This window comes from Pinus tabuliformis, chromosome 8 (assembly GCF_031772625.1).
Source record: "Pinus tabuliformis cultivar Carrire ecotype Pingquan chromosome 8, CPIR1, whole genome shotgun sequence".
Lineage (NCBI taxonomy): Eukaryota > Viridiplantae > Streptophyta > Pinopsida > Pinales > Pinaceae > Pinus > Pinus tabuliformis.
The window spans coordinates 2,026,277,156-2,026,421,334 of record NC_142294.1 but is presented as its reverse complement, the minus strand read 5'-3'; positions in this window follow the sequence as shown (position 1 = coordinate 2,026,421,334).

Here is a 144,179-nt window from a genome sequence, read left to right as displayed (position 1 = left end):
CACTTATGAATGATGCGATGCGATATGGATCTTTAGGAAATAACCATTCAAATTTTCACATTTCTACCTACCCTTCTATTCCTAACATTTTTACTTATCCTTCCAGAGTGCATTTGAACTAGCAACCAGATATTTTCTTTTTATGAACAATCTTACTATATACCTTATTTCTTCCATTGGCTCAGATTAAACTGCTGAGCAAATTTATTTTCTACCTATGAGAACAAATCCAATTATGATGCCGCCGTATAAAAAATAATGTGGCATCTAAACAAACTGCACACAACTATTATTTTTCAAACTGAGTTTAGAACAAAGTAGTGGCATTTAGATTTGCAACACTTTCAGAGTCTATTTCTTTTTATTTTCTGTCTAACCTAGCGTTTTATTTTGCCTTCATTTTTAGAGCATCTACCCTAACATTTTCTTTGATATGGACACATTTATAAAAATATTTTCCTAACATTTTTTATTCAACATTCTTTTTGTCCATATCCTATCTTAACATTTTGTAAATACATTTTCATTTTTTTGTCTAATTTATTCCAACTTATCTAAACCAAAAAATGCTACAACATTGGCTCCAACTGGGGACTTCTTTCTCTTGTAGAATGCAAAGAACCTGCAGATCCATGTGCCTTCTCCTTGGGCTATGGATTCCTTTGCTATAAAAAAATTGACTGACATCTTTAAAAGTAAAAGAAACCCAGAGTATTTACAACGAGATGTATTCCGACTTCTCACTATTGAATGAAATGTTTGAGAAACCTTCCATTTGCAGGATAAGTGGAATATAGTCCCTTAAGATTTTGTAGCACAAAAATGTTGTTACCCTTTACTTCAGCAATTACTAAAGGACCAAACCATAGGTTGTCGAACTTACCATTCTTTCCCTTTTCCTCTCTCCTGGAGTCCCATCTTAGAACTAAGTCACCTTCCCTAAAGTCTCTTTTCGTGGCTCTTCTATCAAACATGATTTTCATCTTATTCTGATATTTCTTCAATTTGTATTGAACTTCATCTTTGTTTTCATTTAGTTCAATAATCTTATTTGAAGGTAAAGGTTCTTGTGGATTATTTCCTTATGCAAGGATAGAAGGTTCTTGTGGATTCTTCCCTTGTAGCTCTAAAATAGAATTGATTCCAAGCACTTTGCATTTGGATTCTACTAGAAGCTTGGCTAATCCCTGGCCTTTTAATAGCTTTGTAGTTTTGATAGTTAGATCAAACTCAAGTATTTGATTGATCCACCTACCTATTTTCCCATCAGTGTCAAGTTCATTATGAACGATTTTTACAACATCATTAGGAACATAAGTAGTAATAGGTGAATGTAGGACATACATCCTGAAATATTTCAGGGCTTGGATGAGGGCATAGGCTTGCTTCTTGATTATGTCATATTTAAGCTCGGCATCTCTCATAACATTACTAAAAAAGACTATGGGCTGGTCATGGGAATCTTCATTCTTTTGTAATAGAATAACAACAAGGGTTGTTTCTGAGGTGAAAGAAAAGATGTTGAATGGTTTAGTATAATCAGGGCTGGCCAAGGTGGGAGCTTCAGAGATAGCTTTCTTGATCTGATAAAATGCATGCTTGGAAGAGACATTCCATTTAACTTCATGATCCTTTGAGAGCATGTCAGTTATATCTTTTACAATCTTTGCATAATCTGGGATGATTCTCCTTTAAAAATTAATCTTACCAAGAAAAGCTTGAATTTCTTTCTTGTTTTGGGGTAAGGTCAATGTTTCAATGGTAGACACACGCTTGGGATCAATTACCACTCCTTCCTTTGAGATTAAATGGCCCAATAGTTTTCCTTCTTTGATAGCAAACAAAGACTTTTTAGGGTTCAATGATATCCCAAATTTTCTACACTTGTCAAAATCCTTGATCAAGTGCTTTAGATGTTTCTGATTAGATTTAGAAAAAATAGTAATGTCATCAAGATAAATAACTACAAATTTGTTTACCTGACCCATGAAAGCTACATCCATAGCTCTCTAAAATGTTGCTCCAACATTTGATAAGCCAAATGGCATTCTAGCGTACATAAATGTACCCCAGGGTGTAGTGAAGTCTGTCTTTTCCCTGTCTGATGGATCAACATTTACCATGATTATAACATGAAAAACCATCAAGCATAGAAAGTCTTTGTGCTCCTGAAACCATTTGAAGTAACTGATCCATTTTGGGCAAAGGGTAATTATCCTTTAATGATGATTTGTTCAAATTTCTAAAGTCCACACAAAGTCTGATTTCTCCATTCTTTTTCCTATCAGGAACTAAATTTGCAACCCAATTAGAATATCTAAGAGGGAGAATGATCTGGGCATCTAGCATTTTCTTTATTTCCTTTTCTACAGTTGGCAGAAGCGCTGGATTAATCCTCCTAAGTTTTTGTTGGTAAGGTACTGCTTCTGGCTTCAAAGGGATCTTATGTTGTATTAATGAAGTGTCATAAGTTTTTAGATCAACATAGGTCCAAACAAAAACATCCTTATAATTTTGAAGTAACTTAAGTTATTGAGTTTTAATCTTAGGGTCTAGAGATGCACAGATTTTGATGATTTTGACATCATCATTTGTTCCAATGTTAATTTCTTCTATGTCTTCTTCCGAAGAAATGGACTGAGGATTTCGGAGGACATCATTTTGATCAAACAATTTTTCTAAAGGTATCAAGCCTTTGGGAATAAAATTGTTAGACAATTGAATAATATAATGATCAGTAATTTTTGAACTGAAATATGAAGTACCATTCTCACTTGTATTTTCATTTATTTTGGATCTATCTTCATCAATTTGTAGAACAAAAATTTGGTCTACGAGTTGCAGAAAAGATTTCAAGTGTTCATCATCTTCAAATATCTACTAGTGTTTTAGATTTTCTGGGATAGATGGTCTATATTTGACTTGTATTTGGTAGAGTAAACTAGTTTGATTAGGAATTTTAAAGGAACTAGCAGAAACAGCTAAGGCATCTGCATGAATATTCTGATCTCTTGGAATATAAGTCAAATTAAAAGCATCAAAGAAGTTTTCAAGTGAATCCCATACTTCATTTCGGTAAGACCTAAGTCTAGGGTGTTTAGTCTCACAAATATTTCTGACTTGTTTGACAATAAGTTCTGAATCAATAAAAACACTTAAATTTTGAACCTTTAAGCTTTTGGCTAATTGCAATCCCAAAAGGAAAGCTTCATATTCAACCACATTATTTGTAACTTCAAAGTCGAGCTTAGATGATTGGGTAATGTTTTCTTTTTCTAGTGATATTAAAACTACTCCAGCTCATGATCCATATTTTGTATAGGAGTCATCAAAGAATAGCTTCCATACATCAGTTTGATTTGGTACTGGACTTTCAATCACATCTTCAATTTTAATTTGAGTTTCATGCACTTGGTTTGAAGAGAATTGAAAGCAACCAACTGTTAGGACCCAGAATTGACCTATTTTGACCGTATACTTTTGCCAATAATATTATCTTTTTGAGTCATAAGTTTTAAGCTTTGATTGCATAATGACTTAATCACCCCAAGGTACAAAGTAACTTCCCGCATATCTATATGTTTAATTGTTCATCGCATATTCATGAGTATATTTGTATTTATCTTGGAAAAGCTGATTAAATTGTCAAGTAATTGTCTTAAGCCTGCAGGAATTATAATTTATAGTTGCTGTAACACCAGAAACAGCAACTACGCAGTTGCTGCAACACCAGAAGCAGCAACTACGCAGTTGCTACAGTTGGCAACAACAACCATCCAAAGCAGGCTATTTTGCAATAGCTGGGGACAACAACCGGCAACTATCTGAAGAACGATGACGTGGCATGATCCACAGCTATCTAAAGCAGGTAGAACACAGTTATCATTGCTTAAATCAAGAGCAGCATGGGGAAATGGAAAAGGAATGCGAAGATCCCGAGAAGACGGTCGAAGACAGTTACCAGCTGTGTAACAGCCAGAACCTAAGAAAGAATATGTTATTATACTGCTGTAACAGCGGTCTGTAATGCTTATTTTTGATAGAATGGGTTAACTGAATGAACTGTAATTATCTATTGTAATAGATGTCTCCTCTATAAAGAGGAGACATCTACATTAGAAGGGGGGGATTTTTGGATGATCTGTAAGTGAGATTTTGAGAGACATCAGCAAGTCTGAACATTATTGTACTTGAATCTTTTGGCAGATGAATAGAAGATTGTTCTGAGCACTTAATCTAGTCTTTGTGTTCTGGGGAATCTTGTGAGAGGGACTGGGCCCACCTTCCTCACAAGATTCACCCATTTACTTTTCTGTCAAGTGTGTAAGTGTGTGATATTTTCTTTCTGTTGATACTTTGTTTGGATTCTGTAGCATTACCTCTGTTATTTCCGTTTTGCTAGTACTCTGTTTCATTAATTGCTTGAAGTGTGCAAGGATCTCTCACTGGTGAACAAGAGTGCAGTGTGCGTTAGCAATCTGGTTACAGGGGCAGGTGTTGAACGTCCTCACCTGAGGATAGGGTCCTGATCCTCTGCCAGCAGAGCATCCAACATTTTACTTTTCAGATTTGTAATCTTAATTAATTGCTTTCATTTTGTACTGTGATAACTTAGCGTAAAGATCACGTATACTACAGCTTTTTAATGCTTTTAGAATTTAAGTACATACAGTACGCAGTAGCCTTTGGAATAAAAAGACTTTCCCAGGTTGACAATTAATGTGGTACTTGAATGTTTAATCCATAAACAATTCAACTAGCCAACATTTTGGCGCCGTTGCCGGGGAAGGCAACTAAAGATTTCTGAAAGCATTAATGATTTCTTTGTGAAAATAACAGGTGCATGAGAGGACGCAAGAAACCTAATTTCGCAGGCGGAAAGGGAGGAAGAAATACTTATATTGACGAAATCATCTCAAAGGTCGAAACTTCACAGAGGACGAGTTCCCGGAGACCTCAGATCCAATATTCCTCACAAACGGATCGACAGACGAAGGAAGTACTGGGACCTGAAAGGAAGCTGGAAGTACCAAAATACACTGAGGAACCGGTAGAAGAATCTGAAGAAACAGAAAACACAGAAGATAAAGTAAGCGATTCAGGAAAAAGACCAATGGAGGATAACAGAACAGAAGGAAGGGGGAGAATTCACTCTCTACCCTGGAGTTCCCCATTGGGGACCTCCCGAGAGGAACGAACCCTATGAAGAACATTCCACTCTCGGCATTACCCAACTTCCATGGGTTATCCTCTGAAGACCCAGATGAATTCCTCTTTGAATTCGATATACTATGTAGAAGTTATGATTATATAAGTCCTAATCAGAAACTAAAACTGTTTCCAGCAACACTAAAGGGGAATGCGTTGAGGTGGTTTATGAGCTTAGGAGCTCAGGCAATCACCACCTGGGACCAGATGAAAGAAGGATTCCTAGCCAAATATCAAGACTACTGTCAAACAAGAGAAAGGAAGGAAGAATTGTTTAAAATGGTTTAGAAGGAGGACGAGAGCTTAGAAGATTTTGTGGAAAGACTGCAGTATAATCTGCAGAGGTCCGAACATCCTAATATGAGTAAAGATATTTTAAAGACCATATTACTAAAAGGGGTACGAGATGACTGCTTGGATATGTTGAACATGCTAGGAAAAGGAGATATTTCCAAAGAATCATTTGATGAAATTATCAGTCTCTGCATGAGATGCTCAAGAGGAGCAGGGAACAGATCAAAGAGCAGGGATAATGTGTATTCAAGAGTTCAGAAGTCAGCCAGTGGAGGAGCAACAAGAGCTGAAATAGGTAACTTATTAGAAGAATTCAAAACTGAGATGCTAATTTCTTTTGCTTCACAGATTGATGCTCTGCAGGTTAAGAATAAACAGGCGGAAGCAGAAGCTGCTCTAGCCATTTTCTGTTCTAAATGCAGAGAAAAACACCCACTCAGGGAATGCCCACTGGATAAGATACCTATCTGCACAATCTACGAGAAGGACCATGAAACACAGCAATGCCCCTCTCTGCCTGGAATCAAAGCAGCACTGCAGACAACTGAAGAAGAAGCTGAGGTAGTATACCTGATGACACAGAGGAGACAATGGCCACAAAGACAAGGTATGAGCTCTAACACAGCATTCAGTCGTTGGAATAATAATCCTTTTCAAACAAATTTCCCACCCGTGAACCAAATGCAGTACCCACCCTTTAATCCAATGAATTTTCCACTTATGAAACAACCAAATCTCCCTTTTCCTGATCCTACTATGTGGAATCCTTGGGCTCCCCAGCAACTGTATTTTAATCAATGGAATCCAAACTGGGCAGCCCAACAGATACCATTTCCTCAACAACAACAGTCTCTTTCCTTACCATCTAATACTCCTCCGAATAACCAGGCAATCAGACCACAGCTGCCTGTGCAACCTAACCCCAATCCAAATAATAATAAAGCCCTGCAAGTTATTGACATTCAAAATCAGTCTATCTCTCCCCTACAATGTAACGATATTCATCTTCGCTCGGGGAGAATCGTTGAACCCATTATAGATGATGTTACTGACTCTGACAAAGAAGAAGTTAGAAAAGAGAAACCAGCTAACAATAATGCTGAAACAGCAGAATCAGCAGATAATAATAATAATGATCAAACAATAGATCCGCCATTCCCTGAACGGCTAACTCTCACTAAAACACTTGAGCAACCTACCTTTAACCTTTTAGGGGAATTGCAAAATTTGTATGTTAAAATCCCATTATTGCAAGCATTAAGAGATGTTCCTATTTATGCTAGAACTATTAGAGACATTTGTATAAAAAAACCTGGAAGAAAGGCTAAGGATCCTCTCACAGTTCATGTGATGGGAGAATTAGCTGCTTTAATGATCGAAAAAGATTATCCTGTGAAGTATGGTGATCCTGGTCACCCTACAGTAACAATCCAGGTTGGAAAAACTTTTATCTCTAAAGTTCTAGTAGATTTAGGTGCTGCATTAAATATCATGACACTCGAAACAACACAATTGGTCCAGTTAAAAAACTTTATCAGGGAAACTCCAACTATCTTAGAATTGGTTGACCGTTCTACAATCAAACTTGAAGGGGTCATTGAAGATCTTATAATCTCTGTAGAATCCTGGAATTACCCGGCTGACTTTGTAGTATTACAAACTAAAACAAAGTTGGGGGGTCATCCGTTGATTCTAGGGAGACCTTGGCTGGCTACAGTAGATGCTTTCATCAGCTGTAGATCAGGATCAATGACCATCTCTAATGGACATGAAACCAAACAACTTACCCTCTATCCTCATGCTACACCCATGATTAATAATGACAATTCTGTATGGGTAGACTATGAGGATGAAGAAACCCAACCTATATTAACCATTGGACAAGCCTTGACTTTTAAGGACTCCACGAAGATGAATTAATCAACAGCTTTATCTCTGAACCCTCTTCGGTCAGCCCTGAACATATGATCACTTCACTGCAATATTAGAATCTGAATCCCAGCAGAACATGAAAGATGAAAATTTATTTTAGATAGCAGTAGGCAGCCCTTCCAAAAGTACAACAATTGAAATTGAACCTGGTAAAACATTAAATATAAATCCTGATATGACTGATAATGAAAAACAGCAATTAATAAAGTTACTCCAAGAAAATAAAGAGGCATTTGCATGGGACTACACAGACATGAAAGGGATCTCCCCTGAATTATGCACTCACCGTATCTATATTAAGGAGGGATCCCGGCCAGTCTGTCAACCCCAGCGTAGAATGAACCCCAACCTTAGAGAAATTGTAAAGGAGGAACTTCAAAAGCTCTTAAATGCAGGATTTATATACCCCATATCTGACAGTGAGTGGGTTTCCCCACTTGTGATTGTACCCAAGAAAAATGGAAAATGGAGAGTGTGTGTGGATTACAGAGCATTAAATAAAGCTACACAAAAAGACCATTTCCCTTTACCATTTATTGATCAGGTATTGGATAATTTAGCAGGTAAGAAATTCTTTTCATTCTTGGATGGGTTTAGCGGATATAATCAGATTAAGATTGCACCCCAGGACCAGGACAAAACCACATTTACTAGCCCATGGGGGACCTTTGCCTACAGAGTACTTCCATTTGGGTTGTGTAACGCTCCAGCAACATTCCAAAGAGCGGTGATAGGGATCTTTTCTGATATGTTAAATGATTCATTGGAAATATTTATGGATGACTTTACTCCTTATGGAGTGACCTTTGAGGATGCACTACAAAATCTTGAAAAAGTACTTAAGCGGTGTATAGAAGCACACCTTGCTTTAAGTACTGAAAAGTGCCATATGATGATGAACCAAGGTATTGTATTGGGTCATTTCATTTCATTTTTAGGAATTCAAGTCGATCCAGCTAAAATACAAGTAATTCAGAACCTCCCTATCCCTAAAACGCAAACTGATGTAAGAAGCTTTCTAGGACATGCCGGATATTATAGAAGATTCATTAAGAACTTTTCCAAAATAGCTTCTCCTCTATTTGTGTTGCTAACGAAAAATGCTGAATTTAAGTGGACTGATGATTGTAAAAATGCATTCAATGAACTTAAACATCAGTTGTCCGCAGCTCCTATTTTAAGGGGACCTGATTGGGCATTACCATTTCATATCTCCTCTAATGCCTCAGACACGGCAATTGGAGCTGTCCTGGGACAGGAAGAAAACAGTCTCCCCTATGCCATCTATTTTATTAGCAAAAACATGACACCAGCTGAGCTAAATTATACAGTTACTGAGAAGGAATTTCTAGCAGTTATCTATGCTATTAACAAATTTAGACATTATATTACTGGCTATACTACCTTTGTGCATATTGATCACTCGGCCATCAAGTATTTAATGAATAAATCAGTTACAAATGCCCGAGTCACCAGATGGTTATTACTATTGCAGGAATTTGACATCACAATTGTAGATAGGCCAGGTAAAGAAAATGTAGTTGTTGATTTCTTTTCTCGTTTAAAAACTGATGAAAATGCTCCAGTAGATGATTCTTTTCCTGATGAGTATTTATTTGCGGTATCTGCTCACTCACCTTGGTATGCAGACATTGCTAATTATCTAGTTGCAGGGAAATTACCATCACACCTATCACACAGAGAAAGAAGAAAGATCATCCAGCAAAGTGCTAGGTACAGCTAGATAAGCGGGTGTCTGTTTCATAGAGGAATAGATCAAGAAATCCAGAGATGCATTGGGGAAGACGAAATTTATGATATACTAAAAGCTTGTCATGATGGCCCTTGTGGAGGACATTTTGCAGATAAAAGAACAACTCACAAGGTACTTAGAATGGGGTATTATTGGCCATCACTGTTTAAAGATGCCAGAAAATATGTGAAGGCTTGTGACAGCTGTCAGAGAATGGGCCAGCCGAACCATAGGGATGAAATGCCACTTAATCCCCAGGTAACTCTTGAACCTTTTGAGAAATGGGCACTAGATTTCATAGGTCCCATTAATCCTCCATCTAATCAAAGAGTCTATATATTAGTATGCACGAATTACATGACTAAATGGGTAGAGGCCAAAGCACTCATTAAAGCTAATGAAGAAGCGGTACTAACATTCTTATTTGAAGAAATCTTTGTTAGATTTGGATTACCCAGAGAATTAGTCACTGATGGAGGACCTCCTTTTAATTCTCATGGCTTCAAAGAGACGCTCCAAAAATATCATATCAAGCATAAAATGACCACACCATACCACCCCCAAGCAAATGGGCAAGTGGAAAGCACCAACAAGGTCATTGAATCCATCTTAACAAAAACAATAAAGGAGAATAGAAGGGACTGGTTTCAGAGGTTGTCCGAGGCTCTATGGGCCTATAGAACCACCTGGAGGAACACTACAGGCTTTTCACCATATGAACTAGTTTATGGAAAGAATGTTATTTTCCCTGTAGAGTTCGAGATTAAAACTTTAAGAACTGCCTTAGCTGTTAACCTTGATTTAACTGATGCACAGACAGCCAGGTTGCACCAGCTTCAGGAATTGGATGAGAAAAGACTGGACGCCATCCATCAAACAACTGTGATACAGCAGCAAAGAAGCAGATGGCATGACAGAACCATCAAGCAAAAGCAGTTCCAGAAAGGTAACTGGGCTCTACTTTATGATTCCCGTTTCGAGAATTTTCAAGGGAAACTAAGAACAAGGTGGTTAGGGCCGTATGAAGTGGACGCTGTCTTTCCAAATGGAACAGTTAGACTGTTGACAATTGATGGGAGCAGAACACCACTGTTAGTGAATGGCTACCGACTTCGGTTATATCAGTGGCCGGTTTCCAAAGAAGACTTTAAAGCCACTTGCATGACAATAAAACAATATTCTTTTCTAGGGGAACTTGCGGCCCCTCAAAGCACTTGAATTTCTATTTATTATGTAATTCTTTTTAGGTTAGATATTCTTTTATTTTATTTAAGAAACTAATAAATCCTGCCAAGGATTACGATATTACATTTCAGTATTTTGCAGATTTTGGCCTGGGAAGTAGCTGAGAACAAAAGCTTTAAGGGAATTATTTTATGGATGCGGAACTCCTGTTGCTGTAACACCATTCCCTGTTGCTGCAACACCATCCCCTGTTGTGCAACATCACTATTGTTGTTGCAATATCATTCCCCGTTGCTGCAACACAATTCCTGTTGCTGCAACACCATTCCCTGTTGTCCCAACACAATTCCCGTTGCTGCAACACCATTTCCTGTTGTTCTAACACCATTTCTATTGTCACGACACCGTTTCTATTGCTGCAACAGCATTCCCATGCTCCAGTACATCTCCCGTTTTTACAAACGTCTTTCTTTTCCAAAGCTGTAATATCATTCCCTGTTGCTACAACAGCAATTTTCTGTTGCTACAACAACAATTTTCCGTTGCTGCAACACCAATTCCGGTACTACAACACCGCTTCCCGACCCCGGAATATCTTTTCCAGTATATTCCCTCATGTACGAAAACATTAGTCTTATCACTTCAGCCCCAAGGAACAAATTTTGATAAAATCTACCACTTTTTGTGATAATTACAACATCCCACCATCACTTCCCGTCATTATCATTATAAATCACCGGTATTCCCATGCTTGAAGATCCACAATAATCATTATGATCCAGCACAAGACAAGATGAGACCTTTTGACGCAGCAATCAAAAAAGGTAAATACGAAGGTACGAATGGTTATGTGTGAACATTAAATAATAGATAATGCGGAAAGGTTGATAGGATGGTACTTCCAATCATATCATTTACACGTAGGAAGGGGGGGATTACCAAAGCAACTCTAATAATGACATACTACACTAACTGCCGCCACCCTTACCTCTCCTGGTAATATGTAAAAGCCACCCGATCTCGGCATGTCACCATTTGCGATGTTCTACTCTGAACTCTAATCGGAGGATCGGCTCTGGACTCTGAGATTCACTAAGACAAACAGCTATGGGAGGAACCCTCATTACGCATGAACCTGGCATGACAGCAGTCCTGGAACTCTTCCCGGAAATTTATCAAATCTTCTTGTGAGCAGGATGGATAGAGTACTTCAGCAGACTCCCAGATTTTGACGAGCAACAAGTTCTGGAATTTGCATGCAACTTAACAGACAGATTCTCTGTCGTCCAGGGAGTCCAAATTCCAGTCACAGAGGAATTCATAGCCCAAGTACCGGGCTCCCAACTAACGGCATACGGTGGTTCAGCAGAAAGCACCTGATTCTCAATGCACAACAGGATTTTCTCCGACCAGGAGAGCGGGTAGAGCCCAAGGGCAGAGGCGTGGCATTGCGGTCGTTACCTCAACCATGGCCGAAAGTCGCTGAGTTTGTCAAGCAATATCTGACATGCGAAGGCCGCTACCAGGTAATCTACCAGCACGATTTCATCCTGTTAAATCATTTGAGGAATGGTCAGTTAATTAACATGCCATATTATCTATTGGGCTGTCTCAAAAATATGTCATATTATGCTATGAAAGCGAAGCATCCACTTCTGTCCTTAAAACACCACCGCTTAGCCCAATTGCTGATTAACAGAGCTCTTGCTCTAAATAACCCTCCACCTCCTATTAATCCCCATCAAGAGGCAGAAATTCCACAGCCGGAGCATGAAATTCCTCATGAAGAGGAAATTCTTCATCAAGCTGAGGACACACCTCAGCAAGATGAAGAACCTCCTCAGCAAACAGAGGACATGCCTGAACAAATTCCTCTAGAAAACCCTCAGCAAGCAGAGCACACTTCTGAACAACTTCAGCAAACACCCCCGCAAATTGTTGAGGATGAACATGCCACAGTAGAAATAACCACGAATACAACCCCATCTCCTAACAGAACCAATCCTTCCACTCCCATATTTAGTGTTTCTACTGATGACTCTGAGGACAATATTCCTATTATCCTGCTTAAACGGAAAAGGCAGCAGGAAAAGAAAACCCCACTGAAAAGAAAAAATACCAGGGTTTCAGCTAAGGCACCTGCTACTCCGGCTACTGTCCCTATTCTAAAGAAAACCAGCCTCAAGAGAAAAATGCCTGAATTCCCCGCTTCCCTACCAAGGCGAAGAACTCGATCATCGGTAGCAGCTGAATCCCCTAATTCCCCCAGTTCACCGCCCATCATCACAAGGATCCGCACTCCCGCTAGTCCCCAAAATTCTTCTCCCTCACCCTCAGAAGCTGAGATGAAGAGCGTTCATAGCTTTGTGACATCATATCTTAAGACAGCTGACACACAAGAACCAGCTGTCGACACCCAAGGTAATAGTGACCAAGTGGCTGCAACACAAGAAACAGCCACTACCCCAGGTGATACACAAGAACCACCTGTGGGGAATACTGATCAAAATCATGAAGCACAACCTCTGCCTCCATGGGAATCTTCCGCTCCACGAGACCAGCCTACCATACCTGCCTTGCAGGAAGAAATTGAATTCCTGAAATCTCAGATTCAAGACTATCAGGAGGAAATAATAAGGGTCAGGGAAGCATATCAAAAAGAATTCAGCCTGCATATTTTAGCACGAGTAGCATTTGCAGCAGAGAGAAGTAAGGACAACGAATATGTGTGTGCCAATTGTGGCGAAATATATGCTCAAGCAGGATATAAGGTAGTGGCAGAACCAATGAAGGAAGCTTCCGCTGTTATGGATGAAACGAAAGAGCCTGCTGTTACACAAACAGAAATGCCACAGTCCTCTGCTGAAACAGAAGAACCTGTTGTCACACAAGAACCAACAGGCTCTCCAGAAAAGGTGCAGACAGAAGGACCTGTTGTTACACAAGAACCAACAGGCTCTCTAGAGAAGTTGCAGGACCAAACTGAAGAACTTACTGACACACAAGAACCAGTAAGTTCCCCAGAAACTGTACGAGATCAAACTGAAGAACTTACTGACACACAAGAACCAGTAAGTAGCCCAGAGACTGCACAAGAACGAACGGAAGAGCTTGCACCAATAAATTCCCCGGAAACTGCACAGGACCAAACAGAAGAGCTTGCTGACACACAAGAACCAACAAGTTCTTCAGAAATCATGCAGGAGGAAGCAGAGAATAAGGAAGACGAGAATATAAATTCACCCCGGCCTACCCAAGCTACTATGGAGGAAATAGTTATACAAGAATCAGCAAATGAAGAAAACGCAGACTTATCTCGGCCCACTCAAAGTGTCATGGAACGAGAGGAAGAAATAGAAGAAAATAAGGAGACAGGTTCAGACTCACCCCGGCCTACCCAAACCACTATGGAAGAAGAAGAAACAGTTACAGGAGGAAACGAAGAAAAATTGGACTCACTCAGATCTATTCAGATTACTAAGGAAAGAGAAGAAGAAGAAGGAAATGAGGAAAAAGGCACAGACTCACCCCGGCCCACCCAAATCACCATGGAGCAAAATGAATCAGTGCAACAGGAGGAAGAGATGCTAGTCGGAAATGAAGAGAAGGATGTTGGATCATCCCAGCCTACTCCAACAGAGCAGATTATCTTCGTGGATGCCTTCACACAAACAGAGCTTCCCTCTGTTAGTAATGTATGCACAGAACCAGATAGTTTTCAAACATTAAAAGGGAAATGGTGGAGAGAATATGAGCAGTCACAAGGCAAGGCATTCCAACAGCAAAAGGCGACATGGTTCAATCATGCCTACAAGAACTGGGAAGCGCTGGAGCAGTGTAGAGCCCAGTATAAAGAAATTAAGGAATTAAAGGCCAGATTGTCCCAGATGTTTGAATTATTCCAAAGAATACTTGCCACAAGGAAACCCTCCTTCAATTACGCAACATTCTTGAGGGAAAGACTGACATTTTTACAGATAAAGGCTGTAAAAGAAGGAAGACCTCATCAGGTGGTCACATCAGAGCAATTTATGCAAACGTTCGCAGAAGCACCTAAGAATGATCAAAACCTCTTATGCGAGCTTTATCTTCATAATGAAGCTGTCTCTGAAGAAAGAAACATGAATATGCTACCTGTGGTTGGCGACATACAGCTGAGAGCTTTTATCTCCTTTTTAGCCAACCAGCTTACATGGCAGAACGCCTTTGTTTCAGCTCAACATAATGAACAAAATTGCCTTCTATGGATTAGGGCTGAACCATAGAACGCAGCCACCTTCATGGTACAACATCAAGCAATGGTAGATGATTCTGATATGAAAGACCACATCAGGGAACTACAAGCAGTAGTCCTGAAAGACTGCCAGCACTATCTGAAAACCAAGGCACCCTTGGCTGTCAAGGCAAACAAGTTGTTTTGGGAGAACTGCCCCAAAGAAAGGCAAGAATATCACCCTTATAATCCACCTAATTTACAGGTAGCACTCTCAAGGGTACCGCATTATATTAGATGCATGCAGCACTGTGCCGAAAATTGGATCGGCTACAGATTCAAATTTCCACTTTTATGGTTGTCTGGTGAACAATATAAGGGCTAGTTCGGATTATCTAACAAGGAAGAGGCAACAGCATGGAGACAGATACAGAATAACTGTGGGTTCAGAAGGAAGTTTGATGTCATTGCCTATAGTTATTGCCTCAGTAATCTTCACTGTTCATCCCAGTACTCCGACTCAGACTCAGAATGAACATTGCATGGGGACATGCAATCTCTTCAGTTGGGGGGGATGTTAGGACCCAGAATTGACCTATTTTGACCGTATACTTTTGCCAATAATATTATCTTTTTGAGTCATAAGTTGTAAGCTTTGATTGCATAATGACTTAATCACCCCAAGGTACGAAGTAACTTCCCGCATATCTATATGTTTAATTGTTCATCGCATATTCATGAGTATCTTTGTATTTATCTTGGAAAAGCTGATTAAATTGTCAAGTAATTGTCTTAAGCCTGCAGGAATTATAATTTATAGTTGTTGTAACACCAGAAACAACAACTACGCAGTGGTTGCAACACCAGAAGCAGCAACTACGCAGTTGCTACAGTTGGCAACAACAACCATCCAAAGCAGGCTATTTTGCAATAGCTAGGGACAACAACCGGCAACTATCTGAAGAACGCTGACGCGACATGATCCACAGCTATCTAAAGCAGGTAGAACACAGTTATCATTGCTTAAATCAAGAGCAGCATGGGGAAACGACAAAGGAATGCGAAGATCCCAAGAAGACGGTCGAAGACAGTTACCAGCTGTGTAACAGCCAGAACCTAAGAAAGAATATATTATTATACTGTTGTAACAGCGGTCTGTAATTCTTATTTTTGATAGAATGGGTTAACTGAATGAACTATAATTATCTATTGTAATAGATGTCTCCTCTATAAAGAGGAGACATCTACATTAGAAGGGGGGGATTTTTGGATGATCTGTAAGTGAGATTTTGAGAGACATCAGCAAGTCTGAACATTATTGTACTTGAATCTTTTGGCAGATGAATAGAAGATTGTTCTGAGCACTTAATCTAGTCTTTGTGTTCTGGGGAATCTTGTGAGAGGGACTGGGCCCACCTTCCTCACAAGATTCGCCCATTTACTTTTCTGTCAAGTGTGTAAGTGTGTGATATTTTCTTTCTGTTGATACTCTGTTTGGATTCTGTAGTATTACCTCTCTTATTTCCGTTTTGCTAGTACTCTGTTTCATTAATTGCTTGAAGTGTGCAAGGATCTCTCACTGGTGAACAAGAGTGCAGTGTGCGTTAGCAATCTGGTTACAGGGGCAGGTGCTGAACGTCCTCACCTGAGGATAGGGTCCTGATCCTCTGCCAGCAGAGCATCCATCATTTTACTTTTCAGATTTGTAATCTTAATTAATTGCTTTCATTTTGTACTGTGATAACTTAGCGTAAAGATCACGTATACTACAACTTTTTAATGCTTTTAGAATTTAAGTACATACAGTACGCAATAGCCTTTGGAATAAAAAGAATTTCCCAAGTTGACAATTAATGTGGTACTTGAATGTTTAATCCATAAACAATTCAACTAGCCAACACCAACATCTTGGTCAATTGCATAAATGGGATGATTCCTTCGCTGGTATGTTTTGCAAACAGTGTGTGCAAATTTCACCTCTCTATATAACCTTAATTGTTCTCCTCCATGAATTGGAATAGTAGCATAAGACATATCCATCTGAAGAGTTCCCCCTAATTTGGCACAACAAGACCTAGAAAGGAGCATTCCAAATTTGGGAGGGATATTTGTGACAACTATATCAAGTACTACACTTTTCATTGGAATTTGGGCAAGGGTGATTACTAAATCCTTAGTCAATCCTAAGCACGGCACCCTTTTAGAATCAAAGGTGTACAATTCATGATAGGATCAAGTTATGTCAAGTTTCAAATGATCCATGATGGTTTTTGGCATGAGATTATGTGATGCTCTAGAATCAATTATACAATTATACAACATGGAATCATTTTTCTTAAGAGTTACATAGAATGGAAGCACTATTTCATCTATCATATCTAAGCTTGGGCCAAAAACAACTACTGGTTTTTCATCTTGCAGACTGATGATGTCACCTACAGCACCAACCGAGGTAATTTGTATCCATTTCGAGACCTGATTTTTATACCAAGGATTTTTAGAAAGTTTTGAAAGAGGAATTGGAATTTTAACTCTTTCTAACTCTTTTTTAGCATTAAATGTATTCAATGTATTTTTACCATTTTGAGGAGTATCAATTGACTAATCTAATGGTCGAATAAATGTTGTTTGAGTTTGGGCAGTTTTGGCACGAGGTTCAATTACTGAAGTTTCCTTAGGAGGTCTTCTAGGGCCAGGCCTAGGCCTAAGGTCATATCTTTTGTTCAACTCTGCAATTAAAAATTTAGAGAAGGCATGGTATTTAGAAACCTGTGAAGATTTTTGATCTTCTTGAACCTGATTTTTTTGTGTAAGAGGAATAATGACTGTTTGATCAGAGGAGGTATCCATATTATTTATATCTTTAGTGATGGTCATAGTATTATCATTAGGTTGTTGATCATCTATCAACAAAGGAGTGGGAATCTGTTGATCATTACTAGGTCTCTGAAGAATTCGTAGTTGTGGATTTCTTTGATACTGACCTTGATTTTGATTTTGGGGTCTAGAAACTGTTTGTTGAGTTGTCCTAGGTTGAGTCTCAATCTTGGAAATTATATTAGATAGATTTCTAAGAAGAGAAGTTATTTCATCTATTTTGCGATCTTCAGTTTTAGTCTTAGAGGAACTAGAAGCCTCTGGTGTCAATTTGAGTTTTCTTTGGGCCTTTTCCTCTTTAGCTTTGAAAGAAGTTGAAGCAGCCTTGTTTGCTTCTACCTCAATAGCATTTGTTTGCATATCTTCAAGAGTTCTTGAACTTCTCTCTCTCAGCATAACCACAAAATCATCATCAAAGGCTTTAGAAAATCTAGACTTTGCTATTGCTACAGGGGGTTTACAATCAGGGGGAATTTTATGATAAAGCTTATTGAATCTTTTGATAAAGTCTGATACAGGTTCACAAAAATTTCTTTTAAGTTCATAAAACTCAGTGAGAAAGTAAAGAGGGTCCTTTTTCACACCCCATTGGTTTTTAAATATATTTGTAAGTTCTTCCCAATTTCTAATGGAGTTTGCAGGTAACTGCCTAAACCAAATTCTTGCTCGATATTCATGTTATCTGCAAAGTCTAAAAAGGCTTGAATATGGTCTTTAGCAGAAGGACCGGTTTCTCCATTATACCTAGGAAGGTATTTCAAGTATCTAGCTGGGAGCGCATCGAGATTAGGAGGTAAGACTAAAGCTGCATATCTAGCCTGTACAATAGGTTGGAAAGCCATAGTAGGAGGTGGTGTATGAGGTGTTTGTGTGGGAGAAGAAGTTGAAGAAGATGAAGAAGGGGTGGAAGAAGGTGATTGAAGGGGTGAAGAACTAGTTGGAGGTGAAGAAGGAGGGGATCTCCTGAATGATTTCAAAGGAGTCTTAAGAACTAACTTCTGGACCTGTGGATGACTACCCTCCTTTGTTTCAAAGAGTGGATTTGAATACACAGAGAAGGTCTCTTTGGGTTGTTCAGAAGTAGAAGCTTCAAGTTGTCCAAAAGTGGGAGGAAATGAATAAGTGGTAGGGGATATGAAATCTGTTGGTTTGTATTCTGGTAAATTAACACCCAATTCAGACTCAGTTTTAGGTGATCCTAGTGGTAGTGAGGGTTCTAGATGAGTTTCAAATGAATGAATGAAGAATGCTGAGTTAAAATCAACCCCTCTGTTTAAGAGTTCAACAACCTTAGGTGATAGGTGGGAGTAATCTGGATTGGATGGAACATTACTATAAGGATCAAATGATGGTAAATCTTTAGAGTACAAGACTGAAGAGGAAGAAGAAGATGGCTGATGTCTCCTTTTATAACTGGCTTTTCTCAGAATTTTTCCAGGGTCTGATAGAGGATTAACTAATTTACCCTCTGAACGAGATCTAGTGTGCTTAAAAGGTGCCAATTTGGGAGAGTAGAGTCGCCAGGTGAAGAATTTTAACCTTTCTAGACCTTTAATCACCTTAAAGGAATAAAATACATATCTTTGCCTCGGGAAAACTTAATGAAATTTGAGTCCCCGACAATGGCACTAGTTTGATGTTGTACCTCTGACATAATAATGGTCAGCTCTTATGCCATAGCATCTAAGATAAATGTTTTGGGGGTTTTGTTTTAATTTGGGAGACCAATGGATGAAAAAGATATAGAACTGATGTGCCTAACCTCTTGAATAATATTGATATCTCAGTAGAGGGCTGCTATAAATATTTACACAATGAAATAGCTTTTAAGATGATAAGCATAAATGGAAAAGTAACATGATTGGCATAGTTTTCAAATCGAAAGCTAGATAATCATAAGTATGAAAACATTTAAAGTATGTTTACAGGTTTGAGAAAATACACATGCACTTACAAAATATGCTGATGATTTATTGATTTTGAGGGAATTAATTAAACAAATAGTCCATTAATTCATTCTCTTTATGGATTATCACTTCAGAAAGCTTATAGGAATAGATTGAGATACAATTACTCCTACCTAGTTATCTTTGCAAGATACAAGTATATGAAGAAAAACATAACGAATGACACTGGAAACACTTATAGGAAACACAAACTATGCAAAACAGAATTCAGAATCCTTTGCTTCATATTTATGACCCATAAATATTAATTACATTAGATGTCTAGAAATGCTTCTTCAAGGGTACAACCCTTTAATAACTCGTGAAGAGAGCTATTTATACAATTGTAGGACGAAAAATATCCTAAACTGCTTTTACAAAAATAGATTATTTACACAATAAAAAATAAAATTGTCTAATGATCTGGCATTGCTTTGGTGCTGCGTTGTTTGATGACTAATGTTAAAAAAGTTGAAAGATGGTTGAAGCTGGCTGATTGTTCCCACAAAAACTGAATGTTGTTCCATTATCCTCAATCCAGTAAATCTGTTAATTCTTCCCAGCATTTCTTATCTGGGATAGAAATCTTTGTTACCCTCCTGTAGATTTCATCCATCTTGGTGTATTTGGTAAAAGTGGGTTTTACCAAGAATATATGCTTGATTTCATCCAGGATGAAGAAAGAATCCCTGAGTGTTTTTACTATGAGAGCTGGTGTTGTTGATCCTTTGATATTGGCTACTGAAGCTGCATGGGTGCCCACTTCTGTTAACTTCTTGACATAATCTTCAATTGGCATCAATTTATCATTAATAACCATCATGGAAGGTAAACCTTTGCTGATCAAAGGTTCAATTTTGTTGAAGAATATCTGAACCATGTTGTTAACATTACTGCACTTTTCTTGTAGCTGAAGGTTGAGATTTCTTTTAGTGATAACCTTCTTTACTTCTAATATTGTTGCAGTTCTGTCACTTATCCTTAACTCCTCAAGCTCATAATCATCCTTGGAATTTAGAAATTTGATTATATCAGAGGCAATCTCTAGCATATCCTCCAGCTGCCTATCACTGCTTCCTGAGCTTTCTCTATGATATCTTTTTGGTTGAATATTATCTAAATGGAGTTCCAAATCTCCTTGATTTCCTCTGTGATTTCTTCCCACAAAATTTCTTTTGCTAAACCCAACTTGTTTCCTATGAAGGAATTTGTGAGTTCTTTCTTCAACACTTCCACTTGGCCTTTAAGTCTGTTTGTTTCAGTTGTGTGTGTATTGTCTAATATAGACTTCAAGAGCCGTAATTCTTTGAGTTCATCCTACAATCTGTTGATTTCTTCTGTCTGGATACAGGTTCTGAATAGCTTTAGTAAGTTGTTCATCTCCTTCTGCTGTACCTATTGTGTATGTAGTGGTTGTAGTAGAAACTCTGGTTATGGGAAAAGCTGCAAGAGAAACTGCATCTGTTGAAGTTTGAATGTTCTTGATAGCTTCCTCCTTCTCCTTAACCAACTTCTCCATCTGCTCCTCCATTTGTTTTATTTTCAAATTCTATTCTATGATGAGATTCAACATGTCTGACTTTTGAGTTTCTGTCTCCTCAATTTCTTTGGCCATGGGATCCTCAGATGCTGGTAGTTTCAGCTGTTTCTTTAGTGCTGCAACCTCAATGTTATTTTTCTTCATGAGTTCCTCAGCAACATTTATGTTTGATGGATCATATCCCATTCTTAGCACTAGATTCTCTAGGGACTGAATCTTGGTATCCTTTGCTAATGAGGAGACCTTCTCCAACTTTAATTGCAATTGAATGTTGGCCAATGTAACTTGCAATTTTGACAAACTCATAGCAGTGTTTGACAAGGTTGAAGCAGTCATATGTCCAATTTGTTTGTGCATCTCAATTTGATCAATTAGATGCACATCCTATACATTGAACTCAAAAGAAGTATGTCTATGATATTGTGCTGCATTCTTGGGCTGTAAGAAAGCCATTGCATCTTCCCTTTCTCAGAGTCAAAGACTGAAAGAAGCCTTGCTTGAGAACTGGAAGAATGCTTCCAAAGCTGGGTGTAAGTATTTAACTTCAATTCCTCATTCTTTCTTTTGATTTCACTGAAGACATGGAAGATGTCTTCCTCTTTATTCTTTGGAATGCCTCCAACATGTTGGATTATTTATTGTTCATGAGAAGTGGTGGACTGAGTTGGAGATTGTATAGACTGTTCACCAGGCTGTGAATCAACATTCATAGAGACTCTTTGTTTATTTTTCCTGTGAAAGATCTTGAAGCCTTGTCTTGTTGCCTCTATTAGAGGTGAATATTGTTCTTCCCTCTCTCTCTTGGCTGCCTTTTCTTGTGCAATTGGAGTTTTCATATTTGATGTAGAGACTACCTACTCCCCAGACTCCTGGAGAGTATTCTTTGCCCATTCCAACTAATTATTGAACTGTTCTATCTCATACCTTGATGTATGATGATATGGTGTGAATTATTTTCCACCCTGAGTTTGGAAATGACTCCTAATGGGTCATATGACCAAGAGAAACTAAGGGCAGATTTCATTTCCTTTAGCAGCTTATCGGCTTCCTCCCCTGCTTCCCTGGTATTACAAATGAAGGGACCAACTTGAGCTTTGAGCTTGAACTACAATTTCTTTTTGGCAGCTACAAAATGCACTTCATCTGCATTCAATATTTTGCTCAAGTACTCTAGTGCAAAGATTCTAACAGGGAGGTACTTTGGCAGTTTGTAGGGTGGAATCTCACAACCAAAAACCCTAATTTCTGTGTAGTTCTAGTAGCAATACCAATATCCCGTTGCAGCTTGATCTATGAACTGAAGCTCTTTGATAATCTCTTCATTGATCCTTGGTAGTGGAGTATTCCTCATAAGGTATGAATGAATAGTTCTATGAACTGCTTGTATGTGAATTATTATTTCTCATTCATCCCCATTGAAGTCTAGAAAATCACTGACTGTAGCGATCCTTCCTCATCAAGTTTCTGTAAAGAAAATGGGAATTTTTCCCCTTGAAAATATATAAACAGATACACAAGTACTGAAGCATACTTGAATACTTCTTCAGTGTTGAATTTGACAAAATCCTCATATATGGTTTCAACTATGAAATGACTAAAATCATAAATAACAGTAGGCTTGGAATCAGAAGAAAACATGGATAAGAAACCAAGGATGGTTTCATTGACAGATTGATCAAAGAGATAACCAAGAAAATAGGATAGGATAATAATGATATGCCTGGTTCTATTAGGAAACATAGATGAATCATAAGGTGGGTTTCTCTTTGGTAGAGGACTACCAATTGCTAAAAATAATTCCAGGGTTTGGGATCTCTTGGTGAAGTTCAATTTATTATAAGCTGCTATTAGGTTTTCATGAGAAAAATGATGAGTTGGTGTAGTGGCAGGGGCCTGCAACATTTTCTCAATTGAATTGGCGTTAATAGGACAGAGGGTTTCTCCAATAGGTGAGATAATGTCTCTCTGGCTAGGATCATAGGATTCATGGCATTTTCTCACAAACTCTGGAGCTCTGTGTATCTGTGGAAAAATATAATGGGGTAATTGGGATTCTGAGAGCCCAATTTCATCACTCTGGTCAATCAGTTTCTCTTCCCACCAACAATAAATTTCAAACAAATCGAATCGAGAAGAAGTCTCAATGATTTTAAAATCCTTGTCAACTAATGGAGTATGGTGGAACTCAATCTGTGGTTAGATTAGAGGACCTGACACTTCTACAATTTCTTTTCCCTTGGGAGGCATTTTGGCAAATGAAACTATGGATTGTAAATGACAAAATGATATAAGAAAAGGAGTAAACAGAGTGGAAACAGGTAACTGACAAGTGGACCTGGAAGGTGTGCTTGCGAACAGGACAAATGGCTGCTAGAATGTCGGACAGTGGCTGAGTTGTTGAGCAGGTAAGCTTGAAGATTATTCTCGGTCGCAGAAGTTAAATGTGTAACCTTTGAAATGTATGATAGAGTGCTTATAAAGAGAAAAATGGAGTGGAAGGGTGGCGCCAAGCGTTTGAAAGTTCATTAATTACCAACGGGTTAATTAAGGGACATTTGGTTATAAATGCTTGGGAGTGGAAATGAATGGGCAACGGATAGGCGACTGATGATTGGACGGGAGATATGAAGTGGAGCGTGACGTGGAGTGGCGGTAATGACTATGAAGGATACCGTGCTCGGTGGTGATACAGAGCGGTTTGTGGTTTTGGGATTTTTAATCCCAAAAGATTAAAAGGCACTTTTGTGGTTTATATGGGCAGTATTAAAAACTGCCCATTTCAGCCCCCCCTTGCCAATAAACTACAGACGATAAATTAGGGCCTAAAAGGAATGTGGGCCATGTGATTGTGGAGGAGTGTGCGGGATGAGAGGTGAGGTGGAGGGAGTTTAACATGTATGAGTGGGGAATGAATGGTGGGTGTTGCGATATGATAGGCGGATGCAGTGGTTGTGGGTCCAGGTGATTTAATTAATGAAATGATAGCATATAGCATATCGCACATCGCACTTTCCACGACCCAATGGTTCATGCAGTTATAAATAATGCAATGTGATAATCCTACGGTCAGGAATGACTAGTCATCCAACAGTTGACAGCGATATCGCACATCACACTTTCCTTGGCCCAATGGTTCATTCACTTACGAATGATGCGATGCGATAGGGATCTTTAGGAAATAACCATTCAAATTTTCACATTTCTACCTACCTTTCTATTCCTAACATTTTTACTTATCCTTCCAGAGTGCATTTGAACTAGCAACCCGATATTTTCTTTTTATGAACAATCTAACTCTATACCTTATTTCTTTCATTGGCTCAGATTAAACTGTAGAGTGAATTTATTTTCTACCTATGAGAACAAATCCAACTATGATGCCACCGTATAAAAAATAATGTGGCATCTAAACAAACTGCACACAACTATTATTTTTCAAACTGACTTTAGATCAAAGTAGTTGCATTTAGATTTGCAACACTTTCAGAGTTTATTTCTTTTTATTTTCTGTCTAACCTAGAATTTTATTTTGCCTTCATTTTTAGAGCATCTACCCTAACATTTTCTTTGATATGGACATATTTATAAAAATATTTTCCTAACATTTTTTATTCAACATTATTTTTGTCCATATCCTATCTCAACATTTTGTAAATACATAATTTTCATTTTTTTGTCTAATTTATTCCAACTTATCAAAACCAAAAAATGCTACAACAGGAGTAACAGACACAATATTATAATTTTTAATCCGAAAATTATTATAATAACTATTGAATGCATTGGAGAAATATTCTCCACTATTATCTATACTCAAACACTTGAGAATATTGTTAGTCTCTCTTTCAACCACAACATGAAATTTTTGAAATATCTCAAACATCTCACCTTTACTTTTCATAAGGTAGGCCCAAACCTTCCTAAATACATCATCTATGAATGAGACAAAATATGATGCTCCTCCTAAAGACTTAACATTCACTAGCCCAAACACATCAAAGTGTATTGATTCTAATATGTTTTTCTTTCATTTCCAACTCTTATAAAATAAACTCTTCGTTGCCTACTATAAATACAATTCTCATAAAGATCAAGTTCATAGGATTTCAAACTTGGAAGTAATTTTTTACCAACAAGATTTTTTAGGGCCTTCCTATGGAAAATTACGCAATCTGGCCCAGTAGTGCAGCTCAACCTAGAAATTGCACAATTCTAGGCAGCAGTCAGTTGCTCCTCCCAGAAATTGTGCAATCCCTTTAGACAACCAGCGCAACTTCCTCCCATAAATTGTGCAAAAATCCCTCTCAATCAAGTATTCTGTTGCATGTGCCTTCAAGTTGACCGTTTCCCTCTGGGAACGAGAAAACTTGACTTGCATGCATGGGTTGCTTTTTCCCATAATAGCAAAAATCTACATGGAAAAAGCATCCCTAGATTTTAGGGATCTATTTTTAGTAGTTGGAGTTAAATGCAAAGATCATTTTAGAACTTTCCTCCTAGTGTCACTTCTTCCTAGATTTGTGGCATGTGCATCATGAGCCTCAAACTTATTTATTCGATGCTTCAGAGCTCATTCTTCACAATGATCTTGGAGCTCTGACATCCCATAGTACATCCAGGATTCTTTGGCACATCCAGCTCAGCTCACTACAAGAAAAAAGGTCAATGGTGAGGGTCATGCTTGCGACGGACCTTTAAGGTCCATCACCAATGTCGCATATGGTGATGGTCTTTAAAAAAGCGTTGCTGTAAGTGTATATAGTGATGGTCCTTTAAGGTTTGTCACCAGAGCCATTTTCAATGACACTTTTGGTGAGGGTCGTTAAAGGCCCGTCACTAATTCTCTCTTTGGTGAAACTTTTGGTGAGGGTTGTTAAAGGCCCATCACTAATTCTCTCTTTGGTGACACTTCTAGTGACGATCTTTAATTGACCTCACCAATGATATTTTTGGTTACTTTTAGTGACAGTCAATAAATGTTCGTCATCATTGATCATTCCAATGAGTTTTTTATGACGCTTCATGCCTGTGACGAACCTTTAAGGCTCGTTGCCAATGTCTCATATGGTGACGATCTTTAAAAAATCGTTGTTGTAAGTGTATATAGTGATGGGTCCTTTAAGGTTTGTCACCAAAGTCATTTTCAATGACACTTTTGGTCAGGGTCATTAAAGGCCCGTCACTAATTCTCTCTTCGGTGATACTTGTGGTGAGGGTTGTTAAAGACCCATCACTAATTCTCTCTTTGGTAATACTTATAGTGACTATCTTTTATTAACTCTAACTAATGCTCTTTTTGGTTACTTTTGGTGACAGTCAAAAAATGTTCGTTATTATTGATCATTCCAATGAGTTTTTGATGATGCTATGTACCTATTACTATATTTTTTCTCAAACGATAATGATTTAAGACCATTTTTGTGGAGTCTTTTTCATTATGTGTCCAAGGTCATAGTGGTTATACTAGTCAGTCAAATAGTTAAGACGTAATTAGTTTGTATCATTTCCCTCAAGTCATAAGAATATAGTTTTCTAATGAGTCAACACATGATTCATCTCTATTAGGTTTATTATCTAGAAAATTTCCATTAAATAAAGTTACACTAGTGTGTGTAGGAACTATATTATTTAATACATAATCAAGCTCTGTCAATTCTATTAATGAGAGAGACCTAGCACTCCTCAACACTCATGGCACACCTTAACATGTTTTGGAACAGTACACTAACATTCCTTGGCACCTTGCATGTCTTGGAACATCTTTGTACCTAGATCATCTTTGTACCTAGAACATATTGCCATGAGTAGGACGCCCAAGCACATGTTGACATGCCCTAGTATAGCATATCACTCCCCTATCATGTGTTGGCATGCCCTGTAGTCCCTAGCATGCCCTGGAACACCTTGGCATATTGCATTGACAAACATTAGCACTTGGTACACATTGGCACTTAGCATGTATTGGAACATATTATTAGTGTGCCTAGCATGCCCCTTTTGAAAAAGATAAAGTCCTAACTTATTAACCCTCTTATGTGTTCATTTCCTTGCATTTTAGCTTGGTTATTCCTTTTGTTGCCTTGAAACTCCTTGACGCATATTGGCATACTCTGGCACCCTGCACATCCTAGCATGTCTTAGCACCTAGCATGCCTTGGCACTATTTGGCATATGTTAGCACACCCCGGAACTACCTAGCACACTCTAGCACTTCTTGACATTCCCTGATATTCCCTGGCATGCCTTACCCGTGCTTAGCATACCTTGTCACTCCCTCCTTAGCATGACAACTAACACTCATTGACACTCCTTGACACACCCTCATATTCATTCACTTCCATGCATTTTGACCTAGTGCTCCCTTGTGTTGTCCTAGTACTCCCTAACACTCCTCAACATTCATTGGCACTCTCTAGCACACCTTAACACTCTTCGATATGCTCTGCCACTTCATAGCATGTTGTTAATCTAGGTTGTCATTGATGTCAATATGGCATTGGTCGAGATGGAAATCTATTATTGTCCCCACACAACTCACATCAGCAAACATCCACCACTACATTACATTGAACAAATTGTATATCGTATTCACCAAAAAACATATGTCAACCCCCATTCTAGCGACTAGTCGGCGCACGATTTCTATTTACATATATATGTCATTTGATTTTTGGAAAAAGGGATAAGTGATGCAAAGAAGAAAACATAAGAAAAGCAGATAAAAAAATAGGAAAATGTGTTCACATCTCGTGAACTTAAATGAAGAAATACAGTAAATGCATATCTTGGACAACCTACAGATAAAAGCATATTTCTGGGTAAATGTAATTTCTGGATAAAATGGAGTGAACGCATATTTATGGGTCAACTAATTACAGTAAGCGTGAAAAATTTCAGACAACCTGCGGATGAAGTTTTTGAGATAGCGTGATTTTTGACAGTGTGTGGTTTGGAATTTCGCTAAGGGTGCATCACCATTGCAAATCCGTGTATGGGATTGCAGAGGGTGGAGGAAATATTTCAGAATGGTCTACAAGACACGTGATCATTCAAGTGCATTTTTCATTTTCGGATCAAAAAAGCAAGAAATGCGAAAGGGATCTAGGTGAAGGAAAAATTCGAGTTCACTATGGTGGACAGGACCCGAGTCTGTTGTGATAAAAACCTTGAATATCTGTGACAGTAAATCCGAGCTCAAGAATTTGTTTCTCTTGAAAAGTGTGGCTTGTCACAAAGACCGAGTTCTTGTGATCTGATGCATGAAAACGTCGTGGAGGTTTGTTGATTGTGGAGGCTCAGTTACTTAAACCTTGTGGAGGCTCGTTTTGCTCAGACCTATAGAAGTTGATCTCGTGGCATAGAAGTCTTGGCTTTAAATCTTAGGACAATGATTTATCTCTTGCAATTACATACTATGCAGACTTCAGAAATTGAATAGCAATTGAACAACAACTGAACATCAATTGAACAACAATTGAACAACAACTGAACAACAATTAACAACAACTGAACAACAACTGAACAACAATTGAACATCAATTGAACAACAATTGAACAAAAACAGGTCCCATGTTGACTTCCCATGTATTTTTCCATAATCTTTCTTTGGACAGTCAAGAACTCTCTCATCAACAAAGACAATTAAGTGAAGCCTGGAATTAAGGATGACACAGTGAAGAATTATGTCATGGTCAGACAAGTAAGAACTTCTCATATTCCCTATTAAAGAAAGACAGGTTTGGTGTCCTTGGAGTCGGTGCTCCTAAACGCAAGGTAGGTGCCTTGGATTAGATAGGGTCAAAACCCTAGAGGTCAGACCCTCATCAAAACCAAGTTCGTGCTTGGGAATATTTATCATACATTGTATCTATTTTTTTTATATTCAATAAAATTACTCTTATATGGTTCCCTGATTAAAATTGTGAAGAATTTAATTGGTTATAATAACAATTGAAAGAAAATACTAATTCACCCCCCTCTCAGTATTTCCAACACATGCATCACACTCCCTAATGCACATTGGCACTTGGCATGTGTTGTAGGCACTTGGAAAGTCTTAGCATGTTTGGCATGTGTTGAGATGACTTGGTATGATTTGGCATGGTTGAATATTAAAGTTATTTGAGATCAATTATTGGAAACTAGATGAGAAGAAACAGAGGAATATTTGGCACTTAGAATGCATTGACACTTGGCACTTGGAACCTATTGGCACCTAGTGTTGGTGTGCCTAGCATGCCCCTCATGGAAAAGGTAAATTGATGACTTATTAACCCTATTATGTGCTCATTTCCTTGTAGTTTAACTATTGGGTTGTGTTATATTCTTTCCATGACTAGCCCACATAGTTAACTGGGGGGTTAGAAGGGGGGTCGAGCCCTCCCTTCGTTGCACTGATTGCGTAGTGGGGGGGGGGGGGGGGTCACAGGGGGTTTGAGGGGTGCAGGTAACCCCAACCCAGAATTTTTTTTTTTGGACCCTATATTAGGTTGGGCTGACCTACCTATGGTTTTGTGCATGATTTTTCGCACATGGTTTTGGACGCAATGGTTTTTGGTCCATGGTATTGGATGCTTCGGCATGTATAAATATGTATTGTAACATTGAAATGAACATAATGAAAAATCAAGCTAGTAGTCCCGGTTTTGGGATCTAGGGGAAAATCTCTGTGTATATGTGCTTTATGTGTTATGCTCTTGCATTGTTTATTTTCTATGTTTTAGAATTCGTATGCAGGTAATTTCTGTACGGGTTAAAACCTACATTTGGTATCAGAGCTATTTTGGATTCAAGGGGATTCCTTTGTTGTTGAGGGGTTTTGCTTAGGCTTGTGGTAGACCCTGTTCAGTGGGAGATTTGCGAGATCGATTTTGGTGGTGAAAGAAGATGGTGAGCAGTGGAAAGATAGAGATCGAAAATTTAATGGTCAAATTTTTGAGTTATGGAAACTCAAGATGGGGGATCTGTTGGTGGATAATGATCAGTGGGTTGCGGTAGATCCAGGTACTAAACCTGTTAGCGCTTGGAATTCACCTAGGCTGAGATAGACAAACTCTCAAGGCTACATCAAACCATTTCACCTCGTAGCTAGCCCTACGAGGTATGAGAAGGCTCTCTCGGGTCAGATTTGATAGATCTTATAATATAATAAGCTGACCAATTAGGATCAAAGATATTAGGCTAGTAAATTGATAAGGGGGGTTGATTTAAATATTTTTGGGTTTTTGGTGGCAATTGGAGGGAGTGCAATTTAGGGTGCGGGGATGGAGCACAGTTTTTGCAGGGGGTTCTTTGGGGCAAGGTAGGAACTTGTGCTGATGCCTTTGACTTGGATGAGTGATCAGGGAAGAAAGAAAGGAGATTAAATAGGGCAAATAAGGGCTTTGAATCCTCTTTAAACAGTGGAAAACATATATATTGAACAGAATTAAAAGCTGAGCATGGCATGCATGAATTCAAACTTTATCACTTCATCTTGTTCAATTAGCAGCAAAGAAAGAGAGATGTAACACATAAACAAACTTACAGTAACAATTAGAAGACACACCATCAACACAATGATCCACAAGAATCCACAATGAAGTCTGCAAAACCCTGGCCTTCCTTTCCTTAAATTGCAGAAGTAGATGTACAATACACAATAATGCTTTCTCCCACAAGAGTCCAACCATCAAAATGAGAAAGAGAAGGCATAATATAGAAGGTCAAACCTCTTCCCCCACCTCTAGGGGTCGAGCTCAACTTCCTAGAAGCTGTTACAACTAATTCTAAATCAGTCACTAGATAATAGGCCACCACAACAACTTGCCTCTAAAAGTTAGGAAGCCTATCCATGCATTAAATATTAACTATTTACATCAAAGAAGCTTCTAGAAGAGTAAAGAAAGATAAAGCCTATCAAAGTGCCATGAAAATATTACATTCATCCATCATCTACAAGTAAAAATGGTCAACCATAGTCAAAACAGTGTTTTTTGACCGAAAATGACAAATTCTGGCAATTCTGGAAGTTCTGGTCGCGCCCCTGGAAGTTCTGGTCGCGCCCCTTTGAAGCTACTTTTGAGTGGGTTCCACTGATCCAAATCAGGTGCAAGATGGCTCATTGGAAAGCTTGGGCTGTCTACTTTCCATACCAAGTGTAATTTCTGAATTTGGTGTTGATTTGACCCCTCAAAAACCATTTCTCCCAAGGTCACTTTCTGCAACTCAAAAAGTGGGCAGAAAGTCATTTTTTAGGTGTATTTTGAGCTTTTGGAGGCTCAAAACTCAAAATTAGGCTGCCCCCAAGTACTGGTAGTTTTTCTTTTTGCATGCCCTTTCCAAAAATGTCAAGTTTGCAAAATTCCGAGCAGCCCTTCAAAATGGTCTCACCCGGGGTGAGACCAAACCGTGGGCAAAACCTGTAATTTTACCAAAAATTTGCAAAATGCTCCAAAATTCTCAAAATTTTCAGATTTTGATGCTAGATCAAGGCTGATCAGTACCATGATGAGTGAGGGATGCCTCAGCCAAGATGCGGAGTGGATTTGTCCTTTTCTTCTTCTTCCGGGCCTCTGATAGCTTTCTTTGGAGAATTTTCATTCTCGCCTTGCAAACATGTAATCTTGCCCAGTAGTGTGTCTTCATGTTCCGGAGTAGCTCTTTATCACGGTTTGCCTTGTCTAACAGTCCCTCCAAGCGCCAATTTGCTCGGATGAGCAATAACTCTCTATCCTTGGGCAGTGGGTCCCCAGGCCTCCTGCGGTTGATGACTCGGTCGAATCGAATCCTCCATAACTCATCCAACTCCTTCTCGGTCTCCAGCTGTTTGGTCCGCTGCTCTAAATAAGTGATAGTCCACTGAGCCATCTCAAGCTTCCGCTGCAACACAAGGTTCTCTTCCTTGAGCTCATAGAAATCTGAAGAGGAAGGAGAATGAGCATCACGACCAGTGAAATCATCATGTGCCTCGCCAACTGCCTCATCCTCAACCATGGGCTGCTTGCCCTCTCGTACTGCCTGTGCCGGTGAAGAAAGCGAGGCCCCTTCCACCTGGTGTGGAGATAACACTCGCTGCTCTGATGATGAAGACGAGACCCCTTCCACTGGCTGTAGAGAAAGTACTCGTCGGGCTGCTGCAAATAAGGTCCTGTGACCTCTCTGATATGTGACCCGAGGAGAAGAAGCCATGTGTCTCGGGATGCTGGTCTCGGGCTGATGTGATGGCCCTCCCTCCTCATGAACTGCCTCAGGCCCTGAATGTGGCTGTGTGAAAACATCTCGGGAGATGAAATCCGCCCAAGGGATGCCCTGCTGGCTCAGCTGATGGGAAACTACTAGCTGAATAAGACCATGATGGCATAGGCTCCGGAGCTGCTGTACTGGAGTCTGTCTCTGAAAGGTAGTGGCTATCCTCTGAATGTCATGAAATAAGTATGCCGAGATGTTCATCATCCTCACTCTGGTGAAGTGCATCATCATGCGGATATGACAAGAAAATACTCATGAGAATCTCCCCTCGCATGTGAAGTAGTGCATAATGAGTCTCATGGTGTCTATATACTCTGCTCGGAGGAACTTGATAGGAAAGTTCCTTGTCAAGTGATGCACATAGGCAGGCCTAACATATGGCTCATAGTATACCAGGTCCACCCACTTGCGCTTTGGCCATACCTCACCCACATTGGGTATCCCGGTAGCATCTGTGATAGCCTCTGGAGAAAATACAAAATTCACCCCTGCAAGGGTGACCTGCCTGTCATGGAGATGGAGGACAAACAACCGGGCCAAGTCTCTGTGATGCTGGATGTGTGACAGCCTCTCACAAAACTGAAAACAAGCCATATGCTGAAAGCAAGATACTGCCAATGGGCAAGCCTGCAACTCTGTCAGTGATGTAGGCTCTTCCCTCTTGTGGTGACCACCCTTGCCTCCCCTACGAGGCCTCTGCTGTATCTCAATCTCAGTAGATGATGATCGGTCATCACCTTGATCATTAGTCTCAGTGGTTGACATGGTGTTATTGAGCAAGGTGGAATAAATAAGTCAAAATGACCGCTGCCCTGCCTGCAAAATGCTGTGAAGTATGCTGTTTTCAAGGGGAAACATCATGAGGGATATGTTAGGGGAGGGAATTTACATATAGGAAAGGGAAAATATATATATATAAGCAGGGAATTCTGAAGGAAAACATCACATAATGTTAAACATGCCATCTCATCTTTCATCATTTGCAAATCAATACTTTATTTAGGGAAACTGTGATTTTTAATCACCAAGGGAAAGGACAATATAGAATTTTCATCATGATGGAAGGAAGGATGTCATGGGCATAGGGGTATAAGGCAGCATCAACTATCAACATTTAACAGGCTGCTCATTTCATTTTGTCTTTGAATGTCTATTAAGAGCATACTCTGTTTTTTATAACTTTTAAAATGGTCATTGATGCTTTTGGGAAACAGGGACTTTCTATGCTTGATCACCAAGGGAGGGAAGGGTTACTGTAATAAATTTGCAAGAAAAATGGGATATGATGTGTCAATGGTATTTAGGAAGATGAGGGTGAAAGGGAATTAGGGTTTAAGGGGACAATGAAACCCCTTTATCAATCACTACCAACTACTTTACATAATAGCAGTTCTTTTTTAATGCTGGCAGTTTCCATCATGCTTTACCATAGGGAATTAGGGTTTCTGATTGTAAGAGGAAAGGAAGGGGTTGTTGTGATCATTTTACAGTGGAAGGGAGAGGGGATTGTAACATAGGAATGAGGGAAAATAGAAGATATTAGGAATTAGGTTTAGGGGAAATAATGGAACCCATCAACAAAGTCTGCTGCCAATCAATTTTTGTAACAGCAATTCATTAAAAACAGAGGCAGCCTTATTTTTTCATTTTCCATGAGTGAATTAGGGTTTTCAATTACATACTTTGTCAAAAGGGAAGGGTATCAATTGCATAGGGATTTTAGGGGATTTAATGAGCAATTGAATCAAGGTTTTTGTGAGGGGAAAGGTAAGGGAAAACAGAGTTTAAGGATAGGGAGATAAATACCATGTCACTTTGCAAACCCTAGCACAGCAAAACTGCTCTTTTGATAACTATGCAGCTGTATATTTAATGAATTTTTGTCATGAGCACCATACAGCTACTAATCTTTGACATTTACACAGCAAGAGGTCATTTTTCTTTTGTTTTTATAAGGCTATGCAAGTTACATTTTTCACTGTTTTTGTGTGATATTCATAAGCATGCCTTGCTATCATTTTTTCTTTTTGTTTTTATATGTTTTTTTTTTATTCTGCTGTGTATTTACATATGTAAATTTGCTGTATATACTAGTGTAGGGTTTGAACATGACACATGGGAAAAGGTAGGGTTTATAGGGTTTGAAAGGACTAGGGTTTGCACATGATTTAGGGGTAGGATTTGATAGGATTTAAGGGGCAGGTTTGGTATGACTAATTTGCAAATGAGATTAACAAATATAACATGTTAACATATGTAATTTAATTTTGGGAAAATGAATGGAGGGATATAAGGAAAAAATTGCCTTGAAAAACAAACAAACTGTCAAACATATGCATGCAAAACATCAAGTCATTTCAACCTATTTTCTATGGATTCCTTGCATAAAATCATGACCATAACCTTCCTTTTCAATCCTAACCCATCATCAAACATGTGAATGAGGCATACCTGAACAGTTGGAGAAAATTCGAGGGTGAATTTGGCGTTTGAATAAATTTTACAGCAAACTGAATTTTTGGTCGCGCAAGCTCCCAGTTTGGTCGCACCCCTCCGTTTGGTCGCGCCTGTGTAATTTAACACAGCGCGTTGGCCTTTTTTTGGTCGCGCCCACCCACGTGGTCGCGCGCCCTCCAAAAGACTGAAACTGCTGCAAATTTGCTCAATTTCGCCCTCTAATCGCCTTTTGCTTGTAATTTCTTGCTCCAAATGCACAATGAAGACCTTTCAAGAGGGAATTTGCTTTTATAGGCTCATATTTAAAAAAAATTTGACTTTAAAAACCCACTTTATAATGTTTAAACCTTTGTATTCTCTTTAACACTATTTTAGAGTCTTTTTGTCCTGGAATGAGCTTTTTGATGCGTTTGACTTCGTTCTTCTTGCAGGTTGACGCCCTGATGGACTGTAGCGAAGGAACCAGGGTTGTTGCCGGCACTTTTACAAATTTTTGAAAATTTCTTTGTTTTTTCAAATTCCACATGACCTTGGAATTAAAAACAGTGTTTTTAAATCCAAGGCATAAAATGAGCTGTAACTGAAGAAGATGACAATGAAACATATGTACAAAACTCCTTCCGGCTTGCTGGGCACTTACTGACCATGACTCATGACCTTGAAATGATTTTGACTCATAACCCTAGACCTAAGACCGTGGGACTTCAAAACAAGAATAAAAACAAGCATGACTCAATTACATTGTGGTATGACCTGATTCAGCAAAGCCGAGAAGGGAACAAAGACCAGCTCCTCCATTCAGTGTTATGGCATGCCTAGTGGGATGCAAAACTGACACTGATGAGACACCTATAAATGCATATGCAAAGAGTTATTGATCACTGATGGAGGGCTCAAGACCGACACTAACATTGGCTCCAATGGGGATGGTAGCTCCTTAGAGGTGCCAAGAACCTCAGACCTCTTGGGAGAGCAGACCAGTGCTTTATTCATTGGGCAATGGAGTCAACTAATAGAAAAAATAACCAACTCAAAAAAACTTTATTTGACTTGACTATAAACTGAAAACTTTGAAAGGACTATGACTCAAACAAACTGACTTTTTGCAGAAAATAAACAAACTGAAATCCCACACCAACCAATCTTCATGCTTGGAATTATAGCCTTCACTTCGGGCCCCAAACCAAGAATGAAAGATCAGTTCACGCTTGCTGTAGTAAAGTAAAATGATATGTACAATGAAGATGATTTAGAGCAGCATTGTTCAAACATGATATCTCTTGAGAAGCCGGCCATTCACCGACCCACCGGGACATTCATCGCCATTCAACTCCTTAAGAAGGAAAGCATTAGGACCACGATATGCAGCAATCTTAAAAGGACCTTTCCACAGATTATCAAACTTACCGTGTTTACCTTTGTCCTCGTTTCGAGCATCCCATCTCAAAACAACATCTTCTAGTTGAAAATTTTCTGATTTTGCCTTCTTATCATAAATCTTCTTGATACGTTCTTGCAGCTTCAAAGAATTTTGGAGGACTTCTTCCCTTGTCTGCTGTAGGTGGACCATTTGACTGATTCTCCGTTGCATTGGATCCATGTCTTCTCCCGTTTCTTGGATTAACTTTGCGACCGGCACACTAAGTGATGTAGGAAAAACTGCATCAACCCCGTAAACAATCTCAAATGGCGACATTCCTATTGATCTCTTTTGGCTCACCCGATCAGCCCACAGTGCATTGACCAACTTATTGTGCCAACTTTTCTTGTTGATTTCCAGCATCTTTTTGATAATGGTTACTAGTGATTTATTTGATGATTCAGCCAGCCCATTACCTTGCGGGTGATAAGCGGTGGAGTGACCCAAACTGATATTGTACTTATAACAAAAATCCACCATCTTATTTGACTTGAAAGCAGCTGCATTATCCGTGATCAATTTGAATGGATAGCCAAAACGGGACAAGATATTAGTTTCAAGAAAGGAGATAATTACCGAGTCTGTGGCCTGCCGAGTAGGAACTGCTTCTATCCACTTGGTGAAGTAGTCTGTAGCAGTCAAAATCCATCTATGTTGCCCGGATGAAGCTGGGTGTATTTCACCAATGAAATCAAGGCCCCACTGCTGAAAAGGTGCGCTAATTTCCACCGGCTTGAGTGGCAATGGCTGCAATATTTGTTTCCCTTGAAATATTTGGCACTCATGGCAGCTCTTCACCGCTTTGTATACATCAGAAAAAAGGGATGGCCAATAGAAACTAGCTCTCAAAATCTTGTTGGCTGTAGTTTTCCAAAATAAATGACCTCCACAATCACCTTTATGGAAGTCTTCTATCGTTGCTTTCGCTTCTTCTTCAACCAAACAATTCAGTAGGATGCCTCCGGGATCTTTCCAATACAATGCTGATTTCATGATGCAAAACTTAGCGGCCTTCAATTTCAAAGTCCTTGCTTTGTTCTTTGACATTCCAGGAGGCGCGGACACATTCTGAAGTACATACACTATATCAGCATACCAAGGAGAATTAATGAAAATGTCTGATACTTGAACCGCTGAATTTTCTCCTTCACCATCGGACAAGGCTGCAATCAAGTTGATGTCAAGCGCATGTAGGTTTGTTTCAGCCATTAGTTTAGCAAGTCCTTGTCCTTTAACCAGCTTGGTTGGCTTGATTTCAACATCATACTCCAAGAGAGCAGCAATCCACTTGCCTCTCCTACCTTCCGGCTCTGTTTGTACCAAGACATCCTTTACCGCTGCACTAGGAACATAAGCTAAGACATGAGAATGAAGAATATAAACCCGGAAATCTTTCAATGCCTTAATCAGGGCCAGCGCTTGTTTCTCAATTATGTTATAGTTTAATGCCCCATCTCTAATGATCCGGCTGAAAAATGCAATTGGCCTTTCAACACCCTCTCTTTTTTGCATCAAAACTGCTGCTAGTGTATGCTCGGAAGCGAAAGAAAACAATATGAAATCCTGAGTATAATCAGGGCTGATTAAGGTCGGGGCTGAAGACAAGATTACCTTGATTAAGTTGAAGCATTTGACTGCCTCCTCAGTCCATTTGATCTCGCTGTCCTTCCGAAGCATGTTGGTCATTTCTCTTAAATGCTCTGCAAGATTAGGAATGAAGCGACGCAGAAAATTCAATTTACCATTAAAAGATTGTATCTCCTTCTTGTTTCGGGGCTGTTCTAGCTGCTGAATTGCCTCCACTCTTGCGGGATCAATACGTATACCATCTTTGGAAATGATATGTCCCAACAATTTACCTTCACTCATGGCGAAGAGACTCTTTTTTGGATTTAAAGAGATGCCATATTTTCTGCATTTTTGAAAAACTTTCGTCAAATGAAAAAGATTCTCCTCATCGGATTTAGAAAATACCGTTAAGTCATCAAGATAAACAACTAAAAATATGTCCTTTTCATTGGAAAAAGCCATGTCCATAGCTCGCTGAAATGTTGCACCTGCATTCTTTAAACCAAAAGGCATTTTAGCATAATGAAATGTTCCCCAAGGTGTAGTGAAGGCTGTCTTATCACGGTCATCCTCATGGACTAGGATCTGATTGTAGCCGGAGTATCCATCCAACAATGACATCTTGGAGGCACCTACTACTCGCTGCAATATGTGATCCATCTTTGGCAGCGGATAGTTATCTTTGAGAGATACCTTGTTCAAATTTCTAAAATCTATGCATAACCGAATCTCACCGGTTTTCTTCCGTACTGGCACTAGATTAGAAATCCAATCTGAAAAGCGAACGGGAACTATAATTCCGGATTGATAAAGTCTATTTACCTCTTTTTCAATCAAGGGCAACAACTTGGGATTGATCGTCCGCAACTTCTGCCGAAAAGGTTTCTGATTTTGTTTGATTGGAATAGTGTGTTGGATTATGCTTGTATCATAAGTCTTTAGATCTGAATAATCCCAAGCGAATACATTAGTAAATGATGACAGAAATCTAATGTATTGATTCTTTACCTTGGGTGGCAGGGCCTTCGATAATTTCACCATCTTTGGATGTTCCACTGTCCCAAGGTTGAAATCTTCCACACCTTCTTCGGTTGGCATCAAAGTTGGCTTGCGAGCCACATCGTCTTGATAAAAAAGCTCTTCTAAAGGAATCAGCCCCTTTGGAATATGATTGTCTTTCAGCTGCAAAACATCCATTTGATTGATTCCTTCAGGCTCCATGTCAATTGAGATTTCTTCAAACTTACCTTCTCCATGCAAGAAGTCTTTGATTTCCTCATCATCCTGAAAGACTTGCCAATTCCTTTGGTTATCCGGGATTGTGGGGCGGTGTTTTACATAGATTTCAAACTTGTTGCTCGAATTCATTGGTATCTTTAAATTACTTGCTGCCTTAGCCAAAGCATCTGCAACTCCATTTTGTATCCGTGGTATGCATGTCAAAGTGTGCTCTGAAAACCGCTTCAAAATATCTAAAACAGCATTACGATAAGCCCGCATACGAGGATGTTTAGCTTGAAATTCCCCCTTTACTTGTTTGATCACTAACTCGGAGTCGCCATAAATTGCTATCTTCTTTGCTTTTAATTTCCGGAGGATTTTCAAACCAGCTATAAGGGCCTCATATTCAGCTTCATTATTTGAACAATCAAAAGCCAATTTATAAGAGCAAACTTGTACCTTAATTGGAACTTGTTTAGAGACTGAAAATGGGCTGCGGATCCATACGCCAATGCCTGCTCCATCGCTGCCCACTGCCCCGTCGAAATCCATGGTCCAAAGACCATCTTCATCATCATCCAAGGGCTGTACTTGTGATGTTGTTTCAGTCATGACTTGCTGTCCATTTATCTCAGCAATTGACTTTATGACAGCAGCCTTTTCTTTGCTTTCCGTTCTCAATACTTCTCTAACATCTTCAGCAATGCCTGGGATATCTTCTATCTGAACTAATTGACTATTTACTTCATTAAAACTATCCGCAAATAAAACATAGGACTCTAGATCTGTCTGTACATAGTTTACAGGATGATTTACCGGTTTTTCCTTGCTTGTAATCATATACTTCATCTTTTGCTCTCGATAGACTTTCCTCATTTGTCCAAACACCGGAATAGTGGCATATGAAAAGTCCAGCTGTAAAGTGCCTTTGAGTTTTGATCCCCATGACCTTGAAAGAAGCATGCCAAACCTTGGCGGAATGTCCGCTACTACCACATCCATCAAGAGATTCTTTGCGGGAATTTGATCCAAGCTAACAACTAAATCTTTAATCAGACCGATGCATCTAACTCGGCTGGAATCAAATGAGTATAGATCATGGTAGTTACGAGTTATATCAAGTCCCAACTTCTCCATTATTGCCTTGGGCATTAAATTGTGTGATGCTCCCGAATTGAACATAGCATTATGAAGCACATAATCATGAATTCTCAAGCTGATATAGAATGGCGGGACATCGCTTTCCGGTGACTCACCATTGAGAGCTGGCCCAAAGATCAATTCCGGCTGGTCATCCTCCACATTAACCGCATCTAACATTGGATCGGTATTGAACATCTTAGAAATTTGTGCTCTGTAAGTAGTGTTCTTCATGACTTCAATAAGTGGAATGGACAATTTCAATTTTGAGACTTCATTCTCAATGCTGAACGCTTGACTTCTTTCACTTTCTTTGGCCGGATTATCTCTTTTTTCTGCTCTATCTTTAGGTACATTTGATGGCTGATCCATCTTGTTTGCTGGAGCTGTTGGGGCTGATGAAGAATCCATGATTTCTTTACCTTTTCTTTGCGGAACAACAGCACCATTCTTTGCCGCATTTTCTGCCTTCTTTTGAAGTGGATGTATAGGTACTGTTCGGTTTCTCAGCTGTCTCTCTTTGCCTTGTTGAGCTGATAAGGCATGTAGATAACCTCTTTGATATTCCTCAGACTCATCTTGAAGTGCCACATCATTAGATAGAATGTAATGCTCATCTTGAGGTGCATAAGCATTGGTTACCAGCTCGTCTTCTTCCGTGATGTAAGTGGGCATGTCATCGGGAGTGAAAAAATGATTTTCTTCACTGGGACCTTCACCCTCATCTTCAGATTCTTGAGTGACATAGTTTTGCTGAAATGGGGGTTGGATCGGTTGCTGTACTGCCGCTTCTTGTCCTCGTGGTTCCCGCTGTTTTATCCTATATTGGGGCTGCTGTTGTTGACCTCTGAAATTCGGGTTTCGAACTTGTGGTTCCGGTTTGCCAAGACTGAGATTTTGGAGTGCCTTTGACATCTCTTCCATTTTCCGAATAACTTGAGAAGTGGATGCTACCTCCTCTTTGATTGTGACCTTCTTTTCCGCTTTCATTCTTGCCCTTTTGTCATTCAAATTAGCCTCCACACTGACTGCAATTTTCTGCATTTCCTCCAAAGTAGGAGGATCTCGGTCTCGCAGTGAGTAGGCCATCTCCGGATCGAAACCATCCGGGAACTTCAGCAAGGCAGATTTTCGAGATGGCTTAAGATCATCTGGTATAGCATTATACACTGCATTAAATCTTATGATGTAGTCTTGAACGAACTCACCCGGATTTCTCTTAAGGTTGTTATATTCGGCATTGATTTGCAGCGGATCCTTTCTGATTTCCCATCTGTCCAAGAATTGTGTTTGAAGTGCTTCCAAAGAAACAATACTATTTGCTCTCAACCCTCTGAACCATTTCCGGACCTCTCCTCCAAAAGTCTGAACGAAGCGATGAATTAGATCTAACAATCAATTTTGAATCAGAAGCCAGCTTGTAAATACAAATAAACGAGGAAAGGAAAAACCACTCAGCCAAATGGAAACTCTTAGCTTATCATCTGAAGCTTAGAGTCCATAATGATACTGGGATAAAGATGTCACTGAAGTGCTATGTTCACAAATCCCACGGAGATAGACAATATGTTAGCGCTTGAGATTTCACCCTAGGCTGAGGAAGGTAAACCTTCAAGGCTACATCAAACCATTTCACCTCGTAGCTAGCCCTACGAGGTATGAGAAGGCTCTCTCGGGTCAGATTTGATAGATCTTTCAATAGGATTAGGCTGACCAATTAAGAATAAAGATTTTAGGCTAGTAAATTGATAGGGGGTTTGATTTGATGATTTGTGGGGTTTTTTAATGGAATGACGGGGCTTTTCTGGGCTACATGGGAAAAATCACAGCTTCAAACAGAAAAATATAATGACTACACAGGTTGTCAACTGAGGCAAGGTAGGCATGCAATTTAACACCAAATCTGGTTTCAAACGGGATGGCAAGACTGGTGAGGAGTTAAGGAGGGCAGACAATAACTCTGAATCCTCCTTAAACAGTAGAAAACATCGAATGCGAACAAACTTATAGGAGGAGCATATAATACTATGAATTCCTACCTAATCACTTCATTTGTTCAGCTTGAAAGGGTCATGAACTGAAATGGAACATCACTGATTACATATGAGACAAAGGGAAAAACTTATGCTAAATCAACATACCACATGAATCTCGGCAAACAGAGCTGTGAAATTCCATTAAATTCTCTGTCATAAAACTGTACAATAAAAAGCTCTCTGCTTCTCCAGCAGCTCCCAGCGCTCAGAAAAAACTCTCCCTCCTTCACTCACTCCCTCTCTCCCCCTTTTTTTATTACAAAATCATTATTTTTATAAACTATTCTAAAACAAAACAACAGATTGACCCACAATCTGGGCGCTGTTTGAAAACTGAAATTACAAAAAATTCGAAAAGAAAACAGCCTTCTATCATAAAATAGTACCGTGTCCCTAAAAATCCTCTGATTGACTAATAAAAATATAAATGTTGGAGCGCATCTCTTTCTGAGGTCTTGAAATAGGAAATTGGTTCCTATTTTTCTGTTTATGATTGGCATTCTGTGGCTTAAATGAGGGCCGGATCTAGTGCCTTGGCGTGGTTCCCTGTTTTACATTTGTCATTTAACCGCACCCCATCCATGTATTCCAAAACAAGAACTTTTTCTGCTGACCGGATGACTTCAGGAATAAGTACATCTGCTGCCCAAAACAGGGGCGCTGTTTTAACTAACACTACAAAAATTAACCTAAAAGCGTTACATCCATTCCATAAACAGAACAGTGTTCCCCTAAATCTGATGATGATTAGGAGACAAAATCTGGAGCAAAATCTCATGAAATCAAGATTAAGTATCGAAATAGCAAATGTGTTTCTCTTGAAATCAAAAACTCCTGCGCTGTCTCACTTGAATTCCATTAATAGAACATGTAATAACTATCCCCTCGTAAATTTCTAACCAAAAAGCCTAACAATTGGAGCGCAGACTCTTATGCATCTGGTAACAGGTGTTTGCAGGTGGCTGAAGTGAAGGGCAGGTGTCCCATTTGCTGAAGCTATAGGCAATCGACTCCTGAATGCCAGTTTGCAACTGCTCCCCCAAATCTGGAAATGCGTTGGCTATTTTACTAAAATACGGGTCAAACTGCCAGAAGATCGCCATTTGCACTTCCCCCTTCAATGGCATTTGCTGAGAAATGTTGGAGATGTCTTTTCACACTGTATCAGAAGGTTTTACAATGGGAAGACTTATCAATAATATTCCCAATTTCAACACTATATTATGTTCACGTATCATGCAAAAGATCCATTCTTCAGATATAGCCCGCATACCAAAGGCATCAAATCCTAAGATATGCCCTTCTCCAGATATCATTATTAATCTTTGTATGACTGGCAATGGAATCAATGTCGTGTTCGCACAATTCGCCGTGATGTATAATTTTTGCTAATGGCATTGAAAAGCAGGGTGCATTGTTACTTTTTTAAGCCACACTTATATAAGAAAACCTTCTTTGTTTCACAACTAAAATGGGTTGTACATAAAACTTGCAGAATTCTACAAGCAACTGGTGAGAAGCTAATGCTGCATCACAAAAGAATATTGAACTGAAGGTCCAACAGACTCTAAGCATCAAGAAAGGAGTTCTTGTTAACCTTTTAAGTGCTGTGTAAAAAACTATCTTCACTCGGCGATCTCTCCATAAGTCTTCGTAGATTTGTAAGGATTTAGCTTCAGTGTCCTCCATTCTGTTTGTTTGACCGGTGTTTTCAGCTGTTTGGTGTAAGGAGGTATCTTTCTGTTCCCTGAGAATTTTTGTGCCCCATTCATACAGTACATCTCTGAAGCTGCTTACAAGATGCCTGTGAAATGTAGTGGCATATATGGAGACAAAAGTGCGTGCCAACGATGAAGTATCCGCAGTTACTAACAGCCTTCGTAGAACAGCACCATCTTTGGCTGACAAACGCTTTATAACTGTATTTGCCAGATCTGTATTTAAACCATTTGCATTTTTAGCTGAATCAGTTATAGCATGGTCTCCATGCCCACTCGTTAGAGCAGCCCTTTTCTTAACATGTTGCTCTCCTAGCTTTATGAACAAAGCAAGCCTAGACCACTGGAATTCCTTCCTTTCACTAAATACCAGTGAGTGAAGTATTTTCCTCATAGGAGTTGAATTATCAATAAGGAGTCAGATTTTTCCAAGAACCTTACTGAAATTTATGTCAGGAATGCCATCCTTCATTGTTGCATCGCCTAAAGCAACTTGCAATTCCATTTGCACTTGTCTGAGATCAGTTTCTGGTCTTATAATATCCATGTCAACCAAATCGATTACAAGAGAAGGCCAATCAGCATTAGCAATATGTACTATAGATGAAAGCATGGCAAGCTTATGTTTCTTCTCTATTCGACAAAGCAAACCAAAATCAAAGAACCCTATCTGGCCTGTTGATGTGTAAACAAGATTCCCACGATGTGGATCAGCATGTAGCAATCCTGTATCCAAGAGTTGGACTAAAAATGCTTCTACTCCCCAGACTCAAAAGTCGATTCCTAATGTATAGGCGGCATGTGCAACAGATATTGAAGTCCCGCCAAGTAAAAAGAAATCATCATGACTCAAAACCTTGTCAACCATAAGAACTCTTCTGAAAACCTCTCTTATAATACGGATAGCTGTATCATTTAAATGGATAGCATCAGAATCTCTTTCTGTTTCCAAAACAGAAGGTTCGACCTCAGGCAATGCTGCAATAAAATGAAACCTGTAAGGGATCATTACAACAGGTAACCTTTCCTCTAACCAGCTCCTCAATGAAGCATGCAAGCCGTTTCCATTGTCTGCATTCAAGTGGCCATCAGACTTCTCTTTCCTATTAGAACCATACATAAAAGATTGATCAGTTCCTTTCATGACAATGTAAGCTATGATATGGATGTTGTCCTGTTTACCAACACGAAAAGAAACTGCAGCATCTGCTACATCAGGGTGTTTCCTCAAAATGTATTCTATCTCTTCAATTACAACCCATTGCCCATTAATTTTTACCACACGGTCTTTTCTTCCAACAAATACGAAATTACCATCGTTAAGCTTTCTTGCAAAGTCACCAGTTTTAAAGTACATTGTATCTTTACCTACATAATCTGAAAGGATGCAGCGATATGCGCAATTTCCATTCAAATTGACAAACTTTGAAAAATCACCTGAAGCATTCATTTAAATATTTCACTGCAAGACATTTACCCCCAACCCAAATTTCTCCCTCATTCTGCGACAATTCTAAAGGGTCCGTAAGCAGAGAAGAAAATCCAAAGTAAATGTAACATCTGAAGGAGACATATTCCCTCCATTTTCATGTATAACATGCGTAAGGACTTGCAATGCCTCCACTGCCATCTTATTTCTGCCACCATTACTCATAGCATCTTTCAGAATGATTGAATTACTCCAAGCTGCTTCATGGCAAGACTCTATAATCCTTCGAAGAAAACTGACCATCGTAACAAGAGATGATGATTTGAATTGTGTTTGTGCTTTTGCAGAGATAGGAGCTGAGGAAGTTTGCTGCTGGTTTGAAGAGCTGAAGATAAAATTACATAATCTGAAAAACAACATTAATGATTTCTTCTTCAAAACCCTGTTTTGAAGAAGAATCAATCTCTGATATAAGACAGAGTCTAACATCGGCTCCATTTGGGATGGCAGCTGCAGCTTCCTGGAGGTGCCAAGAACCGCAGAACTTTGGGAGAGCAGACCGTGCCTCCACCATTGGGCAATGGAGTCATCATCAACAAATCAACACAGCTGAAGACTTATTTTCACACTGAAACTGAACTCAAACAAACTAAAAGCCAACTAAAACAAGATGCTGCCCTTGTGGCTGCTTATTTATGTACATAACCTACTCTAATCTGCTGTACAAAGAATAGATCAAGTAATGCTAAAATGCCAAATTAACCACTCGAGTAAACCTGGAAATGAAGCCGCTTGAGAATGCTGCCACGAAGTCACAGATGCAATTGCTGGCAGCCCTTCATGCACATACTGAGCCCGGTCACGGAAAAGACAGCCTGATCTGTCCATCAGAGTGAAAAATATGTCCATATATGCCGCAATAGGATCACGGAAACCGGCCTCTGTTGGCTGCCCCAACTCTGCAATACATACTTCCAGCTGCACAGTGTCAATGTAAACCTCTATAGGCAAGTCTATGATTTCTTGTTATGATGGAGGAAGGATTTCCAAAAACTTTTTAGGGTCTTGGAAATCATAAGAGTGAATTTGCTCATCGAGATACTGAATCTCATTTTCAACTCTTTCAACAACTAATTCATAAAATCTAGTTTTGCCTTCAAGATGAAGCTTCGGAGATTTCACACATTGAAGGAAAATACTGAAAAATTCTTCATTAATTTCAATACCTGCTAACATCTCTCTAACTCCATCTAGAACTTCACAAAGTGTAGGGTCTGCCACATACCCTACCATTGCATGAACATATCAACAGGCACTGGAATGTCTAGATCGAGTTGGAGTCGCCAGGTGAATGATTCAGCCTTTCAAGTGTCTGATCGTTGTCCACTATCAACAATCAGATCTGAACTTGATATATGTATTGGGGTAACGTGTCAATGAAGCGCTATGTTCACAAATCCCACGGAGATAGACTGAAGCAGCGTTTATCTACTTGCGCTGATGTAAAACAAGAGCGTTTTCGAAGGCTTCTGGCATAACTTCAGGCTCCGTCTAAGACTTATGAAATAACACATCAATCAACAAACAAGTTTGTTCTTCCCCAGTATGGTCGCCAATATGTTAGCGCTTGAGATTTCACCCTAGGCTGAGGAAGGTAAACCTTCAAGGCTACATCAAACCATTTCACCTCGTAGCTAGCCCTACGAGGTATGAGAAGGCTCTCTCGGTCAGATTTGATAGATCTTTCAATAGGATTAGGCTGACCAATTAAGAATAAATATTTTAGGCTAGTAAATTGATAGGGGGTTTGATTTGATGATTTGTGGGGTTTTTTAATGGAATGACGGGGCTTTTCTGGGCTACATGGGCAAAATCACAGCTTCAAACAGAAAAATATAATGACTACACAGGTTGTCAACTGAGGCAAGGTAGGCATGCAATTTAACACCAAATCTGGTTTCAAACGGGATGGCAAGACTGGTGAGGAGTTAAGGAGGGCAGACAATAACTCTGAATCCTCCTTAAACAGTAGAAAACATCGAATGCGAACAAACTTATAGGAGGAGCATATAATACTATGAATTCCTACCTAATCACTTCATTTGTTCAGCTTGAAAGGGTCATGAAATGAAATGGAACATAACTGATTACATATGAGACAAAGGGAAAAACTTATGCTAAATCAACATACCACATGAATCTCGGCAAACAGAGCTGTGAAATTCCATTAAATTCTCTGTCATAAAACTGTACAATAAAAAGCTCTCTGCTTCTCCAGCAGCTCCCAGCGCTCAGAAAAAACTCTCCCTCCTTCACTCACTCTCTCCCACTTTTTTATTACAAAATCATTATTTTTATAAACTATTCTAAAACAAAACAACAGATTGACCCACAATCTGGGCGCTGTTTGAAACTGAAATTACAAAAAATTCGAAAAGAAAACAGCCTTCTATCATAAAACAGTACCATGTCCCTAAAAATCCTCTGATTGACTAATAAAAATATAAATGCTGGAGCGCATCTCTTTCTGAGGTCTTGAAATAGGAAATTGGTTCCTATTTTTCTGTTTATGATTGGCATTCTGTGGCGTAAATGAGGGCCGGATCTAGTGCCTTGGCGTGGTTCCCTGTTTTACATTTGTCATTTAACCGCACCCCATCCATGTATTCCAAAACAAGAACTTTTTCTGCTGACCGGATGACTTCAGGAATAAGTACATCTGCTGCCCAAAACAGGGGCGCTGTTTTAACTAACACTACAAAAATTAACCTAAAAGCGTTACATCCATTCCATAAACAGAACAGTGTTCCCCTAAATCTGCTGATGATTAGGAGACAAAATCTGGAGCAAAATCTCATGAAATCAAGATTAAGTATCAAAATAGCAAATGTGTTTCTCTTGAAATCAAAAACTCCTGCGCTGTCTCACTTGAATTCCATTAATAGAACATGTAATAACTATCCCCTCGTAAATTTCTAACCAAAAAGCCTAACAATTGGAGCGCAGACTCTTATGCATCTGGTAACAGGTGTTTGCAGGTGGCTGAAGTGAAGGGCAGGTGTCCCATTTGCTGAAGCTATAGGCAATCGACTCCTGAATGCCAGTTTGCAACTGCTCCCCCAAATCTGGAAATGCGTTGGCTATTTTACTAAAATACGGGTCAAACTGCCAGAAGATCGCCATTTGCACTTCCCCCTTCAATGGCATTTGCTGAGAAATGTTGGAGATGTCTTTTCACACTGTATCAGAAGGTTTTACAATGGGAAGACTTATCAATAATATTCCCAATTTCAACACTATATTATGTTCACGTATCATGCAAAAGATCCATTCTTCAGATATAGCCCGCATACCAAAGGCATCAAATCCTAAGATATGCCCTTCTCCAGATATCATTATTAATCTTTGTATGACTGGCAATGGAATCAATGTCGTGTTCGCACAATTCGCCGTGATGTATAATTTTTGCTAATGGGATTGAAAAGCAGGGTGCATTGTTACTTTTTTAAGCCACACTTATATAAGAAAACCTTCTTTGTTTCACAACTAAAATGGGTTGTACATAAAACTTGCAGAATTCTACAAGCAACTGGTGAGAAGCTAATGCTGCATCACAAAAGAATATTGAACTGAAGGTCCAACAGACTCTAAGCATCAAGAAAGGAGTTCTTGTTAACCTTTTAAGTGCTGTGTAAAAAACTATCTTCACTCGGCGATCTCTCCATAAGTCTTCGTAGATTTGTAAGGATTTAGCTTCAGTGCCCTCCATTCTGTTTGTTTGACCGGTGTTTTCAGCTGTTTGGTGTAAGGAGGTATCTTTCTGTTCCCTGAGAATTTTTGTGCCCCATTCATACAGTACATCTCTGAAGCTGCTTACAAGATGCCTGTGAAATGTAGTGGCATATATGGAGACAAAAGTGCGTGCCAACGATGAAGTATCCGCAGTTACTAAGAGCCTTCGTAGAACAGCACCATCTTTGGCTGACAAACGCTTTATAACTGTATTTGCCAGATCAGTATTTAAACCATTTGCATTTTTAGCTGAATCAATTATAGCATGGTCTCCATGCCCACTCGTTAGAGTAGCCCTTTTCTTAACATGTTGCTCTCCTAGCTTTATGAACAAAGCAAGCCTAGACCACTGGAATTCCTTCCTTTCACTAAATACCAGTGAGTGAAGTATTTTCCTCATAGGAGTTGAATTATCAATAAGGAGTCAGATTTTTCCAAGAACCTTACTGAACTTTATGTCAGGAATGGCATCCTTCATTGTTGCATCGCCTAAAGCAACTTGCAATTCCATTTGCACTTGTCTGAGATCAGTTTCTGGTCTTATAATATCCATGTCAACCAAATCGATTACAAGAGAAGGCCAATCAGCATTAGCAATATGTACTATAGATGAAAGCATGGCAAGCTTATGTTTCTTCTCTATTCGACAAAGCAAACCAAAATCAAAGAACCCTATCTGGCCTGTTGATGTGTAAACAAGATTCCCAGGATGTGGATCGGCATGTAGCAATCCTGTATCCAAGAGTTGGACTAAAAATGCTTCTACTTCCCAGACTCAAAAGTCGATTCCTAATGTATAGGCGGCATATGCAACAGATATTGAAGTCCCGCCAAGTAAAAAGAAATCATCATGACTCAAAACCTTGTCAACCATAAGAACTCTTCTGAAAACCTCTCTTATAATACGGATAGCTGTATCATTTAAATGGATAGCATCAGAATCTCTTTCTGTTTCCAAAACAGAAGGTTCGACCTCAGGCAATGCTGCAATAAAATGAAACCTGTAAGGGATCATTACAACAGGTAACCTTTCCTCTAACCAGCTCCTCAATGAAGCATGCAAGCCGTTTCCATTGTCTGCATTCAAGTGGCCATCGGACTTCTCTTTCCTATTAGAACCATACATAAAAGATTGATCAGTGCCTTTCATGACAATGTAAGCTATGATATGGATGCTGTCCTGTTTACCAACACGAAAAGAAACTGCAGCATCTGCTACATCAGGGTGTTTCCTCAAAATGTATTCTATCTCTTCAATTACAACCCGTTGCCCATTAATTTTTACCACACGGTCTTTTCTTCCAACAAATACAAAATTACCATCGTTAAGCTTTCTTGCAAAGTCACAAGTTTTAAAGTACATTGTATCTTTACCTACATAATCTGAAAGGATGCAGCGATATGCGCAATTTCCATTCAAATTGACAAACTTTGAAAAATCACCTGAAGCATTCATTTAAATATTTCACTGCAAGACATTTACCCCCAACCCAAATTTCTCCCTCATTCTGCGACAATTCTAAAGGGTCCGTAAGCAGAGAAGAAAATCCAAAGTAAATGTAACATCTGAAGGAGACATATTCCCTCCATTTTCATGTATAACATGCGTAAGGACTTGCAATGCCTCGACTGCCATCTTATTTCTGCCACCATTACTCATAGCATCTTTCAGAATGATTGAATTACTCCAAGCTGCTTCATGGCAAGACTCTATAATCCTTCGAAGAAAACTGACCATCGTAACAAGAGATGATGATTTGAATTGTGTTTGTGCTTTTGCAGAGATAGGAGCTGAGGAAGTTTGCTGCTGGTTTGAAGAGCTGAAGATAAAATTACATAATCTGAAAAACAACATTAATGATTTCTTCTTCAAAACCCTGTTTTGAAGAAGAATCAATCTCTGATATAAGACAGAGTCTAACAAAACCAACGGGAGTGTCCGATGAAGAATGGAAGAAGTTGGATCAGAAGGCAAAGAGCACAATACAATTTTGTGTCTCAGATTTATTATTGTTGAATATATCAAGGGGAGCTACGACGAAGGCTTTGTGGGACAAGTTAGGGACTTTATACCAATCTAAGTCTATGGTGAATAAACTGTTCCTATGGAAAAAGCTGTATAACCTGAGGATGAAAGATGGAGACTCGGTGACAGAGAATATGAAAGCATTTAACATTGTGGTAAGTCAGTTATTATCTGTTGATATTAAAATTTTAGATGAAGATAAGTGCAACAGTTTGTTGTGTTCTCTAGTAGATTCGTGAGATAGTCTCGTTATTGCAATAGGTAGCATTGCAACTACCTTGCATTTTGATGAAATAGTCTCATCCTTGCTGATAGAGGAGATGAGACAAAAAAATATGGAAATCCAGAATGGTGATGCCTTGTCTGTACAAGGACGGTCCTAGAACAAAAACAAAATAAGTCCTTGAGTGGGAGATCTAAATCTCCAAGAAAACCTGTAAAGGTGGTTTACTGGAAATGTGGAAAGGAAGGGCACTACAAAAGGGACTGTAAATCTAAAGCTCCTGACAAAGGAAGGGGATCTGATGATGCTCCTTCTACAGAGGCGAAAACCACCTCAGATGAAGGTGGGGATGTGTACTTGGCTTCTTCAAGTACACATGTAGAACATGAGGCATGGTTGATTGACTCAGGTGCATCCTTTCACTTCACTCGCCATAGAGAGTGGTTCTGTGAGTATTAGAAATATGATGGTGGTGATGTCTTCTTGGGGGATGACAGGAAGGCTAAAATTGTTGGTTGCGGAAAAGTAAAGTTAAAGTTGCAAGGTGGAAGGGTTAGAACACTTCCAGGTGTTCTGCATATTCCTGCATTGGCCAGAAATCTGATTTCCATAAGCAAGCTGGATGATGTAGGTGTAAAAATAGTGTTCGAGAAGGATACCTGCAAGATGGTTTGGGGAGCATTGGTATTGATGCGGGGAGTTTGAATTGGAACTCTGTACAAGCTGCAAGGTAGCACTGTTGTTGATGGGTGCAACAATTATGTGGTTCCTAAAAGTGGTGCAAAAAATCTAGTGGTCTCTGGAGAGAAGACCATGTTGTGGCATCAAAGGCTTCGACATATTGGAGAGAAGGGCCTTTGAATACTTCATGGTAAAGATATGGTATAAGGTATGAGTAATAGATCTCTGGATTTTATTTTTGTGAAAATTGTGTATATGGGAAGCAGAATCGGGTGAGTTTCCCCTCTGGTGGTAAGAGGGCGAAATAGATATTAGAGCTTGTGCACAGTGATGTGTTTGGACCTGTGAAGGTTCAATCACTGGGTAAGTCTGTGTACAATGTATCACTTATAGATGACTTCTCAAGGAATACATGGATATATTTCCTTAAGAAGAAATCTAAAGTCCTTGACAGATTTAAAGAATTTAAGGCTATAGTGGAAAACTAGACAGAGAAGAAGATAAAGGTGTTGAGGACAGATAACAGTGGAGAGTTTTGCAGTAAGGAATTTGAAGAATTATGTAAGAAGTGTGGGATAGCATGGCAGAAGACTAATCCATATACACCTCAGCAAAATGGAGCTACAGAAAGAATGAACAAGACGTTGATGGAAAGGGCAAGAAGCATGCTCAGTGGTGCCGAGTTAGGACAAGAATTCTAGGCAGAGGCGGTGGAGACAGCATGTTACCTGGTCAGTAGATCACCTTCATCAGCGTTGGACAATAAGACTCCACAAGAGGTATGGACTGGTAAGAAACCCTCTCTTTCATATATGAGGGTATTTGGATGTGATGCATATATACATGTTCCAAAGGAGAAACGAACCAAGTTGGATAGTAAATCTGAAAAGTGCATCTTTATTGGGTATAAGGATGGTTTAAAGGGTTATAAGCTTTGGAACCTAGTAACAAGGAAGGCTGTGTATAGCCGAGATGTGGTGTTCAGAGAGGTGAAATATGTTATTAAACATGAAGTCCAACCAAAGGAACCTGAGAAGATAAAGTTTGAGCTAAAGGAGGAAGAATCAGACTCTACAGTAGAGGAGGAATCAGAAGATGAAGAGCCACAAACTTCGGGTGTGAGAAGATTAGTTTGAGAAAGAAGGTAGCTAGAAAGGTATGGTCCATCTGCTTTCTATTCAAATTCTGCTTTATCTATTACTGATGATGATCCTAGGACTGTGAAGGAAGTAGTAGATTCAGAGGATGGAAAACTCTAGAAAGAGGCCATGGTTGATGAAATGGCATCTTTGCACAAAAATGAGGCTTGGGATCTGGTGGAGTTGTCGGCTGGAAGGAAACCCATTGGCAGCAAATGGGTGTTCAAGAAAAAGACAAATGCAGAAGGAAAGGTGGAGAAATACAAAGCTCAGTTGGTAGCAAAAGGTTATTCCCAGGTGATGGGAATTGATTTTGGTGATATTTTTTCTCTTGTTGCCAAGGCAACTTCTATTATATTACTTTTATCTGTTGCTGCTACTTTTGATTTTGAGGTAGAACAGATGGATGTGAAGACAAAATTTCTTCACGGGGATCTGGAAGAGGAGATCTACATGAAGCAACCTGAAGGCTTTGTGGTGAAGGGTAAGAAAGAACTGGTATGCAAGTTAAAGAAGTCTCTGTATGGGTTAAAACAGTCACCAAAGATGTGGTATCAAAAATTTGATACATATATATATAGGGACTTGGCTTCACCAGAAGCAAAGCAGATCACTGTGTGTATTTTAAATTAATTGGTGACCGTGTTATTTATCTGGTCTTGTATGTGGATGATATGTTGCTGGTTGGAAATGACAAAGAAATTATCTAGGATTTGAAGACCCATTTGTCGTCCAAATTCGACATGAAAGATCTTGGTGCTGCAAACTATATTTTGGGCATGGAAATTAAAAGAGATCAGACAAAGAGGAAGCTCTGGTTAAACCAGAGGAAGTATGTCGTGAAAATATTGCAGAGGTTTAATATGGAGGATAGTAAACCGGTGAAGGTTCTTATTCCTTTAGGTGTAAAGTTATCTGCTGAACAGTGTCCCAAGACACAAGAAGAGGAAGAGAACATGTCCCGTGTTCCATATGCAAGTGTAGTCAGTAGCCTGATGTATGCGATAGTTTGTACTAGACTAGACATTGCACATGTAGTGGGAGTATTGAGCAGGTTTATGTTAAAACCAGGGATGGAGCACTGGACAATAGTGAAGCAGGTTTTTAGGTATTTGCGTGGCACTAGTGATTATGGTTTGTGCTACTGAGGAAGGCCAGGATTGGATAGAGTGTTGGATATTCATGGCTTTGTTGATGCAGAATGAGCTGGAGATATGGATCAAAGAAGATATACAAGTGGGTATGTGTTTAACCTATTTCGAGGTGTAGTCAGTTGGATGAGTAAGAAATAATATATAGCGGCACTATCAACTACAGAGGCTGAATACATCGTGGCCACTCATGCAATCAAGGAAGTAGTTTGGTTGCAAAGATTGTGTTCAAGTATGGGGTTAATACAGGGAGCTATAAGGATAGACTGTGACAACCAAAGTGCAATTTCTTGGCAAAGAACCCTGCATATCATTCAAAGACAAAGCACATTGATGTTTAGTATCACTTTGTGAGGGATATGATAGAAGACAAAAAGGTGTTGCTAGTAAAGGTGGACACTTTGAAGAATATTGTAGATGCATTGACAAAATCTGTGAGCTCTGAGAAGTTCTCTTGGTGTAGAGAAACAATGGGCATTGGAGGGTTGGATAAATGACTAAGCTCTCTTATGCTCCCCTGTGGAAAGAAAACAAGTGGGAGAATGCTGGGTTGTGTTATATTCTTTCCACGACTGGCCCACATAGTTAACTGGGGGGTTAGAAGGGCGGTAGAGCTCCCCTTCATTGTGCCAATTGCGTAGTGGGGGGTGCCAGGGGGGGGTCATAGGGGGTTTAAGGGGTGTAGGTAACCCCACTCTATGGGGTCTAGGGCAGCTGTAGTGGCCAATCTAGGGTGCTATATTAGACTAGATTTATTATCAACCAGGGTAGGTAAACTTAGAGGTACGCGTCTAAAGTCTATAGACCTAAAAGGATCTCGTCTGCCTAACTAATTTTTTACTGTGACAGGCTACAACACTCCTTTACAGGAGGTTAAAATATGTTTCCTCTCACACTTTAGCACTCAGATCATCTAGTTTATCTAACTGTCCTAAAGATACTGCGTATTTCTAGACTGAGATTTCAACCCTCTTACAAGGATGTTATGCACAAAAGCTCTTTATAGCTAACACACTAAGCATTAATGAAAATCAAAAGCACACTGAATTTTAAATGCATGGAAACAGAGTCTACGGAGATGATTTGAAATCTAATGATCGATCAAATCTTTTACAAGATACTGTTCAATGATCTAACAATCAGATCTTTTACGCTATCACCATGAATATCATTTGCAAGAATTTCTAATCAAATCGATAAACTCACAGACATGTAAATAACATTAAACACTATGCACACTATTCAAATTCAAAATGCTATGGAAATGAAATTAACAGTATACCAATTCCACGTAGGGCCTGTCCACGTTTCACTGGCACACTGAAGAAACCTCAAGCAACGAGAATGTTAACGCATAAGCACTGTTGGAGTAAAACGGTGACTGTAATTAAGTTCTAAAGATTGAAATCACATACAAAAGCGACATTCTGGAACAATACACAAAGATAATAATCATTTTTGAAATAATACAATACGCAGTCTTTATTTGCCTGTCTCCTATCTAAATCGAATGTACATACATTAAGCAGATGTTTCTGCTTTTACAAAAGAGTGATTTTTGTCCTTTCTAATCTAAACTGATTTCCAAAAGCAAAACGAAATCAGTTTGGGAAACCATGGCTTTTTGCTGCCTTTGTGACCAAAAGGGCTGGGTTTGACCAGCATTGAATGCATATCCGGGAGCGTTATATTTGTTGTTGAATCGATTTTTCACCATGCATGTACATTACAGATCACGTTCCTATCCATTGCTTTGACTTGCATGTCATGCCGCATGTCACATCATAAACCATTTACAGGAAGCTATGACATCCTGTAATCTTTTTGTTGAAAATTCCTAATTTCTAACATAAAAATTCACAAATTAATTTTAATGTAAACTAACAACTATAATGCTATTGATTAATCAATTTTGATGGATATGAAGGTTTATGGAAGAAAAATATAGACAAATGATGGTGTTTCTAGAAGAAAAGGATGGCAATGAAATAGTACCAACATCTCCCCCAAGCTCAATGATTTAGCATGTCCTCATGCTAATCCTGATGTACTCCCTTTATACTCTGTTCCTGCCTGTGCCTCTGCTGCTTGTAACAATGCATCTATATTCTTCTGAGCTTGGGCATCCTTTTGAATGTGGAGCTTATGTTTCAAATTCTTGTATTTTTCTTTGAGATATTTCTTTTGAGTATACCATTTGGTTGCCCACTTGCAAATGTCGGTTTGTTCAACCTTGAGCTCTTTGATTTGCTCCTTCAACTTTTCATTTTTCTGCTGAGTCTCCTTGCTCTGTGCTCTCAGCATTTAATTCTCTTTCTTGATGATCTTCTCCAGCATGTTGGCCTCCATCATTTCTTCTTTTAACTTTTCAATTTGTTTTTCTAACCTCCTTTGTCTCTTGTTTGTAGGGGGTGACTCTTTCCCTTATTTGTTGTTGCTCTCAACTTCCATTTCGGCTTCCGGTCTAGGCTGTGAATGAGCATTGCTCTTAATGTCCATCGGTGCATGTGAATTTGACTCTGGTTGATCTTCTTGTGTCTGGGTCTTTTGTCTTCTCCTTGATATTCTTGTATATGTAGTGAAAATCTTGTCTTGTTCAATTTTCTGGGCAGCTTATTGCCTCATCTTTCTCGTTCTCACACTGCTGCTGGGTGGAGGGACATTGTTTATCTTGTACACAGGAATTTCCTCATCAATGTCAAGCATAAATCCTGAGTGCTCTTGCTGTTCCTGTTCATCTTCTCCATCTTTGATTTGATTGGAAACCAGAAATTCCTTCCATGTCTTTCCCCTCCTATGCACTTCAAATTCAATTAGAATTTTAATTAACCAAAAATGACATAAACTTTTATCTTCATTACCCTTTTGCTTTTGAATAGTTTTTGACATCTTAGTTAAGCTCTGTAAGAGGAAGTAAGGTAAACTGATGGTGCATTGCCCTTTTAGGTGCAACAGGAGTTTGATGTGATATAAATAGACTATGCTATAACGACCCTCACACGTAATAAATTTCTGAATAATATACACCATTTCATCCCATGGGTGCATCAGCTAGCTCCTAGGGAAACCCTTTTTCCAGTTAACAGATGAAACCCTCGACCTAGACATGAATTGGGTCCATGATTTTGTAAGGACTCTGGACACCACATATCTACACAATGGTATGATATTGTCCACTTTGGGCCTAAGCCCTCATGGATTTGCTTTTGGACTTACCCCAAAAGGCCTCATACCAATGGAGATATTTGTCCATCCTTATATATCCATGATCCTCCCCACCTCTAGTCAATGTGGGACTTTGGTCGTATACCCAACAATCCTCCCCTCGAACAAAGGACCATCGAGCCTCCCCTCAAATGATTATCCATCCGTCCACTCTCTACCAACCAGGATTCTTCACTCTAATGCGTTGGAAGCACACGCCTTACATGGAGCACCACCTGCCTCGAGAGCTTGCTCTATCCCAGGTCAACTCCTCTTCACCGTGTTGGGACCAGGACACGTCCATGAAGAATCCGGAGCACACCGCCTGTCTAACCGAGCTCATCCACGGATCCCATCGTGATATTACTGGGGCCCACCACCTTCGTTCGGTATTCCGAGGATTCATCCACTTGGCTAAGTTCGGGGCATGGCTCTGATACCACTTGTAAGGACTCTGGACACCACATATCTCCACAATGGTATGATATTGTCCACTTTGGGCCTAAGCCCTCATGGATTTGCTTTTAGACTTACCCCAAAAGGCCTCATACCAATGGAGATATTTGTCCATCCTTATATATCCATGATCCTCCCCACCTCTAGTCAATGTGGGACTTTGGTCGTATACCCAACAGATTTTTCCTTGAATTGTTTTGTTTTGAAATATTTTTCTCCTTCCGGGCTGATCCCCAAGGATTGTGCTATGGTGTCTTCTGAAATCCTAAAAGAGAAGTTGCCTATCAATGCTTTCTCTCCATTAAATGTAAAGGCAATCTGCTTAGTTACTTCTTCATTGTTCCCATTAAACTTCTCCAAGAAGGGTCGCCATTGCTTTTCCCTTAAAATTGTAATACAGTCATCATGATACTGGGAACTATCAAATGTATTAGGTTCTGATCTATTAGTCATTTTGACAAAGAAACTCCTATTCTAACCCTCCTCGTTTATGCTTAATAATTCAACAAGGGTCTCTTGATTTATTACCTCTGTTTTTCGCTCCACTCAACCGACCTGGTAGCGCCCTCTGTTCTCGGGGTCAGCTTCTTCAATGGCTTAGGCCGCAACCGGATGAATGTCCTTGGATTATGGCGGAGGTGGAAACCCGTGAGCCCAATTACTATGCTCTCCCTTCGTAGCACCTGCTGTTCTCGGCCTTCTTTGAAATCACATCGTTTAAATTACTAGTATGGAACGCCCTTTTTACAAATTGAGAATGAAATGGAACTTTAACAACTGACTTGACCCAATTCACTATAATAATAATGACAGAGTGTATTCATATTACAAAGACAGAGGAGTAGCTGTACAGGGTTGTATAAGTACCATCATGAGAACTTCGTAAGCATATATGGAGTGCTGGAGTGATGATAACGGATAGTTGTTTGCATGAGTCGACTTGGGTCGAACAATCATGTTATAACTTGGCCGATTCAAAAAACAATGAATGAAATCGTTGAACACTTGGCTCTCCAATGATTCACCACTTGTCCTTTACTCATTGGTACTTGGCCGATTAGGAGAATGTTGGACCGATAATAAGGTTGGATGGCCGATTCAAGAATAAGGAGTTAATAACAAGGTTTGAAGGGTGGTGTAGGAGAATATTTAAAAATCGTAGGAGGAGTATGGTGATAGGCTAGAGTGTGTGGGAAGTGATAGTAGTTAGGAATATGACAAGGGTGATGGGTGTAGGGGTGTTTTTGAAATTGAAGCAATCATAGTCATCACATTTAACACTAAAATAATCCAATAATTTAAATGTTAAAAATAAAAATTACAACAATACATTACACTTTATTGGTTGATCAAGAGTTGAGTTGGCATGCATAGGTAGGACTGATCTTTATTGTTCAGATATGACTAATCTTCACTATCCATAACAGGTCCCTTCTGAGATGAATTTGGATACAATAGGTCCCTCTGAGATCTGGAGAATGTTTGTGCAGCTTCTTTGAAATCTGGAAAAGGACTATGTGTGTGCAGCTTTCTTGATCTTTGGTGTTGATGGAGCCTCGGTGATAAGCAACCTTTGAAATTATGTTGAAACCTTGTTGAAGCTTTGTTGAAGTAGCTTGAGATAGCAGTCTTTAACAGGTCCCTTTGATGTTTGTTGAACAGGTCCCTCTAATATTAGTGCTGGTATCATAATCTTCTGAACAGGTCCCATTGCATTTACACTTTGAACAGGTCACTGTGATTAGAACAAAGACAAAAACAACTTCTTTATTGAAATCTGAAGTGCTGAAACAAACTCTTTGAGAATTTACAATGAGGAGATGGGATAAGGAAGACAAAAATGTGCTGATGCTTCTCCCCCACTAAATCTTTGACTTGTCCTCAAGTCATTATTGAATCGATGAATCAAACAGGAAATAAATAAAACAAGGAATTCTTACCCACCAAAGAATTGGTTTTCAAGTAAGAATTCTAGGTTAGAGTGTGCCAGAGTCTAGTTTTCACATGGGTAGCAAGCTAAGTGGGCTTGATTGTGGGGAAAACTCCACAGTTAAGCGCGCTTGAGCCAGAGGAGTTCTGGGATGGGTGACCTCCTGGGAAGTCCTGGTTACCGGGTGCAAGCCCCGGAAGTGATGATTGATGCTATGTGATTCGTTCTCCACATTTCACTAGTTTCAATCCCACTTCTTCACCCCTGTGAGCATCACCCGATGCAATGAGTGCTAAGTGAACTATTCAAAAATCATGAGAAATTAGTCAGTTACGACTACCTCTCATGGAAATGGTCATACGTTTGAATGACTTACTTAACGCAGTTGAATCCCAAAAATGATATCTAATAAACCATTATTGTTTTTGTTTTTTTTTTTTTTTAGTTAATTATATATATATATATATATATATATATATATATATATTTTAATTTTTTTTTTAAATTGAAATGAAATGAACTAAGGTAGAGATATCACAGCTGAAGGCTGCAATATCTCAACCTCCCTTTGTTGAGATACAGTTTGAAGAAAATATTCCTTGGTGATGGGCTTATGGTAAAGTTTCAACTGATGGCCATTGACAAGAAAGGGGTGGCCTTCTCCATCAATGGTAATAAGCTTGACTGATCCATTTTCATAAACTTGAACTATTTCGTATGGGCCCATCCAATGTGTGGTAAATTTGGCTTTATGATCTCTGAATTTAGAGTCAAAGAGTAAAGCCCAGTCTCCTTCTTTAAATTGTTTCTTCTTGATGTGTGCATCATGCCACTGCTTCCTTTGTTTCTGCATTAGGAGTGTTGTCTCCTCTACTTGCTGCCTCATTTCATCCAGCTAGTTCAAGTGATGAATTCTTTCTTGTTGGGCTTCTTTAAGATCAATTCCTAATCTGCAGCCATCTTATAAGTGTGTATTTGAAATTCGATAGGAAGCATTACCTCTTTGCCATACACCAACTGATATGGTGTAAATCCAGTAGTGTTCTTCCATGTGATTCTATAAGCCCAGAGTGCATCTTTGAGCTTCTCTTCCCAATTCTTTCTATTCATTGCCACGATCTTAGTGATAATTCCTTCCAAAGTTTTATTTGTGGATTCCACCTGGCCATTGGCCTATGGATGGTAAGGTGTACTTTTTTTGTGCTTGATTTGATATTTTTCGGTGATGTCTTTAACTAGATTTGAAGTAAACTGAGTACCTTGATCAGTCACTATCTCCCTTGGTACTCCATACCTTACAAAAATCTCTTCAAAAAGGAAGTTTATCATTGTTTGTTCAGTTGCTCGGACTAGTGCTTTGGCTTCAGCCCATTTTGTTACGTAATCAGTACATACTAAGATGTAATTTTTACCTTTAGAAGTTGGATTGATGGGTCCTATGAAATCGAGAGCCCATTTTTCAAATGGCTCTAAGTGTACTTGAGGCTGAAGTGGCATTTCATCTGTAGCTGTTGGCCTACCCATTCTTTGACAGCTATCACAACTCTTCACATACTTCTTGGAATCCTTAAAAATAGATGGCCAGTAGTATCCAAGACTAAGAATCTTGAATGCTGTTCTTTTAGCTGCAAAATGCCCACCACACGGTTCATCATGGCAAGATTTTAAAATATCAATTATTTCATCATTTCTTACACATTGTCTAATAATCATATCATAACCAGTATAAAATAAATCTCCATTAACCCATGAGTATCGAGCATTTTGTTTGATTAGCCTCTTATTTTCCTTTGGAGTAAAATATGGAGATGTTCTTCCTGTGGACAAATACTTGGCCAAGTCAGCATACCAAGGACTCACTATTGAAATTGCAAATAAATTTTCATCTGGAAAAGAATCTTCAACTGGAACAACCTCACCTGGATTTTGCAGTCTAGAAAGAAAATCTGCCACCTGATTCTCCTTACCTGGTCTATCTAACACTGTGATATTAAATTCCTGTAATAATAACAACCATCTGGTAACTCTGCCATTAGTTACTGGTTTATTCATTAAATACTTAATGGCAGAATGGTCAGTATGTACAAAAACCTCATAACCAGTTATATAATGTCGGAATTTATTCACAGCATGTATGATGGCAAGCATTTCTTTTTCTGTGACTGTGTAGTTTAATTCTGCAGGTGTTAGATTTTTGCTAATGAAATAGATGGCATAATGAAAAGACTCCTCTTTTTGGCCTAGTGAGGCACCTACTGCAGTATCAGATGCATCTGTAAAGATGTGAAATGGTAGTTTCCAGTTAGGTCCTTTTAAGACTGGTGTGGTTGATAACTTTTCTTTGAGTGTTTCAAATGCTTGCTGACAATTCTCATTCCAATTGAAAGGTGTGCCTTTTGCTAGAATTTTAAACAGAGGTGAAGCTATTTTACTAAATGTTCAATAAACCTTCTGTAATAGCTTGCATACCCAAGGAAACTTCTTACCTCTTTTTGAGTCTTCGGAATTGGCAAATTGACAATGATCTAGATTTTTGATGGATCAACTTTAATGCCTTGAAAAGAAATATAGTGGCCTAATATTATCCCCTCATTTAACATTATAAAACACTTTTCATTGCTCAGGGACAGATTAGCTTCAATACATCTCTTCAAAACTTTTTCAAGATTCTCTAATGCATGCTCAAATGAATTACCATACACTGAAAAATCATCCATGTAAACTTCAACACAATCATGAACTAAATCAGCAAAAATAGCTAATACAACTCTCTGAAATGTAGCTGAAGCATTGCAAAGTCCAAATGGTAAAACATTATAAGCATAAGTGCCCCAAGGACAAGTAAAAGTGGTTTTGTTCTGGTCCTCTAAGGCTATCCTGATCTGGTTGTAGCCACTGAAACCATCAAGAAAAGAGAATGATGATTTCCCAGCTAATGTGTCTATCACTTGGTCAATAAATGGTAGTGGGAAATAATCTTTGAGGGTTGCTTTGTTCAATTGTCTGTAATCAACACAAATCCGCCACTTACCATTTTTCTTGGGCACTACTACCAATGGGAATACCCACTGACTGTCAGAGATAGGATAGATAAAATTGACTTTCAACTGTTTTTGTAATTCCTCTCTAACAATATCCTGAAGCATGGGATTCATTCGTCTCTACGATTGCCTCACTGGTTTGATATTACTATCCGTATAAATATGGTGAGTGCATGTTTCAGGGTGAATTCCGTGCATATCGGTGTAGTCCCAAGAAAATGCTTTCTGGTATTTTCTCAATAATTGAATCAATTTTTCCTCCTGAGATGAGTCTAGGTGAGTGCCAATATTCAAAGTTTTTCCTGGACTAATCTCTATGGTCTTGCTCTGTGTGTTTGTGATAGATTGAATGGGAAAAATGTTATGAAATGTTGTTTGCAAAGATTGAATGGTGCATGTTTCCTGAAAATTTTGTGCCAAAAGTTCATCTACAACATGATATTATTCATTTCTAAAATCTTCGGAAACATTTGGTTGAGAAAGGAACAATTCTACCAAATAATCATTATTATGTTCTTGAAAATCATAGATTTGGTTGATGCTGAAAACATATTAAACTTCTTCCTTGTCATTGTATTTATCGTCAAGCCATAAATTGTGTGCTACTGCTGGTGATTGTGCTGATGGGTAAAGAGTGAGTTGTTTTCTTTCAGTTCCTCGTGCAATGATCATATTACCCGATCAACATCCTACGAATGCATCAGCAGTTGCTAACCATGGTCTACCAAGGATGATAGGGTGTCCTCCTAAATTGGATTTTGGCTGAAGAACTAAAAAGTCCACTAGATACTCCCAAGAGTCTAGTGAAACAATTATTTCCTCTAAAATCCCTTCAGGAATCACTTTAGACCTATCAGCGAGTTCTAGAACAATTGTTGTGTGCTGCAAATTTGTGAGCTGGAGTGTTTTCATGGTTTCAAGAGTCATCACATTTATTGCGGCCCCAAGGTCAATTAAGGTGTTTGGAATATGTATGTTTTTAATGATTGTAGTTACTCTGGGAATACCAGGATCAACATACTTTTCCATTGAAATGGTGTTTGTCATAAGGCCAGCTAAATGTCCAATAACATGAATGGTTTGTGGATCAACTCTTTTCCTAGTAGGCTTTTTAAGGCACAGTTCTTTGATGGCTTTAGTATATATGAGAATGTCTTTTATGGCTTGTAGTAGTGGAATTTTTATATAGACATTCTTTAGCTCATCTAAAACATCAAACTGTGGTATAGACATGGGAAGTTTTGTTTGGACCAATCTGTCTGGAAAAGGTGGTGGATGCAATGGTTGCATTTGTTTATTTTTGATGTCATCATTTTGTTTCCCTTGAATTGGAGTTTCATTTTCATTTTCTTCGTTTTCTTCTTGTTTATCAGTCGCTGGAGATTCCTTATGAAGTATCTTACAAGACCTCAAATTGATATTTTTCAAGGGTAATGTGGGATATGAGGGTCCCTCATCTACATTGTAAGCTGGTCTCTCTGCTCTGTTATTCGGATTTGGTACAGGTTGAGCAGGGATTTGAGTAGGTCTAGGAGGTTGTGGGTTAGATGGAAGTTGTAATTGTGGTGGATTTATTGGTGGAGGAGCAGGTAATGCTTGTTGAGTGGGCTGGTGTTGATGTGGGTAAACAACTTGCTGTTGAGGATATTGCTGATATGGTTGAGGATATGGCGAATATGGCTGATGATATTGTTGATATGGTTGCGAATATGGTTGGTATGGTTGAGGATATGGTTGATATTGTTGAGAGTATTGCTGAGATGGTCTCCATTGTTGTTGTCGGTAATTTTGGTCTGCCATGGCATGGGTACATTCCACGAATTCTGAGCATACATTTGATCATGTGCAGGAAATTGCAAATTCTAGTTTGGGAACATAACTTGAGGTGCAAGTTTTGGCTGCTATGGTCTCTTTGCGCCCATGAAATACACATTTTTCATATCTGTGTTAGCTACCACATTACACTTCTGCAAAACCTTGACTTTAGAGCAATGAAATATATCATGATTTTCAGTACAAAAGGCACAAACTTGAATGTTTTCTAATGGGCAGTCTTTTAAGGCATGTTTCTTTCGACATTTTGGACAAAATATAGCCATCATTTGATCTTCCTCTTCTTGTCTTTTCTTAGCTTTGAGAGTGTCAATTTGAGTTCCTAAGGTTCTCAATAGATCTTTTTTGAATTCCTCTAACAGGTTTCCTATTTCAGCTCTTGTGACACTTGTTGAAGCAGATTTTGTGGCTTTGGATGATATGGTTCTTTTTCCAATTTTGGCTTTGCTCCTAGAATACTTTTCACATAACTCAGCGATTTCTTCAAAAGGTAAAGTGGAAATCTCACCTTTGCCCATCAAATTAAGATCATCTAAGTAATCCTCTCGAATGCCCTTCAAAAATATTGTTCGAATCAGATAAAGAGGCATGGTTCTGTGTTTTGATTTTTGTAAATTGTAAACAAACCGCTCTAAGTACTCCTCTAAATTTTCATCCTCTTGTTGGTTCATCCTAAAGATATCATCTTTGGAATCTTTCGATCTACAATAAGGTTGGTATTTCTTTAGGAATATTCTTCTCATGCCATCCCAATCAGTTATCGCATGTTCACCAAGCCCCATGAACCATCTTAATGCTGATGCTTTTAATGTTGCTGGGAAGAGTCTAAGCCTATGGGCATCATCTGTGTAACCATATGTTTGACATACAATGTCAAACTCAAACAAGAATGAATCTGGGTCTTCTAAAGCCATGCCATAAAAGTTTGGTAGCACAGATGGAGGTATGTTTTTCATTTTTATTTTGTCATCCTCTTTTGGTTCTCGGATAGGAAATTTAAAGGTTGACACTTCCTCTTGACCTTGATTTGGTGGTCCTCTTTCTGATCCATGTCCTTCTTCAGCCATTTTGATAGGTTCCTCTGTTGATTTAATTTCTTGTTCAGTGTCACTTGTTTCAAAGAGAAGTTCAAGGAAAGATTGTTGAGTTAATGTGCTACTTTCTCCTTTTATAGAGGATTCAGGGAAATGTTTCTTCCGTGATTTGTGTGCTAATAGAATTTGCCTCTCGATGAGTGTAAGTCTTTGCCCTGATTTCTGTTTATCCTCTAATGTTTGTATGGTGACTTCCTCAGCTGATGTTGTGTGTTCAACTTTTCCTAAAGGGTCTGCTCATGATGGTAGGTTAGTTTTTGGATGGGGGGTTTTTATGAATATACCTTTATTATCTTTAGATCTAGGCATAAGTAAACATGACTTCTAAAATGATGAATTAAAATTAAATCTATATTTTTGCTTGTTTTTGTTTATTTTATTTTTTTTAATTTTGTTTTAGGAAATCCTCTAGCTGCGCCTCCCTAGCAACGACACCAAAATGTAGTGGCCAATCTAGGGTGATAGATTAGACTAGATTTATTATCAACCAGGGTAGGTAAACTAAGAGGCACACGTCTAAAGTCTATAGACCTAAAAGAATCTCGTCTGCCTAACTAAGTGTTTACTGTGACAGGCTACAACACTCCTTTACAGGAGGTTAAAATATGTTTCCTCTCACACTTTAACACTCAGATCATCTAGTTATCTAATTGTCCTAAAGATACAGCGTATTGCTAGACTGAGCTTTCAACCCTCTTACAAGGATGTTATGCACAAAAGCTCTTTATAACTAACACACTAAGCATTAATGAAAATCAAAAGCACACTGAATTTTAAATGCATGGAAACAGAGTCTACGAAGATGATTTGAAATCTAATGATCGATCAAATCTTTTACAAGATACTGTTCAATGATCTAACAATCAGATCTTTTACGCTATCACCATGAATATCATTTGCAAGAATTTCTAATCAAATCGATAAACTCACAGACATGGAAATAACATTAAACACTACGCACACTATTCAAATTCAAAACACTATGGAAATGAAATTAACAGTATACCAATTCCACGTAGGGCCCGTCCACGTTTCACAGGCACACTGAAGAAACCTCAAGCGACGAGAATGCTAACGCATAAGCACCGTTGGAGTAAAACAGTGACTGTAATTAAGTTCTGAAGATTGAAATCACATACAAAAGTAGCGTTCTGGAACAATACACAGAGATAATAATCGTTTTTGAAACAATACAATACGCAGTCTTTATCTGCCTGTCTCCTATATAAATCGAATGTACATACATTAAGCAGATGTTTCTGCTTTTACAAAAGAGTGATTTTTGTCCTTTCTAATCTGAACCGATTTCCAAAAGCAAAACTAAATCAGTTTGGGAAACCATGGCTTTTTGCTACTTTTGTGACCAAAAGGGCTGGGTTTGACCAGCATTGAACGCATATCGGAGAGCGTTAGATTTGCTGTTGAATCGATTTTTCACCATGCATGTACATTACATATCACGTTCCTATCCATTGCTTTGAATTGCCTGTCATGCCACGTGTCACATCATAAACCATTTACAAGAAGTTATGACATCCTATAATCTTTTTGTTGAAAATTCCTAATTTCTAACATAAAAATTCACAAATTAATTTTAATGTAAACTAACAACTATAATGCTATTGATTAATCAATTTCGATGGATATGAGCGTTTATGGAAGAAAAATATAGACAAATGGTGGTGTTTCTAGAAGAAAAGGATGGCAATGAAATGGTACCAACAGCAGCGCCCTAGAAAATTTTGTTTTTGGACCCTATATTAGGTTGGGCGGACCTACCTATGGTTTTGTGCATGATTTTTCGCACATGGTTTTGGACATGATGGTTTTTCGTTCCATGGTATTGGATGCTTTGGCATGTATAAATATGTATTATAACATTGGAATGAACATAATGAAAAATCAAGCTGGTAGTCCCAGTTTTGGGATCCAAGGGAAAATCTCTGTGTATATGTGTTTTATGTGTTATGCTCTCGCATTGTTTATTTTCCGTGTTCTAGAATTCGTATGAAGGTAATTTTTGTATGGGGTTAACATTGTAAGGAATCTAACTGGTTATAATAACAATTGAAAGAAAATACTGATTCACCCCCCTCTCAGTATTTCCAACACATGCATCACACTCCCTGACGCACATTGGCACTTGGCACGTGTTTTAGGCACTTGGAAAGTCCTAACATGTTTGGCATGTGTTGAGATGACTTGATATGCTTTGGCATGGTTTAATATTAAAGTTATTTGAGATCAATTATTGGAAACTAGATGAGAAGAAACAGAGGAATATTTGGCACTTAGAATGCATTGACACTTGGCACTTGGAACCTATTGGCACGTAGTGTGGGTGTGCCTAGCATGCCCCTCATGGAAAAGGTAAATTGATGACTTATTAACCCTATTATGTGCTCATTTCCTTGTAGTTTAACTTTTTCCTCCCTTCTCTTGCCTTGACAGTCCCTGGCATGCATTGTCACACCCTTGTACATCTTGGCATGTCTTAGCACTTGGCACATCTTAGCTTGTTTGACATCTCTTTGTACTATTTGGCGCATGTTAACATGCCCTAGCATTCCCTTCCACACCTTGGTAGTCATGACCTCACAACTACAATTACATTTTTCCATGACTTTGGAACCTTACATTCACTAGAACACCTTGGCACTCCCTAGTTGTCATGCCCTCTATTATCCTCCACAATGTCCCAAGCTGATGAGGAGATCGACAGAGGTAACCACAGACCAAGATTTTAGTTTGGTAGCTAGCCCTACCAAACCAGAGAAGGCTCTCTCTATGAAATCATAGCCAAGAGATGACTGGAATGTAAAGGATTTAAGGCTATATAACTAGGCTCAGGTGGGTTTTGGAAAATTTAGGGTTTTGTTGCTGGATAAGGGACAAAAACTAGGTAGCTAGGTCAGAGGATCAAAGGGTTAAAATAAAAAATATATAAAGGAGCAAGGTAGAATTACTTTTGTGATGGACCTTAGGGTTTGTTGGTGTAGTGTAGTGTTTAGAAGAAGCAAAAGGTCTTAATGAGCATGAAACATGAATTCATTAAGCAAGAAATAAAGTAACACATGATAATGATTTTTCCATCAAAATAGAGCTTTATGCAAAGAATTTTGTTTATAAATAGTAAGGAAAACCATTGAAGAATTGATGAATGGAAATAGAAGATGAATATATTTCAGATAAAGCTATAATAGAGAAAAACTAACATCACAAACTTACTGCATGTGAATTCCTATATAATAGTTGCAAACTATTTCCTTTGATTTCCGGAAAATGTCCAAGTACAAGCTACAATAGTTCTCTCCCCTGAAATCCAACCCATTCTATCACTCAGAAACTGATACATAAAGACCAAAACAATATCTCCCCACTCTCAGGGGTTGAATCCATGACTCTAAGAACTGTTCCATGATGTGTTCTAACCAAAACCTAATGTCTAAGTAAGTTAAAAACAACTTTTACAATTAAGTTTGACTCCAACCTCTCTCATAAATGAGGTAAAATTTACATCAAAAAAACTTACAAATACTAACCACCCATTATTTACATTTACTTTTACTCCTCATATTCATCTACTTCATCCTTTTGACTTTTACCAAAGTCAAACTAGGAATTACAAAAAATTACACAGTGAGAATTTTACAAACATCTCAGAAATTTACAGATGTTCAGCGAGTTGTTGGAGACCATTTTTGATTGCCTTTATGAAGTCCAAATACAGATCTGAAGCCTTTTATGGAAATATGGGAGAGTGTAGATGCCTTTAGAGTATTTTGCACTCAAAATGACCCATTGTTGGCTGATATATGGCCATTCTCCCAAGATGTCTCCAGGTGCGCAGCGAAATGGAAAAAGAGGGGCAGAAAGGTGACTTTTGGCCTCTTTTTTGCAAATTTCTCAAAAAATAAGCCCCAGACTAGGAAAGTGGGAAAATGGGTTTTGAGAGGGGGTCATAAGATTTCCAAAAATGCTGAGTTTCCATCATTTGGATCCCTGAGGAAGAAGCACAGTGTGAGCTTGTTACGTTCCTAGACAAAAAATTGCCCAAAAATTACAAGTCTGCACCAAAACACAAAATTTTCTCCAAATCCTCCCAATTTTTTTCCAGAGATGCCTGATGAGGTATGTTATGCAATCATGGATGCATCAACAAGAAAATCTAACTTACCCTTCTCCTCTTGTCTGATTAGGGTTTCCTTGAGTTTTTCCTTCAACTGCTTGATTTTGACCTTGGCAACCTGATTCCTTGTGTAATAATGGATGGCCATTTTCTTTTGCAACTTGTTATCCCTTTTGGCCTTGTGAAGGAGTTTCTCAAGGTGGCAATTTAATTTTTCAAGCCAAAACTCCTTGTCCTCATTTATTTCCATGGCAATCCTATCTTCAAAGGTCAATTCTTCCATTGGTGGCTTTTGTTCTCTTTCCCTCTGAAGTGCCTTCCTAAGACCCATTGTCCTTGGTCTCTTCCTTGCCACATGTCCTTCATGCTGCTCAATGTCCTCATGGTCCACCACTGACTTTCCTTTCATCTCTTGTTTCTTTTCTTTGAATTTCTCTTTCTCCATGACTAGTTGTTTTTCCTTAAGTTGACTGTTTTCTTGCTTAAGGAATGAAATGTTCCAAATTTTCCTTGAGATCCATGATCTGAGAATCCTTCTCTTTGATGAATTGTTGCAGGGTTTGATTCTCATCATGTGCCTCCAATTCAACTAGGTCAAAGTCATGCTCAATGGGCTCCTCATCATGCAAAGAAGCCTCATGATGTGATTGTGATCCCTATTCTGTTGATGTAGTAGGCTTGGCCCCTTCCTCAATATGAGGAGAAAACACAAGGATTTTGCCTCTTTGATATGTCTTGGTCGCCTCAGGCTGAGGTGCCTTGGAAACCTCATCATGTTTGCTTGATGACCCCACCTCCATGGGTTGTACTAACATGGTTTGGTGCTAGCTTAGTGAAGTGGTTATATGCATTTTCAAGGCTGCCTCAATGAAGGTGTCCCATGTCATGTTCTTCTCTTTCAACTGATGGAGTACTATAACCTTTATCAGGCTATGGTGAAAGAGGCTGGGATAATGCACTTTGACTTTCAATTTCACCATTTCAGACATTTTGGTTAGGCTCCTTTACAAGTAGCTGGACAAATTTAGAGACTTGGCAACTGTAAAGTGCATGAGCAGTCTTATGTGGTATTGATATAGCCTAGAAAATATGCCCTCACATGTGAATAAATTCACGACAACCTTCATCAATGGTGCATATCTCTCCAACAAGTATATGAATGGGAAAACATGTGAGTGATCTCCTTTGTATTGTGATTTCAAGTAGGGTTTGTACTCTTCTAGGTCTAGGTTCATGCCTTTGAACCAATTTTCACCATGGTTTGGTATGCCTATAGCTTGAGAGATGGCATCCACTGAAAACATGAAATCAGTCCCTACAATGGTGATCTTTTCTTCCTTCAAGGTGAGGGCAAATATACCTATGAGATGCTCATGGTAACCTACTTCCAACACTCTTTGACAAAACCCTAAACAATTGACATCTTCAAAGCATTTCATGACAAATGGGGAGGAGGTGATTTCATTGCAATTAGAGGTCTCAAACCTTAGTATCTTCCCCCCTTGTTGTACTTCCTCTTCTCTGATGGTGATGAGTCAGGCTCCATACTTCAATCCTTAGGTGAAAGGCAAGCAAAAAAAGTGAAATTTGATGGATTTAGGGAATGAGGTGGTATGATGGACTTAGGAGTTGCTTAAAGTTGTAAGGAAATTTAGGAGGGTAGGAGATGATGTCAGTGAGTAGGGGAAAATGGAATTTTGGGAAATGAGTGAGGGGAGGGGGTGGAAATGGCCAAAACACAGGCCTATCCTAGAAAGAGAAAGCGTAGATTAGGGTTTATAGCAAAATGATAGAAAATGAGGGGATAAGGCTTTGTGATGGATGGAAATGGTGTATTAGCTGCAAAAAAAGGTGTAGGGACAAGGAATATAGGGTTTCGGGTAGCAACTCATCATTTGAGGATCAAAACCATGGAAATCATGTAAACCCTAGAAGAAGAAGTATTTGATAATTTTCTTGACATATGGGGCAAAGGAGGGCATGGAAATGATTAAACTTACTTGTTATAGAGCCTGGAGGATGAAATGACTGAAGAGGAGCTTTGAAAAATGAATTTTGGTGGTCAAACAACAATTTTGGACAACTCTGCCCCATGTGCAACGAAGGCTTCCTGTGTGCAATGTGGTATCCAGGTGTGCAACGAATGCTCTCTATGCGTAGTGAGAGTCAGTTTTTGCCAGTGAGGAATATGGAATCACAGTTTTTTTCGAAGGAGAGGGAGGATCTCGATGCTAGGATGGTAGACAAGTGAAAATGAGTGTGAATGAGCTCCTCCATGTGCTTTTATAATTTGATTTTGGTGTCTAAGTGATTAATGAGGCAGGATGGCCCACCTCAACAATTCACTTTCTTTTTGAGTTTTGTAGCCTTAGGACCTCTTCTTCTAAATTTAGAACCTTAGTAACATTATTACATCTAAAAGCATAAATTACATTTGAAATCAAGTGTTATTGAACAAATTTACCTATTGCTACTCTCATTTGCCGGATTTATACATGAAATTACTGATTTTGTGACCTTAACCCTAATGACCTAATGGTGACACTGAGCTGAATGGAGACCATGATGATGTGACTGAAGTGATATTAATGATGTTTTCATGATGGTGGACTCAATTGAGCCATGAAAGTGATCGGCATATGAAATTCTTGAGAGAGTGGAAATAGCCCTAGACACACTAGCTAGTGACCAAATTTTTATTTGAAGACTCACTGAAATGACAAAAATTTGACTTGGCACCCTGACAATAGCTTGTAAGAGCATATCTTATCACTGGTGATAGAATAAACTGACTTATACTAACACCCTCACAAATAACCTTACTTTTTTTGTGACTTGGGAACCCAACCAATTCATTAGCAAAATAATATTGTGCCCAACCCAAAGTCTCCCTTTCTCTGAAATTGATTTGTCCACGCCTTATCACAACCATAGGCTTGCCTCCTGCAAGTCCTATTATGAACTTCTCCTAAAACACTTCATTCTTGGGACACCTGGAATTCACTAACACTCCTTGGAACACACTCTTATTTGTTCATTTCCAAGCATTTTGACCTAGTTCTCTGTTGTGTTCCCCTGACTCTCCCTAATACTCCTCACCATCCATTGACATTGTCCATGTGTTAGCACACCTTTTCATTCCTTGGCATGCCCTAACACTCCTTATCTATGATGTCCTCACAACTAACCTTACTTTTTTTCAGACTTGATCAGAACCAACCAAGCCCTGCCACGACTACAACAACTTAACCAAGTTATAGTTACTACAACTAGATTGTGCCTTGTTCACCTAAGAATTGCCTATAACACATCTTAGGCTACTCATGTCCAATCTCAACTCATCCCACTTAATAAGTTACCAATTCAAGGCTCACGTCCAACCATGGCCACAAAACAACTAAGAAACACAGTTTACATCTTGACATGCCATAGCACATGGCATGTCTAACAATCCCTTAGCCCTATGTGGCATGTGTTAGCATCCCATACATTTCTTGGCATGATTTTCACTCCCTAGCACAGCCTAGCACTCTCTGACATGCCCTGAAACTCTAGCATGCCTTGGAACTACCTAGCATATAACCTTGTCATTCCCTCCTTAGAACACTTGGAACTCATTGACACTCCCTATCACACACTCTTATCTCTTCATTTCCATGCATTTTTAACTAGTTCTCCCTTGTGTTTTTGTGGCACTCCCTAACATTCGCTGGCACACATTGACACACCTTAGAACATGGCATATCTTGGTATGTTGCCTTGGCACTCTAGAATTCCTTGGCACTACCTAACATATCTTGTTGCTCCCTCCTTACCACACCTAGAACTCATTAACACCCCCTGTCACACACTCTTATTCATTCATTTCCATGTATTTGAAACTAGTGATACCTTTTGTTTCCTTTGCACTCCATAACACTCTCTGGCATGCATTGGCACACCCTAGCTCCTAACACATATTGGCATATTTCCCTGGCCTGTAGCATGCCTTAGCACTTTCTATCATACCTTGTTACTCTCCCAGCACACTTGTACCTCTAACACTTCTTGTCACAAACTCTTATTTGTTCATTTGCATGCACTAATTTGACCCAGTTCTCCCTTGTGTTTCCTTGGCACTCCCTAACACGTCCTAGCACATGTTGACACACCCTGGCACGTCGAACATCTTGGTTGCATGTCGCCTTAGCAATCTAGCATGACTTAGCGGAACCTAGCATACTATGTCACTCTCTCCTTAGCACACTTGAAACTCGCTGGCACTCCCTGTCACGCACTCTTATTCATTCATTTCCATGCATTTTGACCTAGTGCTCCCTTATGTTTCTCTAGCACTCCCTAACACTCATTAGCACGCATTGGCACACCTTGGTGCTTGGAACATCTTGGTATGCTTCCCTAGCACTCTAGCATGCCTTGGTAGCAATGCATAGCATACCTTGTCACTCCCTCCTTAGCACACCTAGAACACGCTGACTGTAATGTTCCAAACTAGGAAAAATAGTGCTATGCAAAGCAGACAATAAAAATAACACCATAAAATTAAATCAAACCATTAGACCACAAAATTATCTGGCATGTGTTAGCATGCCTTTTCATTCCTTAGTAGGCACTGACACTCCTTAGCTATCATGCCCTCACAACTACCCTTGCATTTTTTGCAACATGGTAACCCAAGAAAATCCTACCTCAACTATAACAACAACTTAACTATAACAATAGCTTGACCAAGTTACAATTACTACAACTAGACTAGTATGTCACCTCCATTCTTGGTGTTTACTGGCGCTTTAAATTATTACATTGCAATTCTGGTATACTTGGGATTTGCATTTGTAATTCCGATCTTCTTGTGCTTCTTTATGTATTTTCCATCCATGCAGTGATTGTTTTGCTCCAACTGATAAATTGCTTCAGATTCCAATAGTTAAAAAAAAAAAAAAAAATCACTATAAACTTTCCAGTCAAGTATAACTGTTTATTACCTTGGAAACTATGTAGGTGCTTGATAAGGATGGTGGATTTCTTTCAAAAGGTAACCTGGAAAGTGGTGCAAACTCGACAATGGAATTGGATCTTCAAACTATGGGGTGCCCTATCATAGTGGAGAATATGAGTCAGCCTCGAGAATTGCTTATAAAGGTCAGTTAATTTCTTAGATTGACAGGGTTTTTATATTGCATTCATTAACTCATTTTTGTTATTTTGAGACATGGTTAATGTTGTCATGTTATCTTTTGTTGGTTTTCACCAATATTATAGATGATTTGTGAGGAGCAGTGGCTCTTCATTGAAATAGATTACATCATTTGAGGCTTGGGGCTTATGATTTTAACGAGAGTCACGGAAGCTCACAGTGACAAGATCTGGGTTCGCTTTGTTGTTAAGGTAATGCCATGATTGCAAACAAGATAATTAACTCTCAGACCTCTGATTCCATGTAAAGCTTCCTCTTTTATTTGTGTTTGGTTGCTTGAGCAGACCATAGACTTCAAGGATTGGCATTTGAATTTATAATGTGAACAAGGTATGCAATTTATTTTAATCCTATGTGTGTTTCTAGAGTTGGAGAAAAGTGCCAAACCAAATTAATTTCTATGGTTGATGCTTAATAACTAACGCTTAGAGATTGTTCTTGAGAATTTGATTGTGTAGGGTTGTAGACCATAAGATACTCTAGCTATCAACCTCTATATTTCACCTTATGTTCTCTATGTTCTAGCATATAAAATTCTGAAGGCACCACTAGTAGAAAATGAGAAGATAGTGACTAGGTGACTAAAAAAGTTAGTCACCACAACTTTTACAAGTGAAATACTACAAAAAATGAGCAATATTAAGTGACCCAACTAAAAACGACTAATATAAATGACTAATTTAGTCCCAGGATAAAATATACGACTAGCTAATAAGTAATAAAACTTAAAATGACTAATGTGAATGACTAATTTAGTCTAGGAACAAAAAAATGACTACCTACCAAGTACTACAATAATATGAATCAGTGGTTTACGTTAGTCATTTTAATTGTGTACAATAAGATACATTTCAATGAAAGTAAAGCCAATAGGAACCACGATGAGCAAAAGATGTAAGCCCATATGAAGAGCTCACCACCATCAACATATACATCAATGCAATATCAATAAAAGACATAAGGTCAATACCATGAATGCAATACACATGCAGGTTTCCATAAATGTAAGACATGTGCTCGTCACCCTCAATAGGATACACAAAAAACACATGGACACCACCATCATCAAAATACACATGCATATTTCCATCATTAAAAGGTTGTTAAGTTATGTAGGATAATGTGCCTTTGAAGTAGGTCTATGAGGTTGAATTATTGTGAAAAGCACATAAAACATGAGAGAAATCCTTTGAGTTTGGCTATAGAAAATGCCTAACAAGAATCCGTGATATTTAGAGGTGTCGTCTCTCTGCTTCTCCCTTTAAATCATTGACTTCCTTGCTTTGCTTTTCAATCCAAAGGCCTTGTGAAATCTTTGGGTGGAACCCTACAAGGGTTTGAGGTAGGTGCCACTGAGTTGAGAAGGAGATGAGTTCCTATCGTCATTTTCATTATCAATCCTGTAACTATTTGTATCACCCTTCATTATCAATCTTCAATATCTACATGTAACATTTTGTATCGCCCTCGAATCCAAAAGTGAGACTGAGATCATTGATACCTTGTGAATCTCAATCAATAGTTGATTCACAAAAAAATGTAAGCAATAGTAAATTCATGAAGAACTAATATATTGTAAGCAAGAATTGAATATGAGTGAGGAAAATAACATATTCCCCTTTTAATCTCCCAAAATAAACTTAATATTAACCAAAAAAAAAACTTGATATTACATGAAAAAAAATGCAAGAAACGGACTTGAATTTGGTTAGCCCTTGTTCAATAGTTGTTTATGATTTTGTCAACTCATTTTGACCACACCACCCATGCCCACCCCAAGGAAAAGCCAAAACTGAAAGACAAAATATAGAAAATAAACAGACCCTAAACTTAGTCCCTAGGGTTAGCTCAACTCGTCGAGTCCCGGTCAGTAAAATACTTCTTCTATTGAGAGTTCACAAGTTCAATTCACTCAACACTATCAGGGTCAAGCTTCATGGTTAATCCAACAAGAAGTGAATCCTTTGGGCGGATCTACATGGTACAAATATTCCTTAGATGTAACGGTTACCATTCTCCAAGAACTTTGAACCACATAAAATAATGGGCTACCTAGGACTATTTGAATTTATTAATAACATTATTCATAGAATTAGATATATTTTCCACCTCCTTAAGGGTTAGTTAATATTGGAGTCATCTACAGAGGCGGAGGAATTGCTCGGACGACCAAAAGTGGCCGGAATCCAGGCAAAAGAAATTCAAAAAATCTTGTAGATGCAGTGTTTGAATCATGTTTTTGATGGTGGAAATATATTTAGCACCATAAAAAACCTCTAAGGAACCTAAAATTATGAAGTTTGACAACTTTTACTTGGATTTACAAAAATCCCTGTTGGATTTTTTCAAAATATGACTAGAATTTCCATAACTTTCAAAGCAAAAAAGCATAATCGTTAGACTACGACGTTAATATTCCCCTTATGTGTAAACCTCATGTTCTCTTTCCCTCTTTATATAAACATACTAAAAAAATCTTTTATACTTTCATGTAAGATCCTAAAAACATTTTTCAAAATATATAGAGTAGCTAGGGATTTTACTGTAAATAAATTCTATTTCGTACCAAGCTTCCGGGTAGACTTAGCATTGCAGTCCCTTCCTAGTTTGTAGTACCAAATGCGGAAAAAGAAATACTGGAAGGTAGGCAGCAAATGATACTTGGGGCCCTTAGCAAATCATCCCTTGAGGGGTGAAAATATGATTGTGCTATTCCATAATATGAGGGGCAAAGGAATGGCCTCCTAACAATGATCCATGAATAGGCTGATTCAAAAACATTGGCCATCCATTATGTACATTCAAGAGACTATGTGTTCAACTGAAGTAGCTCAAAAGGTCCTCTTTAGGTGGTCGAAGATGGGTAAGTTGCATCCTCCACAATAGTTATACAATTATGGAGATGTAGAATGCTATCCAGGTCAAGAGCGTATAATGAGAAAACAAGAAATAACCTCTCAACCAGATCCTTTAACTGTAAATAGCAATACGACCCTCCTCTTTTTCAATTTATTGCAGCTGGGACGATTTGACGAAGGCTCAAATATTACATGGTTATGGTGATATTAATGGCCACCTGGAGCCTTCATCGAGTGCAGGGATGAGACACTTGGCAAGAATGGCTACTGCTTATGCTTAGTGATACATAGAGACTAAAGGCACATTTTTCAGTCTGTATGGAGAGAACATATACTGGGAGTGGCAATGATTGGCAGCCTTATAATGCACTATTTTATGGCTTGTAACACCGTTCACTTTGAAAATGAAGTGTGCTAGAATTGTTGAAAAGAAATAGAGAATTGATAAGGCCAAGACTGAGACAGCTAAATATTGAAATGATCCTTCAAAGTTGAAGCAACAAGGCGATCACAGGAGTGAGAGTTTAGAAAATGAAACCCTGAAGATCGATGACAAACTATCTTAAGGAAGTGGATTTAGAATATGAAGATGCAGAGGATGTTGATAATTCTGATCTCTGAATTACTCTCTGAATCGCTCAGCTGACGAGGACGAAGATGAATTTGAGCCGAAGGAATCAAAAGAGGAGTTTTAAGCAGATGAAGATGATGCCTTTCAATGTGGGCATGAGGATTTGTTCATCCCTCGGCTTGGTGATTCTACAAGCCTTTCACTAGTCTTGCCAAGATAGAGAGATTTCTAATATCTCCAAAATGTTTGCATTCACTATCATCATGAAGAATTGTTTCAGGCATCCATTAAGGAAAAAGTTTCGTGATGAACCTATTTGGGGCCTGGGGCATCACACTGTAAGTTTCCCTTTCTACCTATTTCATTTATGTTGGATGTAGTACATGTATTATAATGAATAGGATCCATGTCAGTCTATAGAAAAACTATTTCCACTTACAGATTTTAATGAAAGAGAGATTTAGATGGGTTATGGGATTTCGAGTGGAGGTTTCCTCGAATCAATAATTACAACATTTACCTTCAAGAAAGAATTGAAGTTTGCTTCATCGTTATGAAGTTTTTGGAGGGAAATTGCTACAAATAAAGACAAGTTATTGAGTCAATTAGAACCTGAAACCTCTCGTGTTGTACTGTGTTAAGGTTTGCACTAAAAATAAGTAGAAAATCCTCTGCTGGTAAGCTATGTCACAAGGTTTGTCGAACTTTAACCTTGAGGATCAAATTTTGGCAAACCTTAAAAAATGTTTGAAGTTCTGCAAATCTAATCAAACCTCATAGCCATTGACCAAGTTCATAGATCAAAACTCATAACCTCATGTCACAACTCGAGCTTGTAATTTATCCTTGCAGTTTCCTCATTCGAACCTCATCAAAAAATTCGAACTCAAACCAAACCTAATCATTGTCGAACCCTAACTCAAATGCGAACCATGTGACATTGCCTGTAAGTAGCAATACGACCCTCCTCTTTTTCAATTCATTGTTGCTGGGATGATTTGACATCTTCATCAACATTGGTTTCTTACTGCTTTATCTCGAATCCAAGCACTTTCATGGATTGTATTTGGGGCAATAAATTGGACATGAGAAGAAATTCAAAGCTACAACACATCCAAAGTCTCTATGTCTTTGGTGGCTTATGAATTTCATTCTAAATACAATATTCTTGATCTCTACAATCATCAGGTTCACATCCACAACTCCTAATCCATATAGTATTCTCCCACTGATGACCTTTTTGCATTGATTATTTCCCTACCTGTGGATATTTGCTAGCATTAGCCCTAAAAGGGACTACAAGAATCACCATTGTTGAAGAAACATAATTTTTTTTTACATGAACCTCTTCTCAATGGTAGCACTTTGAATTCTGGCACCGAGAAGAAATAATAACCCGTTATGCTATAACAAGTATTTTGTCAAGGGCTACATGGTTATGGTTGAATCCTCTATTGAACAAAGGTTACATAAATGCTTTGCAATTGACAAATGTTCCTACACTGGCACCTGGTGATAGCGCTAAAAATATGTTTGAACTTTTTAAATCAAACTGGTCTAATGACATAATGGAACACCAACACCTTGTACACCTTACATTTCTTCGATGCTTTTGGCCAAATCTTGCACTTATTGCATCCATAGCCATTGCAAAACTATGTGTGATGTATATTGGCTCAATTTCGATACAAAAATTTGTTGATTTTACATTTGGAGATCAAAGAATTCCTTATGAAGGCTTTGTCCTTGTATTGATACTATTTCAGCAAAATCCATTGAGGTTCTTTGTTCCCATCAATATAACTTTCAATGTCAGAAGTTGGGCATGCTGATAAGGTCTACTCTGATCACAACTTTATACAGAAAGGGTTTAAGATTGTCAAGCTCCACTAGGCAAGCTCATGGTGTTGGTCAGATTGTAAATTACATGGTCGTGGATGCTCAACAACTTTCGGATGTGATGTTGCAGCTTCATTACATCTGAATGATGCCTCTACAAGTTGGGGTAGCTTTATGAATCTTGTTTGAGATTTTGGGCATTTCTATGTTGTCTTGTTTTATTTACATGGCACTAATAATGGGCATTATAGCTTGGGGATCCAAGAGAAATAGGAGATATGAGTTCCAATTAGTGAAAATGTGTGATCTTCATACAACTAATGAGTTTTTGAATTATATGAGGGTTATCAAACTTCAAGCATGGGAAGACCATTTCCAAACACGTGTAGAGACTTTTAGGAATTCCAAATATGAATGGCTCTACAAAACTATGTATTCTATTTTAGTGAATATAATTACTCTATGGAGCATGCCTTCACTTGTTTCAGTAGTGAAATTCACTACATGGAGCATGCCTTCACTTGTTTCAGTAGTGACATTCACTACATGGAGCACATCTTCACTTGTTTCGGTAGTGACATTCACTACATACATTTTTGTAGGAGAAAAACTTATAGCAAGGAAGGTGTTCACTACAAAATTGATTTTCAAAATTCTTCAAGAACCCATTAGGAACTTTCCTCAAGCTTTAATATCTATCTCACAAGCAATGGTGTCCTTGGATAGACTTGACAGGTATATGACCAAGAAGGATCTTGATCTTGAGGTAGTCGAAAGGTTACCGCCAAGCAAAGAGATTGTTGTTGTAGTTGAAAATAGTATTTTCTTTTGGGATGAAGAGGAATCCAAATCCACTCTTCAAAATATCAACCTTGAGGTTCGAAGTGGATCTTTGGCAGAAATTTTTGGCACAGTTGGATCCGGGAAGTCCTCTTTATTGTCATCCATTCTTGGGGACATGCCAAAAATCTCTAGCATGGTATAACTACTATCCCTACTATCATATTTACTTTCATCTCCATCTTCCTCTTTTAGTCTTCCACTATATTAAAAATTTGTATCTATAACTTGATAACATTATCAAGATAATTGTTACAAAATTTGTTATAGTTTTCTATTCAAACTCAGGCCAATAGAGAAAACAAGCCAAACTGACTTGCTGGAAAGTCAAACTTGATTCTTGTCCAGTACAAAATTTCCATTCTTGTAAGAAAAAATTAGCCTAGTTTGCCTGAGTTTTTCCCGTGTTTGAGCCGATCACTTACTCTCTGGTCTCACCCAAGTTTTCACAGAGCCAAGTTTTGTAACTATAAGAACCAAAACATGGGAAAGCTCCTCTTGCCAGAGAAATGTGAGATTTCAATAGGTACAAACCAAGGACAAACATATATTGAAAAGAAGAAACTTGTACCCATTAGAAGTTTTGATTGTGAAGGACTCATATGACTAGTTGTTCTTAGTACACTAAACTTAATTTATTGCAAGATAACTAGATGAAAGAAACGATAGTCAAAAGTAACAAAGACAGTAGTTGACTTGAAAAATGACACTTCAAAGGTATAATAGACTTGTTTTCTGTTAATTAATGATTCATTGATTCATCAAACATGATTTGTTCTCTTAGATTTCTTTCCCTCATTTAGACTAAATAGGTCTATTAGATTGAACTCTAGTTCTCACCAATTTTGTCAGAAATCACTTAGATCTAGGATCTCTATCTCTTTAATAGAAACAAAATAATTTTACTAGAGATGAAACTTTTGCAATGAAAGCCCTTACTACTTGTATGGAATTTTTAAAACTGACTTTACATTTTGTTTTTGCTCAATTTCAACTACTTTTTCATCTCTTCTCAGCGTTGTTTTCCTTTTCCTGCCTCTTTTTCCTAACTAAAACTTTATTTTGTTGTACCTCTTACCTTGTAGTTCCTTTGTTGAATTTTTTTCCTTCTTGAACTCACAGTTGATGATGGTTTCTTCTCTCTTGTTTTGTGACTTTCTTTCTTTACATTTATTTTTATTCCAATTAGAGTTGTCTTCCAAGTTCAATTTAGTATTTGATGGGGGTTTTCCTTGATCCTTCACTTTCTTAGGTTTGTTGCATAACCAATTCTCCTTTTTCCCTTATCCTTGCATCTCAAAACCCTTCTTTCCTTTAGCAGTTAGGTTATGGATGTTGAATTTCCACGATCTTGAGTCTAGGATAGAATCCTAAAATCTATGATGCTACCAAACCAAGAATCTCAACGAAACTACTTTGCACAAAATAATATAAACAACAGTAAATCACACATGCACAGATTGTAGAATTTTTTTTACAATTTTTAACCCAACTTCGTTATATTAAACAAAATATAATACAACAATCTAGGGCTCCCATACTAGGGATAATGGCCCTCATACATCCACTAGTACAAGATACAAACTGGGGCTTGGTGTCAGTCTATCGACAACCAATCTACCCTCAACAACATACTTTGACCATCTGGTTGATGTAGTCGACTCCCTCAGCTCCCCCCGGTCGTACCCTGTACTTGCTGGTCCTTTAGCTACCGATCTGCAGCTCCTACCTCTATCAATGATCCAAGTCCATCTAGACACTGAACCTCAGTTGTCAATCTGCTCTCTTGTTGTGCCATAGTCCATAAAGGGCGCAACACATCGAGACTTCTATTGAGTTGTTCACAGCTCCGCTTGTGAACAACTTTCAACTGCCTATTGTTGCTCCTTAGCTACTCAGGGACTTCAGCCCACTTGGGTATTCCTTGTTGGAATTATGATTCAAGTGTTTTCCTTGATGGCAACTCACTCAGAGGTTGGTACAGGTGATGGCAACTTAATCAGAGGACAGATCTTAGTACAGCAGGTCAAGAAAGTTCATACACGCAGGTTCATTAAGCCCAAGTCGCGTATACACGCTGGTTCACTATATACCAAGTCGCGTGTACGCAGGTTTGCTATATACCAAGTAGGGTATACATGTAGTTTCATGAACGGAAAATAGGGTACATGTCAAAAAGCTTACTTTTGGTCCGTGGTAGTTAGTCCTTGGAATTTGTGCCTATGGTTTTGGACCATGGAGTCTCGACAGACGTGTTGATCCCTAGTATTGAGTTGATGGTATTAGGTTACTATGGTTTTGGACCGTGGTATTGTGAAGGGCCTAAAGCTATATAAGGAGAAAGATCATTAGGCCAGAGGTGTAAGTGAGTGTGTGTGAGTGATGAAGATCTGAGGAAGTGTGAGATCCAAATGCTGGTTATGGGTTGGTGATCTAAACCAAGGTTTCACTCATGTGGAGGATGATGGAACGAGATCTCAAGGCTTGGAATGATTATCTTCATATGGTTTGACTGTGGATAGACTAGATCTACTGACGCATGTTTATCATTATGATCAGGGTATGTTTTGATGTCTGATATAGCTGCGGAGTTTTAAGCTTGAATTTGCAGATCTGTACGCAGGTTGGTTTTGGTAAAAGAGCGTATACACGCAGGTTGGGTTCCTCCAACTAGCGTATACAATGTGAAGTATGATATTTGAAGATGGAGTTGGATCTGGTTGTTGTTATGATGTTTTTGACAGGGTTTCAGTGATTCAGTATTGGGTGTTTCAGTGATTGATGATGCAGGTTGTACTACAATGGTGATTGTCTTATGGATCCAGTATGAAAATGTATGAAACGTGGTCCCGGGAAGATCGTAGGCCGGCACCTACGTACTGGTAAACAAATCAGCCAGTACAAGAGCCAGGGGGTTGTAGCTGCCTTCCAGTAGCAGCTAGAAAACGAGTAAAGGTTGGAGCATTCTGTAGGCAGGTACCTACGTACTAGTAAATGGATCGGCTAGTACAAGAGCTATGAGGGTTGTAGCCCTCTGCAGGTTGTAGCCTGCTTGCTGGTAAAGGACTGCACCAGTACATTGTAAAAGAAGTTTCTTATTAAAGGAAGATAGAAACAAATTGCAGCAGGTGGTTTTCACCCACATTGGGTTTCCACCTTATATCATGGTGTTCATGTGTGTGCCTTATGTGTGATGATCTGTTATGTTATACTGCACCTGTTTACTGTTAATATGGTTAATAATGTTCTGAAGATAAGCTAACTAAATCATAAGATTACTGCATGTACGCTAGTTGCCCTTAACAAAGTCGCGTATATATGCTGATATCCTTAACTGAAGCTGCGTGTATGAATCTGAGTATGAAATTGAAAAAGTTTTATCTGATCTGATAATACTGATTCACCCCCCCTCTCAGTATTATTTCCAACAATTGGTATCAGAGCAGGTCCTTCAGAGAAGCTTGATCGCTTGAAGGAGATTCGTAGAAAAATGGGGAAGAAAGCACGTCAGAAGAAGAAGACAGCTCAAAGGAACAATGACAACCTACCGTTGAGTGGAAGCAAGTATTCAGATCCTGAATCACCTCAGATTGAAGATGGACAAGCAAATGAAGCATCAGATCAAACCATAGATCAGCAAGATCTACCTAGCAAAAAGGAGAATGCCCTCAAAGAAGAAATCATCAGATTAGAAGATCAGTTGGAATGTACCTCCAGAATTCGACAAATGCTGCTAGCACTGAATAAAGAGCAAGAAAACGAGATCCTCAAACTAAGGCATCAGCTGGATGAAGGAAGGAAAGATGAAGAGACCTTGAAGAAGCAATGTTTGGAAAAAGAAGAACAACATCAAGTTGAGGTAAATATCTTGAAAAGTAAATTAGAAGAAAAAGATATACTATTACGATCTCAAGATAGTACTAAGATCTTGGATGATATTCTTAGTAGTCAAAGGTCCCATGCTATCAAAACTGGTCTTGGTTTTCATGAGTCTATTGAAGGTGAATCTGGTTCACAAAGTAAGACAAGAATCTCTAATGCAAAATCTGAAAGGCTCAACAAGGAGATGAAAGGACAAGTCCATCAACAATCAAGGAAAGAGACTCCTCAAAGAAAATCTTTTACTCCTCCCATGAATAATGTTGAATGCCATGTATGTCATAATCTTGGACATGTTGCAGCCATATGTAGAAGAAGAAGGTTTCAAGACCATCATGCAGAAAGATCATCACATTCAAGGTACTTTAATGGATATTGCTTTTTTGCAATATGTTTGGCCACAAAGCTGTTGCTTGCTATAGGAGGAATATGAAACATGTAAGATGCTATGCATGTAACAAGTTTGGACATAAAGCAAAAGATTGCAGGAACAAAGCTCATGATAAGAAGAAATCATCAACATGCTTGAAGATATGGAAGAAGAAGGAAGCTCAGTCAGAAAGATGTGGCACAACACAGTGTACTCAGCACAACACAGACATAACAGACTCAGGGGGAGCTGAAGGTGTAAAACTTCAGTGTTCTAATTCTCATACGCAAGTTTAATGAAGGGAATCCGCGTATACATGCGAGTTTCACACTGCAAAAGAGCGTATAGGTCAGTCTGAAGAAAAGCAGTGGGAACAGACTTAGAAAAGGGGTCTGATATGTTTCAGTCCAGTATATGCTCTATTGGTTAACAGTTACAGTCTGCTGAGGAGGTCTAGAAATGTCTTAAGATGCTAGAAGTGTTTTAATCCTAACTTGATGATGATGATATCTTGATGCTTATTACTGATGTATGCATGATCAGATCTAACTGGAAACAGATGGCACAAGCTCGGGGGGAGCATATACTTCAAATAATGCATTTTGGCATTATGGTTACAAGTTGTTGATAAAGTCTATGAAGCTAAATGATACATCTTGTTGTTTGATCAAAGGAATGGTATTGCAAGCTGATGGTACAGATCATATATGATGAATGATAGTCATGGTCTTGAATGAATTGCTGGTCTTAGAACTTGCATCTACTCAGGGGGAGCATGGATGGATTGATACAACTTGGAGCCCATTCAGAAACTTCAGCATGTATCTCTTTTGTGATATCTCTTTTATGGTGTCAAGGTCATGTAACGGCCTATGTTGGTTTCCCCACTATGCCTGGGATGAATAATGTAATGTAATTGGTTGTTATTTTCTGGTGTATCCCCACTTGGTTGGGAGTATGGATGTATGTATTGAGTCTTTTGGTGATAGGAAGGTCCTTTATGATGTATAAGTCTTGGTTCTTTTTGAAGAACATCTTTTTGCAGATCTTGCCTACAGTCAGGGGGAACATGTTCAGCACAACAGAGCAGAGATATTCAGCATGTACTCAGGGGGAGTATGGACAGCATAAGGTATACCAAAGAAGAGAATATCTTGGCCCACCCTTTGCCCTTGATGTCAAAGGGGGAGAGTGACTTGGTGTGGTTGCCATCAAGTCCAAAGGGGGAGATTGTTGGCATTATGATTCAAGTGTTGTCCTTGATGGCAACTCACTCAGAGGTTGGTACAGGTGATGTCAACTTAATCAGAGGACAGATCTTAGTACAGCAGGTCAAGAAAGTTCATACACGCAGGTTCATTAAGCCCAAGTCGCGTATACACGCTGGTTCACTATATACCAAGTAGCGTGTACACAGGTTCGCTATATACCAAGTAGGGTATACACGTAGTTTCATGAACGGAAAAGAGCGTACATGTCGGAAAGCTTACTTTTGGAGTCTCGACAGACGTGTTGATCCCTAGTATTGAGTTGATGGTATTGGGTTACTATGGTTTTGGACCGTGGTATTGTGAAGGGCCTAAAGCTATATAAGGAGAAATATCATTAGGCCAGAGGTGTAAGTGAGTGTGTGTGAGTGATGAAGATCTGAGGAAGTGTGAGATCCAAATGCTGGTTATGGGTTGGTGATCTGAACCAAGGTTTCACTCATGTGGAGGATGATGGAACGAGATCTCAAGGCTTGGAATGATTATCTTCATATGGTTTGACTATGGATAGACTAGATCTACTGACGCATGTTTATCATTATGATCTGGGTATGTTTTGATGTCTGATATAGCTGCGGAGTTTTAAGCTCGAATTTGCAGATCTGTACGTAGGTTGGTTTTGGTAAAAGAGCGTATACACGCAGGTTGGGTTCCTCCAAGTAGCATATACAATGTGAATTATGATATTGGAAGATGGAGTTGGATCTGGTTGTTGTTATGATGTTGTTGACAGGGTTTCAGTGATTCAGTATTGGGTGTTTCAGTGATTGATGATGCAGGTTGTACTACAATGGTGATTGTCTTATGGATCCAGTATGAAAATGTATGAAACGTGGTCCCGGGAAGATCGTAGGTCGGCACCTACGTACTGGTAAACATATCAGCCAATACAAGAGCCAGGGGGTTGTATCTCCCTTCCAGTAGCAGCTGGAAAACGAGTAAAGGTTGGAGCATTCTGTAGGCGGGTACCTACGTACTAGTAAATGGATCGGCTAGTACAAGAGCTATGAGGGTTGTAGCCCTCTGCAGGTTGTAGCCTACGTGCTGGTAAAGGACTGCACCAGTACATTGTAAAAGAAGTTTCTTATTAAAGGAAGATAGAAACAAATTGCAGCAGGTGGTTTTCACCCACATTGGGTTTCCACCTTATATCATGGTGTTCATGTGTGTGCCTTATGTGTGATGATCTGTTCTGTTATACTGCACCTGTTTACTGTTAATATGGTTAATAATGTTCTGAAGATAAGCTAACTGAATCATAAGATTACTGCATGTACGCTAGTTTCCCTTAACAAAGTCGCGTATATACGCTGATATCCTTAACTGAAGCTGCATGTATGAATCTGAGTATGAAATTGAAATTTTTTTATCTGATCTGATAATACTGATTCACCCCCCCTCTCAGTATTATTTCCAACATTCCTGCGCTGCATTGATGAAGACCAACATAGGGCACGGAGGGCTACCACCTATCACTGCAAGATGTCCATCTCCCACAATGAACACAGGCTAGGAGGACTTCCCATCATCTGTTGTAGAAGTCCTTCTCCACACACAAGTCTCAAGCTCCACAAATACTCCTGGTTGATCAGACCCTTGAGCTCAACAACTACCTCTCTCATAACTACCTTTGTCCATCAAGGTGTTGCTCACTAGGCTCCAACTTTGACACTATTGCGCTGTCCTCCAACAAACCATAAGTGCCCAATCCACGTCCACACTTGTTCCACTCTCATGCTACCCTCCAATAGTTCATAAGTGACCAAGTCCACAATATAGAATTTGCACCTAGTTAGGGCATCCCCACCCTTAGGAGACCCTTACACACAGTTGCCCACAGACTTCTCCACATCCGTCCTTTGCTCTGCAATAGAGGATCTATTGCACAAATCTAGGATCCAAACTTCACTATGAAATTGCCCATTGGTTAGGGCTTCTAACATGCCATGTCAACCCTAACTCCTTGGCTTCCACAAGTTGCAACAATCTGTCCACGCTAGGACACCTACATCACTCCATAGTGGGATCTACTCCTAGTTGGAGTTCCTTCATGCCCAAGGCAACTCCAAAAATTGGCTCCCAGTAAACTGTAATGTAGATTGATCCAAATATTGGTCAAAACTTTGATCCAACACAAGGCAAACTCAACTTCAATTTTGATATATCTATGTTGTCCCAACTTCACGTTGCAACAACCCTAAATATACTACCCAAACAACCTCGAATCAATGTGTTCTAACCATGGGATCTGTTATCACTAGAATCTATAGTTCATGTATATGTTAATTATCCATAAGTTTTTATAAAGTCTTGAGGTCTTGTAAATAAGTTTGTTAACTTATGTCAATTTCAAATTTTGAAATTCAAGAGTTATGAATGAAATTCGTGTAAAGGCAAGGGCATTAGTCATCTTCCATCATGGTTAGTTATGTCATGTCATGTCATTGGTACTTGCGCAGTTTCGCAGCGCGGGTATGATCTCTTAGGTACTTGCGCAGTTTCGTAGCGCGAGTGTGATTGGTCAGTTCTGCTGCTAAATAATGTTTGCGTGTTTTCGTAGCGGCCCGTTTGCCAGCGATTTCGTAGCGCATTCCTTTAAATTTGAACTGCCCGCGCTACGAAATCGGGGTTTCGGGCTGTTGTCTAGTTTTTTTTCCTGGAATGTCTAATCCGAGAAGTGGTGAGTCACGAGTCCGGTTATGATTGTTTCCTCACACCATTTACGTGTCATGATTAGCCATTACTTTGCCATCAGGTCTGATTTCATTGAGTTAGGTGTCAGTTTGGAGGACATTATAGGAAGTGGTCATTCCATAATGTGTTTTTCATAACATATGAATGTCTTCTGCTCTATGAAAAGCGTGAGCTTTATTCTAAACATACTACTGCAAGCGAGCCTGATTTCTACAGCCAAAGAGTGTTATTGTGCTGCAAACCACCGTCATTTCCTTGTGTAGAATTGTGCAAAGAAACATGGAAAGAAAGGAGCACCGTTCGGGTAGATGTGTGAGAACAGAGCCGGAGGGATTAGATGTAACCCTCAGGGATGAGGAAGTAGCAAAGGCGTTCAGAGGTGCTGGTTGTTGGCGGTTCTGTGAAAAACTCAAAGGTGGACATGCAGAAGTGACCAAGGCATTTGCAGTGAACTTCACGAGATTAAATTCAAAGGTGGCCATGCTGGAGTTTCCGGTTTCCCCTGAAGTCATTTCTACAGTCACAGAAATCCCAAGAGGTGGCCAAGAATGGTTCAAGAATTTCAAGTTTGATATGGGTCCGTGTAAGGAGTTCTTAAAGGCACCATATGTAGACGAAGATCTTGCTAAAGCTGTCCCAAGGAGCTATCTTAAGGAGAATTATGCTACATTATTGACATGCATCCAGAGGTACTTGACATGTGAAGGTCGGTACAACAAAGTCTACTCATATCATTTCAAGCTGCTACTACACTTCACTGGTAAGAGCTCAATAGACATCCCTTTTTACTTATTCAGGAGTATTTCTAAGATGTGTGACAAGATTCAGTTGAAAAAGGAAGCTTATGAAACATCTCTTTTTCATCATGGTCTGGTTAAATTATTGGTGTTGGATAGCCTACATAAAATTGGTAAAGACTGGGATTCGTTTGTATTCATGGCCGGTTTCCCTAGTAAAACGGGCCTCACTCCATTACCTGTAAGAGAAAGAGAAGATAGGAGTGAGGATACTACTTTGGCTGAGATTAGGAAAGAAATAACAGACCATAAGAAGCCCAAAGCTAAAACAAAGAAGCCAGAGAGGTCTGTAACAGTCAAAGAAACACCTGAAGCATCAACAAAGAAGACTCCTAAGTTAGCAGTTAAAGAAGTTCCTGAGGCATCAGTAGTCAAAACTTCAAAATCATCCAAAGTATCTGAAAAAGAAGCTTCTAAGTTGCCGCTTAAAGAAACACCAGAATCATCTAAACAGAAGACTCACAAAAGAAAAGATGAAATTAAGTCTAGTGAAGTTGAAAGAGTTTCAAGAGCAAGAACTAGAGGCCAGCTGAACAAAGAAAAAGGAAAATCAGCTCATGTGGAAGAGAGTCCTGTTTCTAAGGGTAGTCTAAATGATTTGCTGGAAGCCATTGAATTAGAACAAGAACATCCAATCCAAGTTGAACCACTTGAAATAGAACCAGATCAATTGGTGTCACCTATGCATATTGATCTAACACAATCTTCACCTGAGAGTTCTAAGAAGTCAAAGGCTTCCAAAAGGTTAAAGTTTGAAGAACCAGGTGAAGAGTATGCCTTTAAACCTCGCAGACCAATGACTAGGAGGCAAATGAAGGAAGCAGAAAAGGCTCAAAAAGAGAAAGTCCCTTCAGACATGCCTAGGACAGAGGCACTTGAAATCTTCTCTGGAATAGTCCAAGCAGTTAAAAACAAGAATAAGGACAATAAGGTGGTTATTAGTCAAAGTGGAAATGTGGTTGCCATTAAAAAACAAGCTGGAGCAAGTAAGGAGATACCTCAGGTTCATAATATTTTTAAAGAGAAGGCAGTGAGATATACTAGTTATAAGAAAGCTGTGATGAAAGGTAAAACAAGTTTGATCAGTCAAGCTAGTTCGGTATCTGACGCCTATGTATGGACAGTACCAGCTCTAAAACAGGCAAAAACTATGAAACAAATGAATGCAAGTCTAAGAGCACAGAACAAGAAGTTGAAGGAGGAAGTCATCAGCCTGAAAGAAAAGCTAGACAAGCTAGCTAAATGATTCAAGGAGGAATGTGTTTTCTCAAATTTTGATATATTTTGGGCCATTGTCTTTTTAAAAGTTTTTGAGACTTTTTTGTGTCTTCACACCTGTATGGAAAGACTAAAGGAATCATAGATTTGAAATATTGCTGTTTTGAGGTTCATATATTTAATTTTGATGACCTACAGCAGTTTCGTAGTGCGCTACGAAACTGCTGTAGATGACTGGTTAGGTTTAAAGCTTGAGTTGGAATGCTGAGATCAGCATATATTTAAAGAGATGGTTTAATATCAGCATGTAGACTATAGAAGATCAGTCAGATATTTTGAAAAGGAGGCCAGGTGTAAATATTCAAAGAAAAAGCCGAAGTTTTGTCTTTTGCCTAAAAGTCACTTTATCTCCGAAATTTTAGGGTTTGGATAGAGCTGCTGAGGTGTTAAATGATACACTTGTCCAGTTGTGGGATGGCTGGGTTATGAGTTCTCTTCAGTCACACGGGACTATCCAAGGTTTAAATGGCTTAAAGATGGATCATTAATATATGAACACCGAGGGGAGGCAGCAACCAAGAATATAGGCTTCATTTTCTTTTCGGTTGTTGAGTCATCTATGCATCAAGTATCCGGAGCTGTATGTACATTGAATCTGTTTTAAGCTTGGATATGGTTATTATTGCAGTACTACAGGTGGCAAGCTCTAAGGACACAGCAGGGTATACAAGGAAGAAGACTTAAAGTGCCAATATGATGGAATCCTCTGTTTTCGTAGCATCATATCTCTTGTAATAAATTAGTTTGTTTATGTTATTGTTAAGGTCATTTATGTCAAAAGCCCGAGCTCCCTTCATGCTTGATGAGGAGTCTCGTACAGCAGTGTTTTGATAGGCTATATATAGGAATAACTTAGATGTAAAAAAGGTTGGATACTTAATAGAAAAAGTGTGTTGTTTTGGGCCACTGTAAGATCTTTTTTGACAGTAATAGTTAAACAGAGTTATTCTCTTCTCAAGATTCTCGAAGGATTGTCATGGTCAAATGAAGTGATGATGTGTTATACCTTATGTTATTTTATGGTTTTGTTGTATGAAATCACTCAGAATTCATACTTATATGCTCTGACTTCCTGTGTATACAGCAAGCTATGTGTGGTGGAATATGTTTGACTTGTAATGCTAAGAGCCTTGATTTCTATGAGTTCACTGTGTTTTTCTTGTCTACTTGATATTATAGACTCCATAGCCCAATGAGATATCTTTTGGTGTGTTTCCAACCAGTTATGCTTTCATTAAATCTATTGTACAAGAGTTAGCCCTCTTATCAACATTCAAAATCAATAACCTTTTCTTGAGAGAGCCCTCTCAGGCTAGGGAGGCTAATCCTTAGTCAAAAGCTTGGTCTGAAATAGTTACACAGAGTCTACCTGATCAGCAGCCCTTCAGTGCTTGATTTTGTGATAACATTTTGGTGCGTCTGCCGGGAGCTTAAGATTGAATTTCTGAAGGTAGCAGGAGTTCAAATGATTTTCGAGGCTGCATTCTACCTTGGTGACTCCATTTGTTATTTTAAAGTTTAAAGGTGGCTTCGAAAGGAAGGTACACAAGGAGTAACCCTGATCCAAATCCACCTAGTCCTGTGGAAAATCCGAATATCATCTCAAGGAGTAAACAAAGCTTCTCTGACATACCAGGTACTTCAAGTATTTCAAAGTCATTATTTACTGAGTTTTCTAGAAGTCCTGAGAACAAACTTGTGGATGATAAGGTTCAAGAGGTCATATTAAGGTCTGAAAATGAAGAAGAAGTAATAGGCATTATCTTGGATTTACAGAAGAGAGGTATTGATACCTCTTCTTTAATTTCACAAAAAGATAAAGAGGAGTTTTGGGAAATTGTTTCTTCTGAGCTTTTGTTAGAAAAAGAAGATTTAAAACAGCTCAAGGAGCTTGATCCTTTTGAAATTCTGCTTAACTCAAACATTGGGTTACCTCTCCCAAATTGGAGCTCTTTTGTTGGTGGGTTACAAAGTCCTAATAGTCCTTTTCGTACTCATATTTTGTCCTCAGCTTCTGCAAGTCCAAACAGTCCTCAACTCACATCTCATACTAGTCCTAGTCATAGCATACCTATTGTTGCTGTTCCTCCTTTCATCATGGCTGTACCTGCAAGGTATGCGCCTTTGGCCCTCCCTGCTGTTTTGCATGACTTACCAAATAAATATGCTTCTAAGATTCCAACCTGGGGAGGGGATGAAGACATTACAGCTGAAGAGCATGTAGATAGATTCAATGACTTTATTGATAGGTATGAAGTAGATGATGAAGATGTCAAATTGAGATTATTTGCTCAGTCCTTTATTGGGGAAGTTAGGAAATGGTTCAAAGCCTTAGGAGCTGGTAGTATTCACAGTTGGATTGAGTTTGAAGATAGTTTTTTGAGAAAATGGGGAAATAGAACTAATCCAGTACAGGCCCTCACTGAATATAATAATTTGAGAAGAGCCCCAGATGAGACTATTCAAAACTTTTCTAAGAGGTTCAATAAGATTTACAATTCCATTCCAGCTCACTTAAAACCTCCTGGAGCCCTGGCCCAACTAAGATATGCTGAGTCCTTTGAATCTGATTTTTCTCTCTTACTCAGAGAAAGAGAGTCTGCTACATTGGCTAATATGCAAAATGATGCTATCAAAGTTGAAGTAAATATACTTGCTGCTAAAAAGTCTAAGATGGCTAAGACCAAAATTAAGGAAGAGGAGAGGCCCTCTACTTCAGCTCAAGATGAAAGATTTGAAACCATGATGAAGACTATGGAAAAGTTAATGGACCAATTAGCACTTGGGAATACTGCTGCTCCTCAAGCACAACAAGAATCTCGGTTTAGAAATCCTCAGTTTAGGAGACCTCAAAATCAACAACGGCCAAGGGAAAATAGAAATCAGCCAGCTGATCCTCCTGTAAGACCTCCATTTCAGCAAAATATGGTAGATGGTGAGGAAGAGACTGAGGAACCAGAAGAAGCTATTCATTGTCTTGGTGAAGAAGATTCAGAAATCTTTTTAACAAAAGAAGAGCATGATGAGTCTAGCCAACAAAAAGTTGAGGAAGAACCTTCAGATTTCCTAAAGGGGTATCAGCATGCCATTTTTGAAATTCAAAAGCAATATAATCTCAGAAATAGAGAGGTGCCTATTACAGCAAATAAGGGTCAGCCTAAGAAGAATATTCCAAAAGCAGCGGAAGACAAAAAAGAAAAGCCAAAACAAGCTGAAGAAAAAGGTGATGCTCCTATTGAAAAGAAAGAGAATCAAGCTCTTGTTATTCCTAAAGAAGTTGAGAAGTCTACTCCAGGATTCAATATAGAAAATGAGATTTCTAAAATTAAAATATCAGTCCCATTTAATGAACTTTTGAAAGTAAACAAGTATAGAAGCAAGATTGTGGAAATGCTTAATTCTCCCCCGGGAGGAGCTGATATTTTAAATTTGCAAGAAGACAATCCTATCATTTGTTTGGGCCCAAGGCTGGAAGATGAGCAGAATGATGAATTTCCTCCTTTTTATATAAGCATCAATATACATGAAATGACTCTTCATAATGCCATGTTGGACTCAGGAGCATCTCATAATCTTATGCCCAAAGTCATTATGGAAAGGTTAGGATTGGAAGTGACCAGACCTTATAAAGATTTATTTTCTTTTGATTCTAAGAGGGTGCATTGTATTGGGTTAATTAAGGATGTTGTTGTGGCTCTTACACAAATCCCAGCCAAAACCACTGTCATGGATATTGTTGTGGCTGATGTTCCACCTAAATTTGGAATATTACTTTCAAGATCGTGGGCAGCTAAAATTAAGGGTACTATGCAAATGGATTTGACTTATGCTACTATTCCAGTATTTGGGGAGCAGAGAAGGTTATACCGGGAAACAAGGATGGCATATATGGTGAGTAGTAAGGATAAACCACAGAATTTTCCTATCTATTCTTGTGATACAGGCTTGGGATCAGCCATTCTGTTTAATGAATCAGTGGGAGAGGAATCACAGAAAGAAAAAGCAGAAAATCAGTGTGAAGAGTTGCAGCAAAGTAATGAAGAAGACATTTCTGGTTGCTGGTCTTTGTATTTTGATGGAGCAGCAGGGAAGGAAGGAGCTGCCGCTGGAATTTGGATCATGAGTCCAGCTGATGAGAGTAAGTTTCTGTCTTATAAGCTCAATTTTGATTGCACAAATAACATGGCCGAGTATGAGTCCTTCGTTTTAGGCCTAGAAAATTTGATTGAGTTCAAGGCAAAAAACATTGCTGTTTATGGGGACTCTGAGCTAGTTATAAAGCAAGTTCAAGGTGTTTATCAAACAAAAGATGCAAGAATGAGAGCTTATAGGAATTTGGTGTTAGAATTGTTGGAAAAGTTTCAATCATACACTTTCAATGTCATAACCAGAGAGCAGAATTCCATGGCAGATTCTCTTGCTGTAGCAGCTAGTCTTTTTGTCATTCCTAAACATGCTTCTGACAGTTATGCAGTCAAAGTCCGCCATAGGCCAGTGATCCCTGACAATATCCTAAATTGGCAAGTATTTGAAGATGACCAGCAGGTGAAAAGTTTCTTAGAATTGAAAGGAGAATTTGAGAATTGTCAAATTGATCAGCAAAACATGTTAGTGGAAACAAAAGAAAAGTCTGAGGTGTTGCAGCTGCAAAATAACCTTATTCCTAAGGGTCTGATTCCACTTGAGAAACTTTTTGATCAGAATGATGTTTTTAAGGCGCCAAGGTTGCAGGCAAATGAAGAAGAGATAGAAAACTGCAATCTAGGTGATTTAGTAGCGCCTAAATTGATCAAAATTTCAAAATTTTTATCAGCTGATCTAAAGGTTAAGTACATTGATCTGATGAAGAAGTTTATTGATGTGTTTGCTTGGAATTATACTGATCTCAAACAATATGATTCCTCAGTTATACAACATACAATCCCCATCAAGCCAAACGAGAAACCTTTTAAGCAAAAATTGAGAAGAATAAATCCTCTGCTGATGCCATTAATTGAGAAAGAGGTTAAGAAGTTGTATGATGCGAAGATTATTGTTCCTATCAGATTTTCAAATTGGTTAGCCAACTTGGTTCCAGTGAGGAAAAAGAACGGAGAAATAAGGATTTGCATAGACTTTAGGAATTTGAACAAGGCTTCACTCAAGGACAATTATCCTCTTCCTAAAATGGATCTCATGTTGCAGAATATTGTAGGTTCTCAAAGAATGTCAATGTTAGATGGCTTTTCAGGATACAACCAAATCCTTGTTCATCCAGAGGATCAGGAGAAGACAGCCTTTACTACACCATGGGGCACATTTATGTATGCCAAGATGCCCTTTGGCCTCATGAATGCAGGGGCGACTTTCCAAAGGGCTATGGACATTGCTTTTGCAGAGGAGAGAGATAAATCAGTTGTGGTATACCTTGATGATATCACAGTATTTTCAAAGAGAGAGGAAGATCATTTAAAGCATCTAGAAAAGATATTATTGAAGTGTAGAAGGTTCGGCATTTCTTTGAATCCAACTAAAAGTATCTTTGCTTTGACTTCTGGTAAGTTGCTTGGGCATATCATTTCTCAAGAAGGCATTAAAATAGATCCAAATAGAGTTAGTGCTATTTCAAGGCTGGATTTGCCAAGGAGTAAGAAAGAAGTTCAGTCTTTTCTTGGTAAAGTCAATTTTGTTAGGAGGTTCATTCCTAACTTTGCAGAGGTGGTTAAGCACATCACAAAAATGCTAAAGAAGGGAGCAGACTTTAGGTGGACAGCTGAGGCAAGAAAGTCATTTGAAGAAATTAAAAAAGCACTCACTCAAGCACCGGTGCTTATTAGTCCTGATTTCTCCAAGGAATTTTTAATATTCACTTATGCCTCTGAAGATACAATCGCTGGAGTTCTTTTGCAGAAAGGGGATCAAGGTACTGAGCAGCCTATTTCATTCTTTAGTAAAACATTGGCAAATGCTGAATTAAAGTATAACATTTTAGAAAAGCAAGCATATGCTTTGGTTAAGGCAATCAAAGATTTTAGAATCTATGTGCTTCATTCTCATATTATTGCATTTGTGCCAAGTGCTGTTATTAAAGAAATTCTCACACAAGCGGACCCGGATGGTAAAAGAGGGAAATGGATAGCCAAATTGTTGGAATATGATATTGAAATTAGGCCAACTAAATTGGTGAAAGGCCAAGGGTTAGCAGAGTTGCTAACTCACTCAAATCTAGACTGCAGTGACATTAATTTTAATGCAGAAATATCAGAAATTTTTGAAGAAGAGGAAGAGTTGGTTCAAATCAATGAAAAATTTCTGATATCTGAGTGGTATAAGGATGTCTCATTTGTACTACAGCACAACAGAGCCCCTGACAATCTTCCCAAGTCTAGAGCTCGTTTCATCAAGCTGAAATCTCTTAAATATTTTGTTTATGAGCAGAATTTATTTTGGAAGGATGCTGGAGGGATTCTACTAAGTTGCTTGGTTGAAGAAGAGGCTGATAGAGTGATTGAAGAATTTCACAAAGGAGACTGTGGAGGACACCATTATTGGAAGGCTACTGCTAACAAAATATTGAGAGCTGGGTATTTTTGGCCCACCATGTTCAAAGATATTTATAAAAAGGTTGCAGCTTGTCATGAATGTCAGTTGTTTGAAGGTAAAAGAAAGCTCATGCCTATGCCTCTAGTTCCTATTTATGTAGAAGCGCCTTTTCAGCAGTGGGGGCTAGATTTTATAGGTGAGATACATCGGTGGATACTTACAGCCACAGATTATTTCACAAAGTGGATAGAGGCAGTGCCAACTAGACAAGCTAATGATGCAGTCATTATTTCTTTCTTAGAGAACAATATTTTATCAAGGTTTGGATGTCCACTCAAGCTTATCACAGATAATGCTCAAGCATTTAAGTCTAAGAGAATGATAAACTTTTGCCACCAATATCATATTACTCTTGGTCACTCAACAGCTTATTATCCACAAGGCAATGGTCTAGCTGAAAGTTCAAATAAGAGTCTTGTGAGGATTATCAAGAAATTGCTGGAGGAAAACAAGAAAACTTGGCATTTGAAACTGAAGTATGCATTATGGGCTGATCGCATTTGCACTAAAAGATCTATTGGAACCTCTCCTTATGAACTTGTGTACGGAGCAGAAGCTATTTTTCCAACGTCTCTTGGTGTCCCAGTTATGAAATTAATTCAAGGACTTGAAGAAGAGCCCAATGCCATACAGAGGAGGATTAATCAATTGATTGCATTACAAGAAAAAAGGAATGAAGTGGTTGAAGATTATCAACAAAATCAGAATAGAGTCAAGAGGGCTTTTGACAAGAAGATTAAAGATGTGACCTTTCAAATTAATGACAAGGTTTTGAAATGGGAAGCCAAAATTGAGGAAAAGGGCAAACATGGTAAGTTTGAGAATTTATGGAAGGGGCCATATTTGATCTCTGCCTTCCATGGAAACAATACTTACATTTTGCAAGAAGTTGATGGATCACAGTATGCTGGTGGGCCTGTCAATGGCAGGTTCTTAAAGCATTATTATCAGTGAAAAGTCTGCCAAGTAGTTCATGATCATTGTAAATAATCATTGCTTTTGAAGTGTTTTGTGCTAGCAATAAGTGACAAGCTGAACTAGCAGATTTTAGCCCGAGGAGAAGGCCCACAAAGTTTGAGAGGAATGCTTGTCAGCCAGATGTGAGTGTAATAAATGGATAAAGCACTGGTACTACGTGTTCTTAGTGTACCACAGGGGCACACTATCCCTAGTGGAGCCGCTGTTATCACTAGAATCTATAGTTCATGTATATGTTAATTATCCATAAGTTTTTATAAAGTCTTGAGGTCTTGTAAATAAGTTTGTTAACTTATGTCAATTTCAAATTTTGAAATTCAAGAGTTATGAATGAAATTCGTGTAAAGGCAAGGGCATTAGTCATCTTCCATCATGGTTAGTTATGTCATGTCATGTCATTGGTACTTGCGCAGTTTCGCAGCGCGGGTATGATCTCTTAGGTACTTGCGCAGTTTCGTAGCGCGAGTGTGATTGGTCAGTTCTGCTGCTAAATAATGTTTGCGTGTTTTCGTAGCGGCCCGTTTGCCAGCGATTTCGTAGCGCATTCCTTTAAATTTGAACTGCCCGCGCTACGAAATCGGGGTTTCGGGCTGTTGTCTAGTTTTTTTTCCTGGAATGTCTAATCCGAGAAGTGGTGAGTCACGAGTCCGGTTATGATTGTTTCCTCACACCATTTACGTGTCATGATTAGCCATTACTTTGCCATCAGGTCTGATTTCATTGAGTTAGGTGTCAGTTTGGAGGACGTTATAGGAAGTGGTCATTCCATAATGTGTTTTTCATAACATATGAATGTCTTCTGCTCTATGAAAAGCGTGAGCTTTATTCTAAACAGACTACTGCAAGCGAGCCTGATTTCTACAGCCAAAGAGTGTTATCGTGCTGCAAACCACCGTCATTTCCTTGTGTAGAATTGTGCAAAGAAACATGGAAAGAAAGGAGCACCGTTCGGGTAGATGTGTGAGAACAGAGCCGGAGGGATTAGATGTAACCCTCAGGGATGAGGAAGTAGCAAAGGCGTTCAGAGGTGCTGGTTGTTGGCGGTTCTGTGAAAAACTCAAAGGTGGACATGCAGAAGTGACCAAGGCATTTGCAGTGAACTTCACGGGATTAAATTCAAAGGTGGCCATGCTGGAGTTTCCGGTTTCCCCTGAAGTCATTTCTACAGTCACAGAAATCCCAAGAGGTGGCCAAGAATGGTTCAAGAATTTCAAGTTTGATATGGGTCCGTGTAAGGAGTTCTTAAAGGCACCATATGTAGACGAAGATCTTGCTAAAGCTGTCCCAAGGAGCTATCTTAAGGAGAATTATGCTACATTATTGACATGCATCCAGAGGTACTTGACATGTGAAGGTCGATACAACAAAGTCTACTCATATCATTTCAAGCTGCTACTACACTTCACTGGTAAGAGCTCAATAGACATCCCTTTTTACTTATTCAGGAGTATTTCTAAGATGTGTGACAAGATTCAGTTGAAAAAGGAAGCTTATGAAACATCTCTTTTTCATCATGGTCTGGTTAAATTATTGGTGTTGGATAGCCTACATAAAATTGGTAAAGACTGGGATTCGTTTGTATTCATGGCCGGTTTCCCTAGTAAAACGGGCCTCACTCCATTACCTGTAAGAGAAAGAGAAGATAGGAGTGAGGATACTACTTTGGCTGAGATTAGGAAAGAAATAACAGACCATAAGAAGCCCAAAGCTAAAACAAAGAAGCCAGAGAGGTCTGTAACAGTCAAAGAAACACCTGAAGCATCAACAAAGAAGACTCCTAAGTTAGCAGTTAAAGAAATTCCTGAGGCATCAGTAGTCAAAACTTCAAAATCATCCAAAGTATCTGAAAAAGAAGCTTCTAAGTTGCCGCTTAAAGAAACACCAGAATCATCTAAACAGAAGACTCACAAAAGAAAAGATGAAATTAAGTCTAGTGAAGTTGAAAGAGTTTCAAGAGCAAGAACTAGAGGCCAGCTGAACAAAGAAAAAGGAAAATCAGCTCATGTGGAAGAGAGTCCTGTTTCTAAGGGTAGTCTAAATGATTTGCTGGAAGCCATTGAATTAGAACAAGAACATCCAATCCAAGTTGAACCACTTGAAATAGAACCAGATCAATTGGTGTCACCTATGCATATTGATCTAACACAATCTTCACCTGAGAGTTCTAAGAAGTCAAAGGCTTCCAAAAGGTTAAAGTTTGAAGAACCAGGTGAAGAGTATGCCTTTAAACCTCGCAGACCAATGACTAGGAGGCAAATGAAGGAAGCAGAAAAGGCTCAAAAAGAGAAAGTCCCTTCAGACATGCCTAGGACAGAGGCACTTGAAATCTTCTCTGGAATAGTCCAAGCAGTTAAAAACAAGAATAAGGACAATAAGGTGGTTATTAGTCAAAGTGGAAATGTGGTTGCCATTAAAAAACAAGCTGGAGCAAGTAAGGAGATACCTCAGGTTCATAATATTTTTAAAGAGAAGGCAGTGAGATATACTAGTTATAAGAAAGCTGTGATGAAAGGTAAAACAAGTTTGATCAGTCAAGCTAGTTCGGTATCTGACGCCTATGTATGGACAGTACCAGCTCTAAAACAGGCAAAAACTATGAAACAAATGAATGCAAGTCTAAGAGCACAGAACAAGAAGTTGAAGGAGGAAGTCATCAGCCTGAAAGAAAAGCTAGACAAGCTAGCTAAATGATTCAAGGAGGAATGTGTTTTCTCAAATTTTGATATATTTTGGGCCATTGTCTTTTTAAAAGTTTTTGAGACTTTTTTGTGTCTTCACACCTGTATGGAAAGACTAAAGGAATCATAGATTTGAAATATTGCTATTTTGAGGTTCATATATTTAATTTTGATGACCTACAGCAGTTTCGTAGCGCGCTACGAAACTGCTGTAGATGACTGGTTAGGTTTAAAGCTTGAGTTGGAATGCTGAGATCAGCATATATTTAAAGAGATGGTTTAATATCAGCATGTAGACTATAGAAGATCAGTCAGATATTTTGAAAAGGAGGCCAGGTGTAAATATTCAAAGAAAAAGCCGAAGTTTTGTCTTTTGCCTAAAAGTCACTTTATCTCCGAAATTTTAGGGTTTGGATAGAGCTGCTGAGGTGTTAAATGATACACTTGTCCAGTTGTGGGATGGCTGGGTTATGAGTTCTCTTCAGTCACACGGGACTATCCAAGGTTTAAATGGCTTAAAGATGGATCATTAATATATGAACACCGAGGGGAGGCAGCAACCAAGAATATAGGCTTCATTTTCTTTTCGGTTGTTGAGTCATCTATGCATCAAGTATCCGGAGCTGTATGTACATTGAATATGTTTTAAGCTTGGATATGGTTATTATTGCAGTACTACAGGTGGCAAGCTCTAAGGACACAGCAGGGTATACAAGGAAGAAGACTTAAAGTGCCAATATGATGGAATCCTCTGTTTTCGTAGCATCATATCTCTTGTAATAAATTAGTTTGTTTATGTTATTGTTAAGGTCATTTATGTCAAAAGCCCGAGCTCCCTTCATGCTTGATGAGGAGTCTCGTACAGCAGTGTTTTGATAGGCTATATATAGGAATAACTTAGATGTAAAAAAGGTTGGATACTTAATAGAAAAAGTGTGTTGTTTTGGGCCACTGTAAGATCTTTTTTGACAGTAATAGTTAAACAGAGTTATTCTCTTCTCAAGATTCTCGAAGGATTGTCATGGTCAAATGAAGTGATGATGTGTTATACCTTATGTTATTTTATGGTTTTGTTGTATGCAATCACTCAGAATTCATACTTATATGCTCTGACTTCCTGTGTATACAGCAAGCTATGTGTGGTGGAATATGTTTGACTTGTAATGCTAAGAGCCTTGATTTCTATGAGTTCACTGTGTTTTTCTTGTCTACTTGATATTATAGACTCCATAGCCCAATGAGATATCTTTTGGTGTGTTTCCAACCAGTTATGCTTTCATTAAATCTATTGTACAAGAGTTAGCCCTCTTATCAACATTCAAAATCAATAACCTTTTCTTGAGAGAGCCCTCTCAGGCTAGGGAGGCTAATCCTTAGTCAAAAGCTTGGTCTGAAATAGTTACACAGAGTCTACCTGATCAGCAGCCCTTCAGTGCTTGATTTTGTGATAACAGGATCATGCCCACCTATTGTGTTGTTGTTCTGGGCATATACCACCCCAAACAACCTTGCTTAGATGCCTTCCTATGGTGGTATGGCCCGCGACCTACCAAAGTTAAGATCCAACGCCTACAACCGACACAAAACTGGGTTTAACTCACCTCATTGCTACCATATCAGTCTTGCGTTCAGCCTTTAACACCCTTGGCCTAGCTGCAGCATGGAATAATCCTCAATGTAGTCACAAGAGGCTCCAAAACGACCCTTCTGCTCCTCGTTGTTTTTCCCTAGTCTCCTATGGCTAATCATAGGCCTCTTCCCCTTCTACGCTGCCCTTTTGTTGTCCTTATGTTTCACAAAATGGATGATTAAATGATCACATATCACCTCTTATTTATACCAAACAAGAGGGCTTCTTCCAACATCATTCTAGGGTTGTCCAACTTGTCAAGAGGCTTATTTAACTCAAGCCGACCTTGACACATATGGTGTAAACCCACTCATGACCTTCAAAAATTCATATCTCAAGTTCTAGAGCTTCAATTTGGGTGATCTTCGAAGCGTTGGAATCAACACGCCAAGCCCTATCACCTCAAATTTTCCCATGCTCAAATTCTTGATGGTTTTGGCCCAAATCCTGATGGGTGCAAAACCCCATGCTTGGGTTCCAAGCCCACAAGCATACTTGTGGCACTCTACCCTCAAAACCCTGAACCCTAGGGCTTGGAGTATCTCCCAAGCTACACAAAAATCAACACTCCCTCTTAGCGAGGGAGGTACTTCCAAGACTAGGAAGTCACCGTCATCATCTCTGGCAACACTAGCCCATCTAACATCCATCACTATAGCATACCCCATAGAATGAATTCGACAATATCAGTAGTGCCTCTGCCTCATCACATCTGAACCTAAAGATCCCAAACCTCCATAGGGTTGCTCCCTTTGAGGTTAGACTCCCTCTAAGCCTAAATGATCTCCACTGGCTCAATCCTATAAGAACTCATCCTCCTGGATCAAATACCAATCGTGAAAATCCTTCCAATCTCGGATATGCAACATCACGATCCGATGACTATTCTAGCCTGCCAATATCTAATCCATCACATGAATCCATCTTGATAAACCTGATCTCACCCATGCCAAAGAAACCCTCGCACTGTCCCAACCATCCATGACAAGACATATGAAGTCCGCAATCTACAAACTGCCACACAACATACTGAAGTGCACTTGGTTCACTACCAATCCACCAAAACTCCCAACCCAGATCATGTAGTCTATCGAGACAAAATCTCGATGTCTTCAGCTGAACCCTATGCTCCATGATCCAAACACCCACAACTCCTTCTGAGTTGCTTCGTTGTACACACTCTGATTCACTGTCCCTCAAAGTAGCTCAGATACGCTATGATACCATGTTGACTTTCTTGGTTCTAGGATAGAATTTTAAAATCTCTGATGCTACCAAACCAAGAATCTCAATGATACTACTTTGCATAATAGAATATAAACAACAGTAAATCCTACATGACAAAATATAGACAACTTTTTACAAATTTTAACCGAACTTCGTTGTATTAAACAAAATATAATACAACAATGTAGGGCTCCCGTACCAGGGATAATGGCCCTCACATATCCACTAGTACAAGATACAAATTGGGGCTTGGTGTCGGTCCATCGACAACCAATCTACCCTCAACAAGATACTCTGGCCATCTGGTTGATGTTGTCGACTCTCTCAGCTCCCCTCAGTCGTACCCTGTAACTGCCCAGTCCTTCAGCTCCTGATCTATAGCTCTTGCCTCTATCAATGCTCCAAGTCCATCTAGCCACTGAACCTTGGCTATCAATTTGCTCTCTAGTTGTGCCTTAGTCCATCAAGGCCACAACACATCGAGACTCCTATCGAATTGTTCATAGCTCCACTTGTGAACAACTCTCAACTTCCCACTGTTGCTCGCCAGCTAGTCAAGGACTTCAACTCACTATGGTCTTCCTGCACTACATCGATGAAGACAAACATAGGGCACGAAGGGCTACCACCTATCACTGTAAGATGGCTATCTCCCACAATGAACATGGGCTAGGAGGACTACCCATCATCTGTTGTAGAAGTCCTTTTCCACACACAAGTCTTGGGCTCCACAACTACTCCTAGTTGATCAGACCCTTGAGCTCAACAACTGCCTCTCTCACAACTACCTTTGTCCATCAAGGTTTTTCTCACTGGGCTCCAACTTGGAAACTATGACATTGTCCTCCATCAAACCATAAGTGCTCAATCCATGTCCACACTTGGTCCACTCTCACATTGCCCTCCAGCAGTCCGCAAGTGACCAAGTCCATGATGTAGCATCTACACCTAGTTAGGGCATCCCCACACCTAGGAGACCCTTACACACGACTACCCACAAACTTCTCCACATCCGCCCTTTGCTCTACAATAAAGGAGATATTGCACAAATCTAGGCTCCAAACTTCACTGTGAAACTGGCCATTGGTTAGGGCTTCTGACATGCCACATGAGCCCTACCTCCTTGGCTTTCATAGGCTGCAATGACTCTGTCCACACTAGGACACCTACATCACTCCATAGCGGGATCTACTCCTACTTGGAGTTCCTTCATACCCAAGGCAACTACAACAAATGGCTCCCAACAAACTGTAATGTAGATTGATGCAAATATTGGTCAAAACTTTGACCCAACACAAGGAAAACTCAACTTTAGTTTTGATATATCTATGTTGTCCCTAGTTAAGGCACTTGCACGCTGCAACAACCCTCAATATACCACCCAAACAATCTCCAATCAATGTGGCCTAACCATGGGATCTTGCCCACCTATTTTGCTATTGTTCTGGGCATATATCACCCCAAACAGCCTTGCGTAGATGCCTTCCTATGGTGGTATGTCCTACAACCTACCACAGTTAAGCTCTAATTCCTACAAACCACACAAAACATGGTTTAACTCACCTTGTTGCTACCATATTAGTCATGTGTTTAGCCTTTAACACCCTTGGCCTAGCTGCAACATGGGATAATCCTCAACGTAGTCACAAGGGGCTCCAAAACGGCCCTTCTACTCCTCGTTGTTCTGCCCTAGTCTCCTACGACTAATTAGTGGCCTCTTCCCCTTCTACGCTACCCTTTTTTTGTCCTTATGTTGCACAAAATGAATGATTAAATGATCACATATCACCTCTTATTTATACTAAACAAGAGGGATTCTTCCAACGTCATTCTAGGGCCGTCCAACTTGTCAAGAGGCTTATTTAACTCAAGCCAACCTTGACACATATGGTGTAAACCCACTCATGACCTTCAAAAATTCATATCTCAAGTTCTAGAGCTCCGATTTGGGTGATCTTCGAAGCGTTGGAATTGACACACCAAGCTCTATCACCTCAAATTTTCCCATGCTCAAATTCTTGATGTTTTTGGCCTAAATCCCGATGGGTGAAAAACCCCATGCTTGGGTTCCAAGCTCGCAAGCCTACTTGTGGCACTTTACCCTCCAAACCCCGAACCCTAGGGCTTGGAGTACCTCCCAAGCTACACAAAAATCAACAATGGAGAGGGAAATAGTAGGGCTATATGCCATATTCATGGCAAGACCGACACTGAAGGGTAACCTTTTCATAATCTAAACCTTGTTTCTAGGTAAAAACATTGAATTTCAGAGGAAGCCCTATATGAAGATTCATTTCCAAAAATAATAGTACAAGACATGTGACCAACTATGCGAGGCTGCATTGTCAGGTACTTTCTTAGAAAATTTCCAAAATTGTGTCAGCAAATTTAGGAGTCAAACTCAAAATTACATAGTTTCAAATTTTTTATGAAAGGATTGAAATTTGAAATTTGTATGCCATGGTTTCAATCCAGGTTTTCCTTCCATAATTAACATGACCCGACTTCCAAAACAACTAGTTTGTTTTCTTGTAACTCAAAAATCAGAATAGAGAAACCCCTACGCTAGTATTGTATATTCATAGAGCCAATAATTTTAAACACCAATCCAAAACAATATTGAAATGAATTGACCAATGCAAAAATCTAGAGCTCTAGACAACTAGAAGCTTCTAAACCTGTAGATCTGATATGTGCACAAAAGAAAACAATGAGAGAACACTCACATAACAAGAAAATGCAAGAGAAGAATTGTCGCAACTATACACATCGTACCAGTGTAGTTTGACTCATCAAAAAATATTTTGTTGAGTCTTATCTAGCCCCCACACTTACTAAAAAACTCACCAACAAACTCACCACTTTCTATACTCACCATAAAATTTCCATGCTCATCGAGACTCGCCATATTTTTGGGCACTAAATTTATTGTATTTTGAGGTTCATTTGTATTTGTTGAGTCTTTCCCAAGTCACTGAGTCATGTCAAGTCATTGAGTTTTTTTGAGTCCTAGGCTAGTTGAGCCTTTGTCAAGTTTGAGTGTGACAATATTGCACTGTTGTTAGGGTTCCACATCCACCTTAATTTCCATAGTGGAATAGATTGTTAACGTATTGACAACCATCTTTATTTAATAAGGCTCTACACAATAGTATAGTGTGAAATCAATAAATGTAAGTGAACTTGTTAAAGAAGGTCCATTAGTTAGTGGTTGAGGCCTCATTAATGGAAGTCCATTAGGTGGTTACAGTTTTCGTCAATTAGAAACTATATATATAGTAGTAGAAGCTATGTAATGTGTTATCAAGTGAATATTATAGTATTTGGAGCTCCTCACGTTGAATAGTTCCCCCTAGAAAAGGCAAGTGAACATTACATCTAGTTTGGAATATCAATAAAGGATTGCTTAAAGTGTTATTTTAATTTTAGTTCTATTATTTGCTTTCCACAGTTGCATTCCATGTATCTTATTTAATTGCTTCCTAAATTTATATTATGCCCTTATTGCTCTAAATATTCTATTTCAACTAACAAGAAACACCACAAATACAAGTGGTTCCAGAGCACTTTCTCATGCCAACACATGTTCCAATTTTAGAAAAACATTATTTAGGTTAGAGAAGTGTTTCAACATCTTTAAATAACACAAATATCTATCATTCAACGAGAAAGCTTATAATTGGGGAAGAATACATGTAGAAAATAATAGAGGCATTAACTTGTTGAACACCTTTGTGACATCTGCCGACACCCCTTTGAGTAGCACTGTATCAAATAACACCTACATATGGAATTATCTTCCATGTTCCTTCAGGTATATCAAAATCCCCCTCGGTACACTTGAAACCAATCTTACTTAACCCTATTAGTCATCTTATTGCCATGAGTACATGGAGAATAACATTTGGGAGATAACTCTCACATACTAGGGAATTGGGTAGTATGAATAAGGGTATAATCTATCACCATTAGTTGGTGCAATGAAATATTCGGTTTATTACTATTGATGGAAACCATAGGTATATTAAGATATATAGAACTTGACACTCCTCTATCCTTAGGACCCTACAAATCCTAGCTTCTTCCTCTAAACTACACATTTTGTAGTATCAAGATTTTTGGAATTTCATCACTGCAGTTGTTAGCTACCTATACCAATAGGTTTCATATTTCATGATTGGCAAGGGAAGGTCCAAATATGCTCTGCTTTGATTATGCAAAGATCCCATATTTCCTAGAGAAGACAAGGTATGTAAAAAGATTGTCCTTGTTCCAATTTTGATGGATGATTCAACAGTCTAATCTGGATCATGCCATGTTTTGAATTTCCAGTTGTAGAATAGAGAAAGAGGTCTGTCCAAACTGTTTAATCTTGGCAGACAAGTAGTTCAGGTAGAGAAGAAAAGGCTCCCAACTGTTTAATCTGGGACCTTGGAAGGAATAAGGGTAGAATTAGGTAGACAATCAAAAGAAAAGCCAAAGAAAAGAAAAGGCAAGTAAGGGTCTGCAAGCCTAAGTGCACCCTCCAAGAAGAAACAAAAAATGCTAGGCAAAGTAGCTGGGTAAGTAGATGGGGTTGCAGAAGTGGTATTCATTTCAGATTTAACCTTGATGGTCAAGATAAGAAAAGAAAAGCAAAGGAGCATGTCTAACTTCCCCTCTTCCCTTTTCATGTCATTTACTAACATTCCCTCCTGAGTTGAGATTCATGGAACTAATTGTGGTGTGATGATTGATTCTTAATCTTTAGTAGCCACATTTCCTGTGTAAAAATTCTTTTCATTTTGATCTACTCCTTAAACTAAGTTAGTCTCAAACAAACTTAGTATTTTCCCCCCTCATTCACTCTTTCATTCATATTAACCATAACACTATTGTATAACTTCCCTATGTTACCCTTTCCCCAATATTATTAACACCATGGTGTATAAACCCCAAGTTTTGTATAAATATCCCCTCCCCTTGGCATTATAGCCAATAAGTTCTATATCAGGGATCAAATGACACCTGGTCATCTTGATAAACCTAAGTCTAACCCTCCTCCCCCTTTCCAAATCCATTTTTAACCCATTACACCCCATTTGCAAACTTAAACCTTATTAAAGACCCACTTTACCCTTACCCGCTCTAAATTGCGAAATAAACAAAACCCACCCATTGCCGTTTATCCTAAGTTTCGGCACACCTATCTTGATTATCTGAAAAACATTGAAAAATTTCGCAAAAAACCCATATTCTAATGTTGTCCGCCAAGCACAGATCCCGAAATATATTAAAATAACCCCGCCCCATTCCGTATCGGCCGATCATTTCATTGATCCGACAGTCGTCCGATTGAGAACCTCTAATCCAACGGCTCTCATCCATGTCGGAGCGGCTCCGACATCCGCCAATTACCCCCGTATCGGTCGAGCACGTTACCCTTCCGTCAACCGTCGGATCGGGCCCATGAGATCCGACGGCCCTCGTTGATATCGGAGCGGCTCCGACGTCCGACAGATACCTTCCGATATCTGTCAGAAGGTTACGTCATTCGGCCGCCACGCGTCTCCCCCACAGTGCATCGGAGGTACGCCTGACAAATACCTCATCCGTATCATAAGCGGTGTGATATAAAACCGCTAACCGCTTCCGGTTTCGGTCATCCCGCTTGTCCAACGTCACTCCCACGTCATCCCACGTCAGTGCCACCCTGCCATCGCGTCAACCGCTGCGCCCGCCCTTCTGCCAATGTGTCTTGCCACTTCATCAGCCCCGTGGACCACTCAAAGCCTGCCACCTCACCTGATGACGTCATGCTGACGTCACCCGGCCTTGACCCCACCGATGACGTCATGCTGACATCACCAGAAAAACGCGCCAAAAGTCCGAAAAATCAATATTATAGCCAAATTTTGCGTTTTTTGGCACTTTTCTACAAAAACGTTTGTTGCTCCTGCATGCATTTTTCACGTCCAACAGTGCACCAACCTGCAGAACTCGACCAGGAGACCGCCATCGCACCATTTCCACTTGCATTCCTCTCCATTTCTCTCTGAAAACCAGGTATTTATCCTTGAAAATCCTTCCTTCACCTGGTTTTGTATGTAAATTGCCAAGGACGATTAAATTTGTGAAAAAACATATAATTGATCGGCAGAAATCCTTGCGCGTGGCCCCATTTACAATTGTGAACTCGAAAAACACTAGCTGAGCCTTGTTTGCCCACATTTTCACTAAAAACCATACTCTGTTCGCGCAATCGCGAAAGACTCATTTAAACTGAATTTACCTGCTGAGAAAGACAGAGTGAGACCAGGCATTGGTCTTATTTACACTTTAAACAATATTTCAATTGATGTTTATTAGAACTACTCTCTGTTCGTTATAAATTCACCTCCCTGGTAAAGAGACACTCCTCTATACTGTTCTGCTCAATTGAAACCACTTTACACTTGATTCGGAATCCTCTTTTGCAATGGAGACACCTGTAGTACTAAATGTTCAGCCTCTGAATGCCCCTCAAAGGGAATTGGAATGGCAACCCTTAGCAGATATGGATTATCAGGTTTCAGAAGAGATGTTAATGAGAACCAAGTTCCATATCCACCTGCTCAATGAACTTAAGGCCAAACACGAAACTGGAGCAGATGTGTTGGGTATATGGGATTCTTTTCTTCCTATTTTTAAGTTGCCTCAAGTCAATCAATTCCCTATTTTGATCCATCTTTGTGCTGTATGTTATGACCCTACTCAGAGGGCTGTGTTAGATCCTTCTGGTTCTGCTATCTTTTACATCACTCCTGAAGCCATCAGGAACATGCTCTATTTCAAAACTCAAAGAAAATTGGTCCCTTTGTCACTAGTAGACCTGATAAAACAAGGGGCTAGATTGAAAGATGCCCAAATCACTAAGCTAAATCAGTTATACATTGACTCTGATTCTGTGCAATATCCTCCTCTGAATCAAGTATACCTTAACCAGTTGGGCAGGGACTTGGTAGATATGATTAGTCCTATTTTGGGCTATAGCTCAGTAGAATTGGTAGAACAAATTGTACGGGTAATGATGCTGATGTTCGCTCCGGGCAGACCTCCAGTTTGCTATGATTATGCCACCTACATCTCCGACAAAATGCATGAGCAGCTAATGAATTTATCCAGAGAAAAGGTGTTCAGATACACCTCCTACATTTACCATTTGATCTTGTACCATTAACATGAGAAATTTCATTTTTCAATCAAAAGAGTGGATGCCCAAGGCAATCCCAAATCAGTGGTCTATTGGTCCTCTGTCTTCCACAATAGATCTGATTCTCCATACACTTACTGTGAATTCATAGATCTGTTCATCCATCCAGCTATGGCAATGCTGATGAGCTCACCTCCTCCAAGACTCACTGATGACATGCAGAGAATTCTTCAGCTATCCAAATCTTACAACATTGGGGATTGGTACTTCTACCAAAACCACACCGTCATCAGGATATATGGGTGTGAATTGCCTCCATTCAGATTACCTAAGTATGTGCCTATGAGGCTATTTTCCCTAGAGTACTTCAGGAAATTTGGCCATGTTGATGTGCTTCACTTTTCAGGTAAAGGCAAGAAAGCACAGTTGAAGGTCAAGAGCCAACTTGGCCATTTTATCTATAACCAGAGGGAGCAAGGATGGAAGGAAGCAGATAGAATGCTTGAGTCCCTTGGCCTTCAAACCAGTTTCCTATGGAAACCCTATGACCCTAATCATTTTATAACTATGAGGAGGCTCAAATATAAGTTGTCTGCCTATGATCATTGTAGTATCCCTCACATTGAAAAATATGCAAACCAAGACAAATGGAGGAGAGGGACCTTAGAAGAGCCTGTATCACAAGAAGAGCTAAATCAGAGGGCAGTAAGGAATCTAAGGAAGATGGCTGACCTTGAACTTTGTTCACAGGTATTCACACTTCCAAGCACACAAGTGGGAGCAGCTGCATCCTCCTCAACTGCCAAACAGCAAACTACCAAGGCCACTGAAAATATATCTAGCAAAGGCAAAGAAAAGGAAATGGAGACAGAAAAATCACTTCATGGCAAGGAGCAGCCACCTCCAATGACTCAAGAGCAGGCAGATAAAGAAATGCAGCAGCAGGCAGAAAAACAACAACAACAGGGATTGCATCAAGAAGAAGGGCCACATGAGAGACAGCAGCCCTTACAGCAAGAAAGAGTAGTTGATACTCCAACTTCCACTGAGCAACAGGCTCAAAACATAGTGCCTCCTAGGCCAGAAGCTACCTTTGATGCCTCGGTCCTCCAAACTCCATAGAAGGAGGACATAAACAGAAAAAGGGATAGAGAAACTCCCCTGACATCATCTATAAACCAGGGAGAGAAAAGACAAAGGTTGAATGACTTTTCTGAGGAAGATATAGCAATAAGGCAAGCATTGGGCATGGGCCCACCCAGCAGAGAAGCTTCAGCCAGTTCCTTCCAGCAGGAACAGGACAGAACTATGGGAGGAGAGGTCAGCTCCTCCAGCCAGCAAAGAGAAGGAGAAATGAGCATCAAGCAGCAATTTATAGACATCAAAAGGAGGAGTGACCCTATCAAGATACAGCTGTACAACCATTTATTGAAAATGGCTCCCACCAATCAACAAAGACTGATGTCTGCATTTGATGTACAGGAAGGCAAAATGATCATGAGCCATTTTATGCCAACAACACTGTAGCCCCAATCTGCCTCAGATTACCTCAGAACCAATCTGGAGGTCCTGGCCAAGGACATACACCCAATGGATAAAATTGAACTGCACAAACAGACTGGTGAGATGGTGTATGCCTCCTTGGCAGACAAAACATTAGAAAATTACAAGCTAGAAAGCATCCTCAAAAATACAGCCTCTCAACTGGAGTTGGAGAGGGCATCATCCCAGGCAAAGGACAACAGAATAAGGTCCTTAGAAGACATAATCATTGAGATTGGGCATGATCCCAAAGATATCAAAGGAATACAAGAGATATTGAAGTTGAGAGATGCTGACATGGCTGCCTTAAGGAAAAAGATCAAACTCCCAGCTACCATTCACCCTCAGACAGATGAAGTAGCTCAACAAAGACTGAGCAGGATGCCACAGCCTTGATGATTTCCCTTTATAAGCAGCTTGTTCAAGCACAAGAAAAATTGGGAGAATCAGAGGCTGCACAAGCAACTTTGCAAACAGCACTGAAACAAAGAGAAGAGGGTCAGACCTCCCAGCCTCCTCTTATGATCATCAATCTTGAGGAAACTGCTCCTCCTCCTCAACAGACTGAACAGACAACAACATCTTCTTCAGCAGCACCAACAACCACAGAGCAGGCCCAAAGCCTGGATATGCAAAAGCTGAAGAATGAAATTCAAATCCTGGAAGCTCAAATGACAGAGTTAAATGAGACCAGGGAAAAATTAGCCAAATTTAATGACAGACATGATAAGTCAAAGAGAGAAGTGGCAAAAAAGGGCAGGGAAATCAAAGCCCTTAAAGACAAGATCAAAGAGCTGGAAAATGAGCTCAAACTAGACAAAATTGTGGCTGAAATTAGAGCAATGCTATGGTCCAATATTGGCCAATCAATTACCAATCAATGGCAATATATTGAGACAATCCATGAGCAATTAGAGCTCATCCCAAAGGCACAGAAGGAGGTTCAGAGATCAAGAGCCTTATTGAGCAATATGCCTGAAGTGGCCAACAGAATGATTAATGTACTCAACAATAGAACAAGTTATCAGTTAGCTACCATGGGAATTACAAACAGAACTGAGACTATTCAAATGATCAAGAGGGTTCTTACTCTGAGAAATCTAGTGCAGACATTGGAAAGAAGAACCCAGGATATGCAAACTGAAGTGAACAGGTTCATGGATAAATTTCAGATATTACAAAGCAGAGGACTCCCTAGCTTACTGAACAGCGGAGGGAAATTATTCACCCATGAACAGTATGCCAAAAGGGTGAATGCTTTTGCTTCAACTCAGATCAATGAGAAGGCCAGCACTTCAGAAGATACAGGGCCAATTACAGGACATATTTTCTACAACAAGGTAGAAAGTCTATTTTTTATAATGAATGAAATCACGCGCTTGTTTGATGTGGCCCCAAATTTCTATAAATATACAGAAGCAGAGGAGACAATGGATGCCATTCTCAGGCATCAATTACCTACACAGGACTGGTGGACCAAGGCAATTCAAATGATTTTATAAACAGCAAGCCGTTCACCGAATTTTGGTTACAGAAAATCTGAATTGTCATGCACAGGACAGTTCATTAGAGTCAGCATACATTAAAGATGAAAGCTGAGCCAACTCAGCAGAGCTTATGGCCAACAAAGCAAGATGAAAAGCTACAGGTGTCCAGGCCAAGAAACGACAGCAGAACAGCTCCAAAAACGCATTCTCCAGCATTGATGCGGATCACTCCAACCGACTCGTTGGATTCCCAAAGCTAAATATCTTCTGACAGATGAAAAGAGCATTTATGTTGTATTAAAGGCAGCAATAACTTCTTTCCTGCTGTTGTGTACAAAGTTGGTGAAACATTCATTTCTCAGATGACTCAACGCCTTAGATATTTTGTAAAAACGTTTGTATATATTTGCCTCTCGCACTAGTTTGAGGGGTTGGTTGATCAGTTGTTATTTGTTTCTCTTGTAGAAGTTCTTCTGCTGTAATCTTTCCAGAGTTTAATAAAGGAAAGTGATGGAATTTCTGAAGTTCTGAAGCGTTTGAATGCATTCTGGTGTTGTTGAATTCTGCAGGATTCCTGTGCATCCTACAATACAATAAGTTTCTGTAACTCTTTTGTTATATGTTTTAATCTCTTGCAACCCATATCTGTTTCTAAGTTTCTAAAGGTTTAACAGCACAGTAAAAGAATAGCTTTCAGGATTTATTCATGCAATACCCTGGGCTCAATCTATGTTGTTAATTAATGTCTTTCTTCAGCTATAATCTGCATAAGTGTAATTCTTAATTGCTACACTTCCAGGATATATCTTTCACAGTGATCATAGTTTTCAGGAATTCAAGTCTGCTCCTGAGTGACATATTTCACTTTCACATCACCAGCTTTTGTGGAGAATTCTTAACTGCTCTCCATGGGCTAAACACACTTCATCACCTAAGTTCAAATTGTTTTTTGTGGAATACCCAATAGGCCCTGCAGGCTAAACATCATCCTTCCAGCGTATCAGGCATTTCATACCTCCAGACTCCATTGCCCAATGGAAAATAACTGTCTGAATATTACACTTTAAGCCTCAAGAGAAGTCATCCAACCAAAATATAAACTAAAACCTGAGCATAATAGCTAGCCTAAAATAATAACAAAACAGAGACAAATCATAAGAGAGAGCCCTCTCTGGTTGCAGTTTGGCTAGGAACTGTAACCCAAAGATTGGTTAGTGGTTACCCCGGCCGTATTCCCTTGGGAGTCATAGGGAACAACCTGGGTGTTAACATAATTGGCGACTCCACTGGGGACCTCTAGGATTTTCTAATTGCTATCTATCTCCCAATGCTATAGAGCAAGCCTGAACACCAGTCAAGAAGCCTTCATAACTGTTTACATTAACAGCTATAGGGAAGAGCTGCTTCAGCCACTCTTCTTAGCCTTGAAACATATATAGCCATTCCAAAATCTGATCCAGTCCTTCTAGACACATAAAAACATTCTGCAAAATACCAAAAAGATTAGAAGCTGGCTCCTAAAAGGAAAACCAAACATACTAGGTCAAACCCTGACCCAGATCCACCAATTGCTTTTGAAAACCCTAATATCATTCCTAGGATCATTAGGAAGCAGCAGGAACAACAAACCTTTGCTGATTCAAATCCTGAGACAGCTTATCCAAACCCTATTCCCACTCCAATCAAGGTTCTGTTTCGGTCCACCCTTGATTTCCCTAGTTCCCCTTCTTCATCTCAAAGTTCCCCTTTCATATCTTCACCCACTGCACATACTCCTTCAACCAACATCCCATTATCTACCCCTCCCAGAAACCCTGTTATACCAGTTATCCCTGTTATACCATTTATCCCTGTCAATCCTATAAACCCTGTAAATATGGCCAATAGATATGCACCTTTGCAGTTACCTGCCAATCCTGCAGCTCTACCCCAAGACTACCAATCCAAAATCTCATATTTTGACTCCACTGGTTCTTTCACAGCTACTCAGCATGCCAAAAGGATGCAAGACCATTTTGAGAACTATGAAATAGATGATGACAGTGTGAGAATGAGAATCTTTGTCCAAAGTTTAACTGGTGATGTGAGAACTTGGTTTAGATCCCTGAATGCAAATTCTATCACTACTCCTGATGAGCTCTACCAAGCCTTTACTAACAGATGGGAGAAGAAGAAAGATCCTCTCCACATACTAGGTGAATATGACACTATTAGGAGAGGTCCCCAAGAGACAGTTTTGGAATATTGTGCTAGATTTAACAATGTATATAATGCAATCCCACAAAACTTAAGACCTCCTCCTGATTTGGCCTTGTACAAATTTCCTGATGGTTTTGACCCTGATATGGCCTATCAGTTGAAGGAGAGAGATCCCCAATCCCTTGCTGAAGCTCAAAGGGTTGCTGTCACAGTGGAAGCTAACCTGATTGCTAAGAGAAACAGAGCTAGGCTGGAAAAGAGAAACATTTTCAAAGAAGAACCCTCAGGCTTTGATCAAAAGCTGGATGCAATACTAAATAGCATGAAGAGATTGGGTGAAAGAGTGGAAACAGTAGAAAGAAAATCATCATGGGAAGCACCACAGAACAACCCTCCCAGGAATCCAAATTTTAGGAGAAATCAAAACCCAAACATAGGCAAGGTAAATGCTGATCCAGACATAAGGCCCCCTTTTCAAGAAAACTATGCAGAGACCTCTGCATCAGCTGAACCCAATGAAGATCCTCACATAAATTTAATGGGTTTGGATGGTGAGAGTCAAGTTTTCTTAACACAAGAAGATCATGATGATCAAGAAGATCATGAGGATGATGAAATCAAACTGTTCCAAACCAAATCAGGTGAATCATTTGACTTTAAACAAGGCTATGACACTGTTGTCTATGAAGTCCATAAACAGTACAAGCTAAGGAGCAGAATTGTTAATATAAATCTGCCTGAAAAGGATAAAGACAGCCAACAGCCTAAAAGAGCCATAGTGATGGAACCTGACGATAAATTAAAATCGCCTACAGAAGAAGTAACTGTTGAAGAGGTCACTGAACCATTCCTCTTAAAACAGCCCATGGCTACATCATCCCCTTACCCTATTGCAAAGCTCACTCCTAAAGAGATGAGTAGGAAGGATAAGCCCCAACATTAGGATGAAAATCAACAAGAAGAGTTAGTGAACAAAGAAAGGATTGTCATACATAACCCCAAAACCCAATTTGAAAAATCCTTTGACATAGAAACTGAAATTGGCAAGCTAAAGATAGCCATTCCTCTCTCTGAACTAGCCAAACATGAAATTTATAAACAACAGATCAAAAAATCCCTTCAACTGACCAATAGCAAAGATGATGTCAATGTGTTGGATGACACTCCAGAATTACTGTTTGGCCCAGAGGTAGATGGAAAAACAGTAGTCACAGGGATATTACCTTTTTATGTCAGCCTACATATTCATGACAAAATACTACACAATGCAATGTTTGATTCAGGTGCTTCTCACAACCTCATGCCAAAAGCAGTCATGGAAAGATTGAATTTGGATATAACAAGACCATACAAAGACCTGTTTTCTTTTGACTCCAGCCAAGTCAAGTGTTTAGGTCTCATAAAGGATTTATGTGTGTCTTTGGTTCAATACCCAAACAAAACAATTCTGATGGATGTTGTAGTTGCTGATATCCCACCTAAGTATGGAATGTTGTTGTCAAGATCATGGGGGGCTAAACTCCAAGGTTCCCTACAATTAGACATGTCATATGCCACCATCTCTGTTTTTGGGCAACCAAAAAGACTGTACAGAGAAACACTCATGAAATACATGGTCAGCAGTGAAGAAAAGCCTCAAAACTTTCCTATATATGCTGTCCATTCAGACATAGACTCATACATTCTCTTCAATGACAGCACAACTCTCTCAATCAATGATGTTGGAACTAAGACACTCATACAAGAAGAAGACCCAAATGAAAGAATTATCATCCACGAAACAACAGTCAATCAAACACTAGATACTGTTGCTGTTCTAAATATCAAACATACCCAATCAAATGATGAAACTGTCCTAGAAGACAAGCTAGAGAAAAAACCACAACTTCTACTTACATTGCCATCCCATGAACAGATCATTAAATCTCCTTCCCAACAAGATATCTTATGGTTCCTTGAATTTGATGGCTCAGTCAACAAGTTAGGGGCAGGAGCTGGAGTTTGGATACACAACAAAGAAAACAACCATGCAGAAGGCAGAGCCTATAGATTGAACTTCAGATGTACCAATAACATGGCAGAATATGAAGCCCTTTTACTAGGCCTCAAGTTAGTAAGGTCCTTACAAGCTGCCAGGGTTTCAATCATGGGAGATTCTGATCTGGTCATTCAGCAAGTGAAAGGAAATTTTGTCACCAATGACAAAAGGTTGAGGTCTTACAGATCTGCTGTGACTGAAATACTAAACTCCTTCTCTGAATTCCAAATCACCAAAATTTCCAGGACACACAATCTTCATGCACATAGTTTGGCAACATTTGCTAGCACTTGCAAATTACCATTGGAACCCAACAACTGTTTCACAGCTGAAATAAAATACAGGCCCTCCATTCCAAACAATGTCAAAGACTGGCAAGTATTTGAGGATGATATGCAAATAAACAATTTTTTAACTTTACAACAAGAATTTGCAGGATTAAATATTGACACTGACACAGCAAGTCAATCACAAATACTTGACAGAGCAAGTCAATCACAAATACTTGACAGAGCAAGTCAATCACAACTACAGTTACAACAGATTGTTCACCCAATATCACCAAGAACAGCAAAACAAATACTGCACCCAACTATTTTCAACAAGGAGAATATTCAGCAAATTCAACAAATTGACTGTGAAGAGGTAACCAATGCTGAAGCTGAAATCATAGAGCTGAAAGACAATTTTCTTCCAACAGGCCTTACTCCATTAGAGGACATCTTTGATTCAAATGATATCCCTAGAAAGCCAAAAATGCAGCCATTAAATGCAGCCATTGAAGAATGCAATATTGGTACCATTGACAAGCCCAAAATAATAAAACTGTCTGCCTCCTTGCCTCCTGATCAAAAACCCAAATACATTGACCTTTTCAAAGAATTTCAGGATGTTTTTGCATGGGGCTATGAGGATCTAAAGTCCTATGATACCTCTGTCATCCAGCATACCATTCCTCTCAAACCTAATCAAAAACCATTCAAGCAAAAGTTAAGGAGGATCAATCCCATGCTCCTTCCTTCTATTGAAAAGGAATTGCAAAAAATGTTTAAGGCTGGCATCATAGCACCAATCAGGTTTTCTGATTGGATTTCAAACTTAGTCCCTACAAGAAAGAAAACTGGTGAGATAAGGCTTTGTGTGGACCTAAGGAATCTAAATCAAGTATCACTCAAAGACAACTACCCCTTACCCAAAATGGATCACATTCTCCAAAGAGTGGTGGGGGCCTCAAGGATCTCACTGCTTGATGGATTCTCAGGCTTTAATCAAATCTTGGTACACCCTGATGACCAAGATAAAACTGCATTTACAACCCCATGGGGAACTTTCAAATATGTAAAAATGCCTTTTGGATTGAAAAATGCAGGGGCAACATTTCAAAGAGCAATGGACATTGCTTTTGCAAAGGAGATTCATGACTTCTTAGTCATTTACTTAGATGATCTCACACCTTTTTCAAAATCTGATCATGATCATTTAAAACATTTAAGGCAGATTTTCTTAACATGCAGGAAATATGGAATTTCCTTAAATCCCAAGAAGTCTCTATTTGGTTTGGAAGAAGGTAAACTGTTAGGACACATCATCTCAAAGGATGGCATAAGAATTGACCCAGATAGGATACAGGCTATCCTACAAATGCCCCACCCACGGAATGTCAAAGAGTTACAAGGATTCTTGGGAAAAATCAATTTCTTGAGAAGGTTTATCCCAAACTTAGCAGAACTAATCAGATTATTAAATAACATGCTAAAAAAGGATTCAAAAGTCAAATGGACTGTTGAAGCCAATCAAGCCTTTGAAGGTATAAAATTGGCCCTTACCCAAACCCCAGTCTTGACCAATCCTCAATTTGACAGAGAATTTATCATTTTTTCTTTTGCTTCCCAGCATACTATTGCTGTTGTTTTATTACAAAAAGATGACCAAGGTAATGAGAAGCCTATTGCTTTCTTTGGCAGAGCTCTTAGGGATGCACCTCTAAAATATCAAATCATGGAAAAGCAAGCTTATGCTTTGGTCAAAGCAATTAAGGACTTTAGAATTTATATCCTTTATTCCCATGTCATAGCATATGTGCCAAGTCCTATTTTCAAAGACATACTCACCCAAGAAAACCTAGAGGGCAGAAGAGGAAAATGGATTGCCCACATCTTGGAATTTGATATTGAAATAAAACCTACAAAACTGATAAAAGGGCAAGGTCTGGCCAAGTTAATGACAGAAGCAAACTTCCAAGCCCTAGACATCAATCAGCTGGACAGTGAACCGGAGCTGGCGACTCCAAAGATCAATGTAGCCTTTGAACAATCCCCCTGGTATTCAGATATCTGTTATGTGTTACAAAACCTGTGTGCTCCCCCAGGACTGTCCAGAACTAAGTGTAGGTTCTTAAAAATGAAAACCTCAAGATTTTGTGTGATGGATGGCAATTTGCTTTGGAAAAACCATGAAGGTATATTGCTGCATTGTTTAATAGAAAATGAAACTAACAATATCATAAAAGAATTTCATGCAGGAGACTGTGGTGGACATTTGTACTGGAAGTCCACTGTGGACAAGATACTGAGGGCTGGTTATTACTGGCCCACCATGTTCTCTGATGTTAAGAAATTTACTACATCATGTCATAAATGTCAAGTGTTTGAGGGCAAGAGAAAGTTATTACCACTTCCCTTAAGGCCTATTGCAACAGAGAGACCTTTTCAACAATGGGGTTTGGATTTCATTGGGGAAATTCATCCCTCATCCTCAAGACAGCACAGATGGATTCTAACAGCAACAGACTATTTCACCAAGTGGATTGAAGCTGCCCCATGTAGACAAGCAAATGATTCAATAATCATTCAGTTCTTGGAGAACAACATACTGGCTAGATTTGGCTGCCCTGATAAAATAATCACAGACAATGCTGCTGCTTTCAGATCTAAAAAGATGGTGAATTTCTGCCACAAATTTCACATTACCTTGGGCCATTCTACTGCATACTATCCCCAAGGTAATGGCCTTGCTGAACCATCAAATAAAAGTCTGGTAAACATCATAAAGAAAGTGCTAGAAGAGAACAAAAAGAATTGGCATAAGAAACTAGTCAATGCCTTATGGGCAGATAGACTAACAACTAAAGGATCAATTGGGACCAGCCCATATGAGTTGGTTTATGGACTAGAAGCCAAGTTTCCCTCATCACTAGGAGTGCCTGTAATGAAACTTATTCAAGAAAGCCAAGCTGAACCAAATGATATGCAAAGGAGAATCAATCAAATAATATGTTTGCAGCAAACCAGAGATCAAGTTTTCAGTAGAGTGCAAGTGTTGCAAGAAAAGCTAAAGAAGGCCTTTGACCTAAGAACCAAGGCAGGAGATTTCAGTGTGGGAGACAAAGTCCTCAAGTGGGATGCAAGAAGAGAAGACAAAGGAAAACATGGAAAATTTGATTCATTATGGAGAGGACCATTTGTTATCCAAGCAGTGCAAGGTAACAATACTTATTTCCTGAAAAGCCTTAATGAAACTGACTTGGATGAAGGTCCTGTGAATGGCAGGATGCTCAAGCACTACTTTGACTATTACCCATGAGTGCAGTCTGGGGTTCCCTTGTATATATGCAGATGTATATATTATTTTCTGTTTAGATTGTAAAAAGGCAGTTTTTCAAGTTTATTAACTGACAGCAAAAGGCACATAGATTCAGAGATCTGCCAAGGAGGAAAAGCACCATTTTGGCATTTCAAAGCAGCACACTTCAAGTTTGGGGTAAAACATGGCAAGGGCCAAGGCAATTTGACCTGTTTTTCTTGGTCTTTCAAATGAAAAACCATCCCCATGTGGAGCCACTGTTAGCTACCTATACCAATAGGTTTCATATTTCATGATTGGCAAGGGAAGGTCCAAATATGCTCTGCTTTGATTATGCAAAGATCCCATATTTCCTAGAGAAGACAAGGTATGTAAAAAGATTGTCCTTGTTCCAATTTTGATGGATGATTCAACAGTATAATCTGGATCATGCCATGTTTTGAATTTCCAGTTGTAGAATAGAGAAAGAGGTCTTTCCAAACTGTCTAATCTTGGCAGACAAGTAGTTCAGGTAGAGAGGAAAAGGCTCCCAACTGTTTAATCTCGGACCTTGGAAGGAATAAGGGTAGAATTAGGTAGACAATCAAAAGAAAAGCCAAAGAAAAGAAAAGGCAAGTAAGGGTCTGCAAGCCCAAGTGCACCCTTCAAGAAGAAACAAAAAATGCTAGGCAAAGTAGCTGGGTAAGTAGATGGGGTTGCAGAAGTGGTATTCATTTCAGATTTAACCTTGATGGTCAAGATAACAAAAGAAAAGCAAAGGAGCATGTCTAACCTCCCCTCTTCCCTTTTCATGTAATTCACTAACATTTCCTCCTGAGGTGAGATTCATGGAACTAATTGTGGTGTGATGATTGATTCTTAATCTTTAGTAGCCACATTTCCTGTGTAAAAATTCTTTTCATTTTGATCTACTCCTTAAACTAAGTTAGTCTCAAACAAACTTAGTATTTTCCCCCCTCATTCACTCTTTCATTCATATTAACCATAACACTATTGTATAACTTCCCTATGTTACCCTTTCCCCAATATTATTAACACCATGGTGTATAAACCCCAAGTTTTGTATAAATATCCCCTCCCCTTGGCATTATAGCCAATAAGTTCTATATCAGGGATCAAATGATACCTGGTCATCTTGATAAACCTAAGTCTAACCCTCCTCCCCCTTTCCAAATCCATTTTTAACCCATTACACCCCATTTGCAAACTTAAACCTTATAAAAGACCCACTTTACCCTTACCCGCTTTAAATTGCGAAATAAACAAAACCCACCCATTGCCGTTTATCCTAAGTTTCGGCACACCTATCTTGATTATCCAAAAAACATTGAAAAATTTCGCAAAAAACCCATATTCTAATGTTGTCCGCCAAGCACAGATCCCGAAATATATTAAAATAACCCCGCCCCATTCCGTATCGGTCGATCATTTCATTGATCTGACAGCCGTCCGATTGAGAACCTCTAATCCAACGGCTCTCATCCATGTCGGAGCGGCTCCGACGTCCGCCAATTACCCCCGTATCGGTCGAGCACGTTACCCTTCCGTCAACCATCGGATCGGGCCCATGAGATCCGACGGCCCTCGTTGATATCGGAGCGGCTCCGACGTCCGAAAGATACCTTCCGATATCTATCAGAGGGTTACGTCATTCGGCCGCCACGCGTCTCCCCCACAGCGCATCGGAGGTACGCCTGACAAATACCTCGTCCGTATCATAAGCGGTGCGATATAAAACCGCTAACCGCTTCTGGTTTCGGTCATCCCGCTTGTCCAACGTCACTCCCACGTCATCCCACGTCAGTGCCACCCTGCCATCGCGTCAACCACTGCGCTCGCCCTTCTGCCAATGTGTCTTGCCACTTTATCATCCCCGTGGACCACTCAGAGCCTGCCACCTCACCTGATGACATCATGCTGACGTCACCCGGCCCTGACCCCACCGATGACGTCACCAGAAAAACGCGCCAAAAGTCCGAAAAATCAATATTATAGCTAAATTTTGCGTTTTTTGGCACTTTTCTACAAAAATGTTTGTTGCTCCTGCATGCATTTTTCACGTCCAACAGTGCACCAACCTGCAGAACTCGACCAGGAGATCGCCAGCGCACCATTTCCACTTGCATTCCTCTCCATTTCTCTCTGAAAACCAGGTATTTATCCTTGAAAATCCTTCCTTCACCTGGTTTTGTTTGTAAATTGCCAAGGACGATTAAATTTGTGAAAAAACATATAATTGATCGGCAGAAATCCTTGCGCCTGGCCCCATTTACAATTGTGAACTCGAAAAACACTAGCTGAGCCTTGTTTGCCCACATTTTCACTAAAAACCATACTCTGTTCGCGCAATCGCGAAAGACTCATTTAAACTGAATTTACCTGCTGAGAAAGACAGAGTGAGACCAGGCATTGGTCTTATTTACACTTTAAACAATATTTCAATTGTTGTTTATTAGAACTACTCTCTGTTCCTTAGAAATTCACCTCCCTGGTAAAGAGACACTCCTCTATACTGTTCTGCTCAATTGAAACCACTTTACACTTAATTCAGAATCCTCTTTTGCAATGGAGACACCTGTAGTACTAAATGTTCAGCCTCTGAATGCCCCTCAAAGGGAATTGGAATGGCAACCCTTGGCAGATATGGATTATCAGATTTCAGAAGAGATGTTAATGAGAACCAAGTTCCATATCCACCTGCTCAATGAACTTAAGGCCAAACATGAAACTGGAACAGATGTGTTGGGTATATGGGATTCTTTTCTTCCTATTTTTAAGCTGCCTCAAGTCAATCAATTCCCTGATTTGATCCATCTTTGTGCTGTATGTTATGACCCTACTCAGAGGGCTGTGTTGGATCCTTCTGGTTCTGCTGTCTTTTACATCACTCCTGAAGCCATCAGGAACATGCTCTGCTTCAAAACTCAGAGAAAATTGGTCCCTTTGTCACTAGTAGACCTGATAAAACAAGGGGCTAGATTGACAGATGCCCAAATCACTAAGCTAAATCAGTTATACATTGACTCTGATTCTGTGCAATATCCTCCTCTGAATCAAGTATACCTTAACCAGTTGGGCAGGGACTTGGTAGATATGATTAGTCCTATTTTGGGCTATAGCTCAGTAGAATTGGTAGACCAAACTGTACTGGTAATGATGCTGATGTTCGCTCCGGGCAGACCTCCAGTTTGCTATGATTATGCCACCTACATCTCCGACAAAATGCATGAGCAGCTAATGAATTTATCCAGAGAAAAGGTGTTCAGATACACCTCCTACATTTACCATTTGATCTTGTACCATCAACATGAGAAATTTCATTTTTCAATCAAAAGAGTGGATGCCCAAGGCAATCCCAGATCAGTGGTCTATTGGTCCTCTGTCTTCCACAATAGATCTGATTCTCCATACACTTACTGTGAATTCATAGATCTGTTCATCCATCCAGCTATGGCAATGCTGATGAGCTCACCTCCTCCAAGACTCACTGATGACATGCAGAGAATTCTTCAGCTATCCAAATCTTACAGCATTGGGGATTGGTACTTCTACCAAAACCACACCGTCATCAGGATATATGGGTGTGAATTGCCTCCATTCAGATTACCTAAGTATGTGCCTATGAGGCTATTTTCCCTAGAGTACTTCAGGCAATTTGGCCATGTTGATGTGCTTCACTTTTCAGGTAAAGGCAAGAAAGCACAGTTGAAGGTCAAGAGCCAACTTGGCCATTTTATCTATAACCAGAGGGAGCAAGGATGGAAGGAAGCAGATAGAATGCTTGAGTCCCTTGGCCTTCAAACCAGTTTCCTATGGAAACCCTATGACCCTAATCATTTTATAACTATGAGGAGGCTCAAATATAAGTTGTCTGCCTATGATCATTGTAGTATCCCTCACATTGAAAAATATGCAAACCAAGACAAATGGAGGAGAGGGACCTTAGAAGAGCATGTATCACAAGAAGAGCTAAATCAGAGGGCAGTAAGGAATCTAAGGAAGATGGCTGACCTTGAACTTTGTTCACAGGTATTCACACTTCCAAGCACACAAGTGGGAGCAGCTGCATCCTCCTCAACTGCCAAACAGCAAACTACCAAGGCCACTGAAAATATATCTAGCAAAGGCAAAGAAAAGGAAATGGAGACAGAACAATCACTTCATGGCAAGGAGCAGCCACCTCCAATGACTCAAGAGCAGGCAGATAAAGAAATGCAGCAGCAGGCAGAACAACAACAACAACAGGAATTGCATCAAGAAGAAGGGCCACATGAGAGACAGCAGCCCTTACAGCAGCCCTTACAGCAAGAAAGAGTAGTTGATACTCCAACTTCCACTGAGCAACAGGCTCAAAACATAGTGCCTCCTAGGCCAGAAGCTACCTTTGATGCCTCGGTCCTCCAAACTCCACAGAAGGAGGACATAAACAGAAAAAGGGATAGAGAAACTCCCCTGACATCATCTATAAACCAGGGAGAGAAAAGACAAAGGTTGAATGACTTTTCTGAGGAGGATATAGCAATAAGGCAAGCATTGGGCATGGGCCCACCCAGCAGAGAAGCTTCAGCCAGTTCCTTCTAGCAGGAACAGGACAGAACTATGGGAGGAGAGGTCAGCTCCTCCAGCCAGCAAAGAGAAGGAGAAATGAGCATCAAGCAGCAATTTATAGACATCAAAAGGAGGAGTGACCCTATCAAGATACAGCTGTACAACGATTTATTGAAAATGGCTCCCACCAATCAATAAAGATTGATGTCTGCATTTGATGTACAGGAAGGCAAAATGATCATGAGCCATTTTATGCCAACAGCACTACAGCCCCAATCTGCCTCAGATTACCTCAGAACCAATCTGGAGGTCCTGGCCAAGGACATACACCCAATGGATAAAATTGAACTACACAAACAGACTGGTGAGATGGTGTATGCCTCCTTGGCAGACAAAACATTAGAAAATTACAAGCTAGAAAGCAGCCTCAAAAATACAGCCTCTCAACTGGAGTTGGAGAGGGCATCATCCCAGGCAAAGGACAACAGAATAAGGTCCTTAGAAGACATAATCATTGAGATTGGGCATGATCCCAAAGATATCAAAGGAATACAAGAGATATTGAAGTTGAGAGATGCTGACATGGCTGCCTTAAGGAAAAAGATCAAACTCCCAGCCACCATTCACCCTCAGACAGATGAAGTAGCTCAACAAAGACATGAGCAGGATGCCACATCCTTGATGATTTCCCTTTATAAGCAGCTTGTTCAAGCACAAGAAAAATTGAGAGAATCAGAGGCTGCACAAGCAGCATTGCAAACAGCACTGAAACAAAGAGAAGAGGGTCAGACCTCCCAGCCTCCTCTTATGATCATCAATCTTGAGGAAACTGCTCCTCCTCCTCAACAAATTGAACAGACATCAACATCTACTTCAGCAGCACCAACAACCACAGAGCAGGCCCAAAGCCTGGATATGCAAAAGCTGAAGAATGAAATTCAAATCCTGGAAGCTCAAATGACAGAGTTAAATGAGACCAGGGAAAAATTAGCCAAAGTCAATGACAGACATGATAAATCAAAGAGAGAAGTGGCAGAAAAGGGCAGGGAAATCAAAGCCCTTAAAGACAAGATCAAAGAGCTGGAAAATGAGCTCAAACTAGACAAAATTGTGGCTGAAATTAGAGCAATGCTATGGTCCAATATTGGCCAATCAATTACCAATCAATGGCAATATATTGAGACAATCCATGAGCAATTAGAGCTCATCCCAAAGGCACAGAAGGAGGTTCAGAGATCAAGAGCCTTATTAAGCAATATGCCTGAAGTGGCCAACAGAATGATTAATGTACTCAACAATAGAACAAGTTCTCAGTTAGCTACCATGGGAATTACAAACAGAACTGAGACTATTCAAATGATCAAGAGGGTTCTTACTCTGAGAAATCTGGTGCAGACATTGGAAAGAAGAACCCAGGATATGCAAACTGAGGTGAACAGGTTCATGGAGAGATTTCAGATATTACAAAGCAGAGGACTCCCTAGCTTACTGAACAGCGGAGGGAAATTATTCACCCATGAACAATATGCCAAAAGAGTGAATGCTTTTGCTTCAACTCAGATCAATGAGAAGGCCAGCACTTCAGAAGATACAGGGCCAATTACAGGACAGATTTTCTACAATAAGGTAGAAAGTCTATTTTTTATAATGAATGAAATCACGCACTTGTTTGATGTGGCCCCAAATTTCTATAAATATACAGAAGCAGAGGAGACAATGGATGCCATTCTCAGGCATCAATTACCTACACAGGACTGGTGGACCAAGGCAATTCAAATGATTTTATAAACAACAAGCCGTTCACCGAATTTTGGTTACAGAAAATCTGAATTGTCATGCACAGGACAGTTCATTAGAGTCAGCATACATTAAAGATGAAAGCTGAGCCAACTCAGCGGAGCTTATGGCCAAAAAAGCAAGATGAAAAGCTACAGGTGTCCAGGCCAAGAAACGACAGTAGAACAGCTCCAAAAACGCATTCTTCAGCATTGATGCGGATCACTCCAACCGACTCGTTGGATTCCCAAAGCTAAATATCTTCTGACAGATGAAAAGAGCATTTATGTTGTATTAAAGGAAGCAATAACTTCTTTCCTGCTGTTGTGTACAAAGTTGGTGAAACATTCATTTCTTAGATGACTCAACGCCTTAGATATTTTGTAAAAACGTTTGTATATATTTGCCTCTCGCACTAGTTTGAGGGGTTGGTTGATCAGTGGTTATTTGTTTCTCTTGTAGAAGTTCTTCTGCTGTAATCTTTCCAGAGTTTAATAAAGGAAAGTGATGGAATTTCTGAAGTTCTGAGGCGTTTGAATGCATTCTGGTGTTGTTGAATTCTGCAGGATTCCTGTGCATCCTACAATACAATAAGTTTCTGTAACTCTTTTGTTATATGTTTTAATCTCTTGCAACCCATATCTGTTTCTAAGTTTCTAAAGGTTTAACAGCACAGTAAAAGAATAACTATCAGGATTTATTCATGCAATACCCTGGGCTCAATCTATGTTGTTAATTAATGTCTTTCTTCAGCTATAATCTGCATAAGTGTAATTCTTAATTGCTACACTTCCAGGATATATCTTTCATAGTGATCATAGTTTTCAGGAATTCAAGTCTGCTCCTGAGTGACATATTTCACTTTCACATCACCAGCGTTTGTGGAGAATTCTTAACTGCTCTCCATGGGCTAAACACATTTCATCACCTAAGTTCAAATTTTTTTTTGTGGAATACCCAATAGGCCCTGCAGGCTAAACATCATCCTTCCAGCGTATCAGGCATTTCATACCTCCAGACTCCATTGCCCAATGGAAAATAACTGTCTTAATATTACACTTTAAGCCTCAAGAGAAGTCATCCAACCAAAATATAAACTAAAACCTGAGCATAATAGCTAGCCTAAAATAATAACAAAACAGAGACAAATCATAAGAGAGAGCCCTCTCTGGTTGCAGTTTGGCTAGGAACTGTAACCCAAAGATTGGTTAGTGGTTACCCCGGCCGTATTCCCTTGGGAGTCATAGGGAACAACCTGGGTGTTAACAGCAGTAATACTCCCCTCAAATTGAAAAAATATGTCTAGGGCCTGCTAATACTATTACAGGAGACCTAGCTCAACAAAATCCTTGTGCAACATTGATTGTTTTGGTGTCACTTTATAGTAACTAATTTTTCATTTTTTGTGGACCAGCTCATACCATTACTTGTGGTCCCTCTCAACAAATTCCTTTTGGTACACTCATTATGTTGGGCTAAAATTTGGCTAACCCCTTTGATGGACCCAATGGTCCCATGATAAACACCCATAGCATGTCAACCATGAGGAAGTATAGAAAATAGTTGAGTCTTTCGCCTAGTCAATTAGCAAAATGGAAACCAATATGTCTTCCCTCACATTTCACATATCCCCCATTTTCAAACCAATGGCCCTTTTTCAGAAGATTTTCCATACAATGGTAGTTGATTATTTCTATAGTGGTTGCTTTGAAACCTTTGAGCATGTAGGAATTGTCATTCTCTTGAAAACTCATGTATAATTCCAAGAAATCCATGGTGATAGGTCCTTGTGTTCTTACCCATTCGTCACCCAAAGAAATATCATATCCACCCATTTAGAAATTTCCATTCTCTTGAAAACTCATGTATAATTCCAAGAAATCCATGGTGATGGGTCCTAGTGTTCTTACCCATTCATCACCTAAAGAAATATCACAACCACCCATTTCAATGGCAAACATGTGGCTTCCTTGTGAGGGAAGACATAATGGTTTCCATTTGCTAATTTAGGGAACAATTCCTTGCAAGCAAGGAGGAAGAGGTGAGCATAATACTAGGTAACAAGTGGCAAGTGGGAATGTATCAGTGTATTTGTAAACATCTAATTGTAACTCCTATGTTTAGGAGACAAACAACCACCAATGACCCTGTTGATTTCTCCATCAATTATTCGATTAATTGACTTCATTATATTTTGGATTTTATGTACTACAATATATCTGCATTTGTGGCATTCCTCTCTTGTAGTCTTATTTTTATTTTTTAAATGCCACCTATATTACTTCAAGGAAAAGGAGAAATTAGTTACACTTGTTATCATCATCTTATTTTCACAAGTCTTCTCATCTTTGTTTGTAAGAACATATACGATATTGGGAAAAATCTTGCCATCTTCTAGCAACAGTCTGATCTATTGTCAAGTGATTAGCACAAGCTAATGTGCATCTTTCACCCATCCAAGCTAATGTGTGTTGGGACGAGTTGAGGTTGGTAACCTGAGTACCTATTCCAATTGAAGCAAGAGAAGGTTGTTTTGGTTGCCATTATCAATTACCATATATTCTAGTTTGTTCTTGATTTGATAGTTCTATGTGCAAAGAGCTTTCTTTTTTCTGGTAAGGCTATCTTTGGGCATTAGCATCAAGTTTGGATCAATGTAGCTGGGATTGTTGACATCAACCTCTAAGTCTCCAACCTCTCAATAATGCTTAGAAAGGAAGTATTTTTCCTTTCAGAGCTCTTTGGCCTAAATGTTTGACATTCCTCGTTGGAATGGGCAAGCTTCCTATGATAGGTGCCATATATCTTCTTCCCACAGTGGGTAGAGGATACGGAATTGGTTTCTCCTTTGTTCTACCCAATATTGTTGGGCTGAGTAATTAGTAGAAATAAAATGAGTAGAAAATTCCCTTCATCTAAAAGAATTGAATGGTTTTATGTAACTTGGCTTCGATATTGGAACCAATTTGCAATTTTGCATAAAATGCTTCGAGGAGGAAATAGAATAAACTCTAACTTATTTCTAATACTAGGGAACAACCCACAAAATAATTTGGTGTAGAGGTTATGTTCTAGGCTCTTTGAGACTCTACCTTGAGTTGGGAGAGAGATCCTATTAGACGATCCAAAAATAAATAATATCATAGGTTATTAAGTTAGAATAAAATAATTATTAATTTAAGATATTAAATTAATAATTATTAATCTAGAATATTTAATTATTTAATGGAGACATTTAGAATTATTATATTGTTGTAAAAGATATCTACAAATGTGTCATATCTTAGGCTCTATTTTAGGAGAATTGTTAGTAAGATTGTTTGAATAGCTTTTATTGTAAGTGGACACTTGTTATTGCATAAGTGATCCATAATTAGAGTTAGTTAGGACATTGAGCTTATAAATATCTCATTGCAAGAGTGTTTGGTTGTTCAGGTGTAAACTCTTGAAAATTCCAAATGTAATTGTTTTCTTTGATTAACAAAGTTACGTGTCTGACGACACTTCTGCCATTATTGTGGTTTCAGAGCTCCAGTAATGCTACCGTGGATGTGAGGAGGATATTCTAGCTCAACAAAGTCCTGGAAAACTCCATTCAATTGACCAGTAAATGATTGGTATGGAAATTGTCCATTTTTTGTTTAAAAAAGAAAATAAATTTTATTATTGATTTTAGACTTTTAGACTTTTAAAATCTAAAAATCATTTTTTTAGTATTATCAAAAATTGCCTCTGTTTCTGTAATTTTTGTTATTTCTCCTCTTCAACACTGTTTGGTCACAACCTTACACTCAGCGCTGAGGAACTATAGCCCACATATTGATTGCGGTCTCTTCCTCGCCCGCCTCGACCTCCTCAGCCCACTCCATTTCTCGACTCTCTCACACCCTTATGCTGGTGGCAATCTGAGCCTGAAACATGTAGATCTTATCTAGAACGCAAAGATCTGGAATGAAGAGATCCGGAGGTAGGGGTTTGAACAGGAACTTAGCCAGTGCTGTTTGAGCAGGCTGAGAGGCCTTTTTAGTTGATGGTTTCTCCTGATGGATGAAGACAAGTTGCGAGACATTGGCATTGTTGTCATTGCCAAGTAGATCAAATGGAGTGGAAGTTGCCATTGCCACTAGCTAGCTAGCGTGAGGCAGCCAACATTTGGATCGACCATTGATCTTTATCCATGTGCGAAGAAGGTCTCATTGATGTTGTGAGAGGATCTACACAAATCACAATTTCAAATAACCACTTTACTAACAACAACAAGCTAATGTTGTTAAGTAATGATGACAATGAAGATCTGGACGAAACCATGCAAGTAACGGTAGCCTATAACCATTTCGAGAGAGATCTGGACAACAATTGCCCAGATGTCGACTTGGGCAGCTCCATATAGTTAACAATAACTACATTTATTGGAAAACATATGCTATCGATCGAAATGCAAATCCCAGTATATTGAGTAAAGAAAATAGATAATTGGCAGCGACACATAAAGAGGTAACAAAGCGGTTAACTACCAATGGTTATGAAAAATTGAGATGGAGCTGTATATCAAAAGATGACTTGCTTATAAACAGTGCAGTCTTCACACAATCGAGATTAGTTTCTATAGCTTCAAGAGCACAGAGTGTAAAACTGAAGCCTGGGACCCTAGTAGAATTCATGACTTGGGACGCTAGTAACTCAAAGTAATTTTACTTTGAGGTGGAGTAACATTTTTTTTAACCAGGTTTTGCAAGAGCATCATTGTAAAAGTCAAATTTTGAAAGTTACCTTGTAAATATTTGAGAAATTTACTAGAGCCAAGTGAAAAGCTCAATCATTTTTCTCTTGTTTTAACGACTATATGAGGGTCAAGGCCAAGCCCCGATAGATCGTTTTTTGCGTAGTGTGTTGCGTGTTGTGTTGCCCATCTTGATATTTTTTTTCTGAGCCTGATTATTGGTGCGAAGCTTCAACACTACAATGTCAAAGTTTATTAATTTGTTTTATGATTGACAAACTTGAAGGTACAAAATCTTATAAAACATGGCAACGCCTCATCGAAAGCACTCTCATTTATAATGAATTGTGGCAGGGTATATCTGATGGTGATATTAAGCCAAATAATCCCATAGATGCAGTTGCACTAGAAAAATGGGAAGTTAAGAATGCCAAAGCATTAGCTCTCATTAAATCTTCTGTCAATGATGAAATGTATGTCCATATAGCAAATGCTATAGACGCATGGTCTGCATTGAGAACTTTTAAAGAATTCTTTGATACTCAGCCTGAATGAAAGAAAGTTGATCTACAATTAAAATTATTGCAACAAAAATTGACTGAAGGAGGTGATGTTCTTGAATATATCTCAAGACTTAAGAATATTAGGCAGGAAATCATTAATGCTAGCTTTCCAGCAGTAGATGATAGTTTTATGGTCACAATTTTAATTGTTGGACTTCCTTCTTCCTACACACATTTTTTGGAAACTCTACAATTAACTGGAAAGTTAGAGAAGCTAAAGTTTGATGAGCTCTGCGAAATGTTGACCCAACATGATAAAACCTTTGGGAAGAAAAAGAAAGTTGGTGAAGATGTTTTTTTCACAGAGGCCAGCACTAATAAATCATCAACTGACAATTCTCAAAGTAGAGGCAGAGGGAATTTCAATTAGAATCAAGCAGCACATAATGTACAAAGTCGAGGTCAAAGCCAAAGCAGAGGAAACAACTTTAAGGAAGAGGAAACAATCAAGGAAGAGGAAATAATAATCAAGGTAGTGGACAACCGCAAAATAGAAGTCAAAGCAGAGGCAGAGGACAATCTCTAGGAAGAGGAAGAGACTTAATTCAAATTATGTGTTGAAGATGTAACAAAGTTGGATATTATGCTGAAGATTGTCGAACTTCTCTTAATAAAATCCCCAAGTTTCTTCAGTACTCAGCACAATTTGCAAATGATCAAGATGATGATAACTCAAAATATGTTTTTACTTCCTCACCGGCATTACAACTTTCATCCCATCTTAAAAGTGATTATGATGAAGATGCTTGGATCTTGGATTCAGGGGCAACTTAGCACATGACTTGTCGACGTGACTTTTTTTGGAATTTTCAAGATCGCCAACTTAATTCCATTTTTCTTGCATATGAAACAAAACATACTCCTTATGGAAAAGGAGCAGTTAAAGTTTTTCTCCCTAGTATTGGATAAAAAATGATTTCAAATGTATGGTATGTACCAACCTTTAAGAAAAAATTGCTATCTTTAGTCACGATTCGACAAGCAGGACATCAGGTAATTATGGAAGATGGCCTAGTTAAGATTAATTCAGTCAAATAGAGCCTGAAAACTGTGATGACAGGTTATGAATATGGAAAAATTTTAAGGATGGAAGGGACAATTATTCCAAGGCATTCTGATTTTGCAGGGGCAGTGACTACAGGAATTTCACCTATAAGATTATGGCATGTAAGATATGGACATTTAAATTTTGATAGCCTTTCTCAATTGCGGAAACAAGGGATGGTTAAAGGACTTCTCACTTTCAAAAAGGAAAATGCAAAATGTGAAGCTTGCATTTATGGAAAACAACGTCAAGAAAGCTTTCCAACAAGTTCATGGCGCGCAAACAGGTTGCTGCAATTAGTTCACAATGATGTTTGTGGACCACTACAGACTTCATTCGGTGGTTGCAAATATTTCTTACTATTCATTGATGATTTCAGTAGAATGACTTGGGTTTATTTCTTAAAGCAAAAGTCAGAAGCATTTGAAAAGTTCAAAAAATTTTGCCAACTTGTTGAAAATGAAGTCAAAGAAAAGATAGGTACTCTCAGGAAAGATAATGGGGGAGAATTCACTTCAAATGAATTCAAAACTTATTGCAGTGATAATGGCATAAGAATACATCCTACAAATGTTTACACTCCATAGAAAAATGGAGTAGTAGAAAGAATGAATCACACCTTGTAAGGAATGGCGAGTTCTATGCTAACTTTTAAAAGGCTAAGTCCAACATGTTGGGCAGAAGCAAATCATACCACTATCTACTTAAGAAACAGATCTCCAACTACTTCTTTAGATAGAATCACACCTTATGAAGCTTGGTTTGGCTTCAAACCTTGAGTTAAACATATTAGAGTTTTTGGATCAGTATGTTATGCCTTAGTTTTGAAATAAAAACGAACTAAGATTGAATCAAGAAGTTTGAAATGCACAATGATTGGCTATTCTGATGAGAAGAAAAGGTACTGTATTTTGAAAAATGGAAAATTTATTGTGAGCAGGGATGTAATTTTTGATGAACAAAGAGTAAGAGTGCTGAAGAAATCGAGAGTATTCTTCAAAAATTACAAATTAAAGGCAGTCAAAGAAAAGGAAATATGCAAAGTCAACCAAATTCACCAAATTGGTATGAACTTGATTTTACTTCATCTGAAGATGATTCCTCCAGTCCATCTACTTCAACAACACCATTAGGATCTTCTAGCAGTTCATCCACATCTTCAAGCAGCAACAGTTCTTCAGACAATGATTCTCCACCTCCGGAGTCTTCAACTGATCAACCAACGTCAGTTTATATTAATCCACTTTACAATGATGGTGACTTTTTAGAATCTCAAACAAGCGAGCATCAACTACCAAAATGGGCAGTTCAACTTTTGAAAGATGTAAGAACTGATGAGAAGAATAAAACAAGAACAAGGAAGTCACATAGAAGTGAAGGCAATTTTGCATTAATAGCACATGATTTTATTAAACCTTCCACATAAAACAAAGCAGTAAAACATAAAGAATGGCAATAGGCTGTGATTGAAGAATATCGAGTAGTAATTGATAAAAACACTTGGAAACTTGTTGATTGTCCTCAAAATGTTAAACCCATAATATGTAAATGGGTTTACAGAATTAAGTACAGCCAAAAGGGAAAACATGAAAAGTATAAATCAATACTTGTCGCTAAAGGTTTTGCATAGTAGGAAGGCATTGATTATGAGGAAACTTTTGCTCCTATAGCTAAATGGAACACCATCCAATTAACACTTGCATTAGCTGCTCATAAAGGATGGAAAGTTCATCAAATGGATGTGAAAAGTGCTTTTCTCAACAGGGATTTATAGGAGGAAGTGTATATGACACAACCACCAAGTTTTGAAATTGAAGAGCAAGAACATAGAGTCTGCAAATTGATCAAGGCTTTATATGGGTTAAAACAAGCTCCCCGAGCTTGGTATGCAAAAATTGATGAATACCTTAGGAAAGTTGGTTTTCAACGAAGTGAATCTGATGATACTTTGTATGTGTGACAACAGGGGAAATATCTGGTGATTCTTGTTATATATGTAGATGATTTGATCATTACTAGAAACAATGATGATCATATTGCCCAACTGAAAAAGGAGTTACATGCAGCTTTCAGGATGGCAGATTTGGGATTACTTCACTACAATCTTGGAGTTGAAGTCTTCCAATGTCCACATCATATTTTCATTTCTCAGAGTAAGTATGCGGTAGAGGTTCCTCAGCGATTTGGTATGCAAGATTGCAAGCCTGTTCTTACCCCCATGGAGCAAAACTTGAAACTTTCAAAATTTGAAGGGGGCGAAAAGTTGGACAACACTACGTACAGACAGTTGATTGGAAGCTTGATTTATTTAACAAACACTCAACCTAATCTATCTTATGCAGTCAATATTCTTTCACGTTTTATGCAGGAACCATGAGACAACCACTGGAATGCAGCCAAAAGAGTTCTTTGATATATCCAAGGAACGAAATATTTGGGTCTTCTTTACACAAATATTAAAACCTTTGTACTTGGTGGATTTCAGATGCCGACTTTGCTGGAAGTATTGATGATCAAGCATCAAAATCAGGTTATTTAATGAACATGGGGTTAGCAGCAGTGTCTTGGAGTTGTAAGAAACAAGCTACAGTGGCCACTTCTTCAACAGAAGCAGAGTACATTTTAGCATGGGAAGTAGCATGTGAAATTGTTTGCTTGCGCAAAATTTTGCAGGACTTGGGCATTTCTCAGGCAAAACCTACATCGTTATTCATTGACAGCCAGTCAGCCATCAAACTTGCCAAGAACCCAGTTTTTCGTTCGAAGACAAAGCATGTGGACACCAAGTATCATCATATGAGATCTCTCATTGCCAAAGATGTCCTCAAGCCAATTTATTGTCCTTCAGAAGACCAGATCTCCGACATTTTCACGAAACCGCTTGGCAGAATAAAATTTACTAAGTTCAGGGATGAACTTGGTATCTGTTGTAATGTATCTTTGGATCATGGGGGGAATGTTAGATGATCCAAAAATAAATATTATCATAGGTTATTAAGTTAGAATAAAATAATTATTAATTTAAGATATTAAATTATTAATTATTAATCTAGAATATGTAATTATTTAATGGAGACATTTAGAATTAGTATATTGTTGTAAAAGATATGACTCTACAAATGTGTCGTATCTTAGGCTCTATCTTAGGAGAATTATTAGTAAGATTGTTTGAATATATTTTATTGTAAGTGGACACTTGTTATTGCATAAGTGATCCATAATTAGAGGTAGTTAGGACATTGAGCTTATAAATAGCTCATTGCAAGAGTGTTTGGTTGTTCGGGTGTAAACTCTTGCAAAACTCTAGATGTAATTGTTTTTTTTTTTATTAATAAAATTACATGTCTAAGGACACTTCTGCCATTAGATCCATATCTGGCTCTCCATTCCTTTCCTATAAAGATCTAGTTTCCTTGGGTCATTCTGGTCGAAGGAAATATTGAGACTTTGAGGCCACTTTTTTTCATCATTTTGCCACTATCTCCATTTTTTGACTCCCTACTTTATAGGTTCCCTTGAATTCTCCCCCCCAAGGCATAGAATAATGAATCAATCAAGGAGGACATCTAATGGCAGTACATTCTAATCACCTAGTTTTCTCCCTCACAATGTCTTAGATCTAAGCTAGCATTTTATGCTAAGCATTTTTTACAACTTAACATTCAATTGTTTTTCCAACTACATATGAATGCACTAATCCCATGGACTCAAGATTCCCATCATCAACTGATCATGCTACCACCATTTACGTGTCAAGATATGTATCATTAGATTCCATAAGTGGAAAAGATTTATCGACACTCCTTCCTCTAGGAGGTGGAGACTAAAGAGCACTTCATGTTTCAAGTACCCCATCTAATACAAGATACTAAGGAGATTGCATTGCTTCTATAGAGACTCTAGCAAGTCCTTTGTGACCTTTTTTTTTTAAACCCAAACCATAGATGCTTACCTCAATAATGCAAGTTGTAGTTACTAATAGACAATGTGACCTACAAGGACCTTCAAGGCCTACTTAGTTGACAACTCCACCTCTCAAACATCAAAGGAATGAAGAGATTGGATACAGGGTGTCACTAGCATGGAAAATGACAGATTATTGAAATAGAGGCCATCAACATGAGATATCATGAAACCGCTTCATCCCATTGCTCTCCACATATGGCATAAAGGGACTACCATTCACCCTTGTTCTTAGCATAGAGGTCACAGATATATTCCTGCTAAAACCTCCTTTAGGGATTTAGGAGGCTTGGATAGCACCATAGCACGCTTGAAGCTTGAAGTGTGGTGGTTACTCTTGTAAAAAAATTTCATGACAGTCTTGATGTGGATGAGAACTGTAGCTCATCTGAGTTTGAGTCATCATTTTCTTCAAAGTGTCACTACCCTAGGAAAGTTGTGGATGACATGACAACAGTTATATATGACAACCATATGCGAATGTGCAATACAATAGTGGTGAATTATTTCTATGCTCATGGTACAATTAAAATTCTTTTGACTACTTTTGAAGCAACAACATGTGATTCTCTATGGACAGTACCATTTATGTCACAGCAAGGAATGGAGACCAAAAATGAGAAGCTAGAGCATGTACCTTGGGTTTTAGAGGCATTACAAAGCTATTGCAGGCTTTTGGAGTACCTTGTGAATTCTTTTTCGCTGTTAACTGTGCCCTCTGCATCATAGTTAGTGCAATGTTATGAAACCAGCTCAAGAAAAAGATAGAAAAGATAGATCAACGCCTTAGAATTCAGCCTCTTCGAGGGGGCAACCTCCTTTACATTACATAAATGAACAATTCTTGGATGATTCAAATGAAAAAACATCCTTTCTATATATAAGAGTCTAAGGAGTCATAATATAACACAGCCGACCTAACAATAATAATATAAAGCCACAAAAATAACAATAGAGGGATTCTATGGGGCACAGTAATAACAATATGGGGATAATAAGGGCACGGCAATATTAATAAGGGGTACAACTACAATAGTAATGGGGTAATCACTAGTATTATAGGGATCCAACATGTCCCTCTCCTTCAAAAAAGTGTTGTCCTCAACGCTTGAGAAGTTCTGGATGCTTCTGTATAAAATTCTCATCCTCCCATGTGGAATCTTCAGCGGATAAGTTCTTGTTGTCAAGTTCTTGTTTCTGTGACTGCTTCCGGTTCCAATATAATTTTTCCTTCCTCGTCAAGTTTTGGCAATATTGTTTGAACTGGGAGCTTGTTGCCTATAACCTTCTTTAAACATGAAACATGGAAAACTGGGTGCAATCGAGAAGCTGCAGGAAGCTCCAATTTGTATGCCATAGTACCAATCTTTTGCAACACCTTGTATGGACCATAATACTTTGGTGATAATTTATTATCCTTCTTAGCTTGCTTGAGGGACATTTGCTTATATGGTTGTAGCCGTAGGAATACCCAATCACCTACATCAAAACTTCTTTCGCTACGATGTTGATCTGCCTATTGTTTCATTCTATTCTGTGCCAACACAAGGTTATCCTTTAAGAGTTGGAGGACTTGTTGTTGATGTTCAATGTGATGTTCCACTACTTGAACCTTAGAATTTTCTCTTAAATATGATGTGATGGATGGTGGTTGATACCCATAAAGTGCCATAAATGGGGTCATTTTTGTTGTTGTATGGAAGGAAGTGTTATACCACCATTCAGCCAGAGGCAACCATTTGACCCATTGTGTCTGTTTATCAGATACAAAGCAACGAAGATATCCTTCCAAACATTTGTTTACTATCTCAGTTTGCCCATCAGATTGAGGATGATAAGATGAGCTATGAGCTAACTGAGTACCAAGACAGGAAAATAATTCTGTTCAAAAATTTCTAGTGAAAATGGGATCTCTGTCACTTACAATAATCTTTGGGTTTCCATGTAGCTTTTGAATTGTTTCCATAAATGCAGTAGAAACTGTACTAGCTTTAAATGGATGTGATAATGCACAAAAGTGTGCATACTTGGTAAGTTTGTCAACTACCACCATGATGACACTCTTTCCCTCAGACTTGGGTAAACCTGTGATAAAATCCATTGAAACCTCCTCCCAACGTTGGCTTGGAATGGATAAAGGTTGTAATAGACCCGGTGTCTTAATTGTTTCAACTTTATTTTGTTGGCAAACCAAACATTCCGCCACAAACTTTTGAATATCTGATTTAAGGCCATCCCAAAAAAATTCCTTCTTAACCCTGTGGTAAGTTTTTAAAAATCTTGATTGCCCTCCTAAGGGAGAAGTGTGCAATTCCATAAGAATCTTTTGTTTTAGCTGAGAATTCTTACAGAGGTATAAGAGATCTTTGTACCATAAAGAATCATTTTGCCAGCTAAATTTTCAGACATACTGGAATCTTGTTGTAACTTTCGAAAAAGTGCCCACACTTCTTCGTCATTCTTCCATTTCTCCCTTGCTTCATTTATCCAATCTGGTTGGATAATAGAAATGGCGCACAACAATGCTTCCACATCCTCATCCTTTCTTGAGAGTGCATCTGGCACCACATTTTGCTTCCCTTTTTTGTAGATGATTTCAAAGTCATAACCCAACATCTTTGTGACCCACTTTTGTTGCTCTTCAGAGGATAATCTTTGTTCTAAAAAGTATTTAAGGCTATCATGATGTGTTTTTACCTTGAAGTGTCTTCCCATTAGGTAGGGTCGCCATTTCTTAAGTGCATGGAGTATTGCCAACATTTCCTTCTCATAAATAGCTTTGTGTAAAAACTTTCCCTTGATTGGATGACTTTCAAAAGCAATGGGTCTTTCATCTTGCATTAAAACAGCACCAATTCCATTTCCTGAAGCATCACATTCCACAATAAAGGTTTTTGTGAAGTCCGGTGTAGCTAAGACTGGTGCTTGGCACATTGCCTCTTTAAGATGTTCGAATGCCTTTGTTGCTTCTGGAGTCCATGAAAATGCATCTTTCTTCAATAATGTTGTTAGAGGTGCTACTATTCTCCCATAATTCTTAACAAACTTGCGATAATACCCTGTCAACCCGAGAAATCCTCGCAGATGCTTTATGGATGTGGGAATTTTCCATTCTTTAATGGCTTTAATTTTGCTAGGGTCTACCTTAACTCCTTCATGAGATACAATATGACCAAGATATTCCACCTCTTGTACTCCAAAGAAACATTTGGATCTTTTTGCATATAATTGTTTCTCCTCCAATAGTTGTAGCACCCTGTCGACATGTTCAACATGATCCTTCCAAGACTTGCTATAGATTAGTATATCATCAAAAAATACTAACACAAATTTTCTAAGGAATGGTTTGAAAATTGAATTCATCAAACCTTGAAATGTTGAAGGTGCATTGGTAAGGCCAAAAGGCATGAACAAAAATTCATAATGACCCTCATGAGTTCTAAATGTTGTTTTCAGAATGTCTTCAATCTTCATTCTGATTTGATGATATCCTGAACGAAGATCCAACTTGGTGAAGTAAATTGATCCATGCAATTCATTCAGTAATTCATCAATGACAGGAATGGGAAACTTATCTTTAATAGTGAGCTTGTTGAGCTCCCTATAATCCGGACACATGCGCCATGATCCATCCTTCTTGTGCACCAATACGACTAGAGCAGAGAAAGAACTTTGACTTGGTTGAATTATACCAGCCTTTAACATTTCTGCAACCATACGTTCAATTTCACTCTTTTGGGCATAGGGATATCTGTACGGCCTGATGTTTGGAGGAACACTTCCTGGAATCAGATGAATATCATGATCATGATCACGAATAGGTGGGAGACCTTTGGGAGTCTCAAATACCTTAGAATGATTGTCCATGACGTTTTGGAGATCTGGAGAAATAGATGATTCCACTGTGGACACATCTAGCGAACATAATTGTGAAATTACACCTCTTTGTTCCTTTTTTAGAAGCTTTGTCATACCGTTAGAGTTGATTATCTTTCCCGGTTTCCCTGCAATACCCCTTAATTCAACTTCCTTTCCTTCCATAGAAAATTTCATGAAAAGTTCTTGAAAATTAAATGCTATTATACCCAAGGATTGTAGCCATTGGACTCCTAGTACAACATCAGCACCTCCCATTGGAATGGAAAGCATTGGGCTAGTCAATACATATTCTCCCATGGATAGCTTGATATTATGGCACTTTCCTGAGCAATTTATTGTTCCTCCATTTGCAACCATCACTTGACACTCTGGTGCTGGATATAAGAAGCAATTCAATTCTCTTGATACCTTACAATGAATAAAATTGTGGGTACTTCCTGAATCAATCAACACTATTACCTTTTTCTTCTCGATTTGTCCTTCTATCTTGATGGTTTGAGGAGTGGTAATTCCTGCCAATGCATTATAAGATATGGTCGGATTCATTTCTTCTTTATCTAGGCTTTGTTCCTGGAGTATGTTGGGCTCCAAAAATGGCACTCATTACCATACATTTTTCACCTATGCTTCCATTATTTCGCTCACTATTCATCACCTTGTCACTCCATTTTTCCTACTATTCACCATTAATGGGTCTCATTTATATTTTTCAAATATTATTTATTTTTAAGCATTTTTTAGAGAAATTCTTGATTAAATATTAGAAAATAATATATTTTACTTTATATATGGAAAGTGGGTTGTTTTGGTGACATGTGTAGGTTCCAAAGAAGCTTCCAAGACACCTTTATGTGGCCTTGAAGGATCAAATTCGAATTTCAAAAGATAAGCTTCATGGAGGAGATCATGGAGGATAGGGTTATGTGTCATCATTGGTTGAGAAATATGTGGGTCAAAGGAGAGAATAGTGGGTCTACATTTATGAGGTTGTTATCTTAGTTTTTGTATAAATAGGAGCACCTCCTCCATTCCAAAGGGGAGGACTCTTAGAGCATTGTATCCAACTTATGATGGAATAGAATAAAGCTTTATTTGACATATATTTTCATTATGT